Source organism: Neopsephotus bourkii, unplaced genomic scaffold (genome assembly GCF_033783945.1).
Source record: "Neopsephotus bourkii isolate Nb327-2 ecotype Australia unplaced genomic scaffold, CSIRO-AGI_Nbou_v1 NB_768, whole genome shotgun sequence".
Classification (NCBI taxonomy): Eukaryota; Metazoa; Chordata; class Aves; order Psittaciformes; family Psittacidae; genus Neopsephotus; species Neopsephotus bourkii.
In genome coordinates, this window is record NW_026901264.1 from 2,505,499 (window position 1) to 2,649,677 (window position 144,179).

At 40.7% G+C, this 144,179-nt stretch overlaps 2 protein-coding genes and 1 long non-coding RNA gene across 10 annotated transcripts; 2 read left to right on the forward strand and 1 right to left on the reverse strand.

The window, feature by feature from the left end:
• Positions 1 to 2,549: 2,549 nt before the first annotated feature.
• On the reverse strand, positions 2,550 to 5,367 carry LOC133213048 (uncharacterized). Its single transcript, XR_009725680.1, has 2 exons — positions 5,177 to 5,367; positions 2,550 to 2,827 (listed from the first exon to the last, which is right to left on the reverse strand). It is a non-coding gene; the product is annotated as an uncharacterized LOC133213048 (long non-coding RNA).
• A 2,783-nt stretch (positions 5,368 to 8,150) lies between these two features.
• ANO5 (anoctamin 5) lies at positions 8,151 to 71,003 on the forward strand. 8 transcript variants are annotated; one of them, XM_061355027.1, is made up of 23 exons: positions 8,154 to 8,278; positions 21,034 to 21,078; positions 23,891 to 23,961; positions 30,205 to 30,252; positions 36,123 to 36,164; positions 37,272 to 37,385; positions 43,343 to 43,411; positions 44,921 to 45,205; positions 45,701 to 45,814; positions 48,023 to 48,138; positions 49,298 to 49,432; positions 51,227 to 51,332; positions 51,421 to 51,481; positions 53,972 to 54,123; positions 58,027 to 58,101; positions 58,751 to 58,973; positions 61,376 to 61,545; positions 62,981 to 63,078; positions 63,330 to 63,460; positions 65,168 to 65,373; positions 66,368 to 66,549; positions 67,710 to 67,815; positions 68,303 to 71,003. In XM_061355027.1, exons 1-23 carry the CDS (start codon positions 8,218 to 8,220, stop codon positions 68,522 to 68,524), a joined length of 2,832 nt encoding a protein of 943 aa, XP_061211011.1. In that variant the 5' UTR covers positions 8,154 to 8,217; the 3' UTR covers positions 68,525 to 71,003. The 8 variants fall into 8 exon arrangements, with proteins under 8 accessions (XP_061211013.1, XP_061211015.1, XP_061211017.1 ...); XM_061355029.1 differs by lacking the exon at positions 21,034 to 21,078 and having other exon boundaries at positions 8,151 to 8,278; XM_061355028.1 differs by lacking the exon at positions 36,123 to 36,164.
• Positions 71,004 to 93,350: 22,347 nt separating this feature from the next.
• Positions 93,351 to 125,004, forward strand: SLC17A6 (solute carrier family 17 member 6). The gene is made up of 12 exons (XM_061355035.1): positions 93,351 to 93,892; positions 96,848 to 97,100; positions 97,959 to 98,077; positions 113,945 to 114,059; positions 116,422 to 116,509; positions 116,606 to 116,692; positions 117,609 to 117,751; positions 119,542 to 119,691; positions 121,760 to 121,892; positions 122,546 to 122,656; positions 124,069 to 124,196; positions 124,558 to 125,004. The coding sequence occupies exons 1-12, from the start codon at positions 93,807 to 93,809 to the stop codon at positions 124,888 to 124,890; spliced, it is 1,746 nt and encodes a 581-aa protein (XP_061211019.1). The 5' UTR covers positions 93,351 to 93,806; the 3' UTR covers positions 124,891 to 125,004.
• Positions 125,005 to 144,179: the final 19,175 nt, after the last annotated feature.

A 144,179-nucleotide genomic window follows, 5' to 3' on the forward strand; every position in this document is an offset into this window, starting at 1 on the left:
TAAGTAACTCCCGTGATATCTTCTTGCTTTCCATTTGAAATGAAGTGTGAAACAGCACAACTTTTACAATGAGGGAAACAAGAAATGACAAATGAAACTCTTCCTCATACATAATGCACTTGAATGGATATCCAAGATGGCATAGTTAAAAGGCACAAAGAGTTTGTCTTCTGATAAGCAAGATGATTTACAATTCATAAGAAGAACTAGATGACAGCCAAGAGCAACCACCTCAACAAAAGAGATTTAACTTTGATTAGAGATGGCAGAGCTCCTCTTACGAGTTCAGTGGTTTGACAGGAAGGAGAATTAACATTCTGAGAGGGAGCTACTAAAAAGTGTTCAAATGGTAGATTTGCTCTAAAAAAATTACACAGTTATGCACTGGACTATTTGCGTTACAGTTAACTTTCCTACCTGAAGACAGAGGTAAACACAAAAAAAAGGAATTCCGTTGTTGGTACTGGTGGGTCTCCGTGAAACCAAATGAAATTAGGTGGCACCTTGCATTTTGAGGGCTTTTATCTGTTCCCCTGCAGATGTAAATATACTTTCTATCCAATGAAGATTTTCATTTGATATTTCTTTCATTTTATTTATTGCTTCTATACATTTTCACTCTGTTCCTCATAGGCTCTGCTTTTTCCTGTTTAAAATGTGTACATAAATTATAAGGTTATATCAATTTCACCCTCCTATTCATACATCTCATCTTACTTTTAAAGCACTGATTTTCAGATACATCTTTTCTGCTTAAATTTTTCACTTTGCTTTTTTTGCCTGATCCTTCTGATTGTGTTAGCTGAGGCTGAGGGTCCCCGTGCATTTCCCACCTCATGCTGCTCCAGGATGCTCCTCGTGCCCACAGAGCTCACACAACTGATCCTTGTGTCCAGATCAGCTTCTCCTGGGATGGATGTGCAGCTGGGGCAGCTCTCACAACACTGCACAAGGGTTCCCTAAACAGGGAGATAGGCACAGCATTATTCAGACAGGATCTGGGATAGGATAAACTGGGACTAGAGACTGGAGAAAGGCTGGAAACCACATGGTCACTGTGTTTCACACAGCTGCATGGGAAAGCTGTGAAAATGAGAAGGAACTGATGTGCTGCAACAGCCAAGAGCTAACAGCTCACTTATGAGTCTTATTAGAATTAAACCCAAGACTCTGTAAAGCAGAACTGGGTTAAAGCTGATGCCATCCACTATTTAATTTACCTTTAATGAAAAAGGCTCCCTTCCAGAATATTTTTGACAGGGAATTTTTACAACGCCTTGTAGGGACAAGACAAGGAGAATGGCTTTAAGCTGACAGAGCGGAGATTGAGATGAGATTCTAGGAAGTTCTTCCCTGTGAGTGATGAAACCCTGGCCCAGAGAAGCTGTGGCTGCCCCATCCCTGGCAGTGTTCAAGGCCAGGTTGGACAGGGCTTGGAGCAACCTGGTCTAGTGGAAGGTGTCCCTGTCCACGGCAGGGGATTGGAATTGGATGAGCTTTAAGGTCCCTTTCAACTCAAACCAGTTCGGGATTCTAGGATTGATACCCTTACTGAAGGCCTTAGATTTTTCTAGAATTTTTGAGAAAGCAACTAATGTCTTGATAGTAACACTAGAGCTGCTACGACTAATAATAATCACTTTGTAATAAAATATGTAATAAAGGACATTAAAAATGTGCACATATGAGAGATGCATGTCATTAAAAGTTGTGTACAAAACCCATGGTTAACACAAATTCATTGGGATGACACAAAGTACTGTTTGTGAGTGTCTGATACGTAAGTGCAGACTTTTGTCCTCTTGTACATTTGTGGTCTCTTTACCACTCAGTTCTGCTTTATGTCTAAGTTGACCAATGCACACTGAACCAAACTGATTCTGTCAATGTTTTTGCTAGAGCTTCTGAGCTCCCCACATCACTTCAGTGCTGTGGCTTTCACACACCCGCCTCATTTACTTCCTTGCGACAATCCTCTCTGCTTAAAGAAAATAACATCACTGGATTTTCTTTATTTATCACTTCGGGATAACCAGCAGATAGAAATGAAAAGCCTAAATGAAGCATGAGGCGTCAGGCCCGGTACCGCAGCAAAAACCACTATTGCCACCAGAGGGCAATAAACCCCGAGAAACGAAATTGTCTATAAAAGGACAAGAGAGAAAACTGATTATTTCACTAGAAGCACATGGAAATTCACCAAGATGATGCAACTTCTTATCTTAACGTTGTCATTTAAGTGTCAGAACTGATGAAGTGGCCTTACTCCAACCCTACCACATTCAACACTCTTTCATGTAAGTGTACCTATAACTGCACAACCCATCAGAATTAAAACCAGATCTTCACTCAGGCTGTTTAGGAGTGGTTTGGTGATATTAGTGGAACTATATCCACAGAGACACAAGGATGGTGAATAAACAGGCCTCAAACATTGTTAGTGAATAGATTTTGCACATATTCAAGTATCCTTAAGAATGTCTCTATTATCAGGAAATAGATTAATTCCTTCTACTTCCCAAATGACATCAAAGTAGTTTTCCTTGTCATCTTTTTTTGTGGTTTGAATTATGTTTTTAAGAAGGCTTTGATGGCAGCTGTAAACCGGGCAATCCAGTTATGGGAGGGTAACTGCAAGATTACAGAACCAAAATGACTGTTTCTGCTTAAAATGGGACACAGTCTTCTGTTAAGACCACCTTAACTCCAGCAGCTCTCTGCAAACCGCTGTTGCTCATTCAGAGGGCACAAAGACAGTATGCCTGACTCGGGCTTTCCTCCTCCTTCAGCGGCACTGCTGGGACCGCACCCAGGCAGCTTCCTTGCCCTGGGGAGAGAGAAAATCGGGTAGTTGGGTTTAGTTCCGTGTCGCAAACATGTAGTAACTCTGGCCAAGAAAACAGTATATTATAAAGTTATCTGTTTGTTTAGACAGCATAGGTGTTACCCTTACATGCACCGCTTTCTGCAAGCAGCTAACTGAAAAGTGAAATAGGAAACATGCACTGAGTAACAATGAACTTTTGCACACTATGAAACTTCTGACTTCCTTTGAGAAGTGTCTGCATTCCACCGCCCTACACTGCAGCTCTTTATAACCCCCCCCCCCCATTTCATTTCATGGCAGCTTTCGAGCTATGCAGCAGCACACAGGAAGAACCAGCTGTCTTGATATACAAATCCACATGCCCATCCCATCAGTGAGTGTTACTGTATGTATTTCTTAGCAGCTGCCTGGTATTCGAGCAGCTTGGGTTTAGCTTTAGGCACTGTGTGCAGCAGGAAGGCAGAGTCAGAGGGCAAACAGCCTCTGCGTAAAATGCAGAAGAATTTAGGGAGCCCAGACTGAACCTCCAGTCAGCTGTGATCTCCCTCGGGCCTTCTCTTTAGTTAGTGGCTGCTACATTCCTTTCCTCACAGCGGCAGACTTCCCAGGAGTGCACACAGTACATCCCACCGTTCCTGTCTCCTGCCCCTCTCTCACTTCCTCCTAACAGCCAGCCCAGCCTGCAGGCTGCTAGGACAGCCTTACAGCGCAGAGGCTGTACCTGCTTCACTCATGGGAATTTGCTGTGATATCCCACACCCCCAACATCTGCTGAAACTTTAACTGATGTTATTACCTGGGGTACAGAAACTGTGCTCCCTTTCTCGTTCATTTCAAAAACCTAAAAAGCCTGTGATAACCAAATGGCAATTTTGGGTATCATAATGATGGACTTGGGCACTCGACTTCCATCCAAGTCCCTCTTTACCTTTCTAAGCCTTTTCGATACCTGGCCCTACTGGTCTCTAAAATATTTCTTTCCAAATGGTATTGATATTCTAAAGGAGTAATTCAAAGACAGGGAAAGAAATACAGTGACAAGACAAGGCTTTAAACTGACAGACGGGAGATTCAGAATAGAAAGTAGGAAGAAATTCTCCCCTGTGAGGGTGCTGAGGCACTGGCACAGGTTGCCCAGAGAAGCTGTGGTTGCCCCATCCATGGCAGTGTTCAAGGCCAGGTTGGACAGGGCTTGGAGCAACCTGGTCTAGTGGAAGGTGTCCCTGCCCGTAGCAGGGGGTTGGGACTGGATGAACTTTTAAGGTCCCTTCCAACCCATTCTAGGATTCTATTCTAAACAGGTTAGCTCTCAATAGCCTTTAATCAGATGACAAAAGCACACTCCTGGAGATGTGGGAAGCAGCAACAGGCATTTCTGGGACTCAGCCCACGTGTGGTGAAGTCTCACAGCAAAGTGACTATGCATGGGGTTGTGCAGCCATCAGAAGAGAAAGAGCAGGCTGAAGAGGCTGGGCAGGGGATATACCACTTCCCTTTTACTCCTGCAACTGTTTCAGACTCCTGTTTTGTTACTTCTAACTTTGCACTCACAGTCTGATGCGAAAACTTACTGAAATTCTGCATATAGATATATATATGTATAAAACTTTTTCAAACAGAAGGAGTGTACACAGTATACATATCCTCAATAGCAGAAAGCTGCTGCAGCTGCTAAGACTGTGGCATGGACATATAATGTGCACAGCATAGGGAATCCAGAAAGCATACTTACAGGTAGGTCCCCAAGTGGTAAATGAAAAAGCTGTATATATTAGATTCCTTCCCAGGAAGGGAATTTTTCAGAGCACCTAACTGATAGACACAAAAGCTTCATTTTCCACATGATTTAGGACTCAGGGTCATATTTTCAAAGATGCTTCAGTGCCAAAAGGTTTAGGCAGTGCTCTCTACCAGGACTTTAAAAAACTGGGAGCTCAGGTTGTAAGTTGTGAGTTGTTTTGAACAGGTCTTGGAGTACATGCCTGAGGCAGTGATGGACACAGAGCTGTCTTTGAAATCTGACCCTCCAATCCCACCAATTTTCTGCATTTAAATCATTATTTTTTAAAATATGAAGGCTTGTAAAGCAGTTCCATGCTATTGAAAAAGCCTGTCAATGGAAAGCAAGACTTTATAAGGGCTACAAACTACCTACTCTCCTTTAGCACAAAAGATTACACTTCGCTACTGAACATCTTAAGTGCAATTAGTCACTGCTAGTCAGTTTTGGTGATGGGCAACCTACACCCACAGCCCTTTAGGTATTTTTATTTTTCAGTTTATGTACACACCATATTAGAAACAGTGTGTGAACTCCAGACCACTAAAAGCAGAACTACTATGGCATACCTAGTTATGGTCTTGTATTTCAGGAATAAAATGGTCCTGCCGTGGTGTGGTTCCCCATTTTCTCCTTTGTTTTGGCAGGACCTGTTCCTTGTAGTGATTCATGGATCTGAAAGCACAGAAGAAAGAAAAGATCAGTCAGTTTAACAGGCTGACCTGAGTCATTGTAACACCTTATGATCTATCAGCAGTGAAAATGCAAGGTGGGAGGAAGAAATATCTGTGCCTTTTGAAGGAAGTGTGGTCCTGGATGGCTTAGACATACCGTGAAACCACCGAGTCACACAATAATTGCTTAAACACTTGGATACACAAGAAACCTCAATGTTGGGTACAGTGTGGCTCCCCTGTGCCCCTGCCAGGGGCACCAGACCTTCCATAGATAGCTCCTTCTGGGAGAGCGAACTTCTGTCCCCTCCCTAACACAGGCCACCATGTCATTTACACAACTGCAGTGCCTCAGCAAACCACGAGCCTGTCCAATTACAGATACACCAAATCATCCCTGGCATGCTGAACGTGGCACTTACACAGCTCTAGGTATGCTTGGCTTTACCATTGCACATGCTGGGTGGAGCTGGGCAGAGCATGTAATTAGGAGGAAAAACCCATGGATGGCCACTGCAATTCTTGCTGTTTCTAACTCTGGTTGAATACTGGCTTTAATTGCATCTTCTATGGGCATAAAAGCATTTATCCGAGATATATAATGCTGTGAGGAAATTAAAGGCTGAGAAAATACAACTTTCAAACTGAACCTTGTGACCTGGTGTGTTTTATGCGGTCACGAGCTGTTTAAAGGCGTCCTTTGGAGTGCTGAGCCTGTCCTGCACCGTAAGACGAAAAACCAAACTAAACATTTCAGACTTTGGAAAGCAACCAGACACATTTTTAGGTCTTGCTTCTGACCAAAAATACACTTCTCAAAGCAGTAATGCCACATACTACAAATAAAGGCCTAATAGTGTACGTAGACTTGAACATGAGCCCAGCACTGTAACTGACTCACTTTACTTGATTAACTTTGTGATTAAGAAATCCTGCCATGAAAACAACTTACACTACAGTTGCGTAAGTAATAACGCCCCCCCATCAGTCTGGTGCATAAAACACTCAGGCTGTAAAAGCTGAATATGAAAAAAGTTAGGCTGAAAGAAGGCCTGAGATGATATTAATGAAAAAAAAATAAATAAGTGTGAAATACACATACTGAACAGTCCGTAGGAAACTACTGCAAATTACTGAAGGAAGTGATGAGGAGATGAGGCTGTCTGGGACAGGGAAATGGCACCAGCTCTGGGAAAAGGGACAGGGCCTGGGACAGGAGCCTTGCACCCTACCAGCACTGTCAGGCTCTGGTCCTGGGAGATACTCCCTGCTTCAGAGATCCTGAGCAAGCCTAGATTAGATAAGGCCAGTGTGAGAGAGCAAGACAGTGTTTCTCTCCTCTCTTAATTTAGCATCTGGAATGAAAGAGTTATGTTTCTTCTGCCACCTTTCCATTCCTCATTTTCGCCTTCGTCAGGCTTTATTCTCATTTCTGTCTCTCTCCTGACTACTACTTAAAAAGAACCCAGTATCATTAGCCAAAACAGTGGTTTTGCTCGCTCTGAATCTATAACCAAGACAGCATCATCCTTTATTGTCTGACACCAGCTTCAATTAGGCCTGAAGGCAGGAGAACTGTTTGCTGTCCTTACCATCCCTGCAGGATCTAAATTAAGAACAAATTTATTGTTAGTAAAGCAAGATCAGAGACTGTGCTGCTTCAGATCACCTTCCCTGTGAGAGTGGTGAGGCCCTGGCACAGGTTGCCCAGAGAAGCTGTGGCTGCCCCATTCCTGGCAGTGCTCAAGGCCAGGTTGGATGGGGCTTGGAGCAATCTGGTCTAGTGGAAGGTGTCCCTGTCCATGGTAGGAGGTTGGAACTGGATAATCCTAAGGTCCCTTCCAACCAAAACCACTCTCTGGGTCTTAAGTGTAAGCATATTTCTCCAGAGCAGCTGACTACCTTAGTCCCATACCTGCAGTGTTCATATTGCAGTAACCCACCAAAGGCTTCTGAATGTATTTCTGTGTTCTGAATACACCCATGTGTAAATCTGGATCACTTGTTTCACCCCACATCAAGGCAGAACGTGTACACGCTCTTGCACACTGCAGACTGCGTTCAGCCTCTCTCTTTAGGCCCTGTTCTCATCACTGGTTTCCGCTTTAAACCTACGTGGTGCTTAAGAAATGAGAAGAGAAATTGTCTTTGGTACCATTAGTACCGCTGTAATCTGGAATTTTCAATAGATCCTATAGATCAAAGGTTGCAGGATTTACTACTAATCTTTAAATTTTCACTGGTAAGGTAATCTGTTACAGGTTGTAAATTAAGAACGGACCAAGATTTCCTGTTGCTTGTGTTAAAAGACTTCATTCTAGGCTGCTCCTTCAAATCTGACTTCTTTCCCAGTTCATATGGATCACTCATTTCCACCTAACAGTATAACATAAGCACCCCAAGCTGACAGGTGTCCCTGCCCATGGCATGGGGTTGGCACTGGTTGAGCTTTAAGGTCCCTTCCAACACAAACTGTTCTATGACTATTATTCTCCCCTCCATCCCATTACGCTGGAAGTGATCTTCATGACTTAGCTGCCGATCAGTCTTAAACAACAATTCTACCCCCTCCGTACCTCCCCCAGTGGGAATATTCATTCATGCCACATCCCCTTGTCTCTCAGGAAAGATCAACTATGAGAATCCCCTTTTCAGCAGGACACTGGAATTGAGTAAATTAGAACACAGGTACCTTGGGCACGGAAAATTTCCCGCCCTAGGGAAACGAGTTGATCCCTCGGGTGCGGCCCCTACCCGCGGCGACCGACAGGCGGAAACCGCGCCCGAGAGCGTCAGCGCCCCAGTCCCCCCTCCCCGGTGCCCGCTCCGCCCCTGCGGGAGCTGCGCATGTGCGGGGCGGCCGCGGCCCCTGACTCACGCTGGGCTGTGTCCCACCCATTCGCGATTGTTGCCTGCGGAGGGTGAAGTACGGTACTATGGAGCGGCTGGGGAAGAACCGGTCCGAGACCCTCATCGAGATGGCTCTGACTGCCGACGGTAGGACCTGATGGGTCTGGGGTAAGGGGGCAGCTGCTTTGTTTCGCCTCCCCCCTTGAGGAGTCTGCTTCGGTCGGGACCGGATTCCGTGGGAGCGGCGTGGGTGGGAGGCGGCGGGTGCGAGCATGGGCCTGGTGATAGGAGTGGATCTGGGGGTCCCGTTTCATGCTGGGGCTCTGCAGGCAGTTGAGGTGGGGTTGTTCCCGGCTGGCTCTTCCCGACTGTGTCTAATCCTCCGGTTTTCACTGGAAAGAGAAATAACAAACCAGGCCACGTTTGCATGAGCCTGAGCACAGCTGGGTTAGGGCTTTATAAACCAGATTTATATTAAATTAATAATTAAACCTTAAAAAGACGCGGTGCTTGCATCAGCACCTGTTAAGAACTGAAAACCAGAGGTAGACCTTGATTGTGATTTTAAACCTGCTTCAGATGCAGAGCCTTCCAGCAAACTTGCAGCCTTTCACAAAGGCCCGGCTGGGTTTAGGCTGAGAGGAACTGCTGGGTCGCTGGAGCTGAGGTTCCCATTGCCGGGAGTTTTGGAGCACTCTGCTTCGAAGGTGGAAGCAGCCTCTTTCACACCTTGCTCCATCTGGGATGTTCCGTGGGTACCCATGAGGTCTCTGTACCAGTTTCAGTGCAGCCGGTGGGTTTGTGTTTGGGCCTTGCTCTTCTGCAGCAACCAGGTTACAGTTTCCAGTTCGTGTCAGAATATAATGGGATTACTTGTAATAATTGTGGTAATATTAAGGTTTCAGAAAAATGACACGCTGCAGGTGCCCTTGTGTGTTTATCAGCATCTCACTGGGCAGCCCTGAATCAGCAGACACATGTAAGCTACTATGTTGATATTGTAATAAAATCCCAAACTGGTTTGGGTTGGAAGGGATGTTAATGCTCACCCAGTTCCAACCCCCTGCCACAGGCAGGGTCACCTTCCACTAGACCAGGTTGCTCCACGCCCCATCCAACCTGGCCTTGAACACTGCCAGGGATGGGGCAGCCACAGCTTCTCTGTGCAACCTGTGCCAGCGCCTCAGCACCCTCACAAGGAAGAACTGCCTAAGAGCTCATCTCAGTTTGACCTCTGTCAGGAAAGCCATTCCCTCTTATTCTGACCCTACAGGCCCTCTCCAGGTTTCTTGTAGCCCCTTCAGATACTGGAAGCTGCTCTGAGGTGTCCCCGGAGCCTTCTCTTCTCCAGGCTTTTTTGAGAAACATTCTATAGATATTTTAAAATGGAAGAAAATGCTGATCTAGGAAAAAGTTATTTTTGGAATTCATTCTTTGCCACCAGTTGTGAAAATGAAGATCTTGAAGCAGGAAAGAACCACTAAGCTTCTAGGTTGCCTACTCAGGTTGTATGTTTTTCCCTCAAAGCTTGACTACATGGTCTCTTTCAAAAAAAACTAATAATGCCATTTTAAACACCTTGAGCACTAGTGCAGAACCATGATCTTCAAAATATCTGGAGGTCTTGTTTCAGAGATGTATGACAGCACATAACGACTATGAGAATGCCGGAAAGGAGAGGGGTCTGCCTGACTGTGGTGAGGCACCAAGTGCCAGATGGGCACTTAGCTTCTCTGAGAGCCTGGTGGAGCTAGAGTGTGCTCCGGAGTGGAGAACAGATGAGTGTTACAACCTCTTGACAGCAGAATGTTTCCAGCCTTGTGGGAATTCCTGAGTCATTGCTCGTCCCACTGCCTGCGAGCAGGGAAGAGTTCTTAGGAGCTGCTCTGGCTGTGGTTGTGCTTCTGGAGCAGGTTGAGGCTAAAAGATATTTATAAAATACTCAATAAGCATTTAGAGAATGAGGTTAGAAGGCAGGTTTGTAAACATAATTCCACAGGTGTCAGTTTTCCCATCAGTGTCTGGTGGGGGTTTTATATTCATCAGCACTGAATACAAGGAGATTTGTGGGATTTCTGTGCACAAGGGTGATTCAAAGAGTTTGCCATTCAGGAGCACAGAACTGTCCATACAAAATCTTGCACTAGTTCAGTTTTTAATTTAATTAGCCACTTTTCTAAAATAGAAACAACCTGAATATGGGATTATGTGAATAGACTTTTTAAAGTTTATGTTAATTTGTCGTCCAAAAATCTCCCAAGGTTAAAAGCACCATAAAATCTTCCTTAAATTTGGTTTGAAAACAGTTAACACTATGCATATATTGCCACTGGGACTTCAATACAGAATCTGCTCTGTGCTTTTAAGGAAAAGCCTTTTTGTAAGTAGCCTCTTAAGGAGGCTTCAAGCTTTAGATGCCTGATGTGCACGAGCACGATCTGTATGAGTCAATAGGAGCAAGAAGGAAAAACATCTGCTGCTTGTTTTCCTGAAGGATGTGTTTGTAGTTGGATACTATGCACGTATTTAATGCTGGTTTCCTGCCGCATTTCAGTAAACTTGAGTGCTGAGGAGCTGGTTGTGGGGATGAAAAACTATTTAACCAGCAGCACAAAGTATCACAGTATCACAGTATGTTAGAGATTGGAAGGGACCTCAAAAGATTATCTAGTCCAATCCCCCTGCCGGAGCAGGAACACCTAGATAAGGTTACACAGGAACGTGTCCAGGCGGGTTTTGAATGTGTCCAAAGAAGGAGATTCCACAACCCCCCTGGGCAGCCTGTTCCAGTGTTCCGTCACCCTCACTGAGAAGAAGTTTCTTCTCAGGTTTAAGTGGAACCTCTTGTGCTCCAATTTGTACCCATTACCCCTTGTCCTATCATTGTTTGCCACTGAGAAGAGCCTGGCTCCATCCTCGTGACACTCCCCCTTTATATATTTATATACACTAATAAGGTCACCCCTCAATCTCCTCTTCTCCAAACTATAGAGACCCAGCTCCCTCAGTCTTTCCTCATAAGGGAGATGCTCCACTCCCTTAATCATCTTAGTTGCCCTGCGCTGGACTCTCTCCAGCAGGTCCCTGTCCTTCTTAAACTGAGGGGCCCAGAACTGGACACAGTATTCCAGATGGCTGTGCTAAGAGACTGTGTGCCAAAACTCCTACCTGGAAGGAAGCTTTCTGGCTTCCTGGTGGATTACACTCATGTGAGGTAGTAACTTCCGTTTTCATGCACATGATTTTGCTTTCTGTTGGGATGTGTGTGCCATTTACCTCAAATTGTAAACCCAGAGAAAACTGAACTTGCAAAACTGGGTTGTAACTATCAGAGGAAGACCACTACACTATGTTGTTAGGAGTGTTTATTTGTCTACACTGTGTTTTGCCAGCATGAAATGTTAATGCTGCAGTAACTGTGTTGTGGGATATATCCCAAGACTGTGGATCTTCTGGAAACTCCTCATTGGCTTTCTGCTATGATTTGAAATATGCTGCCATTACACATGTGGTTCCTCTTCCAAAACTTCCAGGAGGCTGATTTGAACTCAGAATGCTCTTAAGACTGATCTGAATTCAAATGCTTCCTTAGGTTGTCTGTCATCTTGCTTATGTTCCTCTAAGAAAGGTAGCAAAGCATAGGGAAAAACTGCTGGTGTGACTGGAAAATGGCATTTGTGACACTGTTTTGGCTTCTCATAATGCCTCAGCATCCAGGACCAAATACTGCTGTCATTTTATAGAATGATACTTCACTTATTTAATCAGAATTATTAGGATTCATACTAGCAACACAAAATATAGGCCTCTGTGCAAAACGACATCTGTCTCTAATTACTGCAGTGCTGTATGTAGTAATTTCTGGTCTATTTGTGGAAATGCTGAGTGGGATATCGTGTTCCCACCGGGCTAAACCAGAGCATTTGTAACGTGAAAGCTGTTTGAGAGATTATTCCCAGGTAATGAAGGAAAAGCTTGGAGAAATTTAGACATAGTTCAGAATATAAAAGGCGGGGGAGAAAATACTCCCTTGCACTAACCGATGTGTAGTTCCTGTGTGGAATTTCTTTGCTGGCTGCAATGTGTCACTGCGGGGGCACAGTGTAAATACAGGTTGGTTATTGGAAGGTAAACCGCCTTTTAATGGAAAACTTCAACTTGTAGGAAAGCCTGCTTTCGGGAATTCATTCCAACGGTGTCATATTATAGCTGTGATGCTTTTAATTGGAAAATGGAAATATCAAGCCCACTCCACTGCAGCTGTGAAATACGGATTTTTACACAGAAATTGTGTCAGTTTAAAAAAAAAAAAAGAAAAAGAAACCACCCTTGGACTGGTGACTGCACTTGGATCTGAGTAAAATTAAAACCTGTGTGTCCTGAGTTCAGCAGTAGCAGTCATTTTTTCTCCTTCTTAGTAGCTGGCGCAGCGCTGTGTTTTTGACTTTCGGCTGGGAACACCACTGATAACACCGATGTTTTTAGTCACTTCTCAGATGTTTAGTGTGACCAAGGACTTTATGAGCCTCATGCTCTGCCAGGGAGGAGGGAAAGCCAGGAGGAAGCAGAGAGAGGACACCTGACACAAACTAACCAAAGAGGTATTCCATATCACAGCACGTTATGCCCAGGATATAACTGAGAGTTACCCAGAAGGGCTTGTTCTCTGTGGGGCTGGACTAGGGATTGGTCGGTGCTCGGTCGGGGGGGGGCGAGTTATCGGTCAGCGGATGGTGAGGTGTTGTATTCTCTTCCCTTGTTATTTCCTTTATCATTATTATTATTGGTGGTAGCAGTAGTGATTTGTGTTACACCTTAGTTACTGAACTGTTCTTATCTCAACTCGTGGGGAGTTGCATTCTTTTCGATTCTTCTCTCCATCCCTCTGGGAGTAGGGGGGAGGGAAAGAAGGGGGGGAGTGAGAGAGAGACTGTGTGGTTGATAAGCCAGAGTTTAAATCATGACACTCTGGAAGTGTAACTATAGCTGGAAATTTTCCAGTATTTGCTGCTGGTGAAGGAATTGTGAGAGGTCTAGTGAGAGGTGTCCCTCCCTGTGGCAGGGGGCTGGAACTGGATGGGCTTTAAGATCTCTTTCAACTCAAACCAGTCTGGGATTCTATGGCAATTCTAATTCAGAAGGTGTAGGTAGTGCAAAAATATGATGAGAGTTGCTGTGTCAGATGTAAGTAGCAAGGTAATAATGCAGTGAACTCTTCCACTACGTAATTGTTAATCTGGGAGTTGAACTGAGCAGCAGTGTATTTGCCAAGTTGTGCCTCTTGATCCCACAGTAATTTTACTTGGTGCTGGCTTTTCACGTACCCATGTGTACAAATGCATGAAGGGGAAGTGAGATACTTGTGTCGTACTGCTAGGGGTAGTTCTTAACAATTATAACATAATTATGGAAGGATTTTGAGGTGTTGGCTAGCTGCAGAAAGCTGAATAATTTATGAGGATTTATTTACAGATTACATCTTGTCTGTGAGAGTTGATTCTGGTTTGGAACATGATTGCTTGGATTATACTATAGAGATGCATGTTTTTCTTTGGAGGGCCTCCTGTGAGAACCTACAGATGTATAAAGCTCTGGTGCTCATTGTTTTAGTTTTCTGCGTACCAAGAAAAGGTTTGTTAGCAGGAGAGTTGGCGCTGCTGATAAAATGTGCAGAATAAGGCAGGACACCTGAACCAGTGCTGGAAACTTGTCTTGTGCAACGGTGCTGACATGCATTGTAAGTACTGATTACCTTTCTTAATGCAACATAATGAAATTCTGAACTTACCTATCTGGGTAGGCTTTAAAGGGGTGCAGCCCAGAAAGCCAGCTGAGTGCTGGGCTGCACCAAAAGTAGTGTGTCCAACAGGTCCCCTTCCACTCTGCTGTTGAGATGCCCCTGCAGTCCTGCATCCAGCTCTGGGGCAACAGCACAAGAGGGATGTTGAGGTGTTGGAACAAGTCCAGAGGAGGCTGTGGAGATTGCTGCGAGGGCTGGAGCAGCTCTGCTGTTGGAGCCAGGCTGAGAGAGCTGGGCTGGTTCAGCCTGGAGAAGGCTCCAGGGAGACCTTAGAGCAGATTCCAGTGCCAAAAGGGGGGCTACAAGAAACCTGGAGAGGGGTTTTGGACAAGGGCCTGTAGGGACAGGACAAGGGGGAATGGCTTTAACCTGGCAGAGGGGAGATTGAGATGAGATCTTGGGCAGAAGTTTTCCCCTATGAGGGTGCTGAGGTGCTGGCACAGGCTGCCCAGAGAAGCTGTGGCTGCACCATCCCCTGGCAAAACCACTCTCTGGGTCTTAAGTGTAAGCATATTTCTCCAGAGCAGCTGACTGAATACCTTAGTCCCATACCTGCAGTGTTCATATTGCAGTAACCCACCAAAGGCTTCTGAATGTATTTCTGTGTTCTGAATACATCCATGTATAAATCTGGATCACTTGTTTCACCCCACATCAAGGCAGAACGTGTGCACGCTCTTGCACACTGCAGACTGCGTTCAGCCTCTCTCTTTAGGCCCTGTTCTCATCACTGGTTTCCGCTTTAGACCTATGTGGTGCTTAAGAAATGAGAAGAGAAATTATCTTTGGTCCTGTTAGCACAGCTGTAATCTGGAATTTTCAATAGATCCTATAGATCAAAGGTTGCAGGATTTACTACTAATCTTTAAATTTTCACTGGTAAGGTAGTCTGTTACAGGTTGGGCCACCCAGAATAAATTAAGAACGGACCAAGATTTCCTGTTGCTTGTGTTAAAAGACTTAATTCTAGGCTGCTGCTTCAAATCTGACTTTTTTCCTAGTTCAGTCGTTGCCACTTAACAGTACAAGCACCTCATTATTTCATCTTGTTGGTTTGTCTGGGTCTTTTGGTACAGTTGGAGCTGTACTCCTCTGGCTCTCAGTGAGGACCAGTAGAGGCAGTGAAGTTGCCCATGCTGTTTTTTAGGAAATTAGTATATCTTTGTGTAAAGTGCCGCCTTATAACTGGAAATCCCAAGTGTTCCACTTCCTTAGCAGGCTCCCAAGGGTAAATGTGAAATCTGAGGCCTTTGGCAAGAGAGCAGTGCCTCAGCGAGCCGTGTGGGTACATCGTGATGCAGATGGCTGGCATTTCATTTTCTGCACGAGCCCTAAATTAGAAAGGGCTCCATAGTTTGTTATTCAGAAGGGTTTTCTTTAACTATCAGGTAGGAGATCAGAGAGCTATGTCTGCACAATTTATATGGGCTAGAAATAAACTATGCTGACAAGTAAGGACTAGCAGACGTGGCTTTGAGGCCGTTGGCCCTTGTGTACTTCAGTCCCGTTGATGGACTGGTGCTTACAGAAAATATTATGGGTCATAGAAGCCGTGGTCTGTGGCCTTGCTTGTTTTCTTGGTTGATAAAAACTGTTTCTCTCTGAGGTCAGTATATGAATCCCAGCATTCTTTCATCATCTTAAAGCACTTTGGACAGAAAATGTTAATTCTTGCCAAGACCAGTTCAGAAGAAAAAATATTTAAAATGGGATTAATTTGTAAAAAGCCTTTTTATACTCATATTTTTTTCATTTAATAAGAGAAGGTAAAAGACTTGATGAATACACTAGCAAAATTCCAGGTGATATATTTCATTGGAAGCTTGACCAAAATAGGGTTGAACTAGGCAGAATGTGAGGACCAGAAGGAAGAAAAAGTTGCATCTGACATTGTCTGTCAGAAATGAAATGTCCGAGTAGCATGAAGCAAAGGAACACTGCCACAGGACAGTACATTTAAGGTGTGGGGTTTTGTTATGTATCGCTTTTCACTTTCTTTATAAAAGTGCAAGTTATATGTGTTCCTAATTTATACTAACCTCTTCCCACAGGTTTTTCACTGTCTCCTCATCATTAGTTCCTTGTTCATGTTTTGGTTTTCTCTTACAGTGTATATAGCAGATCTCTCATAGCAGAATGGACATGTAACGTGTCCATAGAATGGGCCCTTCACTGCTTTGGAAAACTTTTATACTGCAAATACTGAAAGAAATCAGAGATTGTGTTCTTTTGGGGTTACACCAGTGATGTCAGTGGAAGTTAGAACGATGCCTTTAGATTTTAAGTGTATCTTTGGCAACACTAGGAAAGCTAATCTGTACCTAACGCTTCTTGAAGTGCTCAGAATTCCTTTTGAGTTGTGATCGGAAACAATTCCATGGTTCCCCTTTGTCGATCTTTTCCTGAAGATGTAAGAGCACCTGTCAAAGCTCTTGCCTGAGCTGGGAGTCTGCCTCTGCAGTCAGATGGTGCTGATGAAACCTGTCCCTGCACATATAAATAGTCTGAGTACAAACAAGCCCAGCCGTTTGCTTCATGACTTTGGCAGTCTGGTATTCCACCACCCTGCTCTGATGAGGTTTATTTGCCATCCTGTTCCTCCCTGTTTATGTGCATCTGAATGCTACACAATGTAAAAATACCTGACTATCCCACTCTCACTGGTCTGGGCTTTCTTTTTGATTGCATCTGAACCTATTTATCAGTTTACCTATGTTATTCTGCAAAATTGTGATAGCTGGAAGGTGTAAGTGTTAACTTGAGTGCTCACAGCATGCTTTAGGTCTTGTCTGTACTGGTGTATACAATATGCTAACGGTTATTGCCTTAACCACATTAAAATGCCATTGAGATTATTTTTTACAACACTGTGCTTGTGGGGTTTTGCTAAAAACATTTACATGACTTTTTTTTGTTTGTTTTGGTTTTCTTCTTTTTTTCCTTTTTTTTTTTTTTTTTTAATCCCAGTGCCTTTTAATCAGAAGGGAGATTTTTCAGTTCTTTAGAAGGCAGCTGAGGGTAAACCTCAAGTTCTGATTTAAAATAGCTATTTAGTTTACTAGAGATGAGAACTGAGAACTTCATGTCTTTTCCAAATGCTAAGTGACATTTTCTTATGATTAGGAACAGGTTTCTCCTCCACTGATTTATGCCTATATTAAGTAATGGGGTTTTTTTCCTTTGACTTCTTATGTGTTGATAACTAACTGTTAATTGGAATCACTTGTTTAACAATGAAGCACATGCTGAAAATTAGTATGTCCATGAAGCAGCCTATAGTTGAATTCAATGTGTTTTCTTTAAAGGGAATCATAAAGTTCTTTTTAAATGTTACCAGTGAGTTTTGTTTGATTTACTGAGAATTTAATGTTTTCACTGTTAAGAAATAGTTTAAAATTTTTAGGAGCAGTTCTGACCATGCATAAATCACCACTTCAGACGTAATCCTGGGACTGAATCTTTGTCTCAGCAGTGCAGTTATTACCCTTCAGAGTAATAGGTGAAGTAATAACACTTACTTCACTTGCTCAGGAGCCAGCATACTAGGTGGGTCCTCAGTTCCCCATGGCAACTCCATCATCCAGCCCTGGGAGGGCATGGTCAATATACACATAAATTTAGTTAATAAGTCATTTTAAAGCTCTGTTTTTCCTAGATATGGAAGCACTTAACAATAGCCGTTCTGAAGCTGACTTGGAATGAGTGACCTTCCTCCAGAAAGGTCTTTGTTCAGTGGGCATTTTTGTTAGTGCGTCAGTGCTGAATCAGACTTGTTAGCAAAGATGGAAATGAGGCAGAGTAGATCCTGGTACAGCAGTAATCCCATGGTGGTATCTTGGGGAGCAAAGGTTGTACATAGCAGATTTAGTGATGCATAGTCATGTTTTCCATTGATTTCTCTTTTGGGTCAGCCAGGCCAGGGTATTGAATAATGGCTTCAAGGCATCTAGGACTAAAATTTTCTTGCTTTGTCTGGTAAGGATGATTAGGAATTTTATTTGTAGCACAAAGTAGCTACCTCCCAACACCTACAGTGCAAGTTTCAATGGGTTGGTTTGGGGGGGGGGGTTGGTTTTTGTGTGGGTTTTTTTTTTTTCTTGGTTGGTTTTGGCATTGTTTCTTTTTCTGTTCATTTTAATTTTTACCTGGACTGTTAATTTTGCTCTGTGTATGTGTATCTATTATGTGTATAAACTGATACACCAAAGGTGTCAGGCATATAAGAACAGTATGACAGGTAGGAAAGCTCTTTCTACATGCTTGGTTTTGTTGACTTTGGTGTTACTGTGCCTAAGAAAATTGTGGAAACAAGTAGAAGCAGTATTGTGGCAACAATACTGAAAGTAGTAGCAGGACCAATAGTAATATTGCCTTACTTCTGCTAAACAATAAGCAGTTTATCAACACCTGTCTGAGAGTCCTGGCTCTAACTTTCCCTTTGGAATAGCACTGTCATAGAATTTAAATGTGCAAGTGCAGATGATTTTCTAGTTTTAGTAGAAAAATTAAAATTTTGATCCCTAAAAATATCTGTCCAGTTGTGACCTGGCTTTGTAAGCACCTAATATGGTAACATTTTTACTGGTAGAAACACATCTACCAAGGTGCACTGTACTTGGTGCAGACAAATCAGGATGATAGAAGTTCAAATGAAGGAAAACTGAAATGCCTTCTCATGCGCTTGACGAGCCTTTTTCTTCCCACCTGGCTGCAGACCCCGGCTTACTGATGATGCTGAAGTGGCAAAGATCAGTCTCTGCCAGGAAAGTTACTGGTTAGGTGCAATTAAAGATGCACCTCGTGTATTGACCTCACCGAGTGTCAGCCCCAGTATTAGAGTCCCCATCTCTCCCTACTGGAGATGGCAGGGGTGTGGTGAGTTTCTGTGATGCTGAGGGCATCTGCTCTGTAAAGGACCAGGATCCTTGCCTGGCTTCAGTATGTTGTTGATTACATCTCACATCTTTAAGGCCAGGCTGGACAGGGCTTGGAAAGGAAGTGGAAGGGACATAGTAGAAGGTGTCCCTGCTTATGGCAGGGTGTCTCTTCCAACACTAAGCGTTCCATGATTCTATGCCTGAGCATTCCTGGCTGTGCCTGTGGTGGTGGTTAAAAAGCTGAGTAGTTTTTCATGGGTCTTCAAGGACGAGTAGCACAGTTCATATGGTTGAAGTCCCTTCTGCCCAAGCAGGACAGACCTCTCTGTGCTGTTTTAGAAGAACAGAACCTGGCCTGTGGTGTCCTTCAGAGTGTGCTTTCCTTCCATAAAGTGTACTCATAATTAAGTCAAATGAGCAGTCCTGTGGTTGGCCCCGTATCCTGGCCCTTCTTTTTGCCTAGTTGAGGCATAAGTATTGTGACCAGGACATGGCTTATGATGGGTTGGAGTTCCCAGAGAATGTGCAGCTCAGTTTTGGTGCAGAGGGGTACATCACTAGTCCTGGATACCTCACTTGTTCTGTGGCATCATCAACTCATGCCACTTACCTTGCCCCAGCAATCAGTTAAATAGGGAGACCTTGATTTACAAGGTCACAGTGCCTTTTTTGCGGCAGCACTATGTACATCGCTGGTATTTGATGAGATTGTAGAAATGAAATGGTCAAAATAATCAGGATTTATTTTGTGCTGCGTGTTTTCTTGCAGGTGTCTTGAGTTGTAAAGTCTGGATAGCCATTGTAGTTATCGAAGAGAAGTGTTAGGAAAGCCTCACATGTGGTCTCAAATCAATTTTTCTGTATTTGTTCCGTAAGTTGCAGATACAGCAGTTGAAAAATGGAGTATGTCAGCATATAGACCACTAAAGATTTTTGTCTTTTATCGTGGAATGAATAGGAAAGTTTTGAAGGACAACTTTTTGATTCCTGAAATATTAATAATAGTAAAACACTTCTTTTAAGCAGTGGCTCCAGATGGGGAGTTCAGTTCCTTTTATCTTTTCACAAAATGTCAGTTAGGCCATGTAGAAATAAAGTGATTCAGGCACAAAGACCAAAATTAAACTAATGTAGAAAGACTAATCATTTCCTTACGCAGGAGGCCATTTTTCATGCTTCTTATAGAAATCATAAGATTGCACTAACAAAAGGACCTTTTTTTGTGGGATAAACTATTTATATTTTAAGAGGCAAAAGTGGTCTTGATTGTATTCTCCAGTCTTCAGTTCTGGATGTTGGTTTCTGTGAGCTGTTTTGGATTACTGCTGATGTGATCATTTGGGTCTGTAATTGGAATGGAAATGCTCTGTAATTCTTAGGGGTGGCATGCTGAAAGTTTATGAGTAGGCTGCCCTGCGGTAGGGTGTAGTTTAGGACAGTATGTTAATACTGCAAATTATAGGCTGTGTGAAGGTTCCTTATTTCCAATAAAGTGAAAACTCCCAAGACACACATGTTTAAGGAGTTACAAATAGCTGCGTGCACAACTGTAAGGCAGTTGGAGTTGACAGTTATACTGGGAAAAAGGCATTTCTGTCAGCTAGAATATGGGCATGCCTGTGAAAGGGCAGTGATTTGAATAAATATTCAAGGAAACAATTTTAATGAGTTTTGATAGTCATAATCTTGTTCTGTAGTTAATTTTGAACAAAAAAAAATTGCCAGGACTGACTGCAATTTGTACAGATTCTGTATTGAAGGGCCTCTTATGGTTAGTACATGTCCTTATTTGTTCTTGGTGTGCAGATGTTTCTATCTCTTCACATACAGTAAAGTGTGTAGTGTTGAAGAACAACATATGATGGTTTTATCAGAATATTATTGGTTTATTCCCATCTCCAAATGCAGAGTTGTCATTTCTTGAAAAATTTGAAAGTCGCTTTGCTTGCTAGCAGAAACTGTTATGGTCTTCCCTGCTGCTGGTGTGGGTAAGTGGTATACGTGTTTGTGTTGCAGAAAAAGGTGCCTGGACAAAAAGGTGAATTTTAGTTTTTAAAGAGGAACCTGCTTCATGCTGTCTGTGTAGGTCACAGTCTGTGGTTTCCAGGGCTTATTCTTTTGTTGGATGTAGTGATTGTGTTGTGAAGGAGAGAATTACTAAATAGGTTCATGTTAAAAGTGGGGTTTACTTCTGGTTCTTACTGAAGTGTTTTTTCCTTTTAAAGATGAGCTTGTGATTCTCACCAAGTTCAAGCCATCACCATCAGAAGGTATTGTACTAACCAGCATTAAGCCTTTTCTTCCCTTTTGTATGTGTCCGCATTTTTCTTCTGCTGAGAGACTCTTGGTAACCAGACTTAAGTTTATGTGGGTCACTGATGTCATGTACGAGCCAGGCTTTCTGCCGTGTGATTTGCAAGTTAATTCTTAGCTATCTGTGGACAGAACCAGTTGGACATCTCTGTTCTGGGTGCTTGTTGCAGTTTTGGGTTGGAGCTCTTTCACACTTTCCTACATGACTTGGACATGTGTTTCATTTACTGCTCCTATTCAGGAACTTGTGAATGTATTAAGTATGTTGTACTTCTCAGTTAATGTTTTGCATTCTCTTTCTGCCTTCTTGTGTGCTGCTCTAGGGTTATTCAGTTTTATTTCCTGGATTACAGATATGAAAAGGATTTAATTCCACAGATACGTAAGTATTTGTGGAATCAGCTGTGTTACTGGGAGAGCATTTAAAAAATTGAATCACAAATTGGTTTGGGCTGGAAGGGACCTTAAAGCTCATACAGTTCCAGCCCCCTGCCATGGGCAGGGATACCTTCGACTAGACCAGGTCACTCCAAGCCCCATCCAGCCTGGCCTTGAACACTGCCAGGGATGGGGCAGCCACAAGAAAATGTAGAATTCTGGATTGTGCTTGTTTCTGAGGTTAAACTTTGACAACTAAAGAAAGGAAAATCCAGGTCTGTTGTTGCAGGCTGTGGAATCAGTTCAAATGCTCTCAGCAGCACAAGGCAAACTGAACGTTGCTGCTCCAGGGACAAGGTGCCAGGCTGTGTCTGCTGCAGATGGTCAAGCAACAAAACATTTGGGCTTTCTGCTCATAGGTGCTAGGCTAACTCCATCTGGTGAAAGCAGCAGCAGTCTCCTGGTTCCCAGGGCTGTAGGTGAGCAGGCAGCAGAGTGGGATGAAGATGATCCCTAGCTTTGGTCCAGCAGGGGTCTGCTGTCCTGAGTGGCTGCAGGGCTTGCATAAGCTTAGAGCCAGCCCTGTAGGAAGGTGTGGAGCCTCTCCTTGAGAACATTATTGCAGAAACAGTTTCTTACAAAAGTTAATCTGAATAATTTGATAGTTGTTTTTTTGGGTCAAGACTTCCATGTTGTTAGTATAATGTTCTCTCGTTATGTGCCATTTGTGTCTCTTGCCTGCTGAATGTGCTGTGCTGGAAGGTGAACTGAATTCAGTTCTGTCCCTTTAAACCTTCACTGTGTTCGGTGTTCTGTTTTACAGCATAGTCCCTGTAGCATTTATGATATATTTAGGTAGGAAGAATGATCCCAAGTTAATTATCTTCACACTGACTTTTTAGAGGTGACTTAATCTGATCCTCACATGTATCAGCATGTGGAAACACCTTTCTGCAAGTGCATAAGTAAACCTGAAGTGTTCAACTTGCATCTACTAATACAAATTTTGGAGGCATAGTTTGCTTTAGCAGATGTGCGACAACCTCAAATGTCTTTAACATTCAGAAACTTCTTCATTATATGTTATATACTATTATATACCATTACCCTGTTTCTGATCACATCATATGGACAGTTATAAATTACTGAGACCATTTTCTGTAAGTGAACTTAAGCAAAAATTGTAGGAAATAAAATGTTGTCAAACTGTACGTAGGTAGCTTATTACAGATTTTTCAAAGAACCAGTTTATATTCTGCATGGATACAGTTTTGATAGCAAATATTTGCAGGTTATAAAAATAAAAGAAGTAGGTTTGGTTTATTGATAGGACTAATTAGCCATAGTTGACAGTGGTCCAGTCTAAGGTGTGCCAGTCAGTGTGTTCAATCTAAGCTATACCCAGCAATACTTCCTTGATGGAGAAAGGATTGTGATGAATCCTGGTTTTGGAAGGAAGAGGCACCATTCTTAGGTGTTCTAGAATGTGCTAAGCTGTTTTCCAAACTGCTTGTCCTTTTCCATTGGGGTTGTAGTTATTTAGATGCCTGATTTAGGAGGCTGGTCTGTCTAATCAGCACAGAGATTGTTCTTTACAAAAACTTCTTGCAGCAGGAGCCTGCAGCAGGAGCCTATCTTGTGGGCTCTGAATTGCTATCCAAAGGAAACTGGTGATAGAGTAGGTCCAGAGCCCCAAACCCAGCCAATATCTCAGTATGATTTAGGGATCTGAAGATACTCAATGTAGTTTTTCCCTACAATGTTAAATAAGTGTCCTTGCCCAGCTGACTATACTTGTTATTTTAAAGTTCAATGCTATTGTTAAAATAAAGGTAGGAGGTTTCGGGAGTTCATTGTTGGGTTTTTTTTTAAACAACAAGAAGCCAAGTAAAGTTGTTATTACTGTTCTTGATCCTGTTGTGTCTCTTTTATGTGGGCATTGGTAATCCTGGGTTATGCATCGTTAATCCCTTAGCAACAATAAAACTATTCAATTTCTAACAAGCAACTCCAGAGATAACTGAACTTTCATAACTGAGGCAGTAAAGATCTGGGGGCAAGGCCATCATAGGCAGTAACCCAACAGATACTGGAGACAAGGAAGACAGGGGTTTTCTGTCACAGTTAAAAATAAGTTTATGTGATTGCAAGGTTATAACCATGTAGTAAAGACTGAGTACAATGAAGGGGAAAAAATGCTGTGAGACACAAAGAACTATTCTGTCTGTATTTTCTGCTATAAGATCTTCTGGTTTTGTGTAGCTGAGTATTATTTTCCAGCTTTTGCTTGTTTGTAGTTCCATGTCTGCAAGGTTCATGTCATTTTCAGATACAAAAATACTTGAAAATAAGTAATGTATATGAATCTTATCTTTCTTTCAATGTCCATAGGGGAAGAATGCAATGGACCTTTATGTGAAACTATTTCAACTGCAGGATCAGAAGTCCCTAGCAGCTCTGAGGTAAAGTAGAATATTGATGTTGTTAACATACTGCTGGTAGGAAGAGAGAGGGACAGTTGCTGTGAAAGAGAGAATTAGTTCTACAAATTACATTCCTTATAGATTGTTTTATACTTCCCCTTTATCCATGTAAGCTTTTTCTTTCTATAGTTTTTTTTTAAGGAGCAAACCCACAAATGTCACGCTGATGCACACTGAGTGTTTTAAGAAGCTTATCAGTGTTAGTCCTACAACACAGCAGTGGTAGAAAACAGTATGGGCTTAACAGTGTTTCCAGTATCAGTCTTGAACTGAGAATCCTGTGGTCATTTAATGTTCTGGCAGATGGAAAAAAATGCTTCTTCACAAACCTACCACTTTGTTTTATGCTGTGTGTTACGTTGCTGGATTGACAGGGAAATAGAAGCACCCTTGCATTCCTCTGATCTAGGAACTGCTTGACAGTGCAGCAAGACTTAAGAAAATGAAGATTTGAGTTACAAGAATACCTGTTCCCTGGAACTTGTGCAATACAAAAAACATCACCAGCTATTCATTTTTTTCACAATACCTCACTGCTTAATATCTACAGTCCACAATATCTTAAATAAGTAGCAGTGTGTGGTTACTATTTAGGGAAGAAACAGATTTAGAAGCAATATAGACAATGTGTTCTTGAAATCTGTATTTTATTTTAATTTGTATTGTCCGATTTCTTTATTACGGTTGTTGTGCTTAGAGGAAGACAGGAAGAGTTTTAGGTAGGAAAAAGAATAGTTGCTCTGTTGGATTAGAGACTGATACAGGCCAAGAGCACTCAACAGAAATTGGCTGTTGAACTGAACATTGGAAAACTGAGCTGTTCTGCTGAATTTGTTCTCACCTGTCTGCAAGAGGCAAACTTGGATATGGTCACGTGAACACAGAAGTGCTTCCTAGATTACAGATTTTTACTTTGCTAGCACATGCAACTCTATCATTTAGATGTTTTCATAAATCTGCCTGTTCCATCTTAAAAATTGCTAGTAAGTTCACCCTGCCGCTTTCTGAATCTATTATAGGAGTTGTAGTAATTTTGCTCTCCAGGAAAATGTTCAGTGAACATCCATATCAAATATTTCAGTGAACCCTGGTCATATGTAATCTCCAATTACAGCATATGAATCATCATACCATGATAAGTATCAGAGTCTAAAACTGATTCTGAGTTCCTTTTGAGTGTCTCAGTAGATGGAGATGACCTATTTTCCCAAAGCTTGAAGGAATTCGCTCCATGACTTAGAAATGTAAGAAAAGGAAGGAAGTGTGGGAGAAAGGGTGAAACACGTATTATTTATGTAGAAGCATGGGATTTTAACCTTGTTTTGTTCTAAGGGTGAAGGACTCATGATGAGGAGGGGAAGGAGGCTTTGATCTTGGGCACTTTCTTGTCTGGGAGGTGATCTCCTTATGAAAAATGTATGGTTACCCCCTCAAAAATTTCTCTTTGATAACTTCATGCTGCCTCATTTCTTCTTTTCTACTTATGCCTCTGCATTATGTAATTATTCGTCTTCATAATTTGTTCTTGGATATCACAAAGTATTGTCATATTAGCAATATTAGTCTGTAGTCGATGTGGTGACTTGGTAGGGGGTTGTTAATTCCCTGCCTCTAAGAAGAGACAGCTTATTTAGCTTTAGGTAGTTTGTTTCTCCAGATCACCTGGTTATCTGACATTTGTTTACATTTCAGTTAATACTTTTCTGTGCTTGGCGTTATCCTACACTATGTCCCCTAATACAGTCTCATCTCATTTTGGTTTCTATGCACTAGCCAGACATAAAGTTGCAGTTACTTTTATTCTTTGTGCCCACTTTCGCACTCTTATTAGTCACAAGAGTCTTGATGATTAGTGTCCTAGATAGTCAGGATACGTCTATCCTTAAAGTTTTTTCCATTATTTTATTCCAACAGTAAGACAGCCCTGAGATATATGTATTTTTTTCATTTAATTCTAATTTTTTATCATAACGTGTTGTCACAACAGGAAGAATTTCTTTTCTCTGAGTTCTAGGCTGCCTTTTATCATTCTTGATGCATTCCCATAGGAATTGAACAGGGTCATCTCTCACAGCATGAAAGTCAAGGCATGATTTCTCCTCTTTTCACCAAGACCCTTCCAAGCTCAGGTCAACATGTTTTGTGCTTGTGTCAGATAGCACATATCTCTATTTTGTGATTTCACTCTGGGGACAGGTTGATCATGTCCTTAATTCTGCTCATGCAGTTGGAAAATAGGAACACTTGGAAGTCTTAGAACAATTTAAATGAAGTATTCTGAAAACAGAAATGGAATTAATTAATAAAAAGACCATTGGGGAAGAGTGAAATGAATGTACATTCTGGTCACAACTGCTCTAGCTGTATTTTGTTTTAGAATAGAAGAAACATGAGTTCGAATCTCTGTATACTTCTGCTCAGCACTGGGGAGAATAAGCCAAGGCCTTATTGTTGATTTAGCAACAGAGGAGGGAAACAAAAGAAGTCTAGACAAAAATACAGTGAGAAAAGCAGGTTACCTATCCATAATTCAATGGTATTTTTCATTATTTGCCATCTATAAAGGAATACATCTTTTGGACGTAAGAACGTTGCAAGTAGAACAAAAAAGAAGGTGAAAAACATTCTGTAGCCAGAATATATACGGAAGTCCAGGGCTCAGAAAGCAACTGAATCTCCAGTCAAAGCTGCATTTTCTCCATCTTGATGATTTTGACTTTGTGCTCTAATTCACTTCTTCTTGGGTATTTTACCCTGGATTGTTCCTGGTTTTTTTCTTGTTTTGTTTTGGTGGTTGGTTATTTTTTGGTTTTTTTGGTTGGTTGATTGTTGGGTTTTTTTGTTTGATTATTTGGGTGAGTTTGTTTTGTTTTGATCTCCTGTTTGTAGTGTCTCCTTATTTTTCTTCTCTTTTTTAAACTCCCACAAAGACAAAAGAACCAAGATCACTTGGAGTTCAGCAGCTATTCATATTACAAGCTTTATAGCATAAAGAATTTCTAGATCCTTTGTCATGCAGGAAGGCAAGAAGATTTTTAGCAAACAGCTAAAAACCCTAACCCTTAACCCTTAACCCTAACCCTACTAACCGTACAAACCCAAACCCAACCCTAACCCTAACCAATAACCCTAACCACTAACCCTAACCCATAACCCCTACCCCTACCACTAAAGCTCTACTAACCCTAAACCAAACCCTAAGCCCTAAACCATAACCCTAACAGTAAAGCTCTACTAACCCTAACCCATAACAGCAACCCCTACCCTAACCATAAAGCTCTACTAAACCTAACCCAAACCCTAACGCTAACCCTAAGCCCAACCCCTAACCCTAACCCTAAAGCTCTACTAACCCTAACCCTAAACCAAAAACCCTAACCCTACCCTAACCCTAAAGCTCTACTAACCCAAACCCTCACGCTAACCCTAACCCAAACCCGCACCCTAACCCCAACTCCAAACCGAACCCTAACCCAAACCCTAACGCTAACCCAACCCCTACCCCAACCCTAAACCAACCCCTACCCCTACCCTAACCTAAAGCTCTACTACCCTAAACCTACAATAACACTAATGCTAAACCAACACCTGCCCTCACCCAAACCCCAACCCAAACCCTAACCCTAACACCCAAACACCCTAACCCAAGCCCTACCCGTAGCCCTAACCCTAAAGCTCTACTAACCCAAATCCTCACCCTAACCCAAACCCTCACCCTAACCCCAACCCCTAACCCAAACCCTAACACTAATGCTAACGCTAACCAAACCCCTACCCCAACCATAACCCAACCCCTACCCCTACCATAACCCTAAAACTCTAATAACCTAACCCTACAATAACGCTAACTCTAACCCAACCCCTGCCCTCACCCAACCCCAAACGCCTAACCCTAACCCTAGCCCAAACCCAACCCCTACACCAAACCCTAACCCAAACCCTAACCCCTACACCAACCCAACCCCTAACCCTAAAGCTCTACTAACCCCAAACGCAAACACCTAACCCTCCCAAACCCTAACCCCTACACCAACCCAACCCCTAACCCTAAAGCTCTACTAACCTTTAACCCTAACACCTAACCCTAACCCTAAAGCTCTACTAACCCCAACTCCCTACCCCAACACTAAAGCTCTACTAACCCAAACCCAAACCCTAATGAATGCAACCCTAAAGCTCTACTAACCCCAAACCCTAACCCTACCCCAACCCTAAAGCTCTGCTAACCCTAAAACCCTAACCCTAAAACCCAAACCCAAACCCTAACGAATGCAACCCTAAAGCTCTACTAACCCCAAACCCTAACCCTACCACAACCCTAAAGCCCTGCTAACCCTAAAACCCTAAACCTAAAACCCTAACCCTAAAACCCAAACCCACACCCTAACCCTAACCCAAACCCCCAAACCCTAACGAATGCAACCCTAAAGCTCTACTAACCCCAAACCCTAACCCAAACCCTAACCCCTACCCAACCCAAACCCCTAACCCTACCCTACCCCTAAAGCCCTACTAACCCTAACACTAATCAACACCCAAAACCTAACCCTACCCCTAACACTAACCCCAAATCCCCAAACCCTAACCAGTGCAACAATAAAGCTCTACTAACCCCAAACCCTAACACAAACCCTAACACAAACCCTAACCCCTACCCCAACCCTAAAGCTCTACTAACCCTAACACTAACGCAACCCCTAACCCAAGCCCTAACCCCTACCCCTACCCAAACCCCAACCCCTAACCCTAAAGATCTACTAACCCCTAACGCTAACCCTAAAGCTCTACTAACCCCAAACCCAAACCCTAACCCCTAACCATAAAGCTCTACTAACCCGTAATCCTGAACCCTAAGCCAAATCCTAACCCATAACCCTAACCCTAACCCCAAAGCTCTACTAACCCCCAACCCCTAACCTATAACCCCAACCCCTAAACCCTAACCCTAAACCCTAACTCTAAAGCTCTACTAACCCTAACCCTAACCCTAATTTTCAACAAAATAATGGAAATGGACCTCAGTGGTTTCTCTCCAGTAAAAGTACAATGAAAGTGAAAAACACTCATTTCTAATTTAAAAAAGATCATAGACAGAACTTGATGAAAATCGGATTTTGAGAAATGCACTTTCTGAAATGTTACAACTGTAAATGGATGACTGATGATCCAGGAGTGGAATGCAGTTAGCATTCTGCTGAAAGTTGATTTAATTCTATAGAGAACTGTCATATTTCCATAATGTGCTCACACTGTTTGGTTGCTGTGTTAAAACCTGTCAGTCATTTGTTTCCAGAAGCGAAGCAAGAGTGTGAGATATTACTGTGTAGCAGAATGAGATATTGCAGAACAGCTTAGGTATTGCAAGCCATTATTCATTCTAGTGAATCTCAAAATCCCTTGCTCAAGTCGTGTCCAGGACCCCAGACATCTTACGGATGTGTGCCTGTAGGGTAGCTGTTCTCTGCAGAGTCCTCTGCTGCTGGTTCTCCTGCCAACAGGATGATACTGGCCAGAGGACATTGCAGCACCCTGCAGGCCCACACGCAGGAAAATAATGAGCGCCCAGATCTCGTACAGTTAAAATCTGGGGAGGGCCTCACCAGGCATTGATCAGAACTGGAAGCTGGGAAGCCTTTGCTAGTCTCCTTAGGCATAACAGCCTCAATTAATTACTGGTACTGATTTGCCTTGTCTGTGCTGTACGATGAATAGTTTGTCTCCTTGCATTTGTTTTTGTTCGGTGTACATGGTATAATTTCATTCTGTATTGAAGAAATACCGAAGGGGTGTTGCATTTAATCGGAATGCAGGTGCAGCCAACTGTGCTATGTACATCTCCTCTCTTTGATATTAAAATAAGTACTGTTAAAAGTTCGTCTTCATCAGCTTGTAGATGGTATTCTGTGTTTAGACTTTATTTTTTCTAATGGAAATGCTGAGGAATACTGGACAGCTCTTATTAAAAGTTGTTATTGTTAATACATTAAAATAACATGGGCCATGTGGAAGTCAGTGGCATAGGCTGGAGACCCCGCTCATCTGAGGAAGTAGAGCTTTGTGTCAAGTTTTACAATCTAGACTGAAAATCCAGCTATCGCTCCGAATAGCTTTTACAACTTAAAGCAGCAGCTACACTGTTTCTTCTCAAATAGCTTTTTATTTTAAAGCCTCGTTTGCATCATTGCTAACAACATTATGTTTTTCCCATGATGCCACTGGCAGGGCCTAAACAGCACTGAGACTACTTTACTCATCCCTGAACATCAAGTGGTAAGCAGTAAGCAATATTCATGCTTCCTTGCATGAATCTGTGTGGTGTCTTCTATTAAAGTCCCTCACCAAAAAATTTTCCAGTTTCAAGGATGCCATCCTTACAAAAAAGAAATGTTTTTTTCCTAGCTTATAAAAAATGTGGTTTTAGCATTTATTCCTAGTGATGGCTTAAATGCTCAATTCCAGCAAATCAGAAGGATAATAGACAAAATTGGAAAGTTAAGATTGGTGGAGAAAACTGGAAAGTTTGCTTTGTTTATCATTGCTTTGGTTTGATGGGATGTAGGATATATTCTGACTCTGGTGTTATTAACAAATGTGGGATTCCTTTTTATTGGGGTAACCTGGAGGGCTCTGTGAGTCAGCATGATGCTTTCAAATGTTTGAAAGAGCAAGAAGCGAACACTGACAGCAGTTGAAATGTGTGGCCTCTCTTTTTCTTATTGCAGGCTCTAGTATGGAATGGCTCAAAATAGCCACTTCTAAAATTTACAGACAAGAGAATTTTGTTAATTGTCAAATAATCATAAAACTTGAAATAACTTTTTTTTTTTTTCATGGATAAAAAAGACACACATTCATTTAAGCTAACTGAGGAAGTACATGCTGAGGTGTTTTAAAACTGTCTGCTTGCTTACATTGGGCTCTGGTGTCTTTACATTAACTCATGCGCTCTCAGCATCCTTTTTATTTCCCTTTGTTGTATTCTTGTTTAATGTGTCCTTTTATCCAGAGAGGCTTTTTTTCTGTGCGTTTAAATTTGAGTGCAAATACCTTGGTGTCTTAAACTGCTTTGAAATGCATGTTTTCAAGCTCTCAGATTTTCATGTGGTTCAAAACTGTGGTAAAGGTGTAAAAAGAAGCTTGCAAGTTTTAGCTACCAGAAATATGTGGGCTTTTGTGTTTCTTGGAGTGGGAGAGGTTTGTATGCAGCTTTGTAGCCTGCATGAAGCATAACTGGAAATGGGGATGTGTGGTGTTGAGAGTGTTGTTAATACACTTCTTGCAAAGTGGGTAAGCGCTTGTGGATTTCTCCAAGGAAGAATATTGAAGAGAACATGATGCAGAGGGGAACTCTGGTGTAATGGGATCAGAATTTATTGTGCATAAACCAGGAATGTGCCTTTTTCGGTTTCAGTGGAGTGCCTGTATATCTGTATATGTTGTGTAAATGCATTTCCAGGAGCTTGTTGCTTTGGGAAATAAATTGTATCAAACAGTTATATATTAAGCATAGTGGCACTTAAATCAGCATGTGTTTCCTATAGCTGTGAGCGCATTTAATTCAGGGAAAAGGGGGATTACATACGTATTCTGTGTGAACTGAGGATCTACTTGAAGGTGATAACATTTTTTTTTAAGATACTGAATGTTTCCCACCCTTTCAATTAGGAGGCAAAGCTTGTATTTTGATTCAGCTTTCAAGCCTTTATATTTTCATCTGTTTCTGTAGTTTAAAAGTTTTCTGCAGTGGATTGTTAATTCATAAATCAACTAACTGCATTGTTAATGTAGTTATTTTGGTTTATGACATGTTCTGTGATTAAAAACTAATTTGCCTGTATGATTATCAAAGGTATGCAGTAAATAAATCTTTGGTTTGTGGATTGTATCTTGTAAGCAAGCAGAAGGTTGCAGATCTGTTTTATTTTAATTTCAGGCGGCTCTCTTGTCTAGTAATGTAGGACTATGATAATATAACTCCTAAATGTGCTGATGGGGATCATGTTAGTAACATCTCAGCATACCCATTAGTCATAGCCAGAGGTCTGACCCTGCTGTAACACCAATGAAGCTAATGGATTGGGTTTCTCCATCTCAGATTAGTGTTGAGTACTACTTTGCTACTGAGATTGCTGTTCTAAACCACCTTCCCACTCTGAGATACAAAAAGCAGAAGGGGAAGGCTGCTGAGGTCTGAACCTGCAGGCCCAGCTCTGTGAGGCTGGATGCTTGGGAAACCTTGAAGTCTGCAGAATTAGGTTTGGGAATGGTGTTTCTGAATGTATGCCCCTGAGAAATTCGCAGTTTTCTGACTATTAATATGAAAAATGCTGGTTTAAGCCAAGTTCCTCCGTCTTTAAGTATAGACATGGAGAGGGATAGGATGTTTAGTAGTAAGGTGTACTTGGAGGACACTCCGTTGTCTAGAGGGAGGAAGTTGTGCTAAGCAGCCTGTAAGGACATTAATTTTCTGTTAGGTGGATTACAAGAAATAGAAATCCTTCTGAGTCCTGTGAAAATATTCAGGATTCAATCATTCAGGTATAATCTGCAAAATATATTTGCTTTTCAGGTGCTGTGGTACCTTTAAATGTCAGCTGGCCGTGTGCCTTGGTGGCTGAGCAAGGCTGTGGACATGTCTGCCGCAGTCTCTATCCCTCAACTTCAATACAAAGTTGTTTCTCTGAAGCACTTTCTGTTAGTGTTTAGTGGTTGATGCCACATCCAGCAGCTCTCTTTACCCTCTCCAGTTCGTGGTGACTGGCTTGTTTGTTTTGGCCCTGCAGATGCATGTCAGAGCCATCTGTGGGAGCAAAGTGGCCAGGGTCTGGGTACTGAGTAAAAACTCTAGCAGGGCAGGAGAGCTCTGATGGATTTGGAAGTAGCGTGTGACCACCAGCCAGCATTTATGCACTTCACCCAAACCAATTTGGTTAGGACTGAACATGGGGTGTTACAGCCTTGCTTCGTTTTGAGCTGTGCTGTGTTTATTTCCATAAGGACAACTTGGTCTTCCCTGTAACTTAAGTTGGGATTTCCTACTGCATGGCTTCAGTTTTTGTCTAACGTGAGGATTGGAAGTCCAGGTACTTGGGAGGTTGTTTGTTGAACATGGTTCATTCAACATTTGGACCTCCAATGGATGTCTAGACAGAAGCTGATGATGATGGTGTAACTAGAAATATTAATATGCTATATATGTTATAATAAGTGTTCAAAGCTAGGCTGGACAGGGCTTGGAGCAACCTGGTCTAGTGGAAGGTGTCCCTGCCTGTGGCAGGGGGTTGGAACTGGATGAGCTTTAAGGTCCTTTCCAACCCAAACTGTTCTGATTCTATGAATACAATTCCATATGTACGCAGTAAGTTCATGCTTCTGTAGCCGTGTGAAAATAGCTCTTCATGGTGGATCGTTACAGCGTTTAGTTAGCACATCTGTCCACATATGAAGCCACTTAGTGCTTTTAGAGATAATGAGAGTATTAAAACTGGGAAGTTAGTACAAGAGAACAGGAGGGCAGTATTTGTTTTTGAACCAGTAGTTTTTGTGAACTTGCTTTATAGGTGACGGATTTATTTAACTTTCTGGAAGCGCTGGTAAAGGCTGAACCCTTGCAGTAACACCATTTCACAGATCATACAGTGACCTGGATTGGAAGGGACCTCTAGAGATCTCCTTGGCCAATTTCGTACTCAGGGCAGGGCTGACTTCAAACTTAGATCAGGTTGTTCAGTCAGGGCCTTGCTTGATCAAGCTGTGTGATCCCTGGGATAGAGTTTACATGGTCTTTCTGAGCAACCTGTTGTACCTGTTGCCATTCAACCACACTCTCGAATCCAGTAGGAATTTCCCTTGTTGCAGCTTGTGGCTCTTGCCTCTTGAGTTTTCACCATATGCCTTGGGGCTCCATCTCTTTTCTAATCCTCGTTGGGTATTATTCAATTTTTCAGAATCTTCTGATTGCTGTCTTTGCTGCGCTGGGATGTTTTAATTTGGTTACTTGTGTTCCAGAAGGTACACACCACAGAATATCTGCTCTGATGTTCCTTTAATAACTGCAGGCTGTCTAAGATCAATTAATTTAAATACAGTTCTGGAGCGAGCTATTAAGAAACGAGATCACAGAATCAACCACTTTGGAAAAGACCTTTAGGATCTTCAAGTCTAATTGTTCCCCCAGCACTGCCAAGACCACCACTAAGCCATGGCACTGATGGTCTCACCTACATAGTTTGTGAGCACTTCCAGGGACAGTCACTCCACCACTGCCCTGGGCAGCCTGTTCCAATGCCTGAACAATGAAGTAATTGTTCCTAATATCCAGTCTGAACTTCCCTTGAGATGTGCAAATCCATAATCTTTTATGATTCACTCATGCAACCAATGCAGATTACTAACGTGATATATTTTAAATCTCCAAGTGCACATGTATGCACAGAAGTGTCTGAGTATGCAAGACTGATCTTGTTCTGCTTGTGAAATCCAAATGCAGCAAAATGGAAAAGAGTAATTTATGGGTTTAGTAAGTAGGCTTGTCTCTATCCATGATGAATATCTGATGTACAGAAGGAGAGAAGTGTTGAGTATTCCCCTTCTGAAAGCAGATCCAGCAATGACTACAGCATTTTCTTAAACTGATAGTCAGACCTTTAATGACTGAGCGGGTTTCTGATATGTCTTACAAAATGAGTAAACTTTGATGGCACTAAAGATAAATTATTACTGCAGTTGGATGGAATAATCTAATTACAGCTGTGCTACCCAAAGAAACTGGGACACTCCTTTGACAGGAGCTTTTCTGAAGTAGATATTATTTATTGATTTATTTTTTCTTTCTGTATATGACTTTTATTAGTTCACTGGGACAACGTCTGTGCTCACACAATCTCTGTCTTTTTAAGTTAGTGGTTGGGGTGCTCTGTTTTTAGGCCAATTCCCAACATTGTAAATTGCTAGAAGGCACTTCAGGGTTTACCTGCTGTAATGCTGGATAATTACAGTACTGTCAAAGCTATGTTAATTTGACTAGGTTAACACCTAAACAGTTGCAGTTTGCATGTAGGCACAACTGTGTTTAAAAAACCCACAAACTGTAAGGACAAAATAGAATAGAAAAATGCTGTTCCTTTTCTTTGTCTGGATTTTACGATTTTATGAGCCTCTTAGTCTTGCATGATTCTCTACTGATTATAGAAGCAAAAGCATTTTCTGAGCTAGCTGTCTGATGTCAGTCTTAAAAAATAGTCTGAATGATCCACTGTAGGTATATCTCAAGAAGAAAATGACCAAAAAACCCCCAACAGAATCGCCAAGGAGAGAAGGCAAAGAGAGGATTGCGTCATATTCAGGAAATAATCTTTTAGCATTTTTGTGTTACTTTGATTTGCAACGCAGTGTTTTGAGCTGCCCAAAGGCTAGAATAGCTTCAGAAATACAGGTATTTTCCATAGTGCATAGATGGACTGAGTAGGCTACAACTGGTTTCAGCAGTTACCAGGGTGTCTTACAAAGATGCTTAAAGTTGTACAAGAATATGGAACAACAGGGATTATTATTATTATTGATGTTACTGTTATTGTCTATTGTTGTTGTTACTGAATTTGTTCCTATTTGAAAATAAATGCACGTCCTGTTGCGTGTACATATCATTGCTTGTAATTTTGGCAGTTCTGGAATTACACGATTGCCATTCATCTGTTTTTGCCCTAGTGGGTCAAACCTAATACAGGCATTACAGAAACATGCATGCACTATTTATTAGGTAGTTCTTGTTTTGTTACCTTTGCATTACATTCAAAGAAAGAAACTTTGTTGGGTTTGGTGTTGTTTTTGTTTTGTTTTTTTTTTTTTAACTTATTTGAATATCCCAGTGATGGCAGTTAGCATTATAGCAGTCACTACTTTAAAACAGCCAAGTTTAGTCCCAAAAAGGATGCCAGCACAGCTTAGCCCTTACTAAAAAAGATATTAATAGTCATGTTTGTGGATGCTTGTGTTTTTCTACTAGTTGGAGGCTTTTCCTGGCTTTTATAAGGACTTGGATTTCTTGCTAACTTTACTGGAGGGTATGTTTTAAAAGCAGTTGGGTCAGTTCTTGGAGAGGAACAGTAGCCTTGCTAACTACTTGTTGGTTATTCCGACAGAGTGGAAGAAGATATAATCTGTTCCTGAAGCGACGTCTCAGGGTAAACCAGTGAGAAATGATACTGCAAGTGGCTTGGGTGGCTGCAGTAATGACATGCTTCACCGTGTGATGCCTTTTGTTAACTAGGAGCAAAGTTCACCATTATAAATACTCTCTGCTTTTTCACATGCATCTTTTCATGTTTTAAGAGAGAAAAGACAGAGATACAACCCTTTGAATTATTCTTGTCTTAGACAAATGCACTTTAGCTTATGGGTGTGGTTAAAAGACCCAACACCTTAGCATGGAGTTAAATTTAGACCAAAGTATTAGCTTTTATGGAGAGCATTTCGTATGAACTTTTAGTCTTATAAACAATTTGGTAGAGCTGAATACTGATCTGATAATAAATAATACTACCTAATATTATGTTAACCTCCCTAGGAGAAAGAGATACGAGTCTTTTACTAGCTTAACATTAATTGCTGTAGCCTAATCGGTGAAAGAGATGAATGATTACAATATTCTGGCATGCTGATAAATGAAAACATGATCTTTAATAGATCAATTAAAATACTAATTGCACTGTTACATTGACAGCTTTTATTAGGTTCATTTCTTTTTTTCCCCAGTAAAGTAAACACTCAGCTTTGAAACTTCACCCCTGTATTTTGTGTGCTGTTTTCATATGTGGTCATTGCTGGGACATATTTCTCTGTGGTGGTTGATTTGGTGGATATCGTGATATAGAAGAACATGCATGGAATTGACTTTTTGCTACCTGCTTTGAGTTGATAAACTGCCTTAGCTGGCTTTTGTGTAGAGTAGTGTTCTGACTAACTGCAGGAAAAAACAATCGTGCTGTAAAATAACACTTGTCTTGATCATTTATGGAAAGAAAATAAATGTTCACAAGTATGGCTACACTAACGTATGTTCATTCTTCATATACTAGTAACTTACATGTAGTGTTTGTGGATATAAGCAGTCAGTGGTGAGATAATTACAGCTGGATAAGCCCTTGCTAAAACTTGCCCAAGTATGTATCTTCAAGCTGTGAAGGAACTGAAGAATTAAGGCAATTTGGGGAAATTTCTTTGTCTTCTGTTATATTTTAGAGCAACAGCAATGCTTGTTTTTTGTAACCAGATGCCTGTGTCTTCTACAGATTGATAAAAGACATCAAAGCAAAGATTCTATTTTCTTCAGGGATGGTGTCAGGAGAATTGATTTTGTTCTCTCCTACGTGGATGATCTTAATAAAGAATGGGAAAAGAAGTTGGTAAGTATCTCTTTTTGACGTCCTTTTAATTCTTATCTATTATAACCTGAATATCAATTGCAAAGCCTTTCAAATGACTACATGCAGCTGGAATAGGATTTAGCTTAAAATGTTATAGTTGTGTGAAAAGCCATTTCACGTACTAAAATTCCTGTTTAATTTACTGTTGTGTGTCAGGACCCAATTTTATTCCATTTCTGGGCTTTGTTTACAGAACTTATCAGTCTCCATTATTAGGCTGAGCAATACATTATATAATCAGTGCAAAGTAATACGAACTATTTTGCTTTCTCCATTTAATAGTCTTAAGAGTTAGCTGTGGCTTTGCTGAAATAGCCATGGACACTGTTAAACCTGGTTTCTTATAAATAAGCAAAGCATTATCCAAATGCGATTCAACAACTTTTTTTGACCCATCCTTTGACTTCAGTTAGAGCAGAAATAGATTCCTAGATCCAAGAATTAAAGCAGTTTTCCTTTTAATATTTGCTTTTATTTTTTATATATATCCTGAATAAAACAAACACAGCGCCTTATCTTGGAGCTTTTCTCTGTGCTTGACTTGCTCACATATGTGTATTCATTCTTCCAGAGGAGTCTATAATGTGGCTTTGATAAGAGACCTCCTATGTAACAGAGCACGAAGTACAAGCTTTCTCTGACATTCCAGTTAGTGATTATCCCTAGGCTTTTCAACAAGACCCAGTAGGTCCAGCAGACTCAGTAAATGGCATAGATCTGTTCCTTGTTCACGCCAACTTTTGAGGTCTTAACTTGACTAACATGTAAATTCAAGCTATTTAAACATCCAGTGCTTTTTGATGCAGTCAGGACAAAGTTACATTTACGAACTGGTCTCCCCAAGAGATTTCTCTAAAGTTTTATCAAACAAAGAAAAAGGGGAGGGGGTGGCATGGTACAATAAACCCCTTAAGTCTCATGTAATCTTATTATTATGAAAGATAAAGATATCTGAATATAACAATACCAAGGCATATGACAAAATCATGATCAAAACTACAGGTCTGTGTAGTAAGGAGTATTTCTTATCTATATCTTGTCATAGTAAAATGTTTCAGAATAAAAACCCTATCATTTCCTTTGAACAAAAAATGTGAGATAAGGCTGCTTATTGCTGTCATTTCTTTATGAAGGAAATACTGCTTTCATTAAGGACTGATGCTGTCTATATTTGCATCCAGATATCACAGAATGCCAGAACAGTTTGGGTTGGAAGGGACCTTAAAGCTTATCCAGTTCCAAACCCCTGCCATGAGCAGGGACACCTTCCACTAGATCAGGTTGCTCCAAGCGCTGTTCAGCTTGGCTTTGAACACTGCCAGGGGTGGGGCAGCCAGTGATCCAGTGTAGAACACTCCTGCATCTTACTTTTTTTACCTTAAAAAATAACAGTCTGTCATCCTCTCTGGTGCTTTTACCAGTTTAAGCATCCCACAGTTTTGCTCAGCTATCAATGTGCAGGGGGCTTGTCTGGGAGAACAGGGAGAACATTCTAGCTATGGCACAGTAGGTTTATATAAAGACATATTTTTCCAAACACGCACTGACTCTGTTCAGGTGTAATCCTAGCTAAATTGTTTTTTCTCCCATAAAGCAAAATGCATTTAAAAAAGTAGGGGGATGAGACGACTTAAGTGTAGAGAGAAGAAAGATATCCATACAAAATATGTGAAAGCAACTCTTAAAATAAACTTTTCCATTAGTCATACTCAAATAGCAGGAGGGAAGAAATGGAGACTATTTAGGTAATGTTTCAAGTGGGAAGGAAAAAGAGCCAGATGCTCAGTCCAGTCACTTGTTCATATTCTGTGCAGCAATTTCCTCTCATTGCTTTAAGGGTCATTAGGGGGTAGCAGAATTTTTTTGCCAGACCAGAGGCCATGTAAATGGGTGTCATTACTGACTGAAGGATATCACGCAGGAAAGAACCTAAAAGTTAGTAGCCAATATTGGAGTTCCTTTTTGAGGTAAAAATGCACTTATGTAGGAAGAAATATCTGTCTTGTAAAAGGCTAGAATGTCTGCATTGAGTGTTGCGAGATTTAATTCTGTATGTCTGTTACTCACTGAAGAGTTTGTGGCCCCATGGGAAGAAGGTGTTTGGTGTGTGGCCCTGTAAGCTAGCTCTGTGGTCACAGAACCAACATACATGAAGATAGCAGCGTTATAGCACGCCACTTCTTACACAGTTCCTGGGGAATCTGCTAAGAAAATGAAATCCATATTTCTGTCCAGCATAGACCTTTGCACAATGAATATGCCCATAACTTAGCTCAGACTTAGCATGGGAGTGCTGTGCCGTTGTCTCTGTGGAAATATAATTTAAATATTAATGCTCTGCAGCCCTTGGGATTTGTCTAACAACACTGTACTTGCTATTGCACACTCATTGCAGGGAAGAATGTGGCTTCTTTTACTGTAGTACAATGATTCAGCAAAATGGAGCAGCTAAGAATAGAAATATTATTTCTATGAACATTTGTGACAAGGGGTTTTGTTTCCTTGTCTCAAGGAAACAGTTTTATTTTGCCTTTCTGAGGAAAAGAGGAATAAATTCTTTGTGTGTTTCAACATAGCCCTGATGCAGATGTAAGAGGCAGCATGTTCATCTTCTCCCTTAGCTTCATGCACAACAGATGTGTTAACTTAATTGATATTCCCCAGAAACTTTCCAACTTAAACTTTTTTGAGCCTGCCTTCAGTAAGCTATGTGACTAAATCCTAACCACAGAGTCTCTGTAAGAAAAAAACTAGGATAACATAGTTGTGAGACAGTACTTGATATTTGCCCTCAGCCTCAAGCAGGTAAGTGGGAATATTTTACCTGCATATGATGGAAAAATAAATACAGCTTTAAAAAATATCTAACAAATTATTTGTGTATTATAAGGACATGATCTTTTTTTGTCCATAAATGTATTTCTTCACAAGAAGATCTGTAGCATTAGGTGGAAGGTGTTTCTGTCCATGTCAGGGAGTTTGGGACTATTCTGTGATTCTCTCATTAGGACTCTGTGTAATCTGTGCAAAGTGACTTGTTCTTATGTTAACTGGAAGCTAAGTCCCCCTATCCCAGTGGGGCCTGGAGATACAGAAAGAAATTTTATCTAGTCTTCTCCCAGTTGTTGTCAGCTTAGACAGAAACTTCTGCTTTCTTACAGCTACCAGATAGCCCAAATTTAGGGAGCCAGGGGCAGTAAAAAGGCTGTGTCCCTAGGTCTGCAGGAGCAGCTGAAAACTGGGCTTGGTCGAAAGCAGGTACTTCTCTGTGCTGCTTTAATGTTTGGCATCTGCCAAGCTTTAGAGGGCATGTAGAGCACCCTTGCAAGCCATGAGACAAGGGGACTTTCCTAACAGACTCCATCGCTCTCAAAATGTTCTTGGCTGGTGGGCAGCCTGAGCTAAACCTGAGCCCCTCTGTGCTAGTTTTGTGAATTGGGTTTTCTCAGGGCACAGCCAGGGGCAGAGTTCCCATGCACTTTACAGCAGCCTGGGATTGTTCCTGAAAGCTGTGTTCGTTTCCCAGTATCCTACATGTGACTGCAGTTAGAATCAGCCCCAGCATCCTGAGACTTTTGTAAGCTTGGTGCTCCCTGCCTAGGGAGGAAAAGGACTTTGATTAAGGAATAATCTTTAAAATTATTTTATTATGCTGTTTATTGGTTGTGTTACTGGCAGTAACAGCATTGTTATCAAGAAGCAGGTTTGTAACAGTTGTCTGTCTTCCTTACGTACCTAATCATGCAGAGTTGCATCTGCATGGGGCATGAGAGTACTGCTGGACTTTGGATCTGGCTTTCTTAATCTTATCAGGATGTCTCATTACAGCAAAGCATGCATTAGATGGTAAAGTTACTCAGTGTACAAGTATGTGGGATATCCACGGTGGTGTTGGGAGAGGTGCATGATCTACAGGCCTCTGTTTGATATGGATCACGGAAGTCTCAGGAGATGTGGTTTCAGTTTTTTACAGATGCTTTGGAGAGGTTTAAGAAATGTATTTAAACAAGGTGTGTTATTAGCCCACTGCTACTGGGCTAATAATGTGATTTACTTATGTTGTTTCCCTGTTTCCTCTGCGACTGCACAGTGGTGTCTATAGTGGTGTCACAAATAGATGCACCAGGTCTGGCTTTTTGTGTTTGGGACAGTAAGCTTAAAATTCTTATACATGCGTATTAAAACAGCACAGGTCCAAGTGGACATTTTGTCCTTTTTAAGCCTCTGATGGTAATATGAAGAAATAAAATATTTGTCAGGAAAAAGGGGAGCATCAGGGTTTTTTTGCAGCAGATTGATTTCCTTTTAAAGATGGCTCTGTAAAGAGCTGGATGGCAAGGTAAGATGGGGCCTGGCCCTTGGGCTCTGTCTGTGGTTCAGCTGCAGAGCTGAAGGAGGAGCTGGCTAGGGTCTCCAGGGGCAGAGAACCCCCTGAGATGGCTCTCTTGGCTCCCCTCCAGTATTTGCTTTGGAAGGAACGAATGACATCATGCTTTAGTTGGAGAAAATGTAATCCAGAATAGCACAGAGCTTTGGGTACCAGGCTTGAATGTCAGCTTTTGTATATTCCCTTTCAAATGGAATCATAAATCACATGATTTTGGCTATGTTGTTTTCTACTAGATCAGCATGTCAGCAAATGAGTTCTCTGGTGTGGTTATCCATAGGTGCCGGCAGGCTTTTGGGGATACATGAATTAAAAAATAGTGAATGGAATTGCATTTGCTCCCATCATGTGCTAGAACTGAGGTATTATATTTGCAAGTTTACCTAGGCCAGTGTTTAATAATATTTGGCAAAATTACATGTGACAGGTAAAAATGTGAGGCCACTAACACAGGAAAATACATCAATGCATCTTAAGATAGATTTAAGGTCCCTTAAAGCTGTTCTTCAGTCAGTATTAGTTTATCTGAGTAGTTCATGCAAACTGTAATGCAAATAGGGCAGCTTGCTCCTCACGAACACACAGGAAATTGGCTGAAATGCATTGTAGTTTGTGGGTTTTGAAGTGTGTTTGAAAAATGTCATTTAAGACCCTTCAATGAAGAAAACATCACACAGCACTGCAAGTTTTAGTTAGAAATAAATTGGGAATTAGCTAGTGCATTCTGGAGGGACTGGGGCTCAATATTTAGCATAACTTGTTATTCTGGCAGCTCTTCAGCAATTTTTATAGAATTAAAAGGAGATTAATTCAGTCTCCCAAGAGGAGCAACAATTCTATAGTGAAGGGGGAGAAGGAAATATTCTCAGGTAAAAACACCACCTTGGAATTACTGGCCAATATGCAGAGTTCAAGAAGAGTCTCAGACTGGCAGAGGTCCCACAGCCATCGTGCTCTGCCATGCTGCCTTTATGCAAGCTAAGCAAAGCTAAGCATACATAAGCTTACAGGTGATGCTTTGTTAGTCTTACCTAGTTCTGCAGTTATGTTGTTTGTGAAGCACTCTGAATTGTCTGTAATCAGTATCTGAACATCTGTATCAGACATGAGTGGTTATTAAACTGGTAAATAGGTGGCCCTGTAAAGGATTAGCCTTCCATGTGCTTCTAGAGTTTTTCTTTTCATCTAGTTTTAACATTCTCTTTGAAGTAGAGCTAAACTTGAGCAATAATAAGAGTTAGAAATGCTCAATACCAAGATTTCATTTACTTCTCTGGTTAATAAGATTGCAGAGTTTATGAGCCTATTCCTAACAAACTCGTTTCTGTTGCCAGTCAATGCAATTCCTGATATGGTGCAATCACTAGTCTGGCCTTGGCTCGGAAGTGGCCCTGTATGCATCAGATGGGCTTTGTCTGTTGGTCTGCTTTCCTTTACAAAGGTCACATAGCATTAAGGGGTTGTCAGGAGTGAAACTCGGTGGGGTTACCAGTAAGTGATCAGTTAGTTGCTAACTTCATCACTTAATAAAGTATTTATTTCTCTTCAGGAAAGAAGAAAAGAATTTGAGAGCAATCTGCAAAAGGCTGGTCTGGAATTAGAAACAGAAGACAAGAAGGTAAAGAAAAAAAACATGCACGTATGGAGGTGTGAAATTAGGACCAAAGAAATAGACCTGCAAATTCATAATGAACATAAGCCACTTTCTTTCTTTGAGAAAAATGATCAAGAATCCTTAACGCTAATGCTGCCTATATTTACATCCAAATACCATAGAATCCCAGACTGTTTTGGGTTGGAAGTGACCTTAATGCTCATCCAGTTCCAGCCCCCTGCCATGGGCAGGGACACCTTCCACTAGACCAGGTTGCTCCAAGCCCCGTCCAGCCTGGCCTTGAACACTGCCAGGGATGGGGCAGCCACAGCTTCTCTGGCAACCTGTGCCAGTGCCTCAGCACCCTCACAGGGAAGAACTGCTGAAGAGCTCATCTCATCTCCCCTCTGTCAGGTTAAAGCCATTCCCCTTGTCCTGTCCCTACAGGCCCTTGTCCAAAGCCCCCCTCCAGATTTCTTGTAGGCCCTTTACTTGTTATAAATGCTTATTGTAAAGTATTCTAATGGATTTCAGTTGAATGTGACTAATTTAGGTGAAAAAAACTTCATGTATTTATTTGAACTGTTCATAACAATTCATGAGGAAGTGATGCCTTTTGGTTTCATAAGAAAAAGAAAGCAGTTCCAGACCAGCTGTGACTTTATTTTAAACCCATATAAATAGGAAGTGTGCTCACAGCTAGATTTAATCCCACCTAACAACATGTTTGGAAGTCAGAGAAGGAATTACTGTGTGCCCACTGGATGTTATAATTATGAGAAAGGACCCCGGTGTAACAACTTGAGGGTGTTTTATTAGTGTTACTAGTTTGTTTAATAACTGAAGAACCCAGGATACTGACATCAAGCAGCACAGCTTTTAGGCTGCCTGACCAAGTGGTGCAAATATCTCTTGATGAAGATTGGACTCCAACATCTGCAGACTGAGATTCGTTGAGCAACATTGCAGAATACCTTCTGATTGCCATTTTGTCCTGTGTACACAGCAGAATGCAAATAGTACCAATAATACACTGTTGGGTGAGGCCTGTGGTAAAATTCTTCCTTATCATAGTGTGAGGCTGTAAAAGATCTTAGCTCTGGTTGGTGACTCCTTTTGGCAAAGAGTTTTGTGTGCTCTGCTCCAGTGTATGGCAACTGGCCCTCCAGGAGAGAGGACCTCTCTCACTCCTGGATGCATGGGATGCCCTGCACAGCAAATCTCTGCATTTCCAATGTACTCCAAGTGGGATCAGAATTTACAGGCCTCAGTGTACAAGATTAGTGTCGTTCGAAAAGCCTTTGTGTGCTTTTAGTAATGCAAGGGTTATCTTTATGAACAAGTAATCACTCAAATAAACTTCAGTTAAATATTTATTGAAACAGTCCCAATTTTCCCCTTCCCCCTCCCCCCCATTTTTTTAGAGCTCTCAAAAATATGTAAAAGGCAGTAAATTTTGTGTAATAACTGTTCTCCTAAATCTTGCAATAAACCCAGTTTAGTCAGATGTCTGATTTAACTTCCCTGGGGCAGGAATCTGAAGATGGCAAGATTTATTTTGTGAAGATCCATGCCCCGTGGGAGGTTCTGATCACATATGCAGAAGTGCTGAACATCAAAGTTCCCATCAAGGAAAATGACATTCCCTCAATGGTGGAGAACCCTCTGGACTGCATGCTTGCACCACTCAGGCTTCCTGAGAAGGTGATGCACCCTGAACCGGATTATTTCACAGCACCATTCAGCAAGGATAAGCAGGAGCTGTACCTCATTAACGATGAGAACACTTTCTTTTCGCCATCCATGAGAAACAGAATAGTATGTATGAGAATTGCTTATTTCTATTTACATTTAGATTTACGTGTTCCTGTTGCAATATTCATAGTATCCCAGATGGGTTTGGGTTGGAAGGGACCTTAAAACCTTGTTCAGTTCCAACCCCTTGCCATGGGCAGGGACACCTTCCAGTAGACAAGGTTGCTCCAAGCCCTGTCCAACCTGGCCTTGAATACTGACAGGGATTGGGCAGCCGAGGAAGGAGTATATAAACTGGGTATCTGTGGATAAATATGAGGCAGCCTTGGTGCCTGTGCGTCTTAGAAATTGGGAATAGTATTTGTTGGAATGGACTTGTAGATATCTGCAAGGCAAGTGTACTGTCAGTGGTCTTGCATGGGATAGTGCCTCCTCAAGAAACTCTTCTTGCCTTTGTATGTTGTTCCTGCAGGTTCTAGAGAGTGCACAGCCGTTACAGGTTTCTATTACATGGCCTTAAAGCAGGAAAGGTCTGAAATGCTTGTGTTTGAATCTCAGGTGAATTACATCCTTACACGTTGTCCATATGGAACAGAAGAAGGCAAGAAGAAATTTGGAATTAAGAGACTACTAAATAATGGCACCTACTCAGCTGCATATCCTCTTCATGATGTAAGTATTATAGCTTTCTGCTTCCTTGAGCATTTCCCAGTGTTTACTTTCACCTACAGTGACATTTGCTTTTTCCAGCAAAAATGAAAACATACCTTCCATTTCTCCCAGTAATTAATTCTGTTTCATAACACACAAGTCCTATCTGCCAGCCCTACTATTAGCCTTTTATATGTTTGCAGTGTTTCTTCCTATGGATGAGTTTCTAGGATATGCTCGTGTCAGTCACGTAACCTGAGACACTCATTCTGTACTATATTCCTGTAACATCTATGCTACAGATAATTAAATAGTACATTAGAAGAATTACCACAAGGAATGACTGTCTGTTGTAGATACAAGCACACACTGGAGTTGCACAATAGTGCAGGCTGGTGTTTAGTTTTGCTGTAGGGACATGTGGATTTAGCCCTGAAATCCCTTGGAAAAGTAACGACAGAGGTGGGCTACTGTAGTCTATGTTAGGAGTTTTTTGTATTTCTTTTTTTTCTTTCAAAATGTTGTGTTGATTAAATCTTAAATTCTCCTTCCTTTTACGTTAGTTCAGATTTGTCAAAATGCTTTTGGTAACATAAGTTGCTTATTTATATCTCTGAATTCTAACACCAGATATTTTTAAATACTTTATGTTGATTTATGCTTTTAAATGTTTCTAAATATGTCTTCCTCCCTTAGAATATGAAAAGAAATGGATGAATGGATGGAATATTTTAGGTTTTCTGGCAGAAAGTTTAGCTGATGAGAATCTACACTGTAGAAGAATAGTTTAGGCTGGGAAGTACTTATACTGTTGCACTCTTAAAGCCACAGATTATAAAAAGCAGTTGTACAAGAATCTCTTCTTTACAAGTACAGCCAACCCTCAATGCTAAGAAATCATATGAGAAAAAAATCCCCTAAGACAACTAGATAGCTATTTAAGTTTCAAAATATTTTTTAAATGTGAACTTTAGGGTGTTTAAACTTCTTGATTTCTATTTTGAAACCAATTTTCATGCTTCTCTTTGTGATTTAGATACATGCAGAAAAAGAGGAAAGCCAAGATCACAAATTAAGTATTTGACATGGCCAAATATTTCTGAAGGCAGAGTTGTATAGCACAGTATAAAATTGCAAGAGCTGTCAGAAACTGGTTATTTTGTGCTATTTAATTTCTAGAAAACTGATGAAGCTCCACATCTCATTTAGTATTTTACACATGGATGGATGATAGCGATGAACACACTGCAGTTAGTGTCAGAATTGCAGTTTGCATGTCCTTGCCTTAGAGCTACAGCATGGAAGACATGATACTACTGTGGGTGGAGATAGAATTTTAATTTCTATCCCCTAGTTTCTATGTCCCAGTGAAATGTTTTTGGCTGTGCCATTTAAAGTGAGTCTAAAGTACAGAGAACAGGATGTAAACTTGCACTATTTTCAATCCAGTTGAGTAAAACAGTGATTTTGTACTTTAGGGATGCTAGAACTTCGACATGTGTATGCTACACCAGTGTGAAAAATCAAACGATTAATTTCAGTAATCTACCTGTGCAAATGAGTGTGTTGTACCAAGACAACACTGGTGTGGTGTAACATGAGGTGGTTACATTCCAGGCTGATGTGATCATAGCACCATGAAATGGTTTGGGTTGGACAGGACCTTAAAGCTCATCCAGTTCCAATCTCCTGCCACAGGCAGAGACACCTTCCACTAGACCAGGCTGCTCCAAGCCCCGTCCAACCTGGCCTTGAACACTGCCAGGGATGGGGCAGCCACAGCTTCTATGCACCTGTACCAGCTTCTGTACCAGCACCTCACCATTCGCACAGGGAAGAACTTCTTCTCAATATCTAATCTCAATCTCCCCTTTGTGAGTTTAAAGCTATTCCTCCTTGTCCTGTCCTTACAGACCCTTGTCAAAAGTCAGTCTCCAGATTTCTTGTAGGCCCTGTTTAAGGTACTGAAAAGCTGCTGTAAGGTCTCCCCAGAGCCTTTTCTTCTCCAGATAAATGTACTAAGACTGATAGATGTTCTTTGTAAATATGTATTATCTTAATACATATATAGAAATGATTCTACTGCAAGTGGAGTGCTAAGTTTGAATTTCAAATGAGTTTTATGTGCATAGTCCTAAGAGGGCTGCATCATCATTAACACGTGTCTTTCAATGTGGTCCTTGGGTCTCTCAGTGAGGTATTTTGCCTTTACTCTTGATTTGCTTGCAGTGCCAGTACTGGAAAAAGGCAAATGATCCAAACTGTGACAATGAGAGGTACACACTGTACATGGAGTGGGCCCGTTTCTTGCGGTTCTACAAAGAACAGCCTTTGGACCTCATCAGGTAAAATACTACCCATGTTTTATTATATTGACTTGGTTTTCACTGTAATATGAATATGTATTCATTTGTACCTGGATCCTGCTGAGACCTATTTGCTGCTTTTTAGGTCCAGTGAGAATTGGATAGTTAAGTGGGCACTAGGTCCTTGGAGGAAACAACACAGGTTTTTACCAATAACTAGAAAAATGCTTTATCTCAAAGGAAGTCTCTTTGAGTCTACTCAGTGCTCCTGGGGTCAGGTATATTACAGGTACTTCATCTGTGTAGAGGAACACATATCATAGAATCCTAATATGGTTTGGGTTGGAAGGGACTTTAAAGCTCATCCAGTTCCAAGCCCCTGCCATGGGTGGGGACATCTTCCACTAGACCAGGTTGCTCCAAGCCCCATCCAGTCTGGCCTTAAATCTTTCCAGGGATGCCACAGCTTCTCTGGGCAACCTGTGCCTGTGCTTCAGCACACTCACAGGGAAGAACTCCCAAGATCACATCTCAATCTCCCCTCTGTCAGGTTAAAGCCACTCCCCCTTGTTCTGTCCCTACAGGCCCTTATCCAAAGCCCTTCTCCATCTTTCTTGTAGGCCCCCTTTAGGTACAGGATATATGTAAAATACCTTGTGTTTTATAATCTATATCTGCCACAATTTTTAAGGATTGATTAGAAATTTTAACAGAGGCTTGAAAAAGCACTGATAAAATCATTTCTGAAACTTGACTCTGGATAGAGCACTAAACCCAGACTGAAACTAATCCAAGATCACTTTGGTTCAGCTCATATGAACAGGTTACAGTTACCCCATTCATAACACAACTAGTTGTATTTCTGTGAATTACTCATTGTTTTTAACCACATGATCAGAGCTGTTGTGCTCATTTTCATTGGTATAACTCCTTAGAAAATAAAAAAATCTTCATTTACATTATCCTGTGGGAAGGAGAAAGGGGAAAAAAGAAAAAAGGGGCCATGTATTTTGTTCATTCAGCTTGCGTAACTTCTGCTAGCTTCAGATCTCCTTTTTCCAGTGTACATGAAAGCATTGACTCTTCTGTTCAATGATAATTTTGCCAAGTGTTTCATTTTGATTCTGGCCAATTTTCTGTATAGCATTTTTAAACCTTGCTTTGTATTCCTGTTAATTGTGGGGTTTTTTGTATTCAGGAAGTATTATGGTGAGAAGATTGGAATCTATTTTGCCTGGCTAGGATTTTACACAGAGATGTTATTCCTTGCAGCAGTTGTTGGCTTGATCTGTTTTCTTTACGGCTTGTTTACAATGGATGAAAATATGAGCAGGTGAGTGTAGTGTTGAAAATCTCCTGGGCCTATGATGGGCAAAGCACTATGAAAGAATTGCTCTTGCAAAATAACAGGCAGTAATTTTAAAGCTTGTTATAGCAAACAGGTTTCTTCTTCAGCTCTTACTGACTGAAATGGTGGTGGGCAGCTAAAGCATTACTTGTGTCTATTATTTAGTGAGATTCAGATTTCCATTCGTAGGTGAAAAGCAGTATTTTTATTGCCATTTGGCTACAGTTTTTTTATATCAGAGTACCTGCAGTAAAGTCCTAAAAGTAGCACTGACATCTCTCAGAATTGTTTCAAGTATTTATTGCTGCCTTAAGCTTTTCTATTTTAATCTATCTTGCAGAGTAGTTGTCGTGGCTTAAGCCCAGTCAGCCACGCAGCTGCTCGCTCACTCACCCCGTTCTTCCTCCTGCCGCTCCTGGAGGGATGGGGAGGAGAATCAAAAGAATGTAACTCCCATGGGTTGAGATGAGAACAGTTCAGTAACTAAGATATAACACAAATCACTACTGCTACCACCAATAATAATAGTGATAAGGGAAATAACAAGGGGAGAGAACATGACTGCTCACCACCCGCTGACTGATACCCAGCCCGACCGAGCAGTGATCTCACCCTTCCGGCTAACTGCCGCCAGTTTATATAGTGGGCATGACATGCTGTGGTATGGAATACCTCTTTGGTCAGTTTGGGTCAGGTGTCCTGTCTCTGCTTCCTCCCGGCTTCCCCTCCTCCCTGTCAGAGCATGAGACTCACAAAGTCCTTGGTCAAAGTAAACATTACTGAGCAGCAACTAAAAAAGTCGGTGTTATCAGCACTGTTTCCAGGCTGAAAGTCAAAAACACAGCACTGCACCAGCTACTAAGAAGGAGAAAAATGACTGCTACTGCTGAACCCAGGACAATAGTCTGTTGACCACCTTGTGTAGGTCATCATTTGTACGAACTCCCAAAAGCATAAGTGCAGGACAGATCAGCAGTGTTCTTCCCTCAACGAAGGATCCAGTATCTCAGGAGTCAGAGTTTGCTGTGTATTTAAATAAGCATTGTGTTTTTTTTCTTCAGGGGTCCCGAGATTTATTGCTTTCAAGGGTTTGAGGAGTGGATGGGTTGGGAAAGGAAAAGAAGGTTGACATTTATTGCTTATTGTTTTGTATAAGAAAGGGTCAAGAAACTTTTGAGTTCTAATCATAAAAGAGGAGTAGCATATTCAAATTCTCATCCATTCTATTGAATTATGGTATTTTCAGACTTACATTATAGCTAAGTTAAGAATTCTTCTGGGAATACTGCTGTGCATGTTCAGATTTCTCTGGATACTGAAGGATACCATGGGATTGGAAACTTTGCCTATTGGAGTAGTTAAGTTGAAGTAGCAAATGTTACTGTAGATAGCAAAGCTGAATTAACACCTCTGCTCATAGAAAACGTGTTTTGAATGGACTGCTAACCTGATGAGAAATTACATGATTGGTATCTCACCTGCAAGCAGTGTGTGTGCAGTACAGCTCCTTTCAGACATGTGATCCATTGCTGATGGAGCCAGAAAGCTCATGTCAAGTGAATTGCCAGTTTTCCTCTTTGTAGCAGCTGCTACACTGCTTGGCCTGCTCTGATCAACCACAGTAGTGAATGTGACAAGACTGGCATTCTTCTCTGGGAAGCTGCAAATGCTGAACTTTGAACAAAGGAAGCTCTTAAGTTACTTACTCTTAGATCCATTTCCTATAGCAGCTCTTCAAATGCTATCAAAACAGATACTGTGTAATGTTTTGCTCTGCAGCAAAGAAATCTGTGACCCTGCAATTGGAGGAGAGATCATCATGTGCCCTCTTTGTGACCGAGATTGTGAGTACTGGAGACTGAACACCACCTGTGAGTCCTCAGAGGTCTGTATCTGGTTCTACAGTCACTTCCCATTTTTGCTCACACTGGAAACTGGTTTGGTCCTGACCTGTTCCTGTGTATTTGTTGCAGTATTCCCATTTGTTTGACAACGTGGCCACTCTGTTTTTTGCCATTTTCATGGGTATATGGGGTGAGTACATTTGATAAGTTTTATGTCAATCAGTAAGGAGATCTTGGCCAAACTGCTGAGGGGCACAGCAAGTGGGAAGAAGGGGAATAACAGCTTCAGTATCCTGTTTCAGATGCAGAAGTGATAACAGTAAAAATAATTTAGGGGGACACAGAATTTGGACTTAAAACCCCCAGACAGAACCCATCAGATATCTAGGATATCATAAGCATTCCGTACTCCTTTTGTTTGTTTCCTTTGTAACCTAGGACAGAGTGGTCCAGCTTTATACAGTCCTTGCTCAGCCCTGCACGTTAGAAGTGTCCCTGTCAGGGAGTAGAGAGCTTCTATGTCTTTCCACTGGATGGTGGTCCAGCACTACTACTTCATTAGCAACACTCGTACACTGAGAATTAGCTGGCTTCTACTCTGGTTAAGTTCATACGTTACAGTATGTTTTGATGATGCAGACATAGGTGGATTTCCTGCCTCTCTATAAGCAGTTTCACACCAAGTGATAGCTTGTTCAGACTTGAAGATGATATTTTCTTGAATTCAAGGCCAGGCTGGATATATTTCTGTGCAACCTGATCTAGTTGAAGATGTCCCTGCTCATTGTAGGGGGGTTGGACTACATGACCACTGAAGGTCCTTTCCAACCAAAACTATTTTATGAGTCTGTGTTCTTAAACTCTGTGAAGGTTTATAAATGCAGGATAGTGTAGTTAATGTTTCTTATTTCCGCAAATACCTTGTCTCCCGTTTCATACTGCCTGTATGAAATATCATATCTTCAGTTTGAATTAACACACAAATATCTTAACACACTTCATTAACACACAAAGATCTCTATGTGCCAATAGAAAAAAAAAAAAATCTGTTTGTTTGTTATCAAAGGATCCAGCCACATTTTGCGTAGAGAATTCTCAGAAAGCCGCCCCTCCCTCCCCCACCCCCCAAAAAAAAACAGAACAGAAACAACAAACCAAACAACAGAATAAGCTGTTGTGTGATTATTTTACTGAACTTTGCTTGGTTTTAACCACAAGCATTTGAGTGATGTGTATTAGTCCAGAAAGTACCAGCAAAAGAGTTGAGAACTGCAGAAGATAGGCTTTCCTGTGTTTGTGTAAACCATAAAGCCTCTCCAGGTCAAATAAGATCAATCAGATTACAAGAGATTTACATTTTAAATTAGTTTATAGAGGGCTTTTAAAATGTTATACAGTATTATAACTTTTATAGTTGTTTATATATGAAATCAGGTTGGGCAGAGAAGAGATTCAGAGCAGCCCTGCGGAGAAGGACTTGGGGGTGCTGGTTGATGAGAAAATGAACATGAGCCAGCTTCAATGTGTGCTCGCAGCCCAGAAGGCCAACCGTATCCTGGGCTGCACCAAAAGGAGCATGACCAGCAGGTCCAAGGAGGTGATCCTGCCCCTTTATTCTGCTCTCATGAGACCTCACTTGGAGTATTGTGTGCAGTTCTGGTGTCCCCAACATAAAAAGGACATGGAACTGTTGGAACAAGTCCAGAGGAGGGACTCCCATACAAAGCACCTCCCATACAAAGATAGGCTGAGAAAGTTGGGGCTGTTCAGCCTGGAGAAGAGAAGGCTGCGTGGAGACCTCATAGCAGCCTTTCAGTATCTGAAGGGGGCCTATAGGGATGCTGGGGAGGGACTCTTCATTAGGGACTGTAGTGATAGGACAAGGGGTAATAGATTAAAACTTAAAACAGGGGAAGTTTAGATTGGATATAAGGAGGAAATTCCTTCCTGTTAGGGTGGTGAGGCACTGGAATGGGTTGCCCAGGGAGGTTGTGAATACTCCATCCCTGGCAGTGTTCAAGGCCAGGCTGGATGAGGCCTTGGGTGACATGGTTTAGAGCGAGGTGTCCCTGCCCATGGCAGGGGGGTTGGAACTTGATGATCTTAAGGTCCTTTCCAACCCTAACTATTCTATGATTCTAAATCGGTTCCCTCTAGTGTCTTAAAAATTTCTTAAGCCAGCCTCACCCTTGGAGCATATGAAAAGCATCAGACATTCACAGTCTTTAAAATGACCATGATACCAAACAGTAAGAAAAAGGCAACAGAAATCTTTGAACATTATACTTGAAAACATTCTGCTTACTTGTAATAGTTATTCATATGTTGCAGGCTTATGCACAAGCAATTAGTTGAATTATCACATCCCTTTGATAATTCCATGTTGCTATTTGCATATATAATGTAGTTAGACTGTAATTGAACATGGTCATCATAAACACAGAAGTACCTGTGTTCTGTTTGCCATTTTTCTTGTCATCCACTTCTGGAATTCAATTAGCTAATGAATTACTTAATCCATATTATGATCTTAGCTGTGACCTTTAATAGCTAGTCAGTAAAAATAGATGGGTCGCATTTTGAGACCACTGAATAGAAGCTTGTGCAGAAATAACTTTAACTTAGTTCATGAACTTGTTCCCTTCTCCCTTAACTGTATTTTAACATTTCCAAACTGCAGTTACACTTTTCTTGGAGTTTTGGAAGAGACGGCAAGCTAGACTGAAATATGAGTGGGATTTGGTTGATTTTGAAGAGGAACAGCAACAGCTCCAGCTAAGGCCCGAGTATGAGGCAAAATGTACCCAGAAGAAGAAGAATCCTGTTACTCAGGTAGGGAGTGTGTTGAGTTGGCATGCACACGGATTCAGTTGTATGGTGACAGTTTGCTTATGTGTGAGTTGTGTCCCAGGAGCAACAAGTCTGCATCTTATGGCTAGGTAAAGATTCGTGAGACACATAGGCAGTGCCACATTCATCTTGGGAACAGGGCAGGCCCTCAGCTACTGCATCCCCAGAAAGTACTGTTTGTGACAGCAGGGGATTTGGCTGAAGTGTGGAGTATGTGATGCCAACCTCACCTTTCCTGAACACAGTGGATTGCCTCAAAGCAGAATTTGCCTCTGGAGTGCATGCATAACTTTCATTAATTCTGCTCTCTTAATTTTAATTTCTACTGAAAACCGATTTTAGGAAGAAATTCTTCACTATTGAGGGTGGTGAGTTGCTGACACAGGTTGTGGCTGCCCCATTCCTGGCAGTGTTCAGGGGCAGGTTGGACAGGGCTTGGAGTAACCTGGTTGAGTGGAAGATGTCCCTGCCCATGGCAGGGGGTTGAAACCAGAGGAGCTTTAAGGTGCCTTCCAACCTGCACCATTCGGGTTCTATGATACATTAAATCAGGAATACAGAGGCAAAGTTAATAATTTTCACTTGGCTAACGTTATCTTTACAGTGTCCTTCATGTTTCCAGGTAGCAGTCTCTGAAATCTTCATGCCTTTAAAAGGACTCTTTCTCATTCCTACGCCACATAGGAAGAACAGCCATCTTGAGCTAAAGATACGTAGGTGTCACTAGCTGTGGTTTAGCTTCTCATATAAACCACGTTGTCTGGGGAACACTAGAGAAAGAGAGGTTGCTGAAGCTCTTTGAAATCTAATTGAGATACAATTAACCACACTCTTTAACTCTGTTAAATGCTCTATATAAATGGTTGTCTTCATTTATATTTAATTTAGGTAGGAGTTACTGGACAAATTCAGGGATCAGATGGTCACATTCCAGTACGGCATCTACCACCTCAGTTTGACCTATTTTTCGATCAGCATTCATCTTCCTAGAATTGCATATGAATAACTTATTTTCACTAGATCAAGTGAAGTCATAGGTGTACTTAGAGAGCAAGTCTTCAGACGAGAAATAGAAGCTTAGAGCATGTGAAGTATCATTGCTATATAAAGAGTAGCCCTGTCTTTCAGGGCTTGTCTCCTTAGCTATTAGGAAGTGTATACACTAATCTTATTGCTCATGAGAGACAGGTTTTTCTGTCTCTACTTCCCCTTCTGCACATGCACTGTTAATGCTGCTGTTCTTCAGTGTACGAGTAACAGGTTTGAGTTACACAGAGATTTTGGAGAACCACAGACTATGATTTTGAGTGTAGTTCTGCTGAGTTACTGATTTCTGCATGCTCAGGAAAAGAGTTGTGGGTAAAACAGTTTTTCATTAGCTGGTTCTGCTAATTGAAAACCCATGTCTGCATGTGGGATGCTAGCTACTAGCTTGCATTCCTGTGTATGCTCAGTCTCAAAACTGACTGCCAAGTGGTGCTTATGTCAGCACAGATCAAACCCATAGTCTGAGGAGGTGAATAAGCTGCCGCAGATCACAGCCAGAGATGGCATGGATTAGGTGTGTGTGTATAACTGTTGTGAGGGAGGAGACTGTGAGCTCCTTACATTCATGCAGATCTTTTAGGTAGAATTGTTTATTTCAACTGCATTTGGGAAATAGAAATTGGGCCATGATACATTTTTCTTGTCTCAAGAGTGAGATACTGTGCTGCTCTGTGCTTTCTAAGTATGTATTAACAATTACCATAAAAATTAATGAGTGTCCAATCCCTTGTTTTATGATGCACCAATTTATTACCTTGATGGATTTTCAGGAGCTTTTGTGCATTGGGGTTTAGCAGTGATCATTATCAACACCCAGTTCTAGCAAACCATACTGGTTAGCCAGGCTGCAGTGATGTTTCCTTTTGTTTCATAATGTGGAATACTGAACACGTGAAAGGACCATGCTTTCAATCAGTTAATTCTGCAGACTGATAAGGCAATATGGGTCCAGGTCCCTTGAGTTACCTGCATCACAAGGCTGGCTTTGCCTCACTCAGAAAACTATTTCCTCATTATTCTTGGCCATGATTCAAAATTCTAGGTGCTCTGAAACAGAAATTGCCTATTTGGGGGCTTCAGTAAAAACCTCCATTTGCTTGTGGTATTAATCAGTCTAGATCATAACCAAAATGTGGGTTTGCTGATTATGGTAGAATTAATTTGCATAAATAATGAAGTGTTCCGTTCAAACTTGGGCTCTGTCATTGCACACAGTTGCCTACACTTCATTCTAAAATAAAAAGCTTGTTGAATAGCCTAGAATACGCAGAATATTTGTTCTTAGCACAGAATATACATATTGTTTACTAAAACAAAATAGGCATAAAAAGGTGTGAGCTATCCTGGTGGAGCCAACATAAATGCTGTGGTGATGTGGGTGGAGGGAATATTTGTTTCTTGGCACCTGCTGTACTTGGTGTTTAACTTGACAGATGATGTGGCTGCCCCATCTCTGGCATTGTTCAAGGACAGGCTGGGTGAGGCTTGGGAGCAACCTGGTCTAGTGGAAGATGTCCCTGCCAGTGGCAGGAACTAGATGAGCTTTAAGTCCCATCGAACCCAAACCATTCTATGAGTCTATGTAGAGTCACCTGATATTTGTGCTCATATCTTATCTTCAGCTTTGTTTTACAGCTCTGTTAATAGAGCCTTTAACTGTTACATCACCATGTAACTTGACTACAGTATTGATAACTGCGTTTAGCAAGTATACACAGGCAGATGCAGGCAGTAAACCTCTCCTGAGAGTACACAGCACATGATACTTCAGACAAAAGCACAGTGGTATGAATATGCTGACTGAGTAAAGAATATGGCCATCAAGAAATAATGCTTGTAAAACAGCTGCTCCTGCTTGGTTATGTCAGGGAGAAACGTGCAGCTCAGTTGCAGCGGTTGCATTCAGCATAATTACACCACATTATGCTAGGGTGTTTGGCACATTCTGGGCTTTTGTGCAACAGAAAATAAACTCCTTTCAACAACATTTTTCAGGTTCAGTATCTTCTGTTGTCAAATAAAGTATTTTCTGGTTCAGTATACTTAATATTGTGCTCGCCTGTAGTAATCAGTGACCCTTTGAGGAGCATAAGCATCCTACAATGCCTTTATAAAATTCAGGTTATTTTTTTATTAACTCTTTTTCCATAGGTGTTAGTTCTTATATGATCCTTTCTTAACGCTTGTAATCTGGTATTTTAGGAGTTAGAATTGGTTGCAAAAAGAGAACTTTACACGAGCATGGGAAGTTGTTCATGTGCTATGTGGAGATACTCGCCTGGGTAAGACCTTGCTGCCTGGTGCTGTGGCAGAAGTTGGCAACTAATGAATGTGACCATTTCTTCAATTAAAATGAAAAAGAAATTGAAGGAGTGGAGGAGAATGTTCTCTGGCTGTGTGAAAAAAACATGGCACAACCAAGTAAATGACTCTTTTAAGAAACCTGAACATGAAGAATTCATTAAAATTCAGTCTAGCTGTGGGCTCTGAGCTGTCTAACAGCTGACCCAGCATTACAGTAATCATTCTGGCCTGCTCATCTAATGAAAACGTTGGTCTTTTTCCTTCAGCTACATTGTTTTTTGCAAAGGTGTAACCATTCTTTACAGGTACTATCTTTCAGCATCTTTATGGCCACTTCTACCCTGATCTGTATTCCCCCCACCCCAGCACACTCAAAAGTCATGTCCTGTCTGACCTTCTAGAGAGAGGGGTTCCTAAATGGTTTTCCTCAGATGTGGGCACTTCCACTCAGCTGAAGAGAGGTCTGTGTGCTGCTTGATATTAGAATAAGATTATGGATCTGTGAACTGTGCTGTGCTTGCTTGACTGTTTCAGGAGATGGAGCCTTATTTGCCTATAACTAGCCAGGCTGTGCGGTTCTGCATCTCAGGAACTACAGTGTTGTTCTGGGTGAGCATCTTTTTAAATCGTCACTTTAACATACATCACAATTGCTGATCATCACTAATCACAACCTTAACACACACTGGTTTTAATCACGATATTAACACATGCTTTTATTATTGTCCTGCACATTTCATGCTGACATGCAAAATGCACTTCAAATAAAAAAAAATAATTTGGAAATCTGTTATTAATTAGAAATTTAATTGGGCATTTTAGCATCAGGATAAGTTTTTCTCTGGCTTATGAGCTGTTAACAGGCCATACTGAAAAAAAAATTGTAGTAAAGGGAAAAAAAAACCCAACCAAAAAAGTATTATTCACTACAATGAAGTACCTGCATAATCCTCTGTAGAAGTACCTGGAGAGTGAATTTAAGGGTGGATAATATAATCTGGCTTGTCTCTTCCATCTCCATGTCTGAATGTGTATTCTTCTGCACTTTCTAATATTGGTATTGTGTCCTTTTCTTGTATTAATTAAATAATTCTGTTTGGTTTAATGTCTCAACTGTAACACAGTATTTTGCCTGTGTTCTTTGCATTTCAGTGTTACTGAACTCCTAGCCATAAAGAATGAAACATGAAGATTGACATCCTGTTTCATCAGCTTTTTAGCTATACTGAGCTGTGTGTTTCATGTCTTTTTTCCTTAGGTGTCTCTGATTATAGCTAGCATGATTGCAGTGATAGTATATCGCCTCGCAGTGTACGCTGCCTTTGCCAGCCTCATGGAGAACACGCAGACTCTGCAACCCATCAGTGGGTTACTGACCCCTCAGCTGGCGACTTCAGTCACAGCCTCGTGCCTGAATTTCGTCATCATCATGATCCTGAATTTCTTCTATGAGAGAATAGCCATCTGGATTACTGACATGGGTAAGCAGTGCGCTTGAAGACAAGCCACTCAAGGAACTGCTGAACATAGAACTTACCTAGAGGTGCTCTGCACAGTTATTCTCCACTTGGGCATAGTGGGCACACCAGGATGGTAGCCTGTAGTGTGCAGCAGTGACTCAGTTATATCCATGGCCATGTGTGGAACATTTTCCCTGCATTTGAATAGTTATTATAAACTAGTTTCTCTTAGTATATTTGCATATATTAAAACTAGTCTGTGGGCACAATCGTACTTGTGAACACAATTAAAAATTACCATGTGTTAGTCACCAAGGCAAGATCAAACTGATTGAGTAGTATTTCAGTTAGAAGTCCTGGAGGTATGTTTTTAAAACCAGATCATAGCTTGCGCAGCCATCTTAACAAGATAAAAGACTAAACAGTCATGTCTCGTCCTTTAGAGGAAAAGGTAGGAAGATGGGAGATGGGCGAGTACAGTATTTCCATTGTTCTGAGTGCTTTTTCCCTTAGCAGTAGATTTACAAATCTGGAATGTCACAGATTGAAGGCAGAGACTGGGCAGGTTGCAAAGCTGGGCCTACAATGTGTCACTGTGGCTGTAGCCTTGCTCCAGAGCTGGAGGAGCTGGTAGGCAGGTCCAGAAAGAGCTATGACTTTTGCAGCAGATTTGATGCTTGACTGTTGCTTGCTTGCTGGAAATGCCCTCCTCTAAAGCCCTTCTTACATATTTTATTTTGTTTGCCCTTAATGATTTAGAGGTACAAGTCCCTGCAGGTGCTTTATAGAAGGAAATAATTGCAGAATATTCAACTGGGGGGAGGCAGAGCTGAAAGTATGAGGTGTTTGGGGTTTGTACAGCTGTCATAAAAACAGTTGGGTAATCTTCTTTTATGAGGTCTTACAAGTGGAATCAAGAACTGAAAAGTGTTTCTTGCAGAAAGTTAATGGGATGTGGAATTGGCTTTATTTTGATTTATCATGGACTGTCTCTTCTCTCGGAGATCTGTATTACTTATCTTGCTTGGCCAAATTAGACCGAAGAAAGAACAAGTAATAAGTAAAAATGCCCCTAGCAATTTCACAAAACAAACAGAAAATCATCATTCTTAATCTTTCTTTTTTTGACGGGCATGAAATATAAGCATGAAGGCTCAGCAGTGTTATTTTGCTGCTTGCAAGTGTGGAGGATTAATTTTCAAAGTCAGCACTGCCTGTGGTTATCAGTTACAGACGAAAAATCAGTTTGCTTTTTGGGGAGCTGCTGCCCTCTTCTGGCAGCTGCGCTAAACCCGGGCTTAGAGGCACCCTTGTTTCCAGGGGAGGAAATGCTGCTGTCAGGAGTTCACACTCTCTACACTCCTGAATTCCTTTAAAAGGTTAGGCCAGGTTTTGCTTTCAGGTGCGGAATATAACCTGTCTCTAGGCTGTGAACATTGTGGGTCTGACATAAACATTTGAAGAGCTCACTGACAACAGAAATGTTTTAATGTGCTGTACGCTAGGCAGACTGCCTCACCTGAGTGCTGCCTCCTTTGCAGTACACCCTGCTGTTAAGTTCCAGTAAATACTCCATGTTCTTCTGCCATGCCAACTGACGCCAAGCTTGGAAATGTTAAATTACTCAGATCTGTAAGATCACTTTACCACAGGGCAGGTCAGCTCAACACATTTGCCTGACCAATTCAAAGGCACTTGAATGCTTGTACTTTGTTTGTCTTTCTCTCAGCTTGAATTGGTTGTATGTTACCATGTAACAGACATTTTACCAATGTCCTTAGGGCTTCCTGCTACCTTTAAAAATGTAAACATTATTATTATGTGATATGAAGGCAGCAAACCTTCAGCAAAGGCTTGGTGATGCTCAGCAGTACCAAGATGCCTGTATCTTTCCCTGTTCTTCCCCTGTTGAGAGTCTCATCTCTCAAGAGGCAGAAGGCCCACCCAGTTTCTGCTGATTTCAATGTTACACACATACAACATATTGGGAGGAAAAAAAAACAAACTATAAGATACTTCTCTACCACAAAGAAAAAAAAGATATTATCACATACATAGCCAAGTGAAATTGTCATACTATAGGAGTCCCTGATAATCACTGTGTGAGGTTCATCTTGGGTCTCCTAAAATAGCCTAAGATTTGGGGATGGGCAAGAGCTAGTGGACGGTACAAGGAAAGGAAAATGGAAGCCTATACAGGTTTTGAGAATGAATTTCACTTGCCTGCCTACTCAGAACGTTGCCTCGTAAATTAAGGGTAGAGTGTTTGAGAAAAGAAACTCCATCTGCTAAAATGTTTGTAGGTGGTTTTCTTTCTTTTCTCCCTTGGGGATGTAAGGGTGCTGTGCATGATGAGTGTTTATGAATCTGTATACTTTTAAAGGGAATAAAGGGAAATAAAATTACTCTCTTCCATTTTATAGAGATACCAAGAACTCATATGGAATACGAGAACAGGCTCACTATGAAAATGTTTTTGTTCCAGTTTGTCAACTACTATTCATCCTGCTTCTATGTGGCCTTCTTCAAAGGGAAATTTGTTGGTTATCCAGGTGCCTATACATATATGTTTAATCGCTGGCGAAATGAGGAGGTAGGACTTTCTTGTTTAAAGTGGTTTGAATAATAATAAACTCTTTATCCCCTCCAGTTATAAATTACCAGTTTCTCATTTGACTTGGAGTAGGCTGGACCTCAGTTGGCCATCCTGATGCTGATGGAGAGGCATCCCTGGCAGTGTTCAAGGGCAGGCTGGACAGGGCTTGGAGAACCTCGTCTAGTGGAAGATGTCTGTGCCCGTGGGAGGCGGTTGGGATGAGATGATCTTTAAGGTCCCTTCCAACCTAGACCATTCAGGCATTCCAAGGACTCTTTCTGCTGTTGCTTATCAGGGAAACGCCAGCAGTGAAATTTGTGGTTGTCAGACATAAGGGTGAAAAATCAAAATGTTTTCCATGGCCCAAGTTCTCCTGAAATTGCACTGGGTCTCACCGTAGGTCTTAGGTTAAAGGAAGTTATTATAAGTGGATATAGATTATAGATTACCACCTCTTAAGGGATCATTACAAGGAGGCAATCCTGACCTGGCTTAATTTAAAGACCTTAATGTAAATTCCTTTCAGGCATCCCTGTTGTGCACTGCTCCTCATCCACTGACCTTCATTGGGAAGTATCACAAGGTGTGCTGCAGACCACCAGGCGAAGCTCCCAGTAGCTTCCATTGCTAACACACTGCATCCAGGCTATTCCAGCCCTGATTGTTGTGGATGAAGTGTTCAGCAGCCCAAGCCTCATCCTTCATCCCATGTTTCAAAACAGCATCAGGTCCTTAGAAAGTTCAAATCTCAGTGGGAGCCAAATGAATTTTATCCTCCCTAAGACAGCATCATCCTAAGATGTGTGCCATCCCTGGAAGGGGGGGATTACTCTTCTTTAAATGGTCATTATAGAATCTCAGAAGGGTGGAATGGTTTGGGTTGGAAAGGACGTTAAAGCTCATCCAGTTCCAACTCCTTGCCATGGGCAGGGACACCTTCCACTAGACCAGGTTGCTCCAAGCCCCGTCCAACCTGGCCTTGAGCACTGCCAGGGATGGGGCAGCCACAGCTTCTTTGCACAATCTGTGCCAGCACCTCACCATCCTCACAGGGAAGAGCTTCTTCCTTATACCTAACCTAAATCTCCCCTGTTTAAGTTCAAGCCCATTGCATCTTGTCCTGTCACTACAGTCCCTGATGAAGAGTCTCTTTCTGGCATCCTTGCAGCCCCCCATCAGATACTAGTATGTGTTCAGACATGTTCTTATTTTATCAGTGTGTTTTATCAAGCACATTGAGCACTGAAAAGCCCTTCTGTAACAGCCTTCCTGAAAGGCTATCTTCGCAGCCTAGGTGAAAATGAAGTGCTGTCCTAAAAAGTTTTCAGAACTCTTTTACTTGTCTGTCTTTAATTTCTACCTTAGCAGGTTAGGGTTTATCTGGGTTATGTCTGTTATTCATATCCATTAACCCTCAGTTTGTCTCTGCCAGTGCGATCCTGCAGGCTGCTTGATAGAATTAACGACACAGCTCACCATAGTCATGGCTGGCAAACAGATCTGGGGAAATATTCAAGAAGCCATTGTACCGTAAGTTCTCTCTTACACTGAGATGCCCTTGTTGTAGACAGGAAATTCTTGGAAGGGATAATAACAAGTATTGCCATATGAAGAAGCTAAGATAAATTCTTTCAAGACAAGTAGACTTATTTCATAGAGGCTTTTGACCTCTTTTTTGTGAAAGCCATGCTTGTAAAAGCATGTTGCAACAAGGAGCTTGCTTAGAGAAAGGGATACTTAATCTACTTCTCTCATTATTAACCTTTTATCTGCATTTGCAGCTGGATTTGTAACTGGTGGGGGCGCCGGAAAGCTAGAAGCAATCCAGAAAATTTATACAGTCGCTGGGAGCAAGACCATGATCTGCAGACATTTGGAGCTTTAGGCCTGTTCTATGAATATCTAGAAATGGGTAAGTTTAAAAATACACATTTAGAATTGAGGACAAGACACTTTGTACTGACACTGTAAAAACCAAAAGCTTCTCAATTCATTGTTCTGGGTTGATGCCACCACTTTCATCTGGTAAACAGCAGATGATTAACTGCTGGGAATCGTTAAATAGGTCAGACCAATGAAAAAAAAAACTAAACAAACAAGCTGCCTTTGCATCTTAGACTGCAGGGGATTTCACAGAAGCACTGCAAAGAATATCTGTTACCCTCATTTGAATGGGGAACGTTATTCTCAGTGCAGCCAGCTGTCTTGCTGTCTGTTCTTGTTCCCTAGCATATTCTCAGCTGATGTCAGTGCAAGTTGTAAGTATGGTAAAGTTGTAAGTATGGGCTGAGTGCCAAATATTCTGTAGGGATGGGCACCACAAATAGGAGGTCTGCAAACTGGACCGGGAAGACTCCATTTAGTTTGAGGTTTGTGCTGATCAGTGCTGCCATACAGTGAGCAGCCCAGCAGAGGGAGCTTCGGTAGCACAATAAGCTTTTCCAAACGTAATGTGAGCAGGTCAGTGTATGAAATTAGTCTACAAAACCTGAGAAACTAAAACAAACACTGAAGGCAAATTAAATGTAAAGTACACAAAAAATATATATAGAGAGAATATTTGTTTATTATAAGGACAGAATTTGTTGAAAAGTGGATCTTTGTACTGTGTTATTTCTACAGAAACAGTCAAGTGTTCCAGATTGCCTAGAGATGTGTATCTTTATTATTGTCACTTCCTACACTTTGTGATATTTCATACAGGGCCCTGATCTTGTGAAGCCAATATACTCAGAACAATCACTGCTGTCAGCCATGCCTGTAATAGATGTCCTTGCTCTTCCTGAAGCAAAGCTGAACCACTAAGCTTCAGCATTGCCCCGGGGCTGCTGAGCGAGTAGGGATTTCGTTTCTTGTCTAAGATGAAGAACTCGTCACTGAAAGCATGGAGGAGCTGATGGCTGGTGCATGGGAGTTTATTTTTATCCACTGCGTAAGCCAGACAAGATGTTCTATTTCCTGTCTTTAAGACATCGTGGCAGTACTGGCTCTGCACTGAGGACTGTCACATTCTGTACCAAGAGACATTTCATTTCGGTAATGACTGAAGGAATCGTTCATGTATTTTATTTGCAGTTCTTAAACTAACATTAAAACTCCGTAGTGGAACTGTTGCATTCAGATTTGGTTATCATTTAAGACTAAACCAGTAGCCATAAGTGGAGGTAAGGTTGTGGTATTTCCTTATTTTCATTTAGGAGTGTAGCTGACAAGTAAAAGGAGAATAGGCTTGCTCTGTACAAACTGCAGGAAAGGAAAACCAGCCTGGTTTTGTTCCTCTCATAATTCAGAAATGCAACGGATGAGTATGTTCCAATTCCCGTGCAGCTGCATTCCATTCAGGAGACAACTGTGGCACCATGAAAGAACTACTATTCAGCACTGCTGGCAGCACTATTGGAGAGGACCCAGACGCCCCATTACCTTAGGTGCTGCTGATTGGCAGCCCTGAGAGAGAGACTAGACACGTCTCAGGGCTGGGGCAGGTTGTCACTTGGCTTCAGGCAGGGCTGGAGATGCCTTCTTGCTTGTCTGCAAGTGGCAACTTGCATGTTTCATTGCCACCCTGAAGGTACTTCTGTAGGGGCAGATTTTGGCACTTTTCTTTTTTCCCTTGCAGTCATTCAGTTTGGATTCATTACTCTCTTCGTGGCATCTTTTCCCCTGGCTCCTCTCCTTGCTCTGATGAATAATATCCTGGAAATACGAGTAGACTCCTGGAAATTAACCACCCAATATAGGAGACCTGTGGCTGCAAAAGCACATAGCATAGGAGTTTGGCAAGAAATCCTGAATGGAATGGCCATCTTGTCTGTCGTCACTAATGTAAGTACATTAACTGTGCTACATCAACTTTGATTCTTCTGTGTACTCACAATTTGCAGATTTAAAAATCAGCTGATGCTTTTTGTACTTCATCATCAGTATTGACTTCATCACATGTTACCTCATTTGGGTGGTTTGGCTTTTCTGTTGATTACACAATCCACACTTCATTGGACTGTAATCTTTCACTCACTTGGCTGTGCTTTCCAGCATTTTGGAATGGTATAAGCCAGTCTGAAGCTTAGTCTGGTGAAGCACACCGTTTGCCCCGAGGGGACAGGAGAGGTAGATTAATTGTGTTGGCCTGATGACATTATGTCTTTTCATACCCGTTTGTGGGAATTCTGCACATTCAGCTGCTTCCTGATGCCCCTGTGGCGCCAGTGGCTCAGAGTACTTAGTATAAATTGGAAACTAAATGCTGTGCTAGTATTTCATCTGAACTATAATGGAAGGCAGACTGCTGAGCACAAGAGTTGGCTTTTTCTAGTGTGGAATATTAAGTAGTATCAGATCTGCAAGTGTTTTTGGCAACAAATCCACTTATAGGTATTGCCTAAGTAGTAAGGTACCTGAGCATCTGAAGTATCTCCAGTTCCCAGGCAAAACGAGCTTGGAGTCATTGTTTAGTTTTCAGATGCAGCTGGAGAAAGTGGCTCCCTCCTTTTCCTTCCAGTGATAACATAATGAATTTGAGTTCATCCTTTCTCACAAGAAACCGTATCTGTTATCACAGGTAGAAGACAGTTTGTTTTGAAGGGATATTTGGGATTTGGTGCCTCTTGTAAGGACTGTTCCCCTATTTTTTGTTCACTGAATGCTGGTCCTTGCAGGGGAGACTGCAGTCAATATCTTTACCAAGGTGAAGTGCCCTGGCTATGCTGCTTACCTTTGCTTTAAAAGATTCTGAGTTACACCACTAAGTCACAGTGCCAAAACCCTCACAATGTTTGTGGGTCACTTCTTTAATTCCTTTTCCAAATTTCTTTTTCAGGCTTTTATTGTTGCATTCACATCAGATATGATTCCTCGTTTAGTTTACTACTATGCCTATTCTGAAAACGAAGACTCGCCCATGTCTGGATACATAAACAATAGCTTATCAGTGTTTCAAATCTCAGATTTTCCTGACAGAAATAAGCCTAAAGTGAATCGAGAAGACTTTGTCATATGCAGGTTGGTATTGGTGTAATAACAGGTATTTTCTTAGTATAATATAGTATGTATAGTATACATATATGTATGTAAGTATAATTCTTAGTATGTGTAGAATACAGCATAAAAATTCAATGCAGGTCTAAGCAGTCCACTAGAAATGAAATGATTCCATTCTCATCATTCTAAAGTGTGAGAGGTAATGTTTAAACTATTAACAGAGTGGTGCCTGAGATGGTATGAGATCAAAAAATCACCTTTTTGCTGTTCAAGAGTCTCACTGCTAATCTTTGCTTGTTTTGGGGTGGTTTTACTTAATGAAACTATTGAGTTTTGAATGATAAAGGAGACTGATGTCCTTAAGGCTGCAAACGTCAGCCTATATTTTCAAAGGTTTTTAGGCTGCAATGCCTAGCTGGACAAGAAAGTATCATTAAGGGGATGTTTGGATTCCAAAGCTGAAAATGAGACATGGTATTTGAAGTCAATGATTACTGTACTAGGTACCACCAAGGATCTGGGCCATCCTGTTTTCACTAAAATAAAATAATCCTTTCTTGCTGGAAGAAGCATTAGAAGCTCCAGAAGAATTGAGAAAGGACTTTGGAGAAGCCCATGGTGAAAGAAAAATACTGATTTGATGAAAATGAAAAAGCCCCAAATAAATAAACATACAAAAAAAGAACCCAGCACTTTAAGAAGAAACTACATTTGTATGATGTTTTAGCTTTAAAACCTCAGGAGTCTTTATTCTATTCATCTATGTGAGTGTAGAACACCTACTCAAGACTGTTCTTCCATTAAACCCTTCATCTGCCCAGCCCATAATCTGACAATGTCTGTGACATTTACTCAGAACCTGTCTGTCACTCTGATCCATTCCATCCCTCTGTCCTGTATTAGCTGATGATTGTCTGAAAAAAGTGACCTATGTACAAAACTTCACTTCTCACACATCCTCATCTGTGCTCCCCTGCGGTGAACATGAGGGTGTTTAAACAAACATCACATAGAAACAAATCAAGGGGCAACCTTTTTCTGCCAAAGGAAACAGAGCATTTAAAACAAGGTGAAAAGGTTCCGTAAGTGACAGCTGTATTTGCCTGTCAGTGTCACTGAGCTTGTAGTCTGTCTCAGGCTGACTGTGACATTTCAACTTTGCATGTCTTTCTACCCAACAGGTACAGAGACTATCGATACCCTCCAGATCATGAGAGGAAATATTTACACACTATGCAGTTCTGGCACATTCTTGCTGCAAAACTGGCCTTCATAATTATTATGGAGGTATGTTCCCTAAAAAAATTTTCCTGATGAAATTGGTACTGTAGCTAGTTATAGTACCAAAAATAGAACTGCTGAGTATCAAATCGTTTCTTCCCTAAGTAATGCCAGACTCAAGAAGGTCTTTATGCAGATCAAAAAGACAGGAACCACCTCTACTAGCACTTTTCCTCCTCCTGGTTTCACTGAAGAGCTGGGTGGGAGATGGCCGTACCCAAAATTCAGAAAGCATTTTGCAGTGATACGTATTGGCTAAGAATAGCTAGATCCATAATTTGCTTAATTGTCACTTCAGTATTAGGCCACTGTCATGCAAGCTTGCAGGGGAAAGGGAGTTGTTAAAGTTTCTTCTTCAGCACACCTCAGATACACATTGTGAAATGTATTCTGTTTGTGAGGGGAAAAAAAAGCTCTCTTTAGGGTTAGATGAAACAATAGGTCATTTGGTAATGAGTTGTGACATTTTTCCTGGTTTCCTTTTTTTTTCTAGCATGTTGTATTCATCGTCAAATTCTTCGTAGCATGGATGATTCCTGATGTCCCTGCGGACGTGAAAGCCAAAATAAAACGTGAAAAATATTTAACACAGAAAATCCTGCACGAGTATGAACTTGAAAAACTGAAGGAGAGACTGTGTCAAGGTGATAAACGAGCTACAGAAAAAGAGTTCATTGCCACAGAAGGGAGAATGGAGTTATCCAGAGCCATGTAGCTGAAAAAACAGCTTTTTGGGATTTAGCTTGTTTCAGCTTCTTTTTTTTTCATCTGTGATTTGCTCAGTACACATCGTGTTGATGTGTTTCAACAAAGGTTTCAGCCCTTTGCTTTCAGTCCAAAGATTTTAGACTTTGCTCTAAAAGTCTCACTGAGCATTCTAGATTTAGGAAATCTACTTAACCGTATGATTTCAGCACTGTTTTCTATTTACCCATCGCTTTGAATAAGAAGTTTAATTTTGTCATCCTCAGATTTGGATTATCCAATATAGAGAACATTACCCTCAAAGGGCTCACAGGGCAGGGTAAGGTCATGACCACCAAGCCTCCCCCCTTGTCCTCAATGCAAAATTCCAGGATGATACAAAAGTATCCAAGCTGAACCAAAAGGCTTATCATAGAGGACTCCTGCTGTGGAAAATACTGACAAGTAGTATTTTTATGGCATGATCTTCTAAACAGGAGAACACTCCAGATGAAAGGGTTAGGGTTTGGGGCTTATATTTTTATCCGCTATGTCTTAGAAAACATTTGTTTGAAACTTTGAACTTCTATTCACTTTTTAGAAGGAATTGTTATTTTAAAATATATTGGCTTAATTCTACTTGGAATTACTTACAGGCACAGAATTCAGTCAATTAGTACTAATGAAGGAAAAAAACCATCATTTATTTTCATAAAGATACCACCTGCCAAAAGAGTTTGCTCTTTAGTGCAAATATTGACAAATCATCTAATTACAGTATTTTTTGAGAATATGTATACAGTTCAGACAAGTGTAACTAATCTATTTCTCCATCTCAAAAACTGCCATTGAAAGATGATGTTTGACATGAGTTTTTGCCAAGACTGCTCCTTTGTTTGGATTATTGGGTTCAAGCTATGGGTCTGTACTCAATGCATAGTGTGACAGTGCAGTCAGTGATGGGGAGCTGGACCACCACACTCATGGATCTAAGCTGGATGGTTTGTCCATGGATCTGTAGTCAAAAGATTTTTGAGCATGCCAAATAATCTCTGTTTGGGTTTTATTGTTCTTATGCATAGGAGCCTGGGGTTTGGACATTTGTTTTCTTTTATTTCTTTTTAATTTTTAAGAAGGATTTTTTTCTCTGTTTGTCATAAAGCTTTTCTCCAGAGTTATCAAGGTTATAAATATATAACTACTTGTGCAGAGTAGCTACCAGCTGCTTCTGAATGTGCCCTCATGTTCTAATTCGAAGCAGTTAGGCATTTTTATGAGTTTGCTGTCTATTTGAAACATATCAACGTTTCCATGCTTGGTGCCTTGTTTGTTTGCATTTGGCAGAAGATGTGAAAATGCTCGCTATGGGGAAATGCCTGTTTCCAACGTGTGTGCTTGCAGGCGTCGTGATACTGTGAACCTGCACCCAGAGCTGTGCAGTGTTAGCCAAACCATGCTTACTTTGGCATACTTCTGCATTAGTGCTGTTGGAGCTGCTCACAGAGAGCCATTGATACTATGACTGTTTCAAGTGAAGCAGCACCAGACTTGAGTTCTTTCATGCTGAAGTGCTGTATCTAGAGAGATGAGAAATTTTACCATGTTTGCACTTAGAAAGTTGTACTTCCTTGCAAGTATACACAAAAATAATCCAGATTGGTATTCCATGTCAGCCAAATGATGCACTGTGTACTAGATCCACAACTTAAGGCTTATGTGTTTTGTTTTAGCAGACCTAGCCTACATCTTGGGATGCTCAGCTAATAACCTTAATATTGCAACAGAGTTTTAAATCCGTGTCTCCATGGAACTGCCATTGTTAGCTAAAGTTTTTTAAGCTCCTACCTCAAACAGACATAGAATCATAGAATTACAGAATAGTTTGGGTTGGATAGGACCTTAAGGCTTATCCACTTCCAACCCCCTCCCATGGGCAGGGACACCTTCCACTAGACCAGGTTGCGCCAAGCCCCGTCCAACCTGGCCTTGAACACTGCCAGGGATGGGGCAACCATGGCTTCTCTGGGAAACCTATGCCAGCACCTAGCCACCTTCACAGGGAAGAATTTCTTCCTTGTATCTAACCCAAATCTCCCCTGTTTAAGTTTAAACTCATTACTCCTTGTCCTATCACTACAGTCCCTAAAGAAGAGTCCCTCTCTGGTATCATTGTAAGCCCCCTTCAGATACTGGAAGGCTGCTCTGAGGTTTCCATACAGTTTCTCTTCTCCAGGCTGAACAGCCCAAATATTCTTAGCCTGGTTTGGCTGCCAGTCAGGGAGTTGAAGAAGATGTACATTTCTTGTTTACTGTAAGTTAATCAACTTTGTTCTGTAGGTTTGCTTGAAAAACCAAGCACATTGGCCATTTGCGTTCATGCTGAACTGCCTGTGCTCATGAGTATTCAGATGTATTTGCATCAGATGCATGAGTATTTGAAGTAATGGATGTATTGGAGGAATGCATGTATAAATAAATTAGCTGTGTTGCTTAATGTATAAGCCAAAGAAGAGTATCAGTCGCCATAATTATGGACACCTCACCGGAATTAACACAATGCAGGCACTTTGCTGCTCTTTGCACATATACTGTTAACTAAACTGCTTAATTTAGAGTTCATGGTTCTGTTACTGATAGCAGTGCCAACAGCTGTTTTAGATGGTAAGGTGAGGAGATGCAAAATGATACTTCTATGCAAAATGTACAATCTGATTGAAGCTAAAAACAGATTTGAAAATTCAGTATGAGATGCACTATTCCTGCTTAGGAAACATTAGTTTTTTTCAGGTGCTGTAATCAAGTGTCCAGTATACCACACTTGAGAAGATGGTAGCAAACTAGAAGTATTGTGAATGAATAACGCTGTTTAAAAGCAAGATGGAAAACAAAAAAAACAAGAAGGAAAATAAAGAAATGCCTTAGTTCAGGATACAGCATGGGCGTGCAGACCTGAGTAGGATTGATGTTTTGACCCTCACTTTGTGCTTTTTCCAGCTTAGTTTTTGAGATCACTCCCTGCTGAATGCTGTACAAACAGATGTTTTGTCTATCTTGTATCCATACAATGGAAAGTGGAAAAAATCTGGAATCAGCTTATTTAAATAAGAAAGATGCCTCTTATAAATATATCCTTACACTTTATAGCATTACTTTTTCATATATAGGAACTGTTCAGAAGAGAATCTGTTGTCATCTTAAGACCTGATGTCACGTAACAAATTAAGTCTTTAATACCTCTTGACATAATTGTTTGCCTTTACTTGTCATTGAGCAGTATTTTGACAAAAGATCATTAGTATGATTAGGATTATAATGGTTCAGAGACATTTCCTGAAATGCTCTTGGAAAGTGAGAAAAATAGGGAAAATGGAGTGGTCAGATGGGGGACATGTTTATTCCTACTGTTGGAACAAGTGATTTAGTTGTGTTTAATACAAGTATCTAAAAGTGTCCTTTAACCAAAGTGAAGATAGTTCTGTTTTGGAACTACTGTCATTTAAGCAACAGTAGGTTGCGTTATTAGAATTATTAGCAAATCGGCCTTTTGAGTGCAATGCAATCAGGGATTGTACAGTTTTTTTTCCACTTAAAATTTAGTATTTTTACCTTGAAAAAAACTTAGTGTGGTATGTTCTAAGCAAATGACTGCAAAATAAGAGTGCTACTATAAGACACTAGACTGTTGGGTTATTTTTTTTCTAGAAGATTTTGTTACTATGCTTTTACTTTTTTATGTAATACTATGGGCTTGAGACAACAGAACTGAGTGAAAATAGATGGACTTCCCTACTGTTCTATGTGTAATGCTTGGTTTGACTTGTACTGTAGTGTAATCTGAGTGGTATTTTTGTCTGCTAAGTATGTTGCTGGTATATATGATATACTAATGTTGGAATAATTTTTTTAAACATTGCATTCAGCTCACGTGTAAATTTAATATCTAAACCTGGCAAATAAAGCAGTGCTTATTTTTAATGTGCTGTCAGCCTGTTTTTGAATATTCCAAGGTTGCAGACAGGAGCTGAAAAGTATTAAATTTAAATATCCAGTGACCCTCATGGGGAGAAGTATATTCATACAGATTTTTGCAACTCATTGCAGGGTATCTGGATGCTGAATATGGATTTCCTGCAATTTTAACTTCACAGCTTTCTTACTCAGATTACTGAAGAAAGCCTCCATCTGACTGCCATCTTCCACTTGATAATCCCATTGTGTAACAGTCTTTTCTGTCTTCCTCCATTTTCCTAAGGATGAATTACCAAGGAAAACCTGTACTAAATTCTGCATATATTGTAGTCAATGCCCATGGACTTAGAGGGCTTGGGTCTGTGGTAGCCTATGAGTGAACTGAGCTTTCCAAATACCTTACATGAGAAGATGGTTCAGGAGTTCAGACTTGGCACTTTAATCGTCCTCTAGATGTAGTACAAGCAGTCCATGAAGACACATTCATTTTCAGCCAGGCTGCCTTTCCCTTCATTCTCTGGGTACTGTTTTCACTCTTGCGATGCCAGGACCTGAGCTGACTTCTCAACTTCTCAGTCACACATGCAGTTTTCACACACAGAGCAAGTCCTTTATCTACATGCACTTAAATAGCTTTGAGCTCATACACTGGAAAATATGGCAGAGCTGAAACTTTCCCAAGGGACTGGTAGAATCTTACTGTTCAGAGATACATTTGCACCTTTCTTAAACCTCATTTCTGGCACCAGTATAGGGCTTTGGATTAAATCACAGAGAATCTGGATTTGAATCTGTGACTTGATCTCAATAGGCAGCAGCAGCAGCAGCACATTACTTCTGTTGCTTCACATTATTGGAACTCTGGGAATGGGGTCACCTACCAGACTTGATAAGGCATTTCCTTTGTAACTTTGAAATGATAAATTAAGAGAGATGCAATACCAGGAATTAAAGGAAAGAAATTTGTGAGATGAATAACAATCTTGTCTGTATTTCAGAAAAAAAAAAAAAAGATGACCAAACCAAGCACGATACAAGTATGTATTATACTGCTATCACTGTGCTGCTTACTGAAGTGGGATGGATTACTTACTTAGGTATCAAAAGGAAAAACAGAGTATTAAGGACAAAGAGAGACAAAGGCAGGGGCTGTTGTTATGTGGGGTGTATGTCATAAAAATGCTAAAAGTCTTCAGGTGCATTCAGACTTTGCTCTTAGAGGTTAAACTTTGCCATTGTGGCTTGTGGCAAATGGGTGATGAAGTTCAACTGGGGGTACAATTTAATCCAAAACCAATTACATTTTATAATAAAGAGTAGCATGGCAATGAGTGAGAACATACCTGGCTTTCCCCATGATCAGAAATCTTAATCACAGATTCATGAAATGGTTTTGGTTGGAACGGGATTTCAGTTCCAACTCCATTGCCACAGGCAGGGCCACCTTCCACTAGACCAAGTTGCTCAAAGCTCCATCCAGCCTGGCCTTAAACACTTCCAGATGGGGCAGTCACAATCCCCTCATTTATCTTGTGCAGTATATGAAGAGGTGCACCAAAATTTTTGCTGGCCGAAATTTTTGTATCAGAAAAAATAGGTAAGGCATCTGATCTGCTTGGCATCTTCATCTCTCCAGATTAAAGGGTCTTTCTAAAAATGAGTCTGTCTTTATTCTATGCAAAATATGGTAGGGAGCCCTGAATAGAAGAAATATTTTGAACATGTGCCTCTCAATCAAACTGCTGTAAAATACAGAAGTAGAAAAAATTATGTAACCTATTCATAGGTATATCAGTGGAAAAGAAGGGTGAGATGTGGAAGAAATATTCCAACATCTGAAGCCTGCGCATTTCATGTCTGCTTCAGATGTGTGGGCTCTGCAGCAAATACTCATCTACTGTTCCTTCAGAATGTTCAGTATTAAAAGAAAAATGATGTTTCTGAAAGTAATGTCTTAAACACAGCACTGAAAATATACTGAGGTCAGCACTAGCATACCAATGGCAGCTCCTGCAGTCTGAGAGCCCAGTTTGTAACTAGGGGATTTAGACAGATGAGTGGCTGAAAAGCAAAGAGAAGGGGTTGGATTTCCCAGCGTCTGGTGCAGCAAAGAGATTGTACTAAGAGAAGGCAAAGACAGCCTTCACAAAGGACTCATTTAGACATGAAAATCTTCCTTCCCTAAACAGATGGAAAGATGTAAAGGGGAAAAAAATCATGATCTTTACCACATGAATGATAAAATTGTTTCCAGTATATTTAAGTCACTTTGTAACCTCTTTAAGGCACAGCTACTATCTCTCGTCTGTCTTCCTGCATGCTTAGGGTGGCCACAACAGCTCTGCGGCATAGTCTGGACATCCTAAAAAAGGAATAGCTAAATTAAATCTTCTGCTTTTAAACCATCAGTTGTCTCTACCCAACACTTACATCATTCAGATGCAGCTCAGGAAGGGTTTTTTTAATGTAAATATGTGTACCGAGAAATCTGCTGGGAGATAAGTAGGATGTGAAATTCAGCAGCCATATCAATTTTTGGAAGGCACATATGCACATTCCCCTGCAATAATTAGTGACTATGCTTTCTCAGTCAGAAATGAGTCAGTCTGCAGCATTTAGTAAGGGTATGTTTCTTTTTAATTCTTTCTTCAGCTCCTCAACAAACCAGAGCTGTTAGCTAGTCAGAAATACATTTGTATTTAAATTAGACTGACCTAGCTTTGTCCTTCAGCGTTCTAAACAGCCAATGCTATTCGGCATTTCAGTTTTGGAACTGAAAAGTATAAGGCACATCATAACTTCTTCTGTAGTCAAGAGGCATTAACTAAATGAGTCTTTTGGTAATGTCTCTTCCATACCACAGTAGTTTTCAGTAAGTTTTCAGAAAGGAATAAAAGTACTCCAGACAGAATGTTTGTCAAGGGAAAACTGATAGGAGGGATGGGTTCCCTGCCATCTTACAACCTCAGCACAACAGCTTTGCTATCAGATTCTCTTGAATAAACATTTCTGTTGGCATTAGCCCATTACTAGAGTGTCAGCAAACAGTATTGCTACAGTTAAACCTGTTTTCTGGTTGTGGCATCTATTTTCAGATAAAATCCTGGCTCTAGGTATACTGATGGAAACTACTATTATTTGCAGATGTGGCCAAGGTTTCAATGTTTGTGGAACAAAGATCCAGGTCAAAACCCAACAAACCAGCTGAAACAGGTGTGCCAAGAGATTTCCATGCAGCTCACCCTGAAAGGGCAAGCCATTAATTTGAAGATGTCTAGACTCCATGTTGCTCTAAATTAGCTGCTAGGGCATTGCAGTCAGGAAGAATTTCCTGCTTTCTCTTTTCACATAGGATTGTCTCTGTGTCATGACAGCTTTTTCAGCTTCCTCAGAAGCAATACAGGAGAGAATGTGGCAGTAGTACCAAACACTGAATCCTAGCAGCCAGGTCAAACTTCCACTCATCTGCTAAGAGCAGCTTCCTTGCCTAGGTTTCAGTTTCTCAGCAAGAAGTGAGATACAAGTGCCTGCTGAGCATCCTCCCAAGATGCTGCAGAGTGTGAAGGGGCACATGTCAGGCAATAGAGAATTCTGCTGGGGAGAAAGGAAATATTAGTGTTGGTGCCACACTGCGTGAACATTTCAAGACATATTCCTTGTATCTCAGCCAAGAACTCAAGGCACTCCACGGCAATGACAGTTTTTGCTACTTCAATTCCACTGATATTGGTGTGTGTAGGTTCAGGCCAGACAAACAATAAGAGATGACGTTGTGGGGCATGTTAGGGGCATTTTCCTGGGAAAGACAAATATTCCAGCCCTTTGCTTTGCTTTTCTGGGTTGTTGGTTGGGTTTTTTCCTTATGCGAAGTCTGATATATCACCAATGGGATTTTTTTCCACGAGATTTCTGAGTAGACAAGTTTCGTGCTTTGAGGGAGGGAGCAACAAGTTCCTGTGTGTTTTATGGTAAGCAGTAAGAAGCACAGTGCTTTTTTGCTATATTTTTTTTTGCTGTGCACTGATGTGAAAATAACAAATGGTTTTGTGGCTACAACCAGATCACAGTGACTCGTGTTTTAACTGGAAGATGCCACAACATGCTGAGGTACCTCGTACCACTGAACAACATTCAACTTTTTCAGCAAATTAAAGTATTCTCCCTGGGATTGGTAAAAAGATGATCAAGTTAATAGTGTCACTACTATGACTACAGTGGAAGGAGGAGACACGGGTAGAGGAACTATAAAGTGGTTACTAATGGCTTTGTCTTCAAAAGAGGGGGAAGAAAAATAAATGGAAGTGCGAACGCTCATTAACTGGAGAAGATAGAAAAACTGAGGCACTGGAGAGGCTTGAAGCCAGACCATGTAGAAAAACTGCTATGGAGAGTTGTTAATATTCAGGTATGTAGAAGAAGGCTTTAAATGTAAATGCCAGTATGTCAGCAAGTCTCCCCTGCCTAGGAGAGAGAGGCACATTTTAGGAGCACTTAACACAGGAACTGAAATGGGACACAAAAGAGGTTGATTCTGCAGGGAGGGGAAAAGCAGGCTCTCCTCTGCTTTTGCAGCTGGAAGAAATTAGATGTGAAGACATCATTTGTAGCATTTGCTTCACTTTCAGTGCTAGGATAAACTCTGCTTGGAGTGTCTATCCAGGATAACCAGACACCTCCCTGTGCACAGAGCAACCTTCTCCTCTGTGCACATTGCTCATCAGTGATTTATTTACCCATCTGTCATTGCAGGGGCCTGACTCATCCCTGGGCACAAAGACCATCTTAGGAGCAAGTGCTTTTCCAAATTACTTAGGGTGCCTGATGAAGATGGGGCAAATGATGAGCAAGATAATACCTTCAGTTTCTTTCGTGAGGAGAACAATTAGAACCTCCTATAAGCCTGCTATCTTGGCAAGTTTCTTCATTCTGCAATAATTCTGGGGCCCCCAACCCAAAAGTAGCACTACACATGCTTGAGCGAATCCAGAGGCCACAAAAATGCTGCAAGGGCCAGAGCACCCCTGGTCTGGAGACAGGCTGAGAGAGCTGGGCTTGTTCAGCCTGGAGAAGAGAAGGCTCTGGGGAGACCTTAGAGCAGCTTCCAGTGCCTAAAGGAGCTACAGGAAACCTGGAGAGGGGCTTTGACAAGGGCCTGTAGGGACAGGACAAGGGGAAATGGCTTTAACCTGACAGAGGGGAGATTCGGGTTAGGTATAAGGAAGCAGCTCTTCCCTGTGAGGGTGCTGAGGCGCTGGCACAGGTTGCCCAGAGAAGCTGTGGCTGCCCCATCCCTGGCAGTGTTCAAGGCCAGGTTGGATGGGGCTTGGAGCAACCTGGTCTAGTGGAAGGTGTCCCTGCCCATGGCATGGGGTTGGAACTGGATGAGCTTTAAGGTCCCTTCCAACTCTAACCATTGTAGGATTCTACATGCCAATTATTTGGAGTATATTTGGCACACAAATGCACAGATTTCTCAGTCATTCTGAAACTTTATCATTAGACCTTTATCCTCCAAAAGGATTTCTATTATTTAGCATAAGAGATGCAAGCAATATAGGATCATATAGGAACCGAGTGTATTCTCAGCAAGTTCGCTGATGACACTAAACTGGGAGGAGTGGCTGACACACCAGAAGGCTGTGCTGCCATTCAGAGAGACCTGGACAGGCTGGAGAGTTGGGCGGAGAGAAATTTGATGAAATTCAACAAGGGCAAGTGTAGAGTCTTGCATCTGGGGAGGAACAACCCCATGTACCAGTACAGGCTGGGGACTGACCTGCTGGAAAGTAGCGAAGGGGAAAGGGACCTGGAGGTCCTGGTGGATAGGAGGATGAACATGATCCAGCAATGTGCCCTTGTGGCCAAGAAGGCAAATGGCATCCTGGGGTGCATTAGAAAGGGTGTGGTTAGTAGGTCAAGAGAGGTTCTCCTCCCCCCTCTATTCTGCCTTGGTGAGGCCACATCTGGAATGTTGTGTCCAGTTCTGGGCCCCTCAGTTCAAGAAGGACAGGGAACTGCTTGAAAGAGTCCAGCGCAGAGCCACAAAGATGATTAAGGGAGTGGAACACCTCCCTTATGAGGAGAGGCTGAAGGAGCTGGGTCTCTTCAGCTTGGAGAAGAGGAGACTGAGGGATGACCTCATCAGTGTTTACAAATATGTAACGGGTGGGTGTCAGGATGATGGAGCTAGGCTTTTTTCAGTGATATCCAGTGACAGGACAAGGGGCAATGGGTGTAAACTGGAGCATAGAAGGTTCCACGTTAACATCAGGAAGAACTTCTTTACTGTGAGAGTGACAGAGCACTGGAACAGGTTGCCCAGGGGGGTTGTGGAGTCTCCCACATTGGAGATATTGAAGGCCCGCCTGGACAAGTTCCTGTGTGATGTACTCTAGGTTACCCTGCTCTTGCAGGGGGGTTGGACCAGATGATCTCTTGAGGTCCCTTCCAACCCTTGGGATTCTGTGATTCTGTGATTGTCTTTGAAGAACATATTTCTTGTTACTTTTTAAAGCATGCTGGAACAGCATCTGGGCCCAGAGGTGTTCTGATTGGGCCAATCCAAAGCAGCAGTTAGGAATTTCTCTGTTGCTTTTAATGCCTTTGATCAGGCCATAATGCTTTGTCAGTAAAATGTCAAACACCTAAAAAAAAGAAATAACAGTTCCACCATAAATCTCTTCTCAGAACTGGCCATTATGATACTGGCAATCACAAGATGTTCATGTTAACTGTAACGCAGAGAGAAGATGTCTGTCACATAAAGTGGAAACATCGTGCTTTATGTTCCTGCATTTGGATAGAAGAAACAGACTTTTGTGGAAACACAGATAGATACCAACTTGGTGGACACTGCTCACAAGATGCTTCTTCCATCTGTAGGACTGACTGAACATCTCTGTCACCTGGATTTTCATCTTCCAGAGGAAATGCTGGACTCAGAGAACATGATTTACCTTTGCAGCCTGGTCTTAGCTGAAACTATGTGGCTTGTAACCTTTCCCTTTCTGATTTCCATTGCAGCCAGCTGCAGTGTATCTTGAGAAGTATTCTTTTTGCAGGATAACCAGGACAATTCACTATGTTTGCTACTATAGTAACATCCCTTTTGTCACATTTCAGAGTGTGGATTGCTATTTGGCCCTGATGCTTCCACTGAAATCCTTGACGGTGTTAAACAGTGGCGGGTTCTGATTTGCCTCCCCACAGGGACAATGACTACTCAGAGCAGTGTGCCTGTCATCTCTGTTGTCAGTGCTCAGGCCTGTCAAACAAATAGAGGTTACATCTATATATAATTTCCAGCTTCACCTCGCCAACACTCCCCCTTTTCTTGGGCCGTGCAGCTTCTGGTTGCTTGCTGCCCTTCGCCAGGATTTGCCACTGTTACCTGCAGCAGCATCAGGCTGCTGACAAATGGAGCCTTCCTTTCCTTTTCTTAGCAAGAATAAATCCTCCAAACTTAGGTATTCCACTGTGATCATTTTTGCCTTTGTTTTTCACAGCCCTTGTGAAGAAAAATTTGCATCTTTTTGAGAGCATGGTGGCCTGTTGCCAGGAGAGTCACTGGGTGGGTGGATACTTTCTGAAGATGGCAGCATGCAGCATAAATACTTACATCAGTTCTTTCTTCTGCTCCTTAGATGGTAGGTATTTTTGAGAACTGGTTGCTGTCATAGAATCACATGGATCATAGAATCATAAGGAGAATAGAATGTTTTGGGTTGGAAAGGACCTTAAAACTCACCCAGTTCCAACCCCTTGCTACAAGCACAGGCATCTTCCACTAGACCAGGTTGCTCCAAGCCCCATCCAACCTGGCCTTGAACACTGCCAGGGATGGGGCAGCCACAGCTTCTCTGGGCAACCTGTGCCAGCGCCTCAGCACCCTCACAGGGAAGAACTTCTGCCTAAGAGCTCATCTCAATCTACAGTAGCCTCCTCATTTTGTATCAGCACAATTCAGAGAAGTCAGCAGAGGAAGGCAGCAGTATAACCAGTATAATTCCTGCCTCTCCAAATATTAGTTGAAGAAATTAGTACTTTTCCACCATTGAAATCAATAGCAAATCCTCATTGACTTCCCAGGATGGGATTACACCATGTATGCAGAAAACATACTGACACTAATGCTTATATTCTAAAGAAAGACTACTAATTTGGGCAGCTTCAGAGATCATGCAAAATGGCTTCAGGCACTGCAATTGTCAGCCTTCAACCCTGAATATTTTGTGATTTTTGAATGAAGCAAAGTAGGCAATGAACAGAGCAGGCAGAAAAACTAAAAACCTGGCAGAAGTTGTGCTTTTAAATTTTTTTTTTAAAGATTCCCATCCGATCTCTTCATCAAGATTTGTTCACTTATTTCTTTTATTGCTTTATTATATCTCATGTACTACTAAAAAATGCCAGTGAAAGGAGTTGGCACATTCAGACCCACCAATTCTGGCAAATGAAATGGCTCCCTTAGTTTTATGAAAGAAGATTTTCACAAAAACCACACTTCTTTGTGGACAGTTTTTAAACTTACAAAGCTCTAAATCATACAGATTTTTTTAAATGGTCATGAGGTATGCTTGGGGGAATATTTCAAAATAATAGCAATGGAAGGTTTTTTTATTTTTTATCATCAAAGGCAAAAAGTTTTCTACTTTTTTCTTATGAATCTCCACCCTCCATCTTGTTCTGCAAGACTGAGTTACCAATTCCAACAGTCCAGTTGCATTTCAGCTGCCTGCATGTGTAGGTTGTCCTGTGCTATAATGCCAGACAGATTATATATGATTAGTAGTCTATTTGTATTAGCTGAAGATCTAATCTCAGGCCAATTCACAAATAAAAATCCTGAAAAGTATTAGGTATTTGAATGTAATCAAGAAGCAAACAGTTCTTGCATATGCTCAGTGTACTCAGCCTTTCCCCCAGTGTAGAAAGAACTGAGCCTGATTTCTCCTGGAGCAGCTATTAGCAGAAAAAACAATGAAGTTCCACTTTGGTCATGTATTTGTTAAGGGTATCAGAATCAGGCCCAAACGTTAGCAGCAAGATCAATTGCTGCAAAAATTGCAATTCTTTTAATTTTGAAGGTGATCTTTTCCAGTGTATGTCCCAGACATGGTTAAGCCCAGCTGGCAACCCAGAGCCATGCAGCCACTCGCTTATTCTCCCCCTTCCTCCCCCTGCTCCTGAAGGCATGGGAAGGAGAATCAAAAGAATGTAACATCCAGGGGCTGAGATAAGAACAGTCCAGTAACTAAGAAATAACACAAATCACTACTGCTGCCACCAATAATAATAATGATAAGGGAAATAACAAGGGAAGAGAATACAACTGCTCACCACCCTCTGACCGATACCCAGCCCAACCCAAGCAGTGATCTAGTCCTTCCAGGTAACTGCCCCCAGTTTATATGCTGGCCATGGCGTGCTGTGGTATGGAATACCTCTTTGGTCAGTTTGGGTCAGGTGTCCTGTCTCTGCTTCCTTCCGGCTTCCCCTTCTCCCTGGCAGAGCATGAGGCTCACAAAGTCCTTGGTCAGAGTAAACATTACTGAGCAGCAACTAAAAACATTGGTGTTATCAGCACTGTTCCCAGGCTGAAAGTCAAAAACACAGCACTGCGCCAGCTCCTAAGAAGGAGAAAAATGACTGCTACTGCTGAACCCAGGACAGTCCCTCCAACCTTCTGTGAAATAACAATGATTAAAGAAAAAGTGCGGAAAAGGAAGTGCCTCGGATGTCCTCTACATTTGCCACCCCACTTCTGCTGATAAAGAGACATTCAATCAAATGCTGGGAATCAGTGGATCTTTAAGATGCTTGTTACACTGCTACAGGGAACTGGGGTAGATGAGGCATGGGATTATGAGACATAGGAAAAAAGGAAGGTGTATGTGAAACAAAACCCCCTTTCACCTCCCCAGAAGGCCTAGTTATGGCCTGCTTTCAGGCTGGTAACCTGCATGGGGTATGGGAAAGCAATTCCAGAATGTGAATTGTTGTGAGATTTCCTGCAAAAACGCTAGCACTCATGAGAAAGTCCTATTGTGTTTAAAGTAATATTCCTTGAGACTGAGTTAGAGTAGAAAAACTTGGGCTGGTTTTTACACTATCTGACCTCCCTTGTGCCATACGTGGACTTAAGAGAGAATCCTGCTCTCCCTTTCCTTCACTGGCTGTGTTTTCCCATCTCCCTCAGAATGCATGATTTGTATCCTTTTAGTGAAGTAGGATTGATGAGGATCATTTTGAAGTCTATTAGAAGTGCTGAAGAGTATAGGGGAGCTTTCGAAAGACAAGGTATCAATTTATGAAACCTTTTGGAGAACACTAGTCAAGGTACAAGACATAGGCAAAGGAAAGATTCCATGTAGACCAGAAAAGTATCCACTGCGTGAAGCCCTCAGGTGTAATGGTAACCAGATGCTAAAGTACCTCTCAGCGGCTTATGATGTCCACTGAAGATGGAGCACGCACCACTGAGAGAATGATTAATATTCTTGTCACAAACGGAAAGAAATTGGTGGCCTGCCAAGGAAATTTGACTGTGAAGGCAAAAGATCAGCTCAATTCACCAAGAGCGACTCAGTAATATGAGACTGGTTGAACTCGTGGATTCAGTGGGGAATTTTATTAAAGATAAGATACCTCCAGGCAACGGTGTTTCCATAAACCATGGGGGCCTCGTAGTAAAGGAGGATTTGGAAGCGAAGAAGATGTGGCTGACAATGGATTTTGTAGGCACTACGTGCTTTCTGACCATTCAGTTTGGGGATATGTAGCTATATCAGAGCTTTGATTATTATATTATTATTCCTAATGGGAAGTCAAAAGGCCATGAACCTTCTTGTTCTGAAGAAAAAACTTCTGATGTGTTCAGCCCTTGAGAAAGCAGAAGACACCCAGAAAGAAGGGGATTTATAACATGACGGGTGTGAATGAATTCGCAGCCTCAGATCAATTACTGGACACAGGCATCCCTCCAAAACAAAACAAAACAAAACAAAAATAGGTACAACTAGTGCCTTCCTTATTGAGTTAAAGTCAATCATGATAAGGGGGGAAAAAGTTATCAGCACAGAAAACACATGGCATGATTCAGATCACTGTAAGAAAATTTGGGTCCTTTGTTCTGGAAATAACCCCAGTATTTTATTGGAATTATACATAAAGTTAGACCTACAGCCTGGAACTGTAAGAAAATATTAAGTGAGAGAGAATGAGAAAACAAACAACTAAATTTAACAAGTTATGTGTTGCAGAAATTAATTACCTAGCTGCATCCCCCAGGGTGTGATCTTAGGACATCTGGCAAACAGCAACAGAACTGTGCTTGTAGCTTACCTTTCCTTACATATTTATACACATCTCAGTCTTGATCTCTGCTTGGCTGTAGTTTAATGGATGTTTTTCCTGGGTAAAGCAGGCTTAATATCTAAGAAATGCCTACTCCTCAATGCTTTGGAATTTAATGCTTTAGAATAAAATGCCTTAGAATAACCAACTTAATGACAATCTTTGAGGAACTGGTATCACTTCTGAAAGGAGAGCATAGTGTGAAACTGTGATTGGAAGAGTTTTCAGCTGCAGACAGATAACTGGTAAAATGCAACGTGCACGGTAGAGTTAGTTCCACACAGAAAGTCAAATCCTGAATTCCTTTCTTCATATTCTGCAGAGACATGCCTCTCGATGAGTCAGGTAGGAATACAGCCCAAGCACAGACCTTGACATTTGTCTTTTTCCTCCTTTGAGTTGTTATTTTTCTAATGGATTGAGAAGTTTCTGTAGCACTGAACCAGAGAATAAGCAGTATTGCCTTACAAGAGCTTTATATCTACACTTTAATATTTGGCTTTGGCAAACAGAAGGGGATTCATAGATCATACATCACAGCATACAGAGATAGCACCAATGGTGACAACTGATCACTTCTCCATCTATGAAAACAACCCAGCCAGTTACGAGCTGCCCATAAAACCATGCCCTTTGGGTAGAAAACAGAAAATCTCCGTCACAAGGGGAGCCAGAAAGCGCCTTGACTACAGAATGAGTTGTCATCATCAGACATAACACAGTAAAAGCCCATGGTGAAGGCCCAGTTCACATCAGCTGTCATGCTGAAGGCTCTTACACTAAAAACCAAAAGACAGAAAAGCTTGTCCTGGTTTTCATGATGGCAATGCCAACCTAAGAATAGACAAGGAAATCCTGAGCGTGGTAAGGGCTGAAAGTTCAGCACAAGCTTTTGAACTGTTTGGACTTCAAAACCACAAACAGACCATTAAATAGGTAATTCAAACTCACCACCTTGTGGGACAAACCCGGGTGACACAGAGACATCAGAACTGGTGACATAGAGACTGAATCACAAAAGAATCACTGGGCTCAGTTTGACTCGGATGGAACAGAATAAGCATTCCTTGAAACATTTAAAGTTGTAGGTGACTACATCCAGAGGAACCTGGGAAGGAAGGGGAAGGGCAGACTTAGAAATGAATCAGAACCATGCTCTTAAGCATGTGAATGTACCTGTCCTTAATCTGGTATACGTATATATCAAATTAAGGTTCTAAATAAGGGTCCAGAAGCACTCCACCCATTTCAATTTGTGCTGTAGAGCCTAATCATGCAAGAGTAGTGCCACTATGGTGTAGCTCTCTAAGCAAATGTCCCCCCATGGCACCACACAACACATTTAAAGCCACAGCTTCCTCTAGAAGAATCAAGTAGTTAATCCATCAGATCTGTAGCTATTTATTTATAACAAACAATGAGAAAAAACAGAATCATAGAATCACAGACTGTTTTGGGTTGGAAAGGACCTTAGAGATTGTCTAGTTCAAACCCCCAGCCACAGGCAGACACCTTTCACTAGACCACAATGCTCTAAGCCCCATCCAAAATGGCCTTGAACACTGCCTGTAGATTTAAAATATTTACACATAATGCACATGAATCCTAAGATTGAGGGTGTTCCCTGTGACATTTAGAAAAGGGATCTGAACTGACAACTTGGTATTTTTAGTTACATTTAGAGATCACAGAGATTTTGAAATGGATGGATTGAGTGCTCTGGTCAAAAGCCAGATATTTGATACCCCGATTTTCCTCCTAGCCCTAGAACACAATGTAATCACCATCAAACTCATTAGCAGTGCCTTAAAATGCAGGGATTTTCCTCCCATATAGAATTACATGCTGCTCTAATGTTTCTGGGGAAGAAGGAGCATCTTATGTATTCAATAAACCAACAGGAATAGTGGTTCTGTGCTCAGATTGCCTCAAAACCTTTTACACTCTTTGCTCTTCCTTTGTATCTTGCAGTAAGGAAAAGAACATTTGGACCCTTCTGCCATCAAACCCATGGGCATGTTCTCCAAAGAAGGTACCTATCGCACTTCTTAAGTATTTACCTTATAAATGAGGTGAGACCTTTGTGGTTTATAGAAAGCAGAGGAATTGTTTCTCAAAAGATAGAGAATATAAAAGATAACTTTCACTGTTAATGAAACGTGGAATCAACAATACCAACAATATCTAACACTGATTGTTTCAGATGATTTTTTTTAGTGAAATTAGACTTAGACATGTTTTCGTGTGTCCATTACCCTTCACAAGCACTTTTGAGCTATTTTGCCCAGATTTGTCAGAAATATGAAAGTGCCAAAGTTCTTTACAATTCTAGGGGAAAGAGTTTACCCAAAACAGTTTTGTAAAGAAAAATAAGAGACACAGTGAGGGAGAGGGAAAAGGCCCACTGGTGACATAATGGGAAGTAAGGATGCTGACAGGAAAACACTAAGGAACAGGCAGGAGTGGACAGGAGCTCTCACAGATACAGGGCCTGGTGTGAGGAGGAGGTAGTAGCAAACTGGGGTTCCTGAAGACAGGAAGACTCAAGGAGCTGGGTGCATTCATTCTGATGCTCACAAAACAAGCAATATTTGATTTTACATTGTAAATAAAATGATCGGAGTACTTTGTTTAAAATACTAGTAATTTGAGGATATGCTGGCACTGCTATCTTGGATTACTGTTATCTGATGCAGATGCAAACATAAAACGTAATAATCCCCCCCAGATTCCATATTTTTCTGTTTTGGATCCAGGTTGGAGACAACTCTACTAGGCTGATTCCAGTGAAATTTAAGAGATGAAATGTGATTACATTCAGCCTTAAATTCACGTGATGTCATCTGTCATGAAATAAAGCTAAACAAGGAAATATGGAATGGATGGAATCCTCCCTCAGTGAAAAACATGGTTCTTTCTTGGGAAGGTATAGAATCACTTTCTACAGACTCCACTACCCACAAATATCAGCTAAAAACACATGCCTGCTCCTTATTTATCTTTTGCTACAGTTAAACACCCTGTCTCAATATCCTTCTACAGAGGAAAGCTACAGTATAGCGGTTGAAAATACACAAGTATCCTTAGATCACTGGAACCTGTCCTGGCATATTCTGGTGGTGAAGGCAAGATATGCTGGCTGGCTGTACCACTGGCAAATTATACTTTGTGGCTGTAGATTACTAATTACAGTTTTATGTATGTGTTTCTCCTTAGAAAAACCTCTTTACATGCAATAGAATAACGAGACATTCTTCCTACACAGCTTTTATGTATTTTGGTTTAATTTAGCCTATTGAAAAATCAGTATTTGTCCTAAAGAAGGATTATTCTATCTCTTTCATAACAAAAAAAAAAAAAAAAAAAAAAAACCAAGGCATGAAAACACTGAGTGACAAATTGAAGCTGTAACGTCAGTCCCAGACCAAACAGTCGAAGTGCCTGCCCACAAACTCAGGTGTCAGTTCTCTGTTGTATTAAGCACAACTACTTTGTAAATATGCATTATGAATTGTGTTGGTTTGGTTTCCCCACCAGGAATAGCTTCTTGATCAAATTATGTATCTGAAGTTACCTTTAGTATCTCTTTAATGGTTCATGTAGCAAATTGATGTCTCTAATAGATTTAAGCTCTGTTCAAATCAGCTCAACTTGTCATCTGAACCAACAGAAATTCCACACACACTCTCAAACTTCTCTTAATACAGTTTAGAGTAATGTTAAGAGACAAGTAAACAGAAAAGAAAGGACTACTGCAGCCTGAGGAAATCTGGTTATGATTTTCCAATTCTAGCAATAAAAAAGCACTATAATCAAATCTTCTATTTGTACATCTCTCTCCAGGTTTTTCATGCAGTGAAAAGACCTGACCATCACTAAGACCAAACTGTCTCTTACACAAAAGCCTTGCCTAAGCTCTTAAACAGTGTAATGGACATAATGGTAAAACAAAATAATAATAGATTAATGATAGAAAAGTTCATTAACCTTCATATAAATAAAAGATAGGATAATAAACTGCAATCCTCGGCTAAATTTCATTGTGGTTAATTGCATCCCACTCACCAAGTGTTGCATAGCTTGTGTACCAAGAGAATTGATGCTCTGGCTCACCCCCAGATGTAGGTGCATTTCTGTCTGTGGAACGTGACAGATGGCTGGAAGTCCTTTGGGATCCTTCACATTTAACTCATGGAACAGTACAGGAATTCAAGGGAGCAAATGTTCCTGTAATATCTGGAAAAAGATAAGCACCCCCATCTACTTTCAAGATATATTCAATACTGTCAAATTTCTCCACTGATATACCAAAAAAAAATTAGAAGATTTTTAATATTAACATCGTTGTTTTTAGGTTGAAAAGGTGTTTGCCATTGGGTGGATTTTTGTTTGATTAATTTATTTTTTTAAATCTATTTGCTAATATTAAAAAAAAAACAAAACAGATTTCAGACAGGAACAAGATGATGGAAGAAATAAATAAATCTTTCTGTGGTTTTCTGAATAACAGGAAAATTTCCAGCCATAATGTACTCATATATGGTAACTGCAAACCACCTAGTGGGATTTCTTTTTTTTTTTTCCGCAGTGAAAACCTCTATACATAGCAGCACACCAAAATTGCCTGCGTTTATAGTGCCTTAATGGCTTTTACCACTAGATGGCTGAAGGCAACACCTTCAACAGGATAATGAACCTGCCCTGCTACCAGAGCCAAACACACGCTGGGTTATTTTGGAATTAGGCATTGCCATTAGAGTTAACACCGTGAATTTAAAAGCAAGATATTACTTAATAAAATAAAATTTAAAAAAGTGCAGCTTTCAGATACTTTTGTGCCTTTTTCCTTTCTTTTTTTTAATGACTGTTGTTACCTTCTCAGAAAGCAATAGCAACTTTCCAGCTCCTAGGGTTTGTAGCAAGTCATTAGAGTATTTCATCATCTATGCTAGTGCAGAGATTTCTGGCAAATTACCTCCAGTTTGGCTTAAAATTAGAAATCACCCTGAAAAAAATGAGTATGCAACTTCCATCCTCTATTATTTATCATTTCTTGTACTTATCAGGCTACTGGCAAAGCAATGTAATAACATTCTAGCAACTGCATGGGAGCACCTGCAAGAGAGCAGCACAATTAACAAGCTCCAGGCTGTCATATATGACACTTGGTTGAAGTGGAAAATCTCCGTAACTTTGTTTGACAAAATCCACCATCGTAATTTATTTTGCCTCTGTGGCAAACTTCTTGCTCAGTTTTTCTATTTTTCCTGTGATCTTGGCTCAAAGCTCCAGATTTCTATTTCCAAGAAGCACGAGCTGTTTGAGAATGACCTTCATGTGAATGGGCATGTTCTGCCCAGGGATACACATTCTTTAGCATGTATCAGCTCAAGCTTTTTCTCTTTGTGACACAGAATGAGAAATATCAACAGTCTCACACTGTTTTTACAGACACGGGGAACCAACATGTGCTCCAACAGTTCAACTCGTGCCATGTCTGGTTTATAGCATTGAAATTAAAAATCCAGCCTGCAGTTCAGGAAATTAAAATATCATTCAAGACAGATCAATAAGAAACAGAAAGAAATTCACTTATAGCATTATGACACATTAAAGTTTCTCCTTTCGACCCTGTGTATAGTACACATCTCAACAGAACACAGTAACCACATTGTGAGCACAACCTAGGTTTGGGGTTATGTGCACAAAAAAGAACAAGGCCATTTCATAAAATATATGTTTAGCTGCTGCTGCACGTATCTGCAAAAGTCAAAATAACCTATAAGGTACGGTGAACCCAGCTTCAAGTAGTTACAGCTGGGATTCAGGATTCTTCACAAGTGGGAATGCAGGATTCAGCATAGACACATCTTCAATGTATCAACACATGGGCACTACATCTAAATGCTCAAATTGCTCTGAGTTTTTCAAGGGACTTATCCAGTTGTTGCTGGGAATCATCGTGACACTGGAGGATGAAACAAAAGCAAGTGACCCTCAAACTTCCAGAAAGAATGAGAAAGCTCATGGTTTTAAATAATCTCTTTGCCCCCTTTTTCTGCCTCTTCATCAAGGGCTTGACAAAAGATTCTATTTCAGTATTTGTTTTGAAATATTGAATATTTCCTTTCAATAAATAACTTACTGAAAAATTGTTTCCATAGCTGTTGCTTCTTCCAGACAACCATCTTCCTGGTGCCTGACAAGCAAGATCATTCTTTCGGCCTTGCTTTGGGATTTTGCAGTTCTATGCTCCAAAAGAAGGTAAAAATTTCCTTTGTGCTTAAGGTTACATCAAATTTTACTGGATTCAGTAGATGGATGTCATAGAAGTGAGAATCAGATCATCATTTTTAAGGCATATTTCTGTTATCCTCAGTCCCAGATGACTCTGTATTACAGACATGAATTTCATGGCATAACTAAGATTTTAAGCACATAATTTATTTCTGAAGATGATACTATATCCTTAAGAGCAGTATTTGGTCACCTCTGAATAGATGGAGAAAACAAAATCTTTCAGATTTAATCTGTATGATCATATGAATACAAGGTAACACATACCAGGATTATTTTTCAAAATTATTCATAAAACATATATTCATTTACAAGATCTGTGTTCATGACACTTGGGAAGGACCAAATCCATCTGGTAGTGTACCAGCAGCGAAGACAAGGTCAAAAGTGAAATTGAAATAATTTGTATTTTTAGATCACAGGTACGTATCACTGATGAAAATTTTAGGGTGATAAAAATTTTAGTCCTGTTTGGACAGACTAAAACTTAGGGAAATGTGTATCACTGTGTTGCCTCTGTAGGCCTCTAAAAGGATTATACTCTAATTAACACTATACTAAGGGTTAATGAGGAAATTTTTGAGATTAGCTATATAGCAATAAGAAAAACTAAGCTAAGAACCATGTCTGTAATTCTTCATCTCTTTTCAACTAACTTGTTGAAATAGCTCAATCAGGAACTTGTAAAAATTAACTATTTACAGAAACAAAAGAGCAGGTAAGGACTCAGTCCTTTAGCCTCCACGCAAGCAAAAAGAAAACCAAAAGGAAACTCTTCTTAGGCAAAGAGAATTGTGTTTAAATACAAGATCTGGGGATTAAACAATAAGCTTTCTGTTCTATGTGAAAAACTGCAGGCACCTGCAGCATCCTGTGTCCTACACTGTCACCCCAGTCCCACAGGAATTGTTAAGAGTTTTTCAGAACTGCATTTTTTACTGGGTGACTTTTGACTGAATCTCTATTCTTCTGGTCAATATGTGAATATTTAGCCATGATATCTGGATAGGAATTTGCTGCATCACATCCTATTTCACTTGCCACTGGCATCAGTGGAAAGACCTCACAGGAATTTCACTGGAGTGTGAATTAGGACTTTTGTGAAAGAGGTCTGTCTGTGACAGGTACTTGTTATAGACATAATTATTGATAACAACTCTGAAAGCATATATTAATGTGTTTTTTCTTCCAGAAGTGCCATAATCTACTAGGGCTAAATAACTTGTGTCAATAACATGTAATAAATAATAAAATACAAAAGTTTAAAAAGCTGATGAGTCTGTACATATTTTGTAACACTGATGGCATTAGCTTTCTTTATTAATGCCTCATGTGAACCCAAATCAGCTGAGCTTGATCAGGATGTGAGTCAGTAATAGCTGGATATAACGTGATAGACACAGAATTTTTGCTTCAGATGGCTACAGCAGCAGTCCAGTCACTGTAGCATTTCACTATACTACTGCTGTTTTGCATATTTTACCCAATGAAGGACTAATTAATTCTCCTCAAGTATGATTCTTCACCCAGGAATGTCTCGTCCTTCCTGTAAATTCATTTTTGTGTGAGATAAGAAATTATCTTTCCCAAATCAGTCATAATTTACTTATAAATTGCTATGATTTTTCTAATAATTATTGCTGCTATTTAGTACCCATAGCATCAAAACCACACCAGTGCTGAGTTTTCTAAAGTAAAGGGACAGAACCCCTCATAGGTCGTGCACAAATGAACAAAGCACCCTTGCCCTGCAGATTTCCAATCTCAAATTCCAGCTCAGGAAAGGGCTCAGTACCTTTCTGGAAGGCTGGCATTATGGAATCCTATCCCTTTGCATCCCTGGTAAATGATTTCCTGTTCCTGCTGCCTGTCAGAAGAATCTATTAATACCGGTTTCCTTTGAGCTTCTGCAATGGCACACCAAAGCCGTGAAACCCTGGGAAGACTTGCTTATGTAACTGTGCAGGTTTGCTTCCATTGGGAAAAATCCTGTTGGCAGCACAGTAGTAGGCAAGATGCTGCACTGAAACCTGTGCTGAAACCCCCCTCCCTCAGTACCTATCGCTATTCAGAAATCAGCTCTGTGTTATGATGTTAATTAGCAACATTGCAATTACCTATCATTTACACATCATTTATTTTCTCTTTTAGTACTTTGTGGCTCTTTTACAATTTTGAAAGGAAATATCAAAATTCTAACCGGATTATTCATTATGGGAATTTTAATATTTAAAAAAATAAATAATTAAAAAAAAAATTAGCCTTGTATAAATGTGCTTTGCTGCTGTAGAACTTCACTAACCCTCCACGAGAGGGCAACATCGGAAAAAACAGTTACATAAATCCAGAGAGCAGCTGCATTTAGGGCAGTGCAGCTACAACACCCATTTCCATCAGGGAATCTTACTTTTAAATACTCTGTTTACCTTTTGTCACCAACGAAGCAAGTGAAAGAGTTTAATAATTTTAGAAGGATTTGATCAGAACACAGGTTTGTTGTTTTGTTTTGTTTTTTTTTTTTTTTATTAAAAAAATACATAGAAACATTAGGACTCACATGAAGCCTATGAGAAATGTAATGGTTGTGACTTAGAAAGAAATAGTATGTTTTGCAGCTTCAGTCTATTTCAGAATGATTAAAGTGAGAAAATAATTACTAGACCTGCAAAGAAAAATAATTTGGTTTGGAATACACCCAGCTCATTCCAGTTCTGGAACACTGACACAAGTCTAAACGTTATGCTGGCCTACACAGAGGCATGAAAGCAGAGGATACAGAAGAGATGGGAAATATTAAATGTTTAAGAGAAGCAGTCACTAATGGATGCCTAATATGATATAAAGTAAGCAGTGCAAGTAAAGATGGCTATAGAGATAATTATACCTTTAGAATAGATGTTGTCTATTTATAGCAAGAGCGGTGCCATGTGCAGTTAGTGCCCTGACTGACGGAACGAAGGCCCCTTTCTCTCTCCACGCTTGCCCCGACGTGCGGCAAACCAGCCTGGAGGAGCGGGGCGACGACGAAGAGAGTCCAAGAGGACCCTGCGGATTGCGGTGCTGTCCGGGGTGCTGAAGGCGCCGCTCGCCGCCGCCGCCTCAGGGCGCGACCTGCGTGGCCGCGGTGGGAGCAGCCCTGCGCGGAGGGCGGGCGGCAGTGCGGACAAGCCAGGGCTTCTCGCCGTCTAGGATTTAGCCAGCGACCGTTCTGCCTGCGGCGGAGGAGCTCACCCATCCCCCTCCAGCCGCCAGCGCCATCCCGAGATCGCATTGAAGCGCTCCTGCAAAGGGATCTCCGTCCCCTCCCAGCCGGGCTTCCTCCACTGCCTCCACCCGCCAGCAGCGAACCCTGCGAGGCCGAGGAGACTTTCTGACCGTGCGTGGCAACTCCGCGCTGCCAGGAAAGCCGGGGGCTGCCTGCTGCGTGCTCGGGCTGCCGCTCGCCGCCGCACACAGGCGCGCTCCCTCGCCCTCGCCCCCCCGCCCCTCGGCTCTGCACGCCGCCTCTCCGCTCCCTCTCTCACACACACACGGGCACGCACGCTTCCTCTCACTCTCCCTTTCCCCGGAGGTGCACTGAGAGCCGCTTAATGAGGGGGAAAAGTTAAGAGATTAAACCAATATGAACCACCGCTGCTCGTAGCAGTGCCCTATCCAGAGCAGAGCAGAATCCAGCGAGCACCCCCGCAGGAATGGAGTCGGTAAAACAAAGGATTTTGACCCCTGGCAAGGAGGGATTGAAGAATTTCGCTGGCAAATCGCTTGGTCAACTCTACAGGTAAGACTGCGATCTCTTATAGGGCTCTAACTCCTAGAAATAATGGGAAGCTTTTCCTCACCGCCAGCTGATGAAGGAGGTCGGATGCTTTGGGGAGGTTCATGGTGGCAGGGCTGGAAGCCGTTGAGATACTGCTGATCTAATCTGGATCCTGCAAACTACTGCTGAAGCTTCTCAATATGGCACCCTCGTAACTTCTCTATCTGATTCGTAGATAGTGTCAGTAAATACGAAGGGAAAGATTACCCCATCTTTCTCCCACAAAACCAGGATCCCATCTCGAAATCGTAAGGGAGAGCAGCTCTCGGTATCCTGGTTCTGTGTTAATTTTGCAATGCAGTCACAGGATCTTTCCCGCTGCCCTTACTAATCATTAACTAATAATAATAATAATAATAATTATTATTATTATTATTATTATTATTCCTGGTTTCGATTAGTCTTCTCCCTTGTGCAATTCGTCGTCAGAGGAAGATAAACATGGAGATGTATAAATAATTAATATCCGAACGATTTTTTTTTCTGCTGAAGCTGAAACATATACAGGGATGTGTTTAATTATTTATCCGTCTGCCTTGAGAAGCTTCCACTTCTATTATAAGTAATCACAACTGCAATTGCTAAACCCAAAAGTATCCCTCAACAGTACGTTTGTGTGTGTACAGAACATTTCTGCCTCCTCCGAGCCCTGTGCACAGATAACCGACCCCAAATTCTCGCACACCTGTGTATGAAGTGCATGAAGCTAACACATCGTGCTCGATCCAATCTGGCCACCTGAGTGGCATACAGGACGTTTGAGAGTAGTCTGTGAAATTCCAGCGTATTTTCGATTGTTGCCTCTGCTACAAAGTGCGCCGAAATTTGAGGATATTTTTCTGCCCGAATTACAGAGAGGGAACTGCGGATTTATCTGCCTAGTGCAGGTCACGTAAAAGTCTTTTCTCCCTACCTATGCGGCAGTGCCGGGCACAGGCACAGGGCTGTGCCACAGCATGAGTCACAACTGCTGCTGCCATTTGCAGGCATGGGGGACACATCAGTGAGGTGATAAAGGAAAAATGAAGATTGTCATCTTAGTAGGAAGGGTGCGATTTTGAAAAGCCAAAGGCAAAAGCAAGCCATCAACGCCGCAGTGAATATTCTGCAGGGTTTGGTCATATTTGAGTCATTTTCAATGGTCAGAAAACGAAAATAAATAAAGAAAAAAAAAGAAAAAAATCCATAATAATATAAATATATACATATAAAATATAAATATAACGAAGAAAATAAACCTCTTATCTCCCGAAAAGACTCAATAACATATAAAACGATCATATTTAGTGCTTTTTAAGAACAGAGAAAATAATGGAGAAACGGTGTTTGTATTTTCCAGCAGAACTCCGTTTGAACTCCCCCATTGATGAACAAATGCACGATTTATAAACCTTTTTCATCTCGCGGGACTGAATTACTTTTCTTCAGAATCTTAGATTTACAGTCGTTTTCCTGTCCCTTACACACTGATTTCTTATTATCTGCCCGAAGACAAGAAGCCGGTTCAGGGGGAAAACGCTTCTGCATCGTCCTTAATCTGCACAAACGAATTCTGAACATTAACCCAAGGTGGTTTATTTTGTCCACACCTTCAAGACGCTTCTTCATGCTGCTGTCCTTAAACATAGGAAGAAATCTCCCAGCAAAGAAAAATCAGGATAATTTCAACCGAGTAACTTGGAGAAAATACGGAGATTTTCTCCAAAACAGAGAAGCTTTTGAGCCTCATTCTGCTAATTGTTAGTGCCCATTAGCCGGATGAATTAACCTCAAAGGGATGCTCCTTGGAGGAGTATTTCCGACGTGAGGAAACACTCCTGAGGGCAGGGGTAGGACAGCCCAGAGGCTTGGGAATGCTCACATCAAGGCGGTGGGGCATGGGTGCAAGAGGACCGTTTTCCCGTCTCTTAAATATCTCGGTGACTGCAGAAGACGACGAAGAGGTTCAGCGTGGGACACTTGCTCGATGGACCCGATCTTGTTTACTGCCGACACGGCATTTGAAAAGCTTTTCCGCCAAGGAAGAAATAAATTGAAATGCTCTAAATCCCCTTTCGTGAGTGTCAGGGGTGCGGTTTAGGGGTTCTTTTTAGGTGTTTTTCTGATGATTGGAGATTGTTGCAAATAACCCTTCCACTTCAGATTCCTGCACATTGTTCTCCAGGAGAAGATTAGAAGATAGTATTTTCATGTAAAAAAGAGGCGGGGGGTGGGTGGGGAGGAGGGGGGACGGGACACGGACGGGGGGGACACGGACGGGGGACGACACAACGAGATCTGGCTTAAAGCTGATCTCGGGAGGTTAAACCTGCTGAGGGATTCCTGCTCACAACGTGAAGCTATGAGCGACTGCGATCTTTTGGAAAGCCTTCTCTGAGGCCGCTCATGCTTTCTTCCCCTGCATGTGACAGCCATTTTGCAAATCTAAAATAAGTAGCAATCCCTCCCCCCGTCCTTCTTCTGTTAACATCTCTTTTGCTCCCAGACCTGAAGCGAGATGCACACCAAGATCATTCCCCTTTGGTGCTCCTAAAACAGCACGGAGGAAATAAAACCTCCTCCGAAGGACTGTTTCGCTTTCCATGCTGTGGCTTTTGGGCTACCCAACATGGCGCCTCCGCAGTGGTTACAGATGATGTCTTCTTAACGCCTCCTACACGTTTAAGGAGAAGTGTTTAATGATAGATGAGCGGTCCTCAGCCTGGGCTCCTCCCCGGGCTCCTGCGGTGGGGTGGCGGGGGAAGCTGACTATGACTAATCCTGACTCCCACAGGTCCAAAGAACAGTTGAAGGTGAACGGAAAACGAGGAATAAATCCTCAACTCAATCCCAAGGGATCCGAGGGGCGGGGAGTAAGAGGGTTAAGCCCCAGGTGGTCGGGCGGTTGGGGCTTGACTTTCTTCTGGTGTCGGGCAGGGTCCTAGAGAAGAGGCAGAAGCCAGGGGACACCATCGAGCTGACGGAAGATGGGAAGCCCGTGGAAATGCCCGAGAAGAAAGCCCCATTGTGCGACTGTACCTGCTTCGGGTTGCCCCGGAGGTACATCATTGCCATCATGAGTGGACTGGGATTCTGCATTTCCTTCGGGATCCGATGTAACTTGGGAGTGGCCATCGTGGATATGGTCAATAACAGCACCATACACCGAGGAGGAAAAATTATCAAAGAGGTGGGAACCCTTCCCTCGCAGATCCCACCTCCTCGCAGCACGGCCTCGGTCGGGCACCCTGAGGTGCCCCCGCTCCCCAAGGGCGGCCCCGCGCGCACCTCCCGGCCCCTTCCAGGGCGGAATTCGTAAAGGAGAAGCTATTTCTTCCCGTTATTCCTAGTTTCCGCTTTCCAGCCCCATTTTGCGGTAGTAATTTGCGGGCACGTTTATTTTTCTTTTGCCCTCATCCTACAGACAGTAAAACAAGCGGAGGGGCAGGGGGAGAGCAGGGCGCTGGGTGAGTTGGTACCAGGGGATGCGCTGTAGCAGCGACCAGGGGAGGAATGCTGCGTAGGAATGTCTGAAAACACCGGGGTGGGAGCATTTGCTTTAATAAAGACCCGTTCTCCCGTTCTAAAGCGAGTTACAGCTTAGAGAGAAAGCAGAGTTGCTAAGCACAGGTGAGGGTTCAATACACAAGCCCGGAGCCTAGCCCTGAAGCAAGGTGTGCGTGCTTGCAGCAGGAGCCGAGGGTCCCGCCGGTCCTGTGTTTCCCCGGGGCTCCTCGGCTCTGGGCACACGGGGATCTGGTCACTCCTGCGCCATGCGTCGCAGGGAGGTCCGGTGCTCTTGTTGTTCCTATTGTTAATTAGGTTTGTAGCTGATGAAGGTGGTGTTTTTGCTGGGCTAAAGCAGAGCCAGCAGCGCGGTGTGCCACAGCCGGGGTTAGGCAAACACCACCACCACCACCACCACCCCACCCCCCCCCCCCCACGACTGCCCGGTGTAAAGGTACTACGGGTGGATGATTTAATCCGGCAAGATTACAGCCTTCCTTTTTTCTTTCTCTCCTTCTCTGCCGGTCCGTTGCGTTGGAAGAAAGCAAAGTTTAATTGGGATCCGGAGACAGTTGGCATGATCCACGGCTCTTTTTTCTGGGGATACATCATCACCCAAATCCCCGGCGGGTATATCTCATCCCGGTTGGCAGCTAACAGGTAACGGCGGCCTCAGCATCTGCCGGGCACGGGGAGGGAGGTCAGAGCGGGGCAGGGACCGGTCCCGAAGGCAGGAACACGCGTTGAATCCTAGATTTAAGGATGTGCCGGTGCCTTGATCACCGATCTTCAGACTCTCCTGTTGGTTTCTTTTTCTTTTAAGCAGTCGTTTAAGGAGATTGTGGCAATGATAGTCAAATATTCAGTGGCAAATTCAACGATTCATTATTTCGTCAAAGCTTGACGTTTTGGTTGTTTGTTTTGTTGTGTTTTTTTTTTTTTCCTCACGATTGAAGGACAGAATTTTCCGATTTTTGTTTTATTTTAATGAAAAAGAAAACCATCAGCGGGAAAATTTTCACTTACAAATGAATTTAGAATGGTCAAAAAAAGCATGTTTCAATGAGGCTTCCACAATGAAAAGGAAGTGCAGATGGTGCGGGGACTTAAGGACTCGTTTCTATGGTGTCTGGCAATTTCTCAAGCACCCAGGGTGCGATTCTACCTGTTAATTAGATCCTCTGAGTATTCAAGACACATGAGGCTTTCACATCCATGCTTAATGCCACGGGCTCGTCGTTTGCAGAAGCAGCCAAGGTCCTAATGCTACTCTTCAAAGCAGTTACTGAATGCAAATGGATACTAAAATCAGCACTGTACACCTTTAACTCTGCTTAGGAGTGTGTAAAATCAGGGGTAGGTCTTGTGTTGTCTAGGCCCACTTGTGTTTGAGAAAGGGGTGTGGGGAGAGGGGAGCTACAGCAAAAAAAAAAAAAAAAAAAAAAAATGCTTTCCCCAAGGTAAATACCCTTTAGACAGAAGGGTACATTAAGACATTGAAGTAAGACATTAAAAATGATGACTGTTTACTAATGGAGAGATGCTCTGTAACAGGGATAACCCTAACACCACCCCCCCTTTTATGGCAAATAAACCCAAATGCAACATTGATTAAACTGGGGTACCCATTGTTTACCTGTTTACAAGTGCCACCTTTCTGACCCTGGCTCAGAAATGCAAAAGCTTATCTCAAATGCCAGTTATCTGCCACCTAAAAGGGTCTTTCCCTTTTCTTCCTTTTGAGCGTTTTTGCATCTTTACACAGTAAAAGAGTAAAGGAGTCTGTAATTCCTCAGGATTAGTGCTTTTCTAGTGTAAAGAGTGCAGAATTAGACTCAGAGAATCCCAAACCTGCCTTCAGTCACCCCAGCAACCTCATTGAGGTCATCTGAGTCAACCCAAGTGTAATGTCGTGTAACCTCAAGGATTTGCAGGACAATTCCCAGGAAAATTCAGTAATAGAAACAAAGCCTGGCATACAAATGAGACAGATTTTCCTCCTCACAAACATTTACACTCACAACACTAAATGAGTACTAGTTATTAACCTGGTGTGTTTTAACTCAGCAATTTTCACAGATTAGTGGTTAGTTATTGTGGTGGAAGCCTCTGAGACAACTCCAACACAAGGCAAATGACTTTGTAAATCACAGATTTAATTAAAGGAATGACCTATGGCATACATACCAGTAGTTGCAAATAGTAAAATATGGATAGTCGTTGTAATTTATATTTAGTTTGCAGATAAGAATGCCAGAGAAGAGAGTTCTGGGTCGTCAGAAGTAGTGGTTGAAATAATAGCGCACTGAGGAGGCCAAACCTCCAGTTAGTTCCTGAATGCTACAAATAGATTTTGATATCTATATGTTCAACTTGAACAGAATGACTGTAGGGTAAAGCAGCACCCAAAATAGGGTGCAAGTCATCAGGTCCATACTCTTTCCAAGAAACTGCACGAGAAAGTCAGACAAGTGCATACACAGGCCTCAAGGCCGAGAGCACCAAAGGAACATGAGCTACTCTAAAAGTTTCTACTGAGACATGTTTAGTGCTCCAGCCAAAACAGGTCCCTTCACACTGTGGTGGATGGCAGCCAAGGACTTCTTCATATTTTTATAAACCTCGTTTAATATCTTGGTGATGTTAGTGGTTTCCTTTGCGTTCAGAGCAAGCCTGAATTTATACAGAAAAAAAAACAAAAACAAAAACAAATTTCAGATGTGCTTTACATAAAAAAGAATAGATCCTAGAATAGCATCACCAGCCTCAAGATGATCTGTGGGAAAGTCAGCCTTGAGCTCAAGAAAAAGGGAGATTTTTAAGATACTCATTCTAGGAAGGGAAGGAGATAATGGTGTACATGGAAAACGTAGCAGGAATGAGAAACTGACTCCAAGATGCTTAAAGTAAGGAAACTGGGAGGAAGGATCAGGTGCACTTTGTGAGCTTAATTTGTTAGTGACAGGGAATTGCTGAGTGTATGGCACCAAGTTAGCTTGACATTAAGAGTCAGTCTAGCAACCAATTAGAGAGATTGGGTTGACATAATTTGATAGTTTTACTGAGGTATACAATACAGAAGAAATGACCCTCCTGTGGTATCAAGTAAGCCTTTCTACACACAAGGCATTAATTTCAAGCTGAGCTGAAGGCCTTTATTTTGATTCTTCCCCTGTTTTAAAATGCTTAGTGCCAATCAAGAATTAGGAACCCTGAGCTCTGAACTTGCTATTGTATTTTTCTTCAAGTGAGTCTGTCAGTGGGAAGCATTTTACTGAGATCCTTTGCTAATTGTGGACCTCAAGGCTGCTGCTGCATGATTATTCTGCTCAGCCTTGACCCACTGCTCTTATCATGCATAGCTCCACTTCCCAGAGATCAGATTCAGTGACTTACAAGTCTTAGATCTACAAGATCTTACAAAATCTACAAGTAGTAAATGAGGTTTCTCAGGAATTTGCACTTAATAGCTTTGATATCAATTTATCTCATGCTGCATCACTGAGAATTTTCTGTTATATTTTCAGCCCAACACAAAATAAAACGCTTTATATAGAAGACATGTGTTTACACGGCTGTAGCACCAAGAAGGTCAAACAAAACTGTTCAAAAATTCCAGAAAACAGTCAGAAACAGCACTTCTCAGGTGGTCAATACGAATTGGGTTAATACATTACAAAGGTCAGTGCTCCTGAACACTTTCGACCTTTATTGACTTCTGTAGGAGCAGAGAACCTTCAGTACATTGCAAGACAACATCATCTTCCAAAAAACATGGATTAGGCCTCAGGTGCCCCCTCATCTGCGATCAGTGAAGCTTTAAACTTGCATCCTTTGAGTAGTATGTGAAAATAGAAGAGGATTCCCTTTTGCCACAAGAGCCTGGAGATCTATTCTCCCAGAGGAGGATCTGCCTCTGGAAGACACTCTATGCAACCAACCACAGCAGGCTGGGGGAATGAAGGGAGTGTGATGTGGAGCCCCATGGGTAGAGTTTGCTACAGCTATTCCTTTACTTGGGGTTAAATTCTCAAAGAACAATGAACAATTAACCCTGTCACAGATTAATCATGACATGATGATAGCAGAGAGTATTGAGCAGGCACTAGTAGTTTAGAGAGGAGGTATCTTGTCACAGGGACATCCAGGCTGGCAACTCATCTAGGTTACTTCTCCTATCTGAACATACATACAGCCTTACACTAAACAAAACTACTGGACACTGGGAGTAGAATTCATGGTCCCTGCAAAGATCTTTATGTAACTATTTTTACTGCAAGAAAATCACCCACGATTCAGAGGTTTGGAGACTGCAGGGGCAAGGATAGACAAGCAGATTCCAGAGACAAATCCAAAATAATATAAAGGTTGATTGGTCACAATCCTTTCTCATTAGCAATAGCAAAATTTTGTTTCCAAAAAGCGAGTGAAATGAGATGTTTTTTGTTGGTTTTTTTTTGAGATTATTGGGGATTTGGTGTCATGTTTTTCACTAAATCACAATGGATTTTGACTAATGTCAGCAGGGTTTTCAGGAGGAAGGAACTGAGCTGCTTTTGTATTATTTAAAAGCATCTTTCCTTGAAGAATACATAAACCATGAACATTCAAGTGTGATGCCCTACACCATGTATCCACACTTTTCAATCAGCAAGGCTATTACTCATAATGGCAGTTAATGCCATTAAAAGCACATAGATCTCATTTGAATGGTTTTTAACGACAGGTTTCAATATCAGCATTACAGAGGCTCCCACCAGAGGGGTTGTCATCATGTAATTACAATGCACTGTGAACAGAAAGAGTATGAAGTGCTAACAGTCCTCCAACCCCACCTCATCTGAATTTCCACTTAGTCCATGAAAAGAAATTTTGATAATCAGAATTCAGACAATCTTTACAATTTTTTTTAAAACAATCATCATTCTTAGTGACTGAAAATAAAGAAGAAATTTGGGGTTTGGTGGTTCTTCACCTCTATAATTCAAATTTTGATTTAAATGGAATGCATTTAAACACCAGTGGCCAAGATGTCGAAATGTTCTGCAACAATGCTATGAAGGCAGTATCCTGATAAATTCAGAAATGCCATCTAATAGTTACATTCTTTTGTAGTATTTATCAACTACATTATAAATGGATTTTGCTGTTCCGATGCGTTGAAAATAGCAAACTGGAAAGTGATGCAGTTTTTCTTGACCTTGAGCTCCTCTAGGGAGATTTATTGTGCTTATCTAAGTTAAAAAGCACTGCAAATCTCAGGTGTATTGTGTCACCCCCCAGAATATGCATACCTCTGCCTATGTACTGTATGAGGACCCCAGGTTACTTGTGGTATTGGCCAGGTCATCCCATGGTGTGATGAAACCCATTCTTTTTTGATACTATTATGATACTGCTGAGTAGCCCTTAAACAAACCATACTGCGAGCTTCACATTTTATCAGGCATTTCTGGAGTACATATAAATGCTGATAAACTTGTGGGTAGAAAAAGGATGAGACAATCAGGTGATATACAAAATATCATTCAGTAAACTGAATTGTTTGCTAAATATGACTCTTAAGTGCAAAGTAACATGAAAGCGGGGCAACCACCCCAGGAAAGCTGAGTGGGATCTTAAGTGCTAGGCAAGAAACCCATCATGAGCTTCCAACATAATGCTGTACTAAGGAAGTCACTATAATCCTTTTTTATTTTTCTGTATTTAGTGCAGTGAGTGTATTTAGGTCAAGGACACTGACTTTGGATTGTGGTGGGTATTTTGGGTACACACATATTCATATCAGTGTCGAAAAATTAGAGATTTATTTAGAGATCTTCAATTACTTAAACGATTATAGTATATAATGGCACATAGTGAAAGAAATAACAAGAGCTATATATTTAGAATATCAGTATATAAAGAAGAATGCTAGGAGGTAATCTGATTACAATGTATGCCACTGGAAAAATCACTGAGACTAATGTGTGCTTTAGTCCCATGGGAAGATAATAACAAGGACCAGTAAATTATAGCTGTATAAATAAAAGAAGCATAAATATGAACAATAATGACTAGGCACTGCTGGTCCAACCAGAGAAATTAAATGTTAGATTCTTCTTTGGGTGTTAAATTCCAATATTAGAATTTCTATTTTAGCTATTATAAAATGTTTTCAGTACAAGGATAATTAAGCAAAATATAAAGGATAATCAAGTGAAACATAATGGTTAATGCCATAGTGAATCTCAGGCTACATGGCCTTAAAGCCAAGCACTTGTTCTGCTTTAATCTAGAAACAGAATAGTTTTATTAAATTAGTATTTTCTATTTCACATTCATGCGACTACAAAGCTGCATCTGCCTGTGAATGAAGTCCCTGCTGTGCTGTCACCCATACAGCGGAAGGTGTGAAACTGGACTGGTTTTAGCACCTCATCTCAGGAGAATTTAAATATTGCTATGTTTTAACTGCTGGTGCACTCTTTAAAAATTCTTTTAAAACCACACTGGAAATCTGTAATAAACCCCTTGTTCTATCAAAAGCATTCCCAAAATGCTGTGGCAGTATTTCCTCACTGATTTCCTAAGTGAACAGTTTAAACACTTACTGTAAATCAGGAAAAATTCTATCAAATGAATGGGACATCACTAGATTACACAGGATAGGGAATTAATTCCCAAGTTTGCAGTTATATATTTAAAATGGAAATGCAGGTTTGGACTGCATGTACCAAATAATGTTTCATAAATAGATCTGTACTAATCACAAACTGAGTTTTTTTGGTAAAACAAAACTGAGTGACCACTTTAGCTCATTTGTGTATATGCAAACAGAACTTTCTTACACAAAGAAATATAAAAAGCAGAATAGAATGATAGTGTTTAAGTAATTAAAGTCTCCCTATAATTCTATGATAATGACACATATTTCTAATTATCTGTTAAACTGCAGTGGCACTATTCCATTAAAATCATTACTAGACAGCTACCCTAAATGTCTCTACAATGCAATTATCTCTCATCTATGTTGAACTCTTCATCATTGTCACATTCTCACCTGAATGAAAATATATAAACCAACCTTTCACTTCAAATTCATCTTTGTTTTTAAAGTGCCATTCATCTTGTTATTAAGGACTAAATCCTTCTTTCCAGCAAGTAATCTGATAGGATTATTTGCATGAGTAAGATGGATGATATTTTGGACAACTGTGTGCCAGTGCATCTCATCTCAGAGTCCTAAAGATTTTCACTGAAATTGTGTCATTAGTGTGTCAGTAAAATCAGTTTTAATCCCAAAACCAGCCTTAATGACAACAAGCATAAAAACATGCAAGGTGAAGTATTGGTTTAGAAATGCAAGGACAAAGATTTCCTAGAACCTGATATCTTCACATTGCTCTGCTTGAAAAAGGGAAATAAGTCCCCTCCCCTTCCCCTTCACCGCCCCCCCCCACCCCCCCCTTTAGCAGGTGTACATATTGTGTAGTTTTCTGATTTGCAAACAATGTATAATTCTCAGCAGAACTAAGGAATTTGGGGAAGGGTAGACAAGAGCCAATTTATGAACTCCTGAAGACATAAATTGACCTTGCACTGTAAGACAGAACCCCTGAAGCCATACTTGCCGAGCCCACTTTTCACAGTCAGTTCAAAATTCTACAGATGAAACTGGGTGCTGCTGTGGGGTTCCTTTGTTTCCAGGCTAAGAAATCAATACTGCATACTGCTCTCCCCCAGATGATTCTGTCACCCTGCTGCATTGCAGGGCCTCGTAAGCACCAGTCACTGCAAGAAGGGTACTGGGGAAGGGTCCAGTGTGGCTGGTACCGCTGCTCTCTCTGCCATATGGCTCAGGGTCTTTCCATTTTTCTGTCATGAATGATGAAGCTGTTTTCACAATTTAATGATCCAACAAGGGATTTGGATAAGGGTTTTGGTTGATAAAAGGGGGCCTCAGATGTGTGACAAAAATTAATAATGTATCCTAGCCGTTATTATACTGGATTAGATGGCGGGAGGTCGGCTTTTACATATTAATGCTTCATGAAGGGCTTATAATAGGATTTTGTATGAAGGGCACACAGACACACATCCCCCTCCTCCCTTGTACACATATGAATGAAAATGACCTGTTTTATCACGTTTAAAAAAAAAACAAATAAAGCTGCTATATTACGGCTTCTGGCCACAGACTGTTATTAAAAAGGATCTCTTATGAAGCACGTTCAAGCTAAGACTGGCACTTGGGAATAAGGGCTCCTCTCTAATGTCAAAGGTAGCTTATTCTATCTGCTTTGCTGGGCAGCTGAGTTCATCAACCACTCTAATATTCATGGCATAATCCCAGCTTTGTTAGCCCTATGTCATTTTATGCAAATTAAAGGCTTGATTCAGAAAAAACCACTACATTCTGTCTATCATTTCTGAAGCCATAAACTGTCAAGATGAGCATTCCACAGGAATATGTCTACAGTAGAAGGGTCATCAGAGTCATCAGGAAATTAGCCTATACTAGAGACAAGACAGAATGATGATAAATGTCACAGAATAGCTGAAGAGTGTCTCCCCACTGGGTTTATTTTTACTTAGTCCATATCAAATACTTAAGCATAAATTATCAGGAGTAAATATAAATAATCATAAACATAAATAATCAGATGTAATCAATATGATTGCAGAATAAAACTACAGTAAGAGCAACATTATCAGGAGTTACAAAGGAGATGAACAAGTGACATGTAGGTACATACTTAGGAAACATCAGTTTAGGTAATGTAAATATCCCACATGAGGGGCTACTCACAGTTTGCTGTCAGGGATGTAACCATTGGTGCATGGGGGATCAGCTGAAAAAGTGCAAAAGACTGTCATATTATATTGCTGAGGAAAACAAATCTTTTCACAAGTCAGGAAGAACACTGCTTACAGTTACAGACATTGGAAGCAAGTAAGCCATCTTTAATGGTGTTAATTTTTTAGCTCAAACAAGAACATTGTAGGCTAAAATATTCTTTTCTCTGTTACTGTGAAGTGCCTATACAACCCTTATTTGACAAATGTGGATTCTTGGAATTACTTGGGTATAGGATGGTGGCAATCCTCAAGATACTAAATGCAGACAACTGCATTTACTCTCAGTGAGCTATTTCATGGAATCACAGAAAGGTTTGTGTTGGAAGGGACCTTAAAGCACATCCAGTTCCAACCCCTTGCCACAGGCAGGGACCCCTTCCACTAGACCAGGTTGCTCCAAGCCCCATCCAACCTGGCCTTGAACACTGCCAGGGATGGGGCAGCCACAGCTTCTCTGGGCAACCTGTGCCAGTGCCTCAGCACCCTCACAGGGAAGAACTTCTGCCTAAGAGCTCCTCTCAATCTCCCCTCTGTCAGGTTAAAGCCTATTCCCTCTTGTCCTGTCCCTACAGGCACTCATGAAAAGCCCCTCTCTAGGCTTCTTATAGCCCCTTTAGGCGCTGGAGTCTCCTCTAAGTTCTCCTTGGAGCCTTCTCTTCTCCAGGCTGAACCAGCCCAGCTCTCTCAGCCTGTCTCCAGAGCAGAGCTGCTCCAGCCCCTGCAGCATCTCTGTGGCCTCCTCCGGTCTTGCTCAAGGACTAAATACAAAAATTTTAGAACTTGTCCCTGTTTGTTCAGATATAACTAACAAGAGTAGGATTATGTCTGAAATTTGGATTTATTTTGCATTCCATCCTCCACTGATCCAAATTCTTTGAAATGAGTATCTGTAGAAAATTTCCTATGCAGTTTACATAAAATTACACCACATGCTTTCAGACCAAGCTGATAAAGAAACTTCAAATTTCTTGAGATTATGTTATCTATGATATGTCAATACTGTCAAATAACTTTGTTTCCAGGACTCTCCCAGGACCCAAGCTTCCATGTAATACCTACTGTATGTATGATATCTCATAACCAGAGCCCCTTTCTCAGGGGAAAAGATTAATCCTCTCTGAAACAAAACCCACATATGGTTCTGACATTGTTAATTCCAGGCACTCTATCCAGCAGGTATCCTTAATTGTTTCTACCTGATTTGATATTTCACCCCAATACAGTATGTAGGCTGGATTTCATGCAATGAGATGCTGTTTAGGCTGGCTGCATAAAGACACTAATGTCACAGTCACTTTGCTCTGAAGGAATCTGCATTTGCTCTGAGCAATCCAGATACAATCAGCTGCGTAAGTGGCCCATACATCAGAAAACTCTCCACAAAGCAGTACAGATGTAGCTTGTGAGTCCAACACAGTGCAGGTGTCCTCCTAACCAGCACATCAAAACATTTTAAAGTTAAAACCACTGACGATTTCTTCGATCAGTGTATTATATATCTCTAAATGAACAGAAACAGTTGAATCAAAGCCTAAACCCTGGAACTTGGTAAGGTAATTTGGACAAGAGGGTCTTGGTTTGAAACATGATCTAGCAGATGACATAAAGATCAAGCCATCCTGAAGCTAATGATCTATAAGAAACACGTCAGAGTTTTATTTAGACATATATAGACATTATCATGGATATAATGAGTTATAAAACAAAACCCCAGGTTTGAGAGATTCTCCAGCTGAATTCAAACAGGAGATAGGGAGGGGTTGGTAAGGTGACCAAATTAATGAAGAATAAAGGAGACAAGGTGAAGAAGGCCTGGCTTGCTTAGTGATGCAAAGGAGAGAACAACAGGATTGCTATTGGGGTAAACTTCAGAGATTAAACCCATTAAAGTAAAACAGCATAGGTACAAGACACCTACTAGATGTTACAAGTAACAAGCTGGAAAGGCCTCCAGAATAAGTAGGGCAAATGCTAATTACTTCTGAGATGAAACCTGATCTGTTTATGAAAGGATGATGTAATGTGCTTGCTGGTAAGCGCAACAATCAGAATTTAATGACCCAAGGGTATTTTACACTTAGCATCAATTGCAGTGGTGATGTCATCCAACAGTGCCCAAGTTCTTAATCAAATACACAGTGACATATAAAAAACAGGTCTGTGAATACGCAGTGGAAAGTGCAGTCTGAAAACTTTTTAGGGTCTTGGTTTGACCTGTGTGAGTCAGTGGCATCAGTGGGACTTGGTGAAAGAAGAAGGCTAAAGGGACTTAGTGTTACTGATACACATTGACTTCGCCTCTGCACGGCATTTCACTCTGGTGATAGATCGAGCCCTTATATGGTCCGCTTTGCTAAAAGACTTGTGAATATTTGGGGATTTCTTTATCATCAAAGCTGGCAGAACAAACCACAGCAAAATCAGGTCATCAAAACGTCCATGTTCTGTGTCAAAGTCTTAGAAGGCCTCATCCCACCTGATACTGGTAGAGAAACACTGTAAGAAGGGAAGGGTTATAGGGCTCCTCAACCTCTGATACTTCTATATATTCAGTCACTACACAATTCAAAGGAAAAATAAGCTATAAAGGATGATCACAAATTGTCATTGCTAGCAACATTTGCAGAAAGAAGGATTCTGAACCACTGCTGCATGTCTACAGGCATTCCAGCTTACTCCTGCCCTGTTTCTCCCTAGACATTATGTTTTACTCAAAAAACGAAGCATTTAATCCAGAATTCAGCCTTGCAGCTCCTCTCAGACAAGAAATTCTACATGTTGTATAAAAATTAACATAAACAGTTCTATTTTGTGGTGTTGGCCTTTTGCAGGAAGAGGTGTGTCAAAGATGAGTGATAGTAGCGAGAATTAAAAGGAATAAATTTTAGAAATCTTGAGCTGACAGAATAGTCTAAAAAGTCACTTTGTGTGATCTGTGCTCAGCAGTGAGCTGCTGCCCCTGCCCTGGGACTCACCAAATAAGCACAGCTCAAGAACAAATGTCAAAGGATAGTCAAGACGCAGTTGTTTTTTTAGATACATTCAATAAGTTAAGGTACTTCATACGCTTTAGAGCAGACATAGCATTGGGTTTCCATAGTAGTTTCATTCTCACAAAGCTGGACCAACTATTTAGAGAACAGAGATATAGGTAATTGTGGAATTTGCCAATTATATTAAAAAATCACATAAACAGAAATACATGTGATTCAGACAGCTAAGGAACTGACTCCTTCCCATATATAAGCGAGGGATTTTCACTCCCAGTCACTGGGGTGAGAGGATGCTTCCAAGAAGGATCCCTTACATTTAGATCTCATATGTGTAAGCCAATACGTCACTCATCTGGCATTTAGTGTGTGGTGTGCATCAGTGCTCCCACTGGTCTCAGCTCACTTTTTGAGCTGCCACTTCTTCCAGCTGAGTGACAGTATCTGTAAGGTACTTCTATGCAGAATACTCATGCAGTATGAATTCCCTGGAAAAGGTAGATGAGAACAGTGGGGCTGCACAGATGCAGATTAGAAATCCAGAGATGAAAATAAATACTTTTTTTTTTTTCTCTTTAGTTTGTCCCCGAAGAGAAAAATGAGCCAGCTGGCTTGAAATCCAAAAAGATTAATTCCCCCTGCAACTTCATTCCATTCTAAGCAGTTTTCCTGAGCTGCCAGAGTAATTTCCTTCTTCTGCTCCCATTCCAAACATCTCTTAGTCAAATATGATTTTGTTATTATTACTGCTTGTATTACAGGAGGACTAAGTCACAGCTCATGACCTTCGTATAATGCCAACGTCAGTAAAACACTGAGGATCAGTGTTAGATTCTGTCTTTCAGGTCCAAGTCTACTGAGTCTAGAAATAGAAATAGATAAGCAAAGCATCATTCTTTGTTTCAGGGCTGCTTCTGGTCACTTATGAGGACCAGATTTATCTTTTTTGCCTCTCCTAGACATACTGCTATTGTATTTATTCATTTGTCTTCTTCTGTATATATATGTGTGTGTATATATATGTATATAAATATATATAACAAAAAACCCAACCGTGTGTATATGCAGATACATATACAGTTTCTGATTTTGAGTCAAAAAGGGATTTTCCCCCAAGTCTAGGGCTGATGGAGGTATGTCAGGCATTTCAGCGCCAGGGCCAAGAATGGTGGCCATATCATCGGCCTGAGCTGCCCTGTCACTGGCATGCTGAGGTTTTCTCAGTTTACCTGAAATCTGCTAAGGCTCTTTATTAGTGTCACGGCATTCGAACATGTTGAAAAGTTGGGGGTTGGACTAGATGATCTTTGAAGGCCCCTTCCAACCCAAACTAATCTATGATTCTGTTTTATGGGGTTTGGAGTGTGCACAACATGAAATGGATGTTCAGGGGTACCTCTGACTGAAAATCCAGCAGCACTTCTATGTGATTTCTTAGTCTGACCTCAACCCAAATGACACCATGCAGCAAGGCTTGGCTCAGTCTGTAAGAGGTGTGAACACTAGTGGTGTTGGTGCTTGAGGTGTGAAGCCTTCTCCACAAGCCCATGTCACTGTAGAAAGCAGGACTGAAGAAATGCATTGTCAGCTGCAAGAAATACAACTATGGAACCCCACATACTGTCAATTTGCCATGGAAACATAAGGATCTTAAAGAAAAACATGGTTTCTATCCCACTGTTGGAATTTGTGCTGTAGCAAAATTGAGCAAATGCGAATTGTTTGGAAGCAGAACAGAAACACAACAGATCATAAAATCACTGTTTCATAAACATAAGAAAAACATAAGCACAAAAAAAAAAGAACAATTTCATTTGTGAGGTTGATGTGTGGGCCAGTAAAATGCTTAGAAATGCCTTAAGAGCAATCAGAATGTTCCATTTCCCAGTTAAATATATTTGAATGTGCAGCATTCAAATATATTTTTTGGTTTATTGTAGCTCAAAACCATTCTTCTTTGATCTAAATCATAATAAAAGCAGTTAGCTGAGATATTAAATATAACAGTAAGTTTGGACAAAAGCCAGAACTATATCACAATACATTGTTAGGAAGAAGAGTTTAGTATGTATGGAGGTGAAATAAGTGTAACAAAACAGAAGAGCATGAAGGAGAAATACTGATTCTATCTGTGGATGTGCACTGAGATGCAAAGTAAATGCAGGAAGATGTATTTGCTCTTGACTAAGAGTTATAGAGGAAACTGATTTATTAATAGTTGTGTACTAAATTCATGGTGCTGCTTTTAATGTGCATTCAAAAAAAAGTACAAAAAGCCATTTCTTACAAGAATCATAATTGAACTCTAATTCATTCTACACTTAAATACATATATTTTCTTCTGGGGGAAATTGCTCTACTTTTGAGAAGGCTGTTCCTACAAAGTATAGGTCTGAGAGACAGTTGACCTACAAGTGACATTGTGGAGTTATTTCCTCATCTGCTCCTCGATGTAATTAAATATTCACTGTTACTTGTGTGTCTAAATACAGGCAAGAATTTCACTTGGGAGATGCATGCCTCTGATGATTCCTTAAATTACATTTTCCTTTCCCTTCTAGAAGGAGCAGACACAAGGAAACAGCTTCTCTTTAATGAACATGAGGATAAAAGCAATTCTGGGAAACACAGCTTTCAGTTGTGGCAAACAGGACCTGATTGCAGATACAGAACTGAAAAACTGGAGCAAATTTCCTTGAAGAAACAGCTACCTAGCGCAACAATTTTACAAATCTCATCCTCCTAAAGAAGTGGCAATTTTTAATATTCCATCTTGGCGTGATTTTAACATGAGTAGTGATTTAGAAAGAGTTGCACTGATTCACACTAGCTAAGAATCTGCTCCAGCAAGTCTATGCACAAACACAAACTGAAAACATATCACTGCAGTAGGCATTTGGCTGCGTAGCTGTTCAGGAAAGAAAGAGTAAAGGGTACAAACCAGTCCTTCCTGTTCACAAGCGAAGAATGATTTTCTTGATGGACCTTTAGAACAGTTAGAGCCTATTGCTCTTCAAAAATGGCTAACAGGAACATCTCAGTTCTTAAAAGAAATTGTTAAAATCACAAGCAAAAATCCTGCGAGTCCCAAACTCTTATCATTCATAAATAAAGATGAAAGCAAATGAAACCCAAGACACCATTGTGGTTTATGTGAGCACATGGAAGTATTAAATTGTAAAGAAATGAACTGCATGTACTTCTGGATTAGAGACTTACACATAAGGAAGTTAAGAGTAAAGGAGGAGTTCAGGCCAGAATAGTTCACATACTGCACCAGTCAGTCCTAGTAAAGGTACTGAACATGCTGCCAAACAAGAGCCAGAACTGCACTGCATAGCTAGATAGATAGTGTTTAACATGAGGTGGGGATCACTGGAAACACAGTGACAAGACCAGATTTAGAGCTATTGAACTAAGCTTCCTTACTGTGCCAAGGCTTTTTTTTCTCCTGCCCTTTAATATTTGTCAAATAGAAGTGGAGTACACTCAGCTATTTAAAGATACAGATCTTTAAATAATTCTAAATTATTCTAAATAATTCTGTAATTCAAAAGAAAGGATGTGAAACATAGATATCTTTGAGAATTTTTGCCATGAAACTTATCAATGCTTCCTGCTCCTTTAGACTGAGGTCTGTTTCTTACTAACTTATGGCACTGTACCAATTTCTGAAGAACACATGCTAAGGTTAAAGGTTTCTGTCAAATCATTTCCACATCAGATACCGTGATGTCATATGTTAAGACATCTCCAAGATTTATCTTAGCATTACATAGGCTTGTATAAAGAAAGTGACCAGTCATCGCTACTGGTTTCATCCTTTTGTATAGTTCCATTGAAATGAAATGGTGGAGAAAGATATTATTTCCACAATGAATGAACATAAATATGATATAATAATGCTGGAGAAAAGGCTTTCTCCTACAAGGGGCAGGTATTAATTGAATCAAGTTAAAATTCAGTCAAAGCAGTAGAATTTTGCAAATAGATCGTCACTACACATATATTTTGACCTTGTAATATGCTTTATTCCTAGCAATTCCTAGGATGCTCTTGGAATCAAAATCAGAAGTATTCAGTGAGTAGCCTCTGAAAAAACAGCAGAAAGAATGATCCGTTTTCTATGCATATGTGATTCCAAATTAATTTACTCTTGTGTCTAAGAAAATCCCAGCTCTGTTTGAAATTCTTCCTGCTGCTTTGGCATTTATAAAATCAGATTTTTCTACAGCTTTATAAGCAATGAATGCATGGTGCCACTTTCTTACAGTTAAAGCATTAATGAAAATCTCTCTTTTTCTTGGCCACCTGTTTTAGCAAACCATTTGGAGACCTAGTTCCTAATTTCTCTAGAGGGTGGTGAATTCAATCAGATTTGGTTGAAATAGATGTGAAAATGAAAGAGTGGGGATTTATGGGGAGAATAAGATGTATACCTGTGATTGCATAAGATGTATTTCCTTAGCAAATTAGGCTAAATAGATGTTTATGTCCATGTTTGGTCTGGGTCTTATCAGGCAGGTTGTTACACTAGATGGAAGTAGACACTAATTCAGTCCAGCATTTAGTATATTCTCTACATAAAGAACATATATTTAAATATGTCTATATTGATACGTGAACATATGTGGAGCAAGTCAATTGGAACAACACTAAAATTAGTTCCTTGTCTTTTGTTTCCACATATCCACAGAGTATTTGGTGCTGCTATACTGCTGACATCCTCACTCAACATGCTCATACCATCTGCAGCCAGGGTGCACTACGGATGCGTCATCTTTGTGAGGATCTTGCAGGGCCTTGTAGAGGTAAGGAGAAATCACAAAATAACCAGGAAAAGGGACAGATGTTTGTTAGCCTTTAACTAGCTATTGTGAGTTTGGCAGGGGAAACAAAAAAGGCTTTTAGTTTATTACTGATTTCAGTGTAATGGGTTTCAGTGTGTGGATTACAGCTATTTGATTTTCCTTCATCTATAAAATTTATAGCAAAGTTGTCTCTTGCTAAGAAGCTAGTGAGGGAGGTATTTAGCAGTGAAGTTTCACTGAAATCTTGTACCGCATAGGGCTTATAGTGGTGCTATTCTCAGCAGCTATTTCCTACCCAGCCTCCCAGATTAAATCTGTAATAAGGAACTAAGTTTCTATCATAGGCCCTGACCACACTCTTGTTGGAATGAATGAGAGATTTACCATAATTTAAAAGAGAAAAAAATTGAGTCTGCCTTCTAATTTTGTTTTCTTGTTTCTTTACTGAAAGACAGATTTTTAGGCCTGTGATTGCTGGTTCTTTGCCCCTCAGGGTGCACACTTCCACTGAATAAACTGATCTTAACTCATGCCCTTTATTGTATAAAAAGACTCCACAAGAGGGTGCAGAATGCGCTTGAGATAGGTAACTGTCAGTCAAGTTCTTAAAGTATATGTGTATAAATGTGGATGCAATCCTGAAATGTGATCTGTGAGGAAAAGAGGTGAGCCTGTCTGCAAAGAGAGGAACAGAAGCAGGTGGGTTATTACAAACCAGAATAGAGACATTTCTGTAATGCTGTTCAAAAGCATTGTGAATACAAAACATCTCAAACAGGAGCATTCAAGGTTTATAATAAAACATTACAATCTTAAGATCATGTACTTTTTAAAAAAGGCAAAAAGATAGAAATAAACATGAAATTTGGCATATGATCTTTCAAACCAGAAGAATGTATTTTATAATGATTGCACATTAAGACTGATAAGCTCAACATTTATAATAACCTCAACATTCACAAAAACTTATTATACTACGTTTTGCACAGGAAACAAATTATCAGACTAAGAGAAAAGTGACAGTAACTATACATGCATCAGAGCTATTCTTAAGAAGGAGTTTTGAGGAAAATTGCTGTACATTCCATATTACATTTTCTAAATTATCAATACTGAAGGATGTAATGATGTTATTTATTTAATTGAATTTTTCTTTATTATTAGTAAGTTAAAGGCTGGTTTTCAAGAGTGACCTAAAAAGTAACTGGTTTAAAATCAAACCCACTAACACCATTCAATTATTTGCTTTAAGTGCTCAAGAAGGCTCATTAAAGACAGAGTGAAGAACTTCTCGCTAAGCATTCTGTTTTTAAGCTCTTATGGATTTTGTTTTCTATTTTAAAGCAGTGGAACAATAATCTGTATTTCTTAAATTGTACTTAAAATGTTAGAGGAAAAAAGTTGGAAGGCCACCAAAACAGAGGGTTGAAGAAATCAGCCCAGCATTAGAAAGACTCCAGAGGGTCTGTGCTTTCATCTTTCCTTCTTGTGCATTAAGCTCTTTTTAATTCTTCCTAAGTCTCTCTTGGAAGAGGGAGAGGTAGGAAAAGGAAATGAAAATAACTGTGATTCAAAAAGCCTCTTGAATGCTTTGGTGTCCTGGCTTCAGCAGTAGCAGTCATTTTTCTCCTTCTTAGGAGCTGGTGCAGTGCTGTGTTTCTGACTTTTGGCCTGGGAACAGCACTGATAACACCGATGTTTTTAGTTGCTGCTCAGTAATGTTTACTCTGACCAAGGACTTTGTGAGCCTCATGCTCTGCCAGGGAGAAGGGGAAGCCAGGAGGAAGCAGAGACAGGACACCTGACCCAAACTAGCCAAAGGAGTATTCCATATCACAGCACACCATGCCTGGGATGTAACTGGGAGTTACCCGGGAGGGCTGGTTCACTGCGGGGTTGGACTAGGCATCAGTCGGTGCTCGGGCGGGTGGGGTGGGGTGAGTTATCAGTCGGCGGGTGCTGAGGTGTTGTGTTCTCTTCCCTTGTTATTTCCCTCATCATTATTATTATTGGTGGTAGCAGTAGTGATTCGTGTTGTACCTTAGTTACTAAATTGTTCTTATCTCAACCTGTGGGAGTTACATTCTTTTTGATTCTCCTCCCCATCCCTCCAGGAGCAGGGGGAGGGCAAGAAGGGGGGGAGTGAGAGAGAAACTGGGTAGCTGGATTTAAACCACGACATTTGGAGTGATACACAAACCCCATTTCAGCTTGAATAGAAATCACAGTTCTTCTATGGCTGTGCTCAGACCTTGCTATAGGAATGCAAAGTGTTCTCTAGCAATTAAAAATCATAACTGTGCACAGACACTGAAGTAAGTGTTTGATGATCATTAGCTAACCTCTGACACCCATTTCTCAGGGGGTCACCTACCCTGCCTGCCATGGGATTTGGAGCAAGTGGGCCCCCCCATTAGAAAGAAGTAGGTTAGCAACCACCTCCTTTTGTGGTAAGTACCTTTCTATCCTTATCTTTCTTTCACTCATAATGTAAAACTATTTTGAGACTGATTTCTCCTTTTTCATCAACACGTCTTGTTTTGTAGGTTCCTATGCAGGAGCTGTTATTGCAATGCCTTTAGCTGGAATTCTGGTGCAATATACTGGGTGGTCTTCTGTGTTCTATGTGTATGGTATGCAGTTTTGCTCACCTCACTCCGATATTGTATGACCTATTCTACCCTTTCTAAAAATGTAAAAGCTACTGGTAAGAGACCAAAAAAAGAGAAGTGGGTCCATAAAGCTGAAAATACAGTTGAGAGAAAAGAACAGGGAAAGTACAGAATTTAAAGGAAACAGTAGGAAAGCAACATTATTAAGTAAGAAGACAAGGCAGCTCATGGTGAAACCTTGGTCACTTCCAGTACAAGTAGTGCAAACTGCTATGCAGCTCTATATAATCTCCTATCATGTAAAGTTGCCCTTTCATTTATACAACTGTAAGTTTAGAGTACTTGTCTAATGTCCTGATTTTTATATGAAGACCTACATAATTTTATTCACACTACTTGTGCTACCTTAACTTACACCAACAGAAAAGAATGTCCCAAAGGAGCTCATTCTACAGTGTAAAATTGATGTGAATTAGGGGGACACCTTATAGAAACTTAATAAACTACTCAAGAAGTGCATTGCTATGTTGAAAACAGTGCCACAAAGTTGTATTTTGCAGGTAAAAAATTTAGTGCAGTTATCAAACAACCGTGGCTTAAAGCAGAATGGGACTTCATTTCCAGGCTGGTGAAATGAAATGGAAGCTGGGTCATTGCATTGCATTGTACAAACTGAGGCTAAAATATCAGTGAATATTCACTTACAGTGAAATGATTCTTAAATAAAAGAAACAAATGTTCACTGTGCTTCAACTCTGCATGCACTTTACACAAATTGTGTTTGCAGTACCCAACTGTCTGTTAGAATGACTCAGTAGAGGAGCAGTAACAACTGCCATTTAAATTTGTTATATTTATTCATATATCATAGATTTCCCCCCCTTGTTTCCTGATTTACTGTTCATTTCTTTTTAAAGTCTTTCTTTTCATTCCAAAGGGAGCTTTGGTATAGTCTGGTACATGTTTTGGCTTCTGGTTTCATACGAGAGTCCTGCAATGCATCCTACAATCACAGATGAAGAAAGGAGATACATAGAAGAAAGCATTGGAGAGAGTGCCAATCTTCTAGGTGCAATGGAAGTAAGAATATTACTCACACACTTGATTCCTATCAGATAGCAAAACAACTCCCTAAAACCAAACAGAAAGAAACAGACAGAAAAAAAATCAAACAGCTTTCTTCTTTAAGGAAGAAAATAATGTCTCAAAAAATTGATTTTCTGGGGGGTAGGGAGATCTGAAATCTAATAATGGATTTCTGGGTGAATATTGCTTCTGAACAAACAGAATACAGGTTCCAGTTCTTCCAGCAGATCACTCATGAAATTTCTGCCTGTTTTTCTACTCCAAAGTATAAAAAAGAGCTATGGTTGCATTTAAAATTGCAGTTTTATTGCAACTTTATATTTTCTTGAGTTCAAGCTGCTAATTTCCTTCCTGTATAATCCTTTCTGGAAGGATTTCTTCTTCCTAAAAAAAAACTGGAGGAAAAGGACTACTCAGTGTCTCTTCAAGTCTTCAGAACTTCTAGCAAAGCAAATCCTGCCTATTCTCTTTCATTTGCAAGAAAAACTGCAAGTTGCAGTCTTCATTATGCTAATTGGTGAGAACATTGGCTCTTGATTGAATTCAGGAATAGACCATTTTTCTTTTCTTAAAAAGCTTTGATCCACACTAAATAGGGAACTAGAGATACTACGTTTCTTAATAGCTGTCATTTTTAGCAGTTCTTGAGGAAGTGTCTGGATTGCTAACAGCATTCAGCAGTGTTCATGGTTTCTTATACCTACAAGTGCTTTTCAAAACGTGACATGAAATGAGATACTGAGATACTTCAAAGGATGTCCACATAACTCTAACTTGAGCTGGATAATACCTGTTTGTTTTTTATTGTGAGTTTTTTTGATGTTTTTTGTTTGTTTGTTTGTTTTTCTTTTAATTAAACATTTTCTGGAAGTGTTTGTATCAATAGTTCAGGTATTTCTAAAATATGTAGGCTGAATTCCTCCATAGGCTCAGGTTAGCTTTTCTGGCTGGCTTTTCATGAATAAAGGCACAGTTAAACTTTAGCTCTCACTTAAGTGTAATTTAATAGGCATAAAAATTATTGCAAATATCCATTTATGGACTGGTTTTCTGGGAAGAAAAGACAGTATTCAAATCAATAGTAGACTAAATTCAAGCTGGAACCTTGCTGAAGTGATTTTCAAACACTCATCTGGATCTGGATCCTGTATCAACACAGATGGGCACAACCCTTGGCTCGTGGAGAGGTGCTGGGACTCAGCAGGGCTGTAGCTCTGTCCATCTGTCTTTTTTTATCCATTATGCAATTAATCTTAAAAATACAATAAAACAAACAAAAAATACCTTGACCAAGCAGTTTCAGCTGAGACTTGATAGAAAAAATTATTATTCAGAATATTTTATTAATATGTAAATGCAAAGCCATGTTTAAAATAAGTCTGGATGAAATTGTGGGCTTGCGGAGTAAAATCTGACTGTTGCTTTAGATACAGCAACATTGTTTTTTAAAGACATATTGTCATTTTGGACTTTGTATGTCCATGTTAAAGTAATGGAGATAATAGCATTTACATGAGGGCTGTGATACAGCAAAGTATCACTGAGTTTCTCCACTTGTGCATTTTGTAGTAATTTTTACTTGCTTGTGTTTTTAAATTAAATCATGATCATCCAAATGTGGATGCATGTCCTTCTTGATAATTGAAGTCATATGGATTCAAATATATAGAGCTCTGCATATATAAGCTTCTTGCAGTATAGATAAAAATACCATCTAGAAAAAGGGAAGACAAATGGTTGATAATGATCAAAATGGTGACTGGATCCCCTCTTCTGTGTTTCAGAAATACAAAACTCCATGGAGAAAATTTTTTACATCTATGCCAGTCTATGCAATAATTGTTGCAAACTTCTGTAGAAGCTGGACTTTTTACTTGCTGCTTATTAGCCAGCCTGCTTACTTTGAGGAAGTATTTGGATTTGAAATAAGCAAGGTATGTAAAAAATAATGTAAAGCTAAGTCAGTATCAGAGATACTTTCGTGGCATTTAATAGGAGGAGGAAAGAAAAGTGTTCTCTGTCTTTATCATGGGTTTACCATCCTCAGATTTTATCGCTACCAGATATTGTTCCTTTGAGCAGCACGTGGAAGTGCAGAAACAACGGTGGCAAGGGATTGGATGGAGAAGGTGAAAGCAGGGTGAGATTTAGTGATGATCTGCCTGGGGCCATGATGCAACCAGATTTTCAGTTAGGTGCTTGAAACCTGATTATGCATGGTATTAGAAAGGTGTGGAGAGAGCCATTAGGCTTCTGTCCCTGACCCCAGGGCATGCAGGATCCCATCGAAGCTGTAAAAGAACTGACAAAGAACTGACAAGTGGTTTAACTTTTCCAGGTGCCTTTTACAAAGCAGGACCTCCCAGTTTTAGGAAGAAGAGTAGTTTTTCATCTTACTATATGTCCCTTTAATGTGTTGAGAACTGCTCCCCTTTTTTCACTTAAGAAATGAAAGAGATGGTGACAAAATATGAGGCACAGGGAGGATCTAAGGTTCCACACAATTCATATGAATTTTGGGTCAGACCTGAATGTCAATAGGGATACATGCAAACAGGCCTTCAGAGTTATAGTAAACTTTCTACTAATACAGATTTTCTGTTTGTGAAAGCGCTGGGGGCTTGTGTTTTTGAGAGACCTGTATTGTTTTGCTATTGTTCACTCAGGTATTGTCAACCTAAATTGAGGTGTGACAACTGGATGAGTAGTTTCCAAAGTGTTGCTGCATTATGGAGTAATGTCATCCTGCATTTAAAGATAGGCTTCTATATTTAGTTGGACTTCTATTAAGAAACTTTGCCATGCTTGAAATATCATCTGTTACGCATGCAGTAAGAATAGTCATGTTCTATTGAATTCATCTGATCATTTTGTTCTAGAAGATTTTTCTCACAGTGTATTCAAAGAAATGTAGATCTTTGTAAACAACAGGTCAGTTTTGTATATGGATGCTCAGAATTGAATAGTTATCATTTAATAAGGAACACCTCAAAGGAGTAACTGCGATACTGTAGTTACCTCCTAGTTAATACCTGTGTTACTGGAAGAAATATCTACTACCATGAAGCTAGGGTATAACAACATAGTTGCTACTTGTATAAACTGCAGTGAAATACACAGTTTCACAACTTTAACTGAAGAGTAGAGAAAACTTCTGTTCGTTTTGTTCTCACAGATTCTGTCTGTAACTCAAGTCAGGCCAGCTGACAGACTGTTCATACAGGAATTATACAAACCCGCCTGTGCTTAATCACTCTTTCAGCTATACACAATAATCAGAATTCCCTATTAGAACAAAATGCCACATGTACTAAACAAAGGCAATTCTGTTGACAGGAAATAGAATGGCAGTTCATGCCATTCTTATGGATGACCTATCCTGCTTTGAAGGAAGGGTCTTCCAATATATTATTATAGCTTTGAACAGTCATCACAAAATGACTATGTCTTACTTAGCTAGTATGTGTTCAATATTGTCAATGGATATTTAGCATGTTCTCTTTCACTGTGTTCAGAGTTTCTCAGAGATATCTTTTGCCCACATGAAATTTGAAGGTTGAGGGATGGTCAGAAATCAAAGGCAAAAGGCCATGCTGCATGGGAGGATGATCCACAAGGAACCTGCCAAGACATGTTAAGTTTGTGGGCAATGCTGCACCAAACACATCACCAACAGAAATGTGACCATTCAGTTCAACACAATTGATCATCAGTTTTCTAAAAATAAAGATCAGAGGGTCTGTAAGTCAGGGGAAAAGCCATTAGCTTAAACATAAACTGAAAACAATCTAAAAAAGTCTCATGGTATCTGAGGTTCTTAAAGACTGTATGCCCTTCACAAAATACAACTACAACTTAAGTTTTGTTCATTTAATAAACCAAGTTAAGAATTTTGGTTTAGCCTGCACATGAAGAGAAAAAATCATTAGTTGCTGACTGCTTCGGAAAATGATCAGTATTTTCTTACAGTTTATACTCTGCTAATTCTAATGATTATTTTAGGTGGGTATCCTATCTGCTGTGCCGCATTTAGTGATGACAATTATTGTTCCTATTGGGGGACAAATTGCAGACTTTTTGAGAAGCAAACAGATTCTTTCAACCACTACTGTGAGGAAGATAATGAACTGTGGAGGTAAGACTCCCTATTTGCTTACAAAGCTTCTCATACAGATTCAACTTCCATACAGTATGCAGAAACAAACTGCATGGGTTTACATACTTTGTGCATTTGTTGTGTATTCTAGATGTGGTTACTAAATAAAAGTAAACACAGTTGTTCCTATTCCCAGTTCCGATATAGATGTCTGGCATTTGAATAAGCGTTTAGATTCTTAAAGAAACAGAGGAGATTTTGGCAGGTCATTTGCTTACCCTTAGCTCCTAATCTAAACACCCTTTGCACTAAGAGAGACCAGACTGCTACCTGAGATTCAGCCCCTGACTTCTGAGAGGTTAAACTCCCATGAGCTGAATCCTGGCTGTGATAAGGGCAGGTTAGGTGTATATTCCTATTAGGGCTAGCTGGAAGGACACAAGCAAATCACAAGTATTTCTGTTCATCTCCAAAATGACAGGAGGTACCAATAAATTAGTATGCAAAGAATAAAATAAGGATTGTTTGAGATAGCAAGAACATTTTTAGGTATGAAAGAAAAACCTGATTATATTCCACTCTGAACTAATATTTTGCCTCTGTCTTCCTATGAAATATTACCATATCGTAAAGCCTGCAATATTTGAGAGGAAATTTTATCCAGTGCTTGGTTTTCTTTATGATTTCCCCAGGTTTTGGTATGGAAGCAACTCTTCTTCTCGTGGTGGGGTACTCTCACAGTAAAGGAGTGGCTATTTCATTCTTAGTGCTTGCTGTAGGCTTTAGTGGATTCGCCATATCTGGTAAGATTATATTGCCGTTATTAGTAAATTATTTTACCTCAGAAGATAGAACATCTAATTTGGTATTTACTAACTGATAATAATTTAAACAAACCACAGAATTCCAAATGGCACCAATTTATGATCATTACAAAGGAAAGTACAATCAGTACCACATCTTTTACATTAGATTATTGTTGTTCAAAACCATCAATCTTTTCCATATTCACTGCAGCTAATGAGATTGCCTTTTCATTGAGGTGCTAATATACACCCTAGATTTTTATGAAATCAAACATATAACATAAATAGATTGCTATTATACAATGCTACCTAAATGTAAACGTTTTCTTTTCAATGTATATTAGTTAATGTTTTGTTAGTGTTGCATTATTTTATTACTTTGGGGCTTAATTACTAGCTTTTTTTTCTGATTTAAAATTAATCTCTTGCTCTTTCCTTCTGATATATTGCCCCTTTGCCTTTGCCTGTCCCAAACACAAGTCACTTGGCTGTCCCTTGTTTTCCCACTGTGATCTTAGCATCCTCTCCCATGCTGGTTCCTTATGTCTAAAACAGGCTTTATTTTCTTCTGTGCCAAACACCTAAACTCTGCTTAATCAAATCTGTCATAAATCCCACTTATTCTGCATGGTGTTATGCCTGTTCTGTACAGCTTGAAAAGGTGTACTGAACTTTCTTTAACAGTTACCCATATCATGCTGTCTTCCTTTTCCTTTTTATTATCTTTCTGGTTCCAAAGATTTGCCTTCTGGTTTCACCTACTTCAGTGTTTATTTGGGGGACAATGAGTTCTGTTACTTCAGAGAAGCATGGTTTGTTTCTTTTGCCCCTCAGATTTTCTAATTACCATATAGATTGCAACAGAATTAAGCTGCTGGAAATTCAAGACAATAAACAAAACAGTGATAAAAATAATTAATACAGCATTTATAGATGTTGTCTTTTGCCCCGCTTCCTTTTACCGCTCAAGCACAGAAGGGAGCTCCCTTCTGCTGGTTTGCCTGACAAAAAGAATAATGTGGACAACAGAAAAGGGAAGTGGTACAGGCTGGAGGAAGACATGAAATGTTATTTACACCACAAAATGGCCATGAATGACACTGTGAAATATGAACTTTCTCCCTGTCTAAATACCTTCTGGGTTCTCTACTCCACACAGTCACTAGTGCAATTCTGGGAAGAATATACATTCGGTATCCTCTTAAAATATATTTTTATAGAAATTAGCAACCCAGAGTCTCTCTAGGAATATTTAACCATTATAAGCCTTTCAGGAAAAAAAAAAAAAAAAAGAGTAATTAAACAGCCCAAATACGTTATAGTAAAATTGCCAAGTGATAGCATTACTTTTCAGAACTGAAGTTATGCTCTGCTTTGGGTATGGATGTTTGCGGACGTTTGTATTGCAGGATTCAATGTCAACCATTTAGACATTGCCCCAAGGTATGCCAGCATCTTAATGGGAATTTCTAATGGAGTCGGGACCTTGTCTGGAATGGTTTGCCCTATAATTGTCGGAGCAATGACAAAGAACAAGGTAAACTGCGATACCATTTTCATATCTTCTAGTTTAATACTATTGGCTTCAAGAAAAATACCTTTCCATAGTACAGGTTGCCAGGATATCCATATTAGAGCCTGGAACCTCCAGGGAATAGTATCCAGGAACTTGCAAATTTGAAGCATGCTCCATTATATGTTCACCAGGTCAGTGCTTTTGTAGGCTAATGAATAGCTATTTTTCAAAGAAAGATGTATATAAATAATTGGAAACTGGACACTGAAATGTTTTAGCTGTGCTGACTCTTGCAGCCTCAATCCCTGATTTAAATCTTTCAGCTCAGAGGAGTTAGATTGGTCTATGCACTAGTCTGATTGAACAAATCTCTTCTTCCCAGACACGTGAAGAGTGGCAGTACGTCTTCCTCATTGCTGCTTTAGTTCATTATGGAGGTGTTATCTTCTATGGCATATTTGCTTCAGGAGAGAAACAACCGTGGGCAGACCCTGAGCAGACAAGTGAAGAGAAATGTGGCTTTATTCATGAAGATGAACTTGCTGAAGAGACAGGGGACATTACTCAGAATTATGTAAATTATGGTACCACCAAGTCTTATGGTGCTACAACCCAGGTCAACGGTGGCTGGCCTAATGGTTGGGAGAAAAAAGAGGAATTTGTACAAGAGGAAGTACAAGACTCATACACCTACAAGGAAGGAGATTATTCATAACAAACCTAAATATTGGGTATATTTTGTAGTGTTTGTGATTAAATTCATTGTGATTGTTTGCACACAGAAATAAAATGTGGTATAAATATGTAAACACATATCAGACAGGAAGGTCTTACTGTAAAAAATACATCAAAGTGCAATTTGTATGAGTTGTGACATGTCATCACTTTCATTAGGTTATATTTGTTCTATAAACATTAGAGTTTTAAGGGTTTACTGGTCAAAACTATAGAGGCAATTAGATACATACAGTATACAAGAGCTAAAACTCATAACTAAGGATTAAAGCACAACTAAGCAACCAAGTTGGCACATCTAATGCTCTTCTTAGAAAGCCAAAATTACTTGATCATTAAAAATGCACTTATATATTTGTTACACTGTATTGAAAGAGATTGTGCTAAATACACACATTTACTCAGTTCAATGTAGGAATTGTGTATTTAGTCTAAGAGCTTTCTTGAAGAAGAAAGTTTGAGTCTTAGGCATTTACATTGGATTGCTCCAGTTCCCTTAATGGTGATTGTGTCAAGCCTAAAGAACAAATAGGGCATATTGTATGTTTATTGTGATTACATGCTGCAGGCTACTCTGTGATGAAGAAAGGAATTATTTAGGAGTTTTATACTGAATGTTTGGGCACAAATTCTTATTTCTGTTCTTTACAGAATTTTATGAAGTGATAGGCATTGCCATGTTCTTTCCTGCGTTTACCAACTAACAGTAAAACAATATATGATGTTAAGTCTGTCACATCCCTTTATCAAAAAACCAAGCTTTATTCTGTGTTTTGCAGTATACTCCAACATTGCACTGGTGTCTTTAGAGAGAGAAAAAAACAAATATAAACTAGAAAAAGATATAGTCTTTTACAAAATTCCAAAGAGAAATTTACTAGGAGCAAGTAGCCCTATAAAAAGGATGTATTTGTTTTGCAGAATATTTTGAAGCCAATAGAGGAAAAAGAGAATAATTTAACCCTTATGCTTCCTTTAATAGCTTTCATATTTTTACACATCATGCCACAATTGTATACATAGATATAAGTTTATTGAAAATACTGTAATTATAGAAAATGTTGCTATTTTAGAAATCCCTGAAGTAAAAGAAAATGTACCTGTCTTTCCATTAAGCCTAGTAATAATGGACACTGAATATGAGTAACATATAAACTCATATTAAACCAAAGTGGTAAATAACTAGTGTTGGGTTGAAAGAAGCCAACAAGCATCATGCTTGTCTTTTTAGCATAACTGAACAGTGACTGCAACATTAGTGTACCAAGCAATAAGTGCAATGCATTATGAAGTGCATAACCTTCTAGACTATATAGTAACCTTCATTTAGCTTGTTGTATATATTTGGGGTTGTTGGAATTAAACCAAACGGAACCAACTGAAGTTAGTAACACCAGACCACTTCTTAATACTCTAAAATGACAACAATGATCCATTTCTTAATTCAATCAAATGATTATTATTGTATGTAATAATCCATTCTGGATTCTTGGTCTGTTCATTGTATTGTGCTAGTGATTGGAAACCCTGCTACTGCAATATACAACTTGAGGATTGTTTCTTCTCCTTTTTTTTTAATGCAAATCATACCTTGACCTTAAGAAAAAAGTATTTTGCTTTGTGCCTCAAAGTGATGTAAAATGTGACCATAGCTTTTGCTGTGTTTAATGAAAAAGATGTGGACTGTGTCACTTTTGTTGCTGCAAAAAAAGTATTAATAAAATGCTCTATTTATCCTTTTATATAAAAAAAGGAACATTGTAGTTTCTTGTCATTTTTTTTCAGAGGTGCTTTAATATAGATAACTAAAATTACAGTAATTGCAGAACACAGAGGTAGGATTTCATGTCCTGGCTGGGAGCTAAGATGGATACCCGATGCTCTGCTTTGTCTAGTCTCTCCTCTTATCATGCACTGGTGTGTGGTGGGACAGGCACCTAACTCCAGACTGTTGTTCCTCCTCTCATAAGGATGGCTGGGGTAGGTGTGGAAGAAACAGAAACAAGGGGATCAGTGTGCCAGCCTGTATGGCAAAACTGGGAAGGAGAGACTAATCTGTGTTGGCTAAAAAGCTGGTGTAGATCAGCATCCTCAAAAAAAAACAAAAAAACAAACAAACCAAAACCAAAAAAACGCATCACAAGCTGTTTTGCTTGGAATTTGTCTCCTTTCTTGCTCATGCAATAGACTCTTTAACTGAAATATAATGTTGCTTTTCATCCAGGAAAAATAATTCCTCCAGAAATCAGTAAATGGAAGAAACCCTATAATAAAAATAAGTCTTTATCTAACAAAATTTTTACTCCTTAGTAATTTTCTTGTACCAAGAATGTAGAAACACCAAGCTGAACAAAAGGATGCAGAACATTACCCAGAGCAGTAATGTGCCCCATGTTCTCTTCAATAGGCCAATTGTCATGAGATGCTGAGTCAGGTAACACACCAAGTTACTGCTAATTGCTTTGATGGACTGGTGTGATGTTGCCATGGAAAAGTCCTGAAAGGTGCAAAAGTGGGATAAATAGGGGCTGTAAAATGTCCTGTTGTGTTTATTGTGGGAAGCAGACAGCTCAGAAAATGAAAACTAATTAACAAAATGAAAATCAATTCTAAGTTTTCAGTCTAACCTTACAGGCTCTCTGTCTTTTGGAATTATTTCAATAATTTCCCTTCATTGAGTACAGTTTTGGGTTTTGTTTTTTCTTACTAGCTTGATACCTTTTAATTACTTAGAACAAAGGAGAGACTTTAATCCAACAATTAGACACTGCATTGTTTAGCCATGCACAACTCACTGGGAATTCAGTGATTGCCTTTAAATGCTACACCTCTCTAAGATCTTCCACACTGTCTTTCTAGCTCTCTGCTCCTCCTTTGAGTCACCTACTTCCTCTCCTATGGCAGTGCAAAGGAATCAATTCTTCTGGGAAGAATGAAGGGCATGACAAGTTTTAAGATTTTTATTTCTTCAAAGACTCATATTCATGGAAAAACACAGGAACCAATCATCAGGAATACAACTAGGAAAAAAGAAGGGGAAATGGATAAAATAACTGGATTCTTGCACAGGATGATTCAGTGAAGACAAGCAGCAGCAGCTGGATCCATTTTAGGAAAAAAAGGAGAGCTGAGGGGACGTGACCCTTCATCTAAAGTCCTATGATTTTTCTCAGTAAATAAGTTATCATTTTTATGAAGTGGCATTGCTAAAATACACCTCTTCAGCTTCCTCTGAACTGTGCCCATTCTGCCCAGAGATCTCTCTTCTGCGCTCAAAGAGCAGGTCTGCGGATGCATTGCACTTATATGGCCCAGTGTTCCTCCTCTGGAACTCTTGGCAGCTCAAATGATTTCAGTTTATCAATCAGACTGTGTTCACAGTCACTTGATAGTTTTATCCTGCCTATTTCTGTGCTGTTCCCCTATCTGGTGCTCTCTGCCCACTTACTATGTTAAAAAAAAGGAAGGGAATTGTTACATGTATCTTTATCAGTTAGTTATCTTTTCACTTATGAACAATCAGAAAGGGGCAGAACCCAGGCTCCATTAAAATCCTTAGAAAAGCTTTGAGTTTACTTGAACTGAAATATCACCTCAAACATTCACCTTTATTTCCTCAAATGATTTCATATACATAGTATCACTGAACCAGTGAGAATTTCTTTAATGTTTGAATCTGCATTGGTCAGATCCCTTCTGTTAACACATCCTCTTTGTGGCAGAGATAAAGTTATCAGAAAGTGCTCTTTGCTTTCAGAATTGATCATGAAATTCAATGGACAAATTTCATAAAAACACTTTTCTATGGGGGGAAATGAAAGCCTCAAGGATAAAGCTAAATAACAGTGACAAAAGAATATCTGCAAATATGAATGAAGCTCGGAATAGGAATGAATGTGGAAGCCAGAATAAATGTCACAGTTCAAAGCCATACCACTAGGAAGATAACATCACAGGCCTAGTTTCTGCCTCTGAAAGATGAAATGTTTTGTTCCTTTCAGGATAAGCTGTGAAGGAGTTTGAAGGCTAGTCTAAATCTAGATTAACTGCTTAGCAGCAACTGCTTTTGTACTTATTTTCATTTATCTTTGGTTTTTGCTTGGATAATTTTCATTGCACTGGGAGATTTAAGAGTAAATAATCAAAGGACCTAGAACCACAGTGAGATATTTTAATTAAATATCTGTGTATATCCTCTCTGATCCAGCTAATGTGTCTGTTGTTGCTATTCTAGCTTTGCTTAACAATTGCTCACTCTGTTGTAATACAAAGCACAGCAGAGTATGAAATACTGGTTTTGTTCTCTCTGGGAAGACCTTGAAATTTGATAGCTTGAGGAAACTTCAGACCAGCAACCAAAAAACGGTCTGTAAAACTGGACAGGGATATAGGCAGGAAACACTTGGTGTTGTATTGCTCATCTTGATACTTCCACAATTATATTTTCTATGTCTGAAATGTAGAATAATCTAGCATTTATTTTCCCCATAGCAGGAATTTAGTACTTAGTACTTAATTAAATTGAGATAATGAAGGCTTGTAATACTTCTAGAGATATGAATAGCATAATAATATTCCCCAATATAAGGGATCTCCTTGAATTCAGAAAGTACTTTTTCAGAGCATATCTCAGAAAAAGAAATATGAAAAAAGGCTTTTCTTGAATAGTGGGGTTTCTTTCACTCATTCAAATGGCTGCACTCCTTCTGACAGTGTTCTCAAGCTTCTCATGCATCACACTGAAAAAATCAACTGATTAAGTAGGACATGCAGAATAAAAATGCTACTAGGAAATGCTGGACTTACTATTTCCAGGACATGCAGATGAAGAGCACATGGACTGCAAAAACATGTCAATGTCCATGCAAACAGTGGCTGGTTTAAATCAGTGTTTAGAAGATGTGAGTGGATGGTTGGATGTCCAAGGATACAAGGAATTCCTTGTATTTTGAAAAATATACCTGTGTGATAGGGGCAGTCATATCTAGAAGAAACCAGATAAACACCTGATAGCCCTACTCACTTACTTACTTCTCTCCACCTTTTCATAGCATCTGTGAAGGTCAACAAATCAAAGAGAAAGACTGCCTCACGCCAAGAACAAATACAAAACTAAAGCAGAAATGATGCTTTGAAGCAGAAAATTAACTAGATAAAAAAGCATTTCAAAGGTAAAGAATAATGTTCTTAAAATTGGAAGACTGCCATTTAATTAGAGTTTGCTTTCTATAATCAGTTAAGTGTGCCAATACTGAATAACTGCCATAGATGGCCATGAACTAAATTAGTTTTTGAGGAGGATATGATAATTTTCTTCAAGGTAAACATCAGAACAATCAGCAGAACCACTTTCAGTTTTAATCTGGGAAGTCACAGTGTTATTTTCTTTTTGGTAAATGTTGCTTTGTGTCATTACAATCAAATCACATTAAGACAAGGCCAACCACAGCTCAACATTTTTCTCAGCTGTGTTGTTCTGTGCAGTTATGTCTGATCATAGTATCAAGAAAGCACAAACTGTATCCTGTATAGGTGACGCACCAAATTAAATGTGATGTATGAAAAGACGCTCGTCAACATGCACAAGTCTTAGGCTTGTGTATCACAAGGCAGTACTGTGAAGTGAGGAGTGACCATCTCACTCTACTTTAGGAGTCCAAAAGACAACGATCTATAGTTATTTCTTCACTGGTGGAGTGTGATGGTATAGAATAGGATGGTACTATGGAGAAGTTGACTGGCTGTGCTTTGTGAGCTAGTATTCTCCGTTGCAGGAACATGCAAACCCCAATTATTGTTGACATATGCCCTTTAATAATAAAAATATGATAATAATCCCAGCCTAAAGTCTAAAAGAAGAGCTAACTCATATAACTTGTGTATACATCCTCCAAAAACTTTTTAGGTCATTTTAAGCAACCTTAAAATGAAATAGATTGGAATTTCAATTAAGTATACTAAATATATTCAAAAGTTATGTTTCAGGAACATAACTTTGATTTTTTTTCCCCTATTTCTCCTGTATCTCAATCATACCTACCCAACTAAAACCAGTTCTCTCTTCCTTTTTCAGATATGGTTTGGTTTATGCTGAGAAGCTTAAAATGTGACTTTTTCATATATAAACATGACTTTCTTGTTTAAATTAAATAATCATTTTTATATACTGAACACATTCAGTAGTCAATAGGGCAGAAATGAAAACCTAAAAAACCACAATTACCTCTTTAGGCCAAGTATTTCAAAGGATATTGTGTGTGTGCGCATGTGTGTGTGTGTGTGTTTCTTATGAGTAAAAAGAAAGGGTGTATGTTTAAAAAGCATCTTCTAGTTCATTTATTTTCTTGTCTTAGAATATTTTTATTAGCTGAGAAGCTTGTTTATGCAATGCAAGCCTTATTGCAACTTTCCTTTACTGCTTATATTGCTAACTGTAAATACCCCATGTTTTATTTAGAATAAAGTCCTTTGGGCCATCAGGGGTTTATTTGGTCTTATGCATTAATCTGATGTGAGAGGACATAAAAAGTACTTAGCAGAAAACATACAAGCTGAAATAATTCCTGTGGAGTTGGAATACCAGCACTATTTAGCATTTAGCCATTGGCAATCATTTATGATTTATTCCTTAAGTGATACTTTAATGCACAGATCATGAAACTTTGGAGAACTGGGCCCTAGCCTCTATCAAAATACCCTGTTCTGCTCCCTCTGGAGGCAACGTGTTTTGAAGACACTGAAGATTCAAGGAAGATAACCCTAGTTTCTCAAAATTGCCACTGTTGTGCCCATGACAGCATCTTGTGTTATGTCACAGTTGCATGGAAAGCACTGAAATGCTGTTCTAGAACCACTATATAGGAGATGACCTGGAGTGCTGTTCCTCACTAGATTTCAGATTCAAAGCTTCTGGTATTTGTTAGCTCTCTTTCAGTATGAAAGCTTTATCTTCTCAGAACTTCACAATGAGAGCAGTTCAGCCCTAGAGTAGTCCTGGGTCACGGTTGCTGCTGCTGCAGTGAATCTGAGCCTCAGGTGTAAGCCTCTCATACTCCAGGCAAATGTTCAAATCCCTCTGTCACTGAACTGATCTTCTGTAAGCTCATGATCTATCCTGTTTACTTAGCAGGAGTTGGAAAGGGTAAAGAGAAATGATGTCTTTGTGACACAGAGTAGAATAGGGAAGGTACAGCTCCTGGTCACCCAACAATGCATGTGTCTGCTGCCATGGTGCCAAAGTGGTGCGTGTTCTAGATGCTCCGATGCCAGCATCACTTAGGTAATACACCTAAAGGCACACCTAACGTTCTGCCAATAGTGCCCATAGTTAAGTCACACAATAAAGACACTCTCACACAATAACAAATGAAACAACCTAGAAGCATTATATGATCAGAAAAACACTGACTAATAAGTGAATGTGGAGGCATGCTTGTCAATGGTTATTTTCTCTTTTCCTACCAACTGATTTAAACTTGTGAATCTATCACTTCCAATTATGTTACAAAAATGAAATATTGGGTCATATGCAAGTTGATTAACAGCAACAAATTGATAGCATGACTTAACTCATTCCCAGTGGCATTACTATTCCCTTTCTTTCATTTCAAGCAACTCTGGCTTTCTTTTTCTGGAATGAAATCACAAATCATGTGATTCACCCTGGAATAATGCCATAAAAGTAATCAAAAAGGCACACAGAAAAAGAAAAGCACGAGAATGAGCAAGACAGAAAATAATCTTCCAGCTGACCAAAGGGAGAGGTTTAAAGTTCGCCATCCTAACAGGCTGCAAAATGTTGCATCAGAAATAAGAATAAAATCAATGACCAAAAATTGTGGTGTTGATGTTTGAGTGTAGACACATTACATGCAAACACTTTTGGGAAATCTCAATCACTTCCAAAATAAAAGGTCTGTCTAATATTTATTTAGAGCCAAGCTTTCTTTTAAAATTTTTTTTGATGTGTATATGTCAGAGTTTATATGGACAAAAAGTGTTTATGGAGTAGCTTTAAGCCTGACATCCAGATAAGTGTGACTTTGCTTCTGCTGTCTGAATAAACAGGGTAGGACCCACAGAGACTATGTGTCATTCTGTACAGAAGTGTTGCTGATCACCCAGGGAAAAATGCTGAAGCCTGTCCTTTCATTTGTGGTGTGTGGTCATTAATTTCATTTGGGATGATTAGCAAAGTACAGGAAAATGTATAGAGATGAAATATTGATCTGCTTTTGAGCACTAATTAGAACAGGTTGACAGTTCATCTCTAAAGCACTCTTCGTCTTGCATGCAAAAAAACCCCAACCAAATTTAATTTGTCCCCTGTTGTACTTGCGATTAATTGAAGGTATGAGAACAAATCAGTTTTATATTCATAGAATCCCAGACTGGTTTGGATTGGAAGGGACCTTAAAGCACACTCAGTTGCAACCCCCTGCCACAGGCAGGGACACCTTCCACTAGACCAGGTTGCTCCAAGCCCCGACCAACCTGGCCTTGAACACTGCCAGGGATGGGGCAGCCATAGCTTCTCTGGGCAACCTGTGCCAGCACCTCACCAACCTCACGGGGAAGAATCTTTTCCTTATGTCTAATATATCTTCCTAATATATTGCTAATAAGGCATCTGTGAATGAACATTTTTGGTTCACAGACACTGTTCTTATTCTGTATCTGTAGAAAGAACAGACACTGTCAGAAACAGCTTTGCCAGAAGGCAGGGCTTGGGGTAGATTTAGCTCCATGCTATATTTGATTTGCAGCAGATAAAATGCTTTACTAAGAAAATGTAGTAAAACTAATTTTTAAAAAGGCACTTTATAGTGTGTTTATGAGATCCCACACTGTACACTAAGTAATATTTCTCTTTGCTAGTGTTCCCAAGCTATCTGTGGAAAACAGCACAATCAAAATGCATGGCTTCACTAAGGGGAAATCCTGCCTGACCAATTTGGTGGCCTTCTATGTTGGGGCTACAGAACTGATGGACAGGGGTAGAGCAGTTGATGTTATCTACCTGGATTTATGTAACACGTTCGACACTGTCGCATATGGCATTCTTGTCTCTAAATTGGAGAGACATCAATTTGATGGATGGACCACTCAGTGGATAAAGAACTGGCTGGATGGCCCCACAACTCTTTAGTTGTGGTCAATGGCTCAATGTCCAGCTGGAGACCAGTAACGAGTGTTGTCCCTCAAGGATCAGTGCTGGGATCGGTCTTGTTTAACATCTTCATTGCTGACATGGACAGTGGGATTGAGTGCACCCTCAGCAAGTTTGCTGATGACACCAAGCTGTGCGGTTCGGTTGATAGGCTGGAGGGAAGGAATGCCATCCAGAGGGACCTTGACACACTTGTGAGGTGGGCTGATGCCAACCTCAGCAAGTTTAACCATGTCAAGTGCAAGGTCCTGCACCTGAATCAGAGCAGAGCAGCCCTGTGGAGAAGGACTTGGGGGTGTTGGTCAATGAGAAAATGAACATGAGCCTGATTCAGTGTGCGTTTGCAGCCCAGAAAGCCAACCGTATCCTGGGCTGCATCAAAAGGAGTGTGACCAGCAGGTTGAAGGAGCTGATCCTGCCCCTTTATTCTGCTCTCATGAGACCTCACTTGGAGTATTGTGTGCAGTTCTGGTGTCCTCAACATAAAAAGGACATGGAACTGTTGGAACAAGTCCAGAGGAGGGCCACGAGAATGATCAGGGGACTGGAGCATCTCCCGTGTGAAGATAGACTGAGAAAGTTGGGGCTGTTCAGCTTGGAGAAGAGAAGGCTGCGTGGAGACCTCATAGCAGCCTTCCAGTATCTAAAGGGGGGCTATAGGGATGCTGGGGATGGACTCTTCATTAGGGACTGTAGTGACAGGACAAGGGGTAATGGGTTAAAACTTAAACAGGGGAAGTTTAGATTGGATATAAGGAAGAAATTTGTTACTGTAAGGGTGGTGAGGTACTGGAATAGGTTGCCCAAGGAGGTTGTGAATGTTCCATCCCTGGCAGTGTTCAAGGCCAGGCTGGACGAGGTCTTGGGTGATATGATTTAGAACGAGGTGTCCCTGCCCATGGCAGGGGGGTTGAAACTTGATGATCTTAAGGTCCTTTCCAACCCTAACTATTCTATGATTCTATGATTCTATGAATATCTTTTGCAATGGAAAAGCTGATAACAGTTCACTGAAAAGTAAGATAATCTCACCCCTTCCATCATCTCAGCTGTGGAAAAACTGTCCCAGGATCTCAAACAATTGAGGGACAATCTATCTGATTTATCCAGTTCCTCACATGTACCAACACGTCTCAGCTATTAACAAAAGGCATCCTATTCTTCGAGAGAGAAGATATAGTAGGTATATGCCACGGACCTCCCTGTGGTCTTACCTGTGGAAGGATCATTCAAGGGGTTGTGTAGCTGCTGTACTTGGAGCTCAGGTAGCTGCACTGTATGTTGCAGTCGAAGTTTGAGTAGCTGCTGTACTTATTGCTGGGGTAGCTGCGCTATCCATTGCAGCCAAAGTTTGAGTACGACTGTACTTGTCGCTGGGGGTGGTATAGCTGCACTGTCTGTTGCTTTGCCCTCAGATCCAGGGACATTTTTTTTCCTTTTGAAGGTGCTGGATAGTGTTGAACAAGGCCCTGTACGCATAGGCCAAGCCACAGCACATTGCCATGATTTGTCCATCTCTGGTATGGCTAGAATGACCACGGACCTCATTTAAGTGTTTTACTAATTTTTCTGGAGTTTGCACTTGTTTGGTGGTGAAGTTCCAAAGCACTGGAGGGGCCCATTGGCCTAGATACTCGCCCATGCTATCCCACACACCCTGCCACTCATGACTGTCCAGCATCGGGGAAAATCTCTTGGTCCTCCTATATCGTCATTTAACCCCAAAAAAGACCCCAAAAAGACTCTGCTTAACTCTTGAAATTAGACGAAATGGTCATAGGCAAAACACACTCTGTATGCGTGCCAACATGGTGATCCCCATCACAATCTGCAAACAGGCCTCAACAGTATTAAAAACCCATTCAAAAACTTCAAAAATCTCAAACAATGCTGTAAACGGTTGGGGGGGGAAGGGGCTGGAAGGGTAAGAGAATGTCTCCTTCACAGGTTGACCACTCGAGAAGGAGAAAAAAGATGTGTAATTGCTAAGCACTTCTATTATATACCTCCCAAAGTATAAAGGTGGTGACCACACTGGGAACATAAGCCAGATCAGTTTCATGATCAATGAGTCTAATGTATTACAAGTCATTACCATAAAGTACAATGAGACAAGAACCTTAGCCCAAGGACCCAGCCGATAAACATTAACACAGCAAGTACTGGCTCGAAGTAAGGTACAACATGTTGAAACTGTGAAATCAAGAGGAACAACTTTGAGAGTCAAAAAATCAGCATTGTGACGAGTGACTATTAGTCCAAAACAATGAATGCTTATCACAAATACGATTAGACACACTCTGGTCAGACCTGTTGTTATCTCAACCCTTCATGCCCCACGTTGGGCACCAAAAAGAACTGTCGTGGTTTAAAGCCTGTTGACAAGTAGGCCACGCAGTTCACACTCCCTCCCCCCCCCCCCCCCCAGCTCCCAGAGGGATGGGAAGGAGAATCAAAAGAATGCAACTCCCACGGGTTGACATAAGAACAGTCGAGTAACTAAGGTACAACGCAAATAACTGCTGCTACCACCAATAATAATAATGATAACGGAAATAACAAGGGAGGAGAATACGATACCCGCCGAAACGAGCCCGACTGAGCAGAAAGTGCCCTTTTGGGTAACTCCCAGTTACCTCCCCAGCATGATGTGCTATGGTATGGAATACCCCTTTGGCTAGTTTGGGTCAGGTGTCCTGTCTCTGCTTCCTCTCAGTTCGCCTCCTCTCTGGTATAGCATGAGACTCACAAAGTCCTATGGCCAGTCTGAGCATCTGAGCAGCAACTAAAAACATCAGTGTTATCGGCTCTGTTCCCAGGCCGAGAGTCAAAAACACAGCACTGCACTAGCTACTAAGAAGGAGGAAAAATTACTGCTACTGCTAAACCCAGGACATAGTAAAATCATAATTTAGCATATGATTATAGACTAACACTGTCTTTCTCATTTTCCTTTCTTCTTCCTCACCTTTCTGAGCCTGGGATATGCCATTTGCTATCAGAGGGCAGCAGAGCTGAAGCTCCACTGAAGGCCTACTTTAACGTGGAGCTGTCAGTTGTGTGGGCAGCACTGCCACAGTCCTGTTCCTTTCTCCCCTCTGGCATCAGGAACAGATTCAGAGAAGAGGTTTGGCCACAGACAGTTTATAATAAGGAGCCTGACTGCCAATACAAATTTCCTGTCATTCTTTACTATGAGGATTTGATGTCAGGTTTTGAGTAACCTATAACGGTACCACACTTCCAGGAAAGCAAAATCAGACTTTACAGTGTGTCATCTTGCAGCAGGATCCTCTCTTACTGATTCATTTTTATATTGCTTTTAAAGGCAACATAGTTTAGATGGTCCTCCACTCTGATATGACATGAAAATATGACAGAAACTTTATGTGAAATAGTAGAATTTAAGATGTCCGCATGAATGAATTTCTACTTTATCTATCTTTGTTACTGATAAAACTTTCTTAGGGCTAATTAAATTCACATTATGGTTTTTGCATTTAACATTTGTTGTGGTTTAAGCCCAGCCGGCAACCCAGAACCACGCAGCCGCTCGCTCACTCCCCCTGTTCTTCCTCCTGCCACTTCCGGAGGGATGGAGAGGAGAATCATAGAATCATAGAATAATTAGGGTTGGAAAGGAACTTAAGATCATAGAATCATATAATAGTTAGGGTTGGAAAGGGCCTTAAGATCATCAAGTTCCAACCCCTCTGCCATGGGCAGGGACAGCTCGCTCTAAACCATATCACCCAAGGCCTCGTCCAACCTGGTCTTGAGCACTACCAGGGATGGAGCATTCACAACCTCCCTGGGCAACTCATTCCAGTGCCTCACTACCCTAAGAGGAAAGAATTTCCTCCTTATATCCAATCTAAACTTCCCCTGCTTCAGTTTTAACCTGTTATCCTTTGTCTTGTCACTATAGTCTCTAATGAAGAGTCCCTCCCCAGCATCCCTATAGGCCCCCTTCAGATACTGGAAGGCTGCTATGAGGTCTCCATGCAGCCTTCTCTTCTCCAGGCTGAACAGCCCCAACTTTCTCAGCCTATCTTCATATGAGAGGTGTTCCAGTCCCCTGATCATCCTCGTGGCCCTCCTCTGGACTTGTTCCAACAGTTCCATGTCCTTTTTATGTTGAGGACGCCAGAACTGCACACAATACTCCAGGTGAGGTCTCCCAAGAGCAGAGTAGAGGGGCAGGATAACCTCCTTGGAACTGCTGGTCACACTCCTTTTGATGCAGCCCAGGATACGGTTGGCTTTCTGGGCTGCAAGCGCACACTGAAGCCGGCTCATGTTCATTTTCTCATTGACCAATATCGACCCCAAGTCCTTCTCCGCAGGGCTGCTCTGAATCACTTCTCTGCCCAACCTGTAGCTGTGCCTGGGATTGCTCCGACCCAGGTGTAGGAGCTTGCACTTGGCATGGTGAAACTTGCTGAGGTTGGCATCAGCCCACCTCAGAAGTGTTTCGAGGTCCCTCTGGATGGCAGAAAGAAGGTAATTCCCATGGGTTGAGATAAGAACAGTCCAGTAACTAAGGTATAACACAAATCACTACTGCTGCCACCAATAATAATAATGATAAGGGAAATAACAAGGGAAGTGAATAGAGCCGCTCACCACCTACCGACCAATACCCACCATTTCCCAAGCAGCGATCTATCCCTTCCGGGTAACTGCCCCCAGTTTATATCCTGGGCATGACGTGCTGTGGTATGGAATACCTCTTTGGCTAGTTTGGGCCAGGTGTCCTGTCTCTGCTTCCTCCCAGCTTCCTCTCCTCCCTGGCAGAGCATGAGGCTCACAAAGTCCTTGGTCAGAGTAAATTTTACTGAGAAACAACTAAAAATGTCGGTGTTATCAGTGCTGTTTCCAGGCTGAAAGTCAAAAACACAGCACTGCACCAGCTACTAAGGAGAAAAATGACTGCTACTGCTGAACCCAGGACAACATTCACAATAGCCTCACTCCTTAGTGCTAGTATATTTATTATACCTTAAAAACAGAAAATCAGGAAATCGTATCACTTTTTCTCTGGAGACTTTAAAGCAGCTGAAGTCCACAGACTTCAGAATAAACCCTTCCTTCAATTCCTCCTGCATTCCTCCGTCTCCAGATGATGCTCAGGCATAAAACAGAATGTGTAACATGTACTCACAAGAAGTTCTGCGTGCTACACTGCATATACATATGGATATACATATATGTGTGCGTGCATAAAGATTAAAGATTGAAAAGACAAGTATTAGCAGTTAGGAGACATTAGAGTTAAAATTTGCATGTACAACCCTAATCATCTCCTTTGCCATGTACATTCTGAAGTAACACATGATGAACTGATGTGTTGAGACATGAGACCTCTCTGTCACTCAGTACACAAATTAATACCATCAGCTAATGAGAAGCTATTGAGTATTTTGTTTTCTCTGCCCTGTTCAATATTATTACCCTATTTAAATCCTGATTTGAAGACAGAATGATTAATTTCCTTGTCTACTCTTCAGTAACACTCATCACTACAGTGTCCTAGTGCTTCAGACATTTGCTCTGCACCTATGCAATATAAGAGGGTCTTTATTGTAGGCTCAGGTGGAGAACTAGATTAAAAAAAAGAAAATTATAATTGATTTATAGGGCACTAATTTGAGACGTTTTCATCCTGATTTTTTTAAATAATTAGTGATAACTATACCTACCTAAGTTTATAATAGAGCTTCCCCTACCAGCTGTAGTTACAAATGCTCTAATGCCATCAAATCAGATGCATCATCTGACCATGATCATATTGTATCATCTCACACTATCCTCCCAGAAATAAGAGAGTTATTTAATGTCTACAAATTTTGCTTGTTTTGTTTACTGAATTGTTTAATTTCAGTCTAGAACGCCTGGAGTAAGAAAAAAAAGGAAATCAGTTCATTGGGATGGCATTTGACAGTCTCAAATGCAACATCATCTCCTTTCGGTAGTAATTTGCTAGGCACCCTCTGCCTCAGCCACTAGTCCCAAACTATAATCCCAATTTCACTGGATTTCTTAGTCCAGAGGACTGTTTGGATTCACACAAAATCCTTGTACCTCATCTACCCTCATGCCATCCCTCTTATGAGGTTGACAAAAGCAGCCATCATGGTCTACATCTCCCATGGAATCTTCTTCACAGGGATTCTCCCTGAGCTTGAACTCAGTGCATGCAGATAAATATTTGAGCATTTGGGTAGAATGGAGTGGTGCATCTTTTGCTACATTCCAGTGGACAAATATAACAATCGTCCATGCTACTCTGAAACCCAAATATTTAAAAGCATTGTTTCAAAAATCTCAAAGTTTCAGGTTTTGCATAGTGATTTCATTGTCTAAGGAAGGAAATCTCAATTTCAGGGTAAGGTCTGCTTTTTGTTCTGTAAAAGACTGTTTTCATTTTGTTGTGTATATTGCAGAAATGGACAGAAGTGGATGGGATATGTTGATAGTAATGAAGCAACAGGGTTACAAAGAGACAGTCATTCCACTTTGGTAGAGTAGCTGTACTGTCTTCAGATGACTCAGGCCAGTTCAGTAAGATTAAGAGTGTCCCCCATATAGCTGCCATTTAAATTTTGGAAAACTTCATTTTGTGTATTTTTTATCAGTTAACACACAGTGAAAAAAAAAGTCAGGCAGAATTCCGAGAAAAAAATCAGACTGAAAATGGATATAATGAAAATGCTGAACTACTTTATAAAGGACTTCTGCCTTCAAATATCTGTGGTTATTTCACAGATATTTACTTAAGAATCAAAATGTGTATGTACATTAAAGCAAATGCAGGAAAAAAACCTTCAACAAACAGTGAATAATGTGCAGGAGTCTAGTCTAAAAAAGGCAACTCCACCAGGAGCCACTAGAGTATAAGAAATTTCACTTTTTTGCAAATTCACAATAAATATAGCTAGTCAAATCCAGAGCATGAATTATGAATGGTTCTGAGCAAAGGGGTGAAATCGTACATACTGTACAACTGACAAAGAACATTTTGGCATCCAAATGCTGTGAAAAATAACGAATATAGAATAAATAGCGACTGACAATATGAAAACATTTTCTATCTCAAAGCTGTCAACCTTTTTGTGAAGTATATAGTTTGAAGATGTCGTCCTTTAGTTAAAGAATGAAATGCTTGAGGCATGGACTATGCCATCTATCTGTCTCTGTTATTTCTGTGTTGCTTCCCACTTTTAGTTCCTAATATCTGTTTCTCTAAACAGCCTTTTTTCAAGAGAAAATGTTGCCATTAGCTACATATATTTTGAGTCTACAAAACCCAGCAGTGTGGCTACTATATTAGGTAACAGCAAAAAAAGAGCTGGTAACGTGATGTGCAGGAGGTCAAATGCTCAAAGTGAAGTGGCATACTTCTGGCTACTCCTGCTTCTGACATGTGTCTCATCCTTCATTTCTGATTCCTGGAAACTGCCACTCTACCCACTCTATGTCAAGTTGATTAGATACAGAATAACATACATTAAGGATGGGAGCTTGATATGACAGCTAATATGATTTTCCTTTCACCAAGCTGAATTCCTTTCAAGATTTTCAGATAGCCTATGCTGGTATGAAGACAAATAATACCCTGACCTAAACTTTTAAACACAACAAAATATCAAATATGGCCAATGTGTGGAGTTTCACTTGTATTCTCTCACAAGCACATGTTCCCCTTGTATCCTAAAAGCTTCTTAAACCAATTATTTCTTCCTTTTCTCCATTTCAAAACCTTACTGTCAGGACTCTGGCATAAAAATATCTTGCAAATCCATAGCAACCCAATTTTTTATCTGCACCACCAAAAATAAGAGTGGCTGCCTCCCCCCCCCCCCCCAGTCATCTGCTCCACTGACAAACCCAGCATTTGGAGGGGAAGGGATTAGTCACTGGAGCAGCAAGGGAGAACTAAGGATTCCTTACAAAAGAAGTGCCTGCTACTCATCATTCCCGTCACAAGAGAATTCAAAAATACTTGGCATAGTTTATGGTAAGTTGCCTTTTTAAAATACAGTGACAATAAAAGGACCCCTCTGACAGCTGCCCTGTGGTTTGGACTATGAATATGGGTCCCAGTGGAGGCAGAGTAGAGGCCAAAGTGCAGATAAAATGGGGAGAGGTGAAAGGTCATTCGTTTGTAGATCTTAAACTTCTACTTCAACTGCAGATCTTCACCATGCAGCAATACTGTCAGATTTACATCACTAGTTTAGTTATGGTTGAGTGCCTTTTAAAATAGAGTAGATATAAAAATATAGAATACAGAGTCACTATATACCTAAAACAGCATGTAGCAATCTTTAGAAAATATTATGAATCATAATCAAAAAGAAAACTTCATGATTATTATGTCTTAAAATTAGTCAAGGCATTCATTACAAGAAGAGGAAATCTTTAGACCAATTACTTTTCTTTCATTCATGAATTATTTTCGTATTTTCCACAAAATGTGTCCTGCTACCAAATCATCATTTTTCTGCTTTAATTTTTGATATTCAGGAGCAAAACCTGACAGCTACCAGTAATGATTAGCCAACTTATTTTACTATATGGACAGTCTAGGAATAGGTAGGCACTACCTCCCCAACAGCATCAGATATCGTCCAGAGAACCTGGGGAAACTGCTGGTAGCAGCTGCGGAGACTGGGAAATGAGAAATGCTATGAGAGCATCAAGAAGCATTTATCTTGTTCCATCATCTGATGTAGCCATGGGCAAAGCAGCTCATTTCTTACCTAGCCCAGCAGAACGCAGTTCCTTTATGAAGAAAAAGCAAGCTGAGCACCTCTTTATTCATGCTGAGCTCCTCTTAGGATAACAACAGAGAGTACATAGAACCGTAGAATCAACTAGGTTGGAAAAGACCTTTAAGATCATCAAGTTCCCCACCACTGCCAAGGCCACCACTAAACCATGGCACTGAGGACCTCGTCTCCACAGTTTGTGAACACTTCTAGGGACGCTGACTCCACCACTGCCCTGGGGAGCCTGTTCCAATGCCTCACATTTGGGGAAGAAATCGTTCCTAATATCCAGTCTACACGTCTCCTGGCACACCTTGAGGCCATTTCCTCTTGTCCTGTCACTTGTTCCTTGCTACTTGTTAGACGCTACCATAAAACTTTTAGTGGCAGCTCCATACAGTTTAAGGATTTACACACCATTGACGCTGTGCAATGAGAGGTCTGCTGAAACCTCACACAATATCATCTAGTTTTATTTTTTCATTTCAAAGATACCTGATACTGAGTAAATAGAATCATAGAATCATAGAACAGTTAGTGTCGGAAAGGACCTTAAGATCATCAAGTTCCAACCCCCCTGCCATGGGCAGGGACACCTTGCTCTAAACCATATCACCCAAGGCCTTGTCCACCCTGGCCTTGAACACTGCCAGGGATGGAGCATTCACAACCTCCTTGGGCAACCTATTCCAGTGCCTCACCACCCTAACAGGAAAGAATTTCCTCCTTATATCCAATCTAAACTTCCCCTCTTTAAGTTTTAACCCATTACCCCTTGTCCTATCACTACAGTCCCTAATGAAGAGTCCCTCCCCACCGTCCCTTTAGGCCCCCTTCAGATACTGGGCTGCTATGAGGTCTCCACGCAGCCTTCTCTTCTCCAGGCTGAACAGCCCCAACTTTCTCAGTCTATCTTCACACGGGAGATGCTCCAGTCCCCTGATCATTCTCGTGGCCCTCCTCTGGACTTGTTCCAACAGTTCCATGTCCTTTTTATGTTGAGGATGCCAGAACTGCACACAATACTCCAGGTGAGGTCTCCCAAGAGCAGAGCAGAGGGGCAGGATCAGCTCCTTCAACCTGCTGGTCACACTCCTTTTGATGCAGCCCAGGATACGGTTGGCTTTCTGGGCTGCAAGTGCACACTGAATCAGGCTCATGTTCATTTTCTCATCGGCCATCACCCCCAGGTCCTTCTCCATAGGGCTGCTCTGAATCTCTTCTCTGCCCAGCCTGTAGCTGTGCCTGGGATTGCTCCGACCCAGGTGCAGGACCTTGCACTTGTCATGGTTAAACTTCATAAGGTTGTTATCAGCCCACCTCACA

What these genes read in the sequence shown, in the direction of transcription:
- ANO5 (XM_061355027.1), top strand. Translation starts at nt 8,218, where the DNA reads ATGGAGCGGCTGGGGAAGAACCGGTCCGAGACCCTCATCGAGATGGCT. An exon ending in TCCTGAAGCGACGTCTCAGG is followed by an intron (nt 36,165 to 37,271) that starts GTAAACCAGTGA and finishes TGTCTTCTACAG; the next exon opens with ATTGATAAAAGACATCAAAG. An exon ending in ATTCAAGAAGCCATTGTACC is followed by an intron (nt 63,079 to 63,329) that starts GTAAGTTCTCTC and finishes CTGCATTTGCAG; the next exon opens with CTGGATTTGTAACTGGTGGG.
- SLC17A6 (XM_061355035.1), top strand. Translation starts at nt 93,807, where the DNA reads ATGGAGTCGGTAAAACAAAGGATTTTGACCCCTGGCAAGGAGGGATTG. An exon ending in AGCAACCACCTCCTTTTGTG is followed by an intron (nt 116,510 to 116,605) that starts GTAAGTACCTTT and finishes CTTGTTTTGTAG; the next exon opens with GTTCCTATGCAGGAGCTGTT. An exon ending in ATCTTCTAGGTGCAATGGAA is followed by an intron (nt 117,752 to 119,541) that starts GTAAGAATATTA and finishes TCTGTGTTTCAG; the next exon opens with AAATACAAAACTCCATGGAG.